The sequence below is a fragment of the Ixodes scapularis genome, unplaced genomic scaffold (assembly GCF_016920785.2).
Source record: "Ixodes scapularis isolate PalLabHiFi unplaced genomic scaffold, ASM1692078v2 PGA_scaffold13__105_contigs__length_92229423, whole genome shotgun sequence".
NCBI lineage: Eukaryota > Metazoa > Arthropoda > Arachnida > Ixodida > Ixodidae > Ixodes > Ixodes scapularis.
In genome coordinates, this window is record NW_024609839.1 from 23091414 (window position 1) to 23222649 (window position 131236).

Sequence of the window (131236 nt, forward strand, 5' to 3'; positions counted from 1 at the left end):
TCTGATAAGAAACTGAAACCTAGAAACTCGTCCAAATAAAGCGTTTTTACAGAATGCGTAAAATGCTACCCCTGCATTATATCCTTCTAGAAAGAGTTGATTTTGTCGGTTTCAATGACTCGGCAAGTTTCTAATTGAAACCATATTTTCATTTTCACTACCCTATTGGAAAAACGTACAAGAAACAAACTTGCCGCTTTTACAATTCTGGTATGACACCATCATAATTTCTTGGTATTATGTATGCAGCTAGTTTGGTTTGGCGTTCTGCATAACTGGAGATACCGGCACCGCTATGGCTCCGGGTCTGTCTATACTGGCAGTCAGTTTGCTTGCCGATATGATTCCGTGTGGCTGGTATGATTTTGCGTCCGATGACGTAGGCGACCGCCTTCTTTCCAACAAAACGCTTACACCACAGGACCACCGGTAAAACTAAATCATACATGCAGAAAGACGACCGCCATCTTCCACCAAAAACGTCCATCGTTCACCACCGTTATCGTACATACACCATGTATGTCGAAAAAGAACATAAGCCGCGTTTACATGAATGCGACTTAGTCGCATTGAATCCAGTTGCCGCATTCAATATATGATCATGTAAACGGCATAATGCACAAAGCGCATCGCATTTTGGAACGGGAAGGATAATCGCAAGGCGCTCGCTGCAGGAGCGAGTGAACAGCTGAGAACATGGCGGCGGCCAACCTCGTCAGCAACGCGGAGAGCGGTCGCGCAATTTTTTTCCCGAGAACAAACGCAAGCTTTTGTTGCGGTCATAAGTAAGCGGAATATAGCGGAGCTGCTCGGTGAGGGCGGCCCCGTCCAAACCTTTGCGAAGTACGACTTGCGCGTCCGAAGGGGTCACAATGGCTTCAGTGCAAGCACGAATGACACCGAGAGCTCCGAGCACTGTAGAGCACTGCATGGTAGCGCAGAACGAGCAGCTCCTACTTCGGTGCTGTTCCTGGCTGCGCAAGAGCCTCTCGGACTCGGGGTCCGGTTGGTCCTGTCGCGATCGGCGAGGTCTGGCGCGGCGAAACGCGGAGGCTTCCTCAAGGCGTGGGCACACACGTCGCCTCTCGTTCAGAGTGAACCGGCGGCCCGGCCTGGAGTCCTAAACGCCTTGGTTTTGATGCTTCTTCCGTCTCGCAACTTCTTCCACAGCACCGAAGACGGCGGACACGATCTTTACTTTCACTGAATGCGTCGAAAGGACTCCACGTGCGATGCACCGGAAAACGTGGTGCGGCTGGTGCCGGAACGGAACTGCGGAACTTCGAGCTTTGAGTTAACGTGCACGGCAAGAAACCGATCGTAACACCAAGCCGCGGATACCGCATCGCCGGTCGACAGCGGCAAACGGCCCGTTGCTCGTACTCGGCAAACTCGGCGTCTTTTCGTGGCCCCTCGCGTCCTCGCAACCAGCCACAAACTCACCAGCCCGCAACCGTAGCGACCGTAGCCGGCGTTGGAGAAAACCGAAACCGAAACTTAAGGCTTCCGCCCAGTTGCTTCGGTGCTTCCGCTGCCGCGGCTTTTCTAAGTTCGCGGCTTCCACTTCCGGTCGTCGCGGAGATGGTGAACAATGGCGAAGAGAGCACGATGTGGTTCGTTGGCTCGTTTACGGTTACGGGACATGTTTTGCGGTCCGTTTCTACTGCGTCTCTGGTTCTAAACTCGACGGCGCCTCTCATAGTTCAACCAGGTGTGGTCGGCCTGGGTCAGCGCGGTCGGCTCGCCTCGTCCGATCTCCGGACCGCCGGCGACTTCCGAGTTCTTTAGGCCTGGGATCCGAAGGCGTCTGTCTCCGTGAAACGGTAAGCGAATCTCGTCCCGTTTTCGTTCTACTTTTAAATTACGTTTGGTGCGCTACTGTGTAAGCATGCGTGCCAAGTGTTCGTGACAATTTTGAACTAGAATAATTGTGCTTCATTGCGGTTTGTCATTTACCGCAAATGTAAATCGAGCAATGAACGAGGAGTAAATCGAGCAATGAACGAGGAGCCATGCTTGAAAACGATGTATGTACGATGTTAACTTCTACCTGTGCGGCTTTAAAGAAAGTCAAGACTGGTTACGGTTGGATGCGAGGCTGGTCCCAATGCAATGTTAAGCACTTAGAGCGCCTTTCTGAACGGCATGTAAGCAATATAGCGATCAATGAGACGAGCGACGGCGAGAAGCTACGAGTGCCGGCGCCGAGCGACGAAGATTTCTCACTCCCGCTGCTTGCGCCGCTCGGTTCTTGGGCTTCTAGAAAACGTCGCTCATCGCCTTGGTCGCTCGCACCAATCGCTTTCATAATGTGTGTGTCGTCGCGCGGCCGTGTTTATTCGAATATAAGTCGACCTTTTTTTTTTCTTTTCGGAAATTGTGACTAAAGAATTTCGACACCTGTATTCGCGACCAAATTTTGCGACCCTACCGGAGGCATGAAGCTATCGAGTCACCGAGCCGGCGTTGCCGTAGAGCCGCGCCGCTTCTTGTTTCAAAAAGCTTTTGGTAACCGAAATGGCTCGCCGCCCGCGGTGGCCCGTGCCGCTCCTCGGGCGTCGGATGTCGACATCGCGCCTCTAGCGTTCCCCTTCCTGGGCAACGGGGAAGGAGAGGAACGCGATGCGCCACGCGCTTTACCCTCCATCCTTGCAAACGCGCACAAAAAAAAAAAAAAAAAAAAAAAAAAAAGTTACTTTTGTTAGTTGCTTGAGGCGGCTCGGCTCGCGTGTTGCTCATGGCGACACGGCGGCTTTGCTTGCGTCTTTGTAGTTTGTCTTCCGTCGCTTCGCACCTTCTTTCGTTTCCTGTCGTCATTTTACAACGGTGTCAGTGAAGTATTGCTGCGAATACGCGAGGATGTCTACCCAGCTGAAGAAGCTTCGGACGACGATGACATGTCCAGAAGTTCTGACTGTGATGAAGTTTTTGGCATCGCCCCGTGATTTAGCTGAGAGTGATGCAAATAAAGGTTTGTTTCTTTCTTTTGCCCAAAATTTCCCCTGTTCTTAAAAATAAAAAAAAAGTCGACCTATATTTGAATTACTTTTTTTTTTATTCTCTATGGACCCAGTTCGACCTATTTTCGAGTAAATACGGTAATTTTAATTTTTATTTTGGTTTACGTCGGACGCAACTCGAATGCTTGACAGTTACGTTGGGCGTAACTTTAATTTTTATTTCGGGTTCCGTCGGACGTAACGTTAGACACTCCGTTGCACTTAAGGAAAATAGGGGCTGCTGGTTCATCATATAAACCAACCATTTGTGTTTAATTAAAATGCATCACTGACCTCAAAAAAAAAATGATACTGCTATCCTAGAGTTTATGCTATAGAAATGTAGCGCTTCAGATAAATTTGTTAATTTTTACTTTTAGTCCCTGCCCCCTCCAGATACCACATCTGGCCTAAAGCAGTGTTCCGGATCTCCTTCCAAGACCTCAGGCGGGTCGTCATTCAATCCATGAGTCGGCGGCGTCTCATGGGCGTGTTGCTGTTGCTTACTGGATGGTCTACCGAGGGAAAAGTGGTCATGCTTGGGAAAGGCAAGTATGGCCGCCGTAAGTATACATATTGTCTTTACCTTTGCTGGAATCCACTTTTAAGAAATGCACAGTTCGCATGTGTGCATCTCTCAATGTTTCCACAGTCGGCTGTGTTTTTTTTTTTGAGTGCTCCAACTCTGCTAGTGCTAGTTTCTCTAGATCATGCAAATGGGATGCAACACTAAACCACATATGCTCTCGCAACAAGCAGTGCTGTGCAGAAGCACAGTGGAATTTACTCTAGCTTTATAATGCAGCACAAAATAGTTGACTCCAAGTATAGCTACTTTTGTGACTCCGTTTAACCAAAAGCTCTGCCGAAACAAACTTGCCGCCTTATAGGTAGTGCAAAAGAACCTCGCGTGCCTAACCTGGAGAAGGGCATTTTTTTATCGGTCAATTTTTTCTTAAACCAATACCTTAGCCTCCTTGAAATGTTAACATCATGTGACACACGGAAGAACAGTAAACTCTTTAATGTTGGTGAACCTTTAATTTTCGCGGCCTTTAATTTTGCAGAATTCAGTGGCTGCGATTATGTGCTCTGTGACCGATTCGAGAAGAAATAGGGGCCACGAAGATAAGGGCGTTTTACTGTACATCGGAGGAACGAGGAAGTCACTTTTGTTTGTATGCAAGAGTAAAACCAACAACAACATTCATGGTGTCGACACTTTGTGAGCCTATCTGTGTCTATTGAATGATATCAATTTTGTTTTAGTTCGTTAAACATTGTTGCCTGTACACTGTGGGATGTCGTCTTCAACACGAGCAGTGGTTTTCCCTGAAGTAGGCAGCATGGACGCGTGCCGCAGCGCAACATAGTTCATTTGCAGGTGGTACCGCAGGTTGAAGGATGGTTGGCACAATATGGGGGAATCACAATTCAATGTTCTACCTCGGGCGTAGACAAGATTTGCTCATTCTAAATCATTTTGTCTAAAAATCGGGGATTTGCGATGAATGTACCCGCATGGTTGGAAGGGCCAGACTAGCCTTGTGAGCGCTTCGTTTTCTAGCGTCTCAGTCCTGAACCCACTCACGCACCACATGTGTAGATGTTCCAATACATGGGACCACTTATTTGGAAAATGGTGAATGGCAACTGTTATCTTTATCAGACTTCTGTATTATGGTCAAAGTTGGACTGCATATTTGCAATACTTTTTCTCACTTAAAAATGTCATACTAAAATATGTAGAATAGCCGATGACAAAAAGAGAATGGTTGGGCGTCCTCCAGCACGTGCTTGTGCTTTTTACCCCACTTTGGACAGATGTGCTCGCTCCAGGCTCATGAGGCGCTGAAACGTCATCGAAGGTAGCAGACGGGCTGGTGGTGGAACAACGGAGACGTCTCCCTGCCTTCCTCATGCTGTCAGTGAGCGTGTACCTCTATACTCTAACTTAGCTTAACCTGCACAGAGCTGAGGAGAATAGGCTTGGCGAGTGCCCTTACGGCATATGCATTTGTACAGCTGAGGCACTTTCTGAATCAAGAACATTGTGTATCTTACCTTCAAAAACACATCATTTTGGGGGTGCAAGAGGAATTGTAAGGCATATCTTTGTTTGTATTGTCCTATTACGTATCGCAGGCACGTAGCCAGGGGGAGGCTTATGAGGCCCGGCCCCCCCCCCGATATCTTCCATTTTGCATGGGTCCTCCTCTCCCCCCTCCCCCTCATACAGCATTTTGTTATGAGTGGGCCCCCCCTGAAACAAAATCCTGGCTACGTGCCTGACGCATCGACTCCAACTTAATGCGGAGTCGACCCACCTTGTTGATAAATTTAATGCCTGCCAGGTAATTTGTTTTGCATTCAGTTAATATATCAGTATTCAGTTAGGTATCCCAAGTCATTAGTCGTTGAGATGCAGTCTCTCTGTAAGTCAGTCATGTTTAACATTCATAAAACTGCGTGTCAAATAATGGCACTGTCGAGGACATGTACTCGGCTCGAGCAATCGCTGTCCACAAGCTGGTTGTGTGGATACAGGCAGCAAACATCCCGGTTGAAACGTCCTTCCTCGCAATGTAGCTCAAGACTAGGTCAGGGCCCCACTCACAAACGTCTATACTTTGCATCTCTTTAAGCTGGACCACTTTTTACACTACAAGCCATTGCAGCAAAAACAGTGTGACACATGATTATAAGCTCGACGTACCATGGCGTCCAACTTGAAGGTCACATGGCTTGCAGCTTCTGCCGTGGTTAACTTTAAACTGAGATAGTTTGGAATAATGCTCTCGGTTTTTAGTGTTGCCCGGCACGGTTAACAATTTGGTGATATGGTGCTGCATTGAAAAATCTGCATTCGTGACTGTATCACCTTATGAATGCATACTAGCTATTAAACTCTCCATTCTGCAGAGAAATGAAATGCACTTTGCTTCCAATTGCAGCTACTTCTGGAACTTCATGGTATTAAGCACCTTATGGCTGCAAGCTCTGACCTATCTTGTTCTCTGGTCTGCGCAGGCCCATTGCAGGGAGTCACTCCGAGAGCCTCACCAGAGGTTCCTGCCCGTGGTCGTTCTAAATTTTTTTCTTGTAGGTGTGCATCCTTTCTGTCTTTCCCTAATGTACTCGGGCGTTTTCTTTTCATTGTCGCAGATTTGCCTCAAAACTGGTTCAGCACAGAAATGGATGCTGTACAACCGTATCCCGCATATTTTGTTCAAGATAACTTTTCTTTGCGAAAGCTAGATTTTTTTTATAAAGGTTAGTTTTTTTTTGTTTTTATTTACAAATTTATTTGAGTTTCCATGGGCAACACTAAGACGTTAGCCAAGGGCAAGGACAAATTCGCTGCTCTAACTTGTTCTCAACTGATTGCAAGAAATTTTGTTAATGTCGTGAAACCTCTTTCCAGCACTTGCTTTGCAGCATGGAAACAAATTATACATGGGACATACTCTTTTTTAGGCTGCTTGCTCATTCTGCAGGTCTGCCTTCTATAGATGTCGTGCTACTGGAGAGCAGGCGAATTCGATTGTTGGTTTTGCCATTGCTTTTTTTTAGCTGTTGTCTTAATAGTTCTTGTAAATTTAAAAATTTTCCTAAAAAGCAAGTCGGCAATAATATCTAGTTTGACTAGTTAGCTGGAAATAATGATCTAGTACCCTTTAGTCAGTAAAATATATAGTGTATGCCGCTGTTAGTGTCAAGTAGAGATGCACGCTTTTTAGGCATTTTGCGCAGAGTGGTACCCATTTTTATTGGTTAGCCTCTTGGTGCACCAACTAAACTCTTTCTATCCAGACACCTGCCCTTTGCTTTTATTTGGCAGGCTCTGGCAATAAAATAATATAGTGTTATTCCTCGGTGGCTTAAAAACCTAAAGAAAGAAGTTTCTCCATGTTTAAACGCAAATTTTTATAAAGGCAAAAATGAATTAAGCCAGTAGCAGACGACACATAGCCTCAACAGTGCTCCGCGCCAACAGCGTTGCGTCAAAATAGTGGTTGTCTCCTTTTTGCTGCCTTCTCTCTCCCTCCTTCGGCGCTGTCCTCCCTTTCCTCCTTTCCGCCACCTTTGTCACCACACCCACTGGCTAAACTCTCCCACTATACGGCTCTGCATTGCAATAGTAGTTTTTTTTATAGTCTTTAGAGTTAAATGTGAATATTTGACAGAAATCTCCCAGGTTGGGGTGAAAGAGGGTTAAATGAATGCATTTGATCATTCGCCTTAATTCAGTACCCATCATTTCAAGGCCTGTGTGGCCTTGTCCTGGGGTGTGTCTATGACTGTGGCTGTGAAGGAGCAGTTTTTTAATAGGTACAAGTACAAAGTATAAAAGCAAAAGGATCTATGTGCTGATCACGAAAGAATATGCTAGCCATTCTAATGTAGCTCTGCCAAGTACTTGATTGTGATTTGTTTTTATTTCCAGCTACTTGGTTGCCTCAAGATCTGGGGATCCTAGTGGCCACAAGCTTGGACTCAATCTTCTTCTGTGGTCCGGCCAGGACCATGGGGGAGGTAATCCCAGCAACAAGAGCATCACAGTATCTCCCTGCCTGTGACTTTCGATTAGCATCACGACAAGGGCGTGCTCATGCCACCAAGTGTTAGGTATGCTACTCGAAATAAGCATTCTTACCTATTCTTGAAGTGAAACAGCAAAAGCACTGCTAAGCCTAAAATGCAAAAAACATTCAAATCTCGGGTTGGATGGAGTTCCAAATACAAAAAGGCGTCTGCAGACATGATTCACATGTGAACTTAAAGCCCACGGATGTAGGTTCGACGGAGTCACAGAAATAACTTCCCGCAGATGGCTTCGCTAGTGCTCTACCCAAACAAATTCTTAAAATAATCATTGTGTTACGTTGGTGTCATCAATCTTATGTACCTACCCCACCCAGCAGTCGGGAGATTTGAAATATAAAAAAAATGGGAACTTGCACATTGTCAGTTCTGCAAAGATAATATATTGAACCGAGCATAGCACGTTCAACTTAAGAAAGCAATTCAGTGCAGGCCTAGTTTTAAGGTTCACATATTTGTTACTGCCCTTCATAATGAAGTAAAAACTGCTGAAGTTGTGGCCCACTACAGGCTTTCTATTAGTGTTAAAAAGTGTTATGGCAGTTTAAACAGCTCACTCCAAATATTTTCTAGAAATGCATAGGTTTATGGAAATTATTATGTGGATGTTTGCAGACAGTCATAGTGAGACCAATCTTTAGTGCCAAGTGTTCCACTTATTCAGAGTTGGTTGAGTATGTAAATATTGTAGGTCGCAAATTAAATTTTTATGGTATGCAATGGGCACAATCATACGTAATGACTAGCTCTACCTAGGGGAACTTTATACGTTTACTACGGCAAGAGGGTTTCGCAAAATGAAGTATTTAGTTTATTCAACTCCTGCACTAACCTTATCTCTAGAAACTTTTTATATTCTTTACGATGCTGAGTTAGGATTCTGGAAGTAGTTTTTCTAGAACTACGCTAGACATTTCCAGTTGATAATTTTTCTCGCAAAGCATTCGAGAGAGCCAAACCCTGTAATATACGGATGGAGTTCCAGAATGATGCGACTGGCAGTTTGAAACATTCGGCACTGTAACAGTAATAATGCCATGTCACTTGCCTATGTAATGCTCATTTTCGCAGATCAAACTGCTTTTTCCGTCTGCACTCATTTTCAGTGGACTCATTCAGCGAACTCGCACCCGAGACTGCAGCGCTGGGTTCTGCGAAGTAATTTGAATGAATATAGATGCAACAGGTTTCTTTGAATGTGCGTCTAACACGTATTCTTCACATTGAATCTGCTACTGTATTTATGACAGTGTCCTTAAATGTATCCACATTCCAGCTTATTTTTATTTTGACGTTTGAGTTTTCTTCAGTACTTTTCTCAACATCTGTGCTTGTTGAGCCGTACTCAAGACCATACATCTTGTCTTTCCCTATTACATTACTATATAAAACTGTTGATGCCGAGTGAGAATTCAAGGTACCGAATCTGTCGTGCGAGTTAAATAAGAACCAATAGAAAGCTCTACAAAGGAAATTTTGTTAAAGGAGGCTGTATAAGCATTAAAAAAGCACATGCCATGCTAAAAAAAATACAAATTCTTGTTAGGTATGCAAGGATGACACTGCTGTGCTGTTTCTGATGTGTCACAAAAAAAAATCAGTGCCATACAGTGTTCCTTATGGAAGTACAAACTGTCGAATTCAAAGCCCAGAAGTTTTATTCAAGAATGTTCCTCAATACAATTGTATTTAGAGATCTGAGCCACTGACTCATATATGACTATGTGGCGAACATTCATTTTCATGTGCATTATAGTTTACAAGGTCTAGTCTGCATTGATTTATTGCATTCATGCTGAAACTGGGAGGGGTTCTCTGGGTATGAATAAAGATATAAACATTTCTTAAAATCAAAACATTTGAGAACAGACTATACGGCTCTGCATTGCAGTAGTAGTTTTATTTGTAGTCTTTACAGTTGAATGTGAATATTTGACAGAAGTCTCTCAGGTTGGGGCGAAAGAGGGTTAAATGAATGCATTTGATCATTCGCCTTAATTCGGTGCCCATCATTTTAACGCCTACGTGGCCTTGTCCTGGGGGGTGACTGTGACTAAAATAAGAGGATCTATGTGCTGATCACGAAAGAATATGCTAGCCATTCTAATGTAGCTCTGCCAAGTACTTGATTGTGATTTGTTTTTATTTTCAGCTACTTGGGTGCCTCAAGATCTGGAGATCCTAGTGGCCACAAGCTTGGACTCAATCTTTTTCTGTGGTCTGGCCAGGACCATGGGGGAGATAATCCCAGCAACAAGAGCATCGCAGTATCTCCCTGCCTATGACTTTCGATCAGCGTCACGACAGGGGAGTCCTCGTGCCACCAGGTGTTAGGTATGCCACTTGAAATAAGCATTTTTCTTACCTATTACTAGAACAGCAAAAGCACTACTAAGCCTAAAATGCAAAAAAACATATTCAAATATTGGGTTGGATGGAGTTCCAATTACGAAAAGGAGTCTGCAGATATGATTAACATGTGAACTTAAAGCCCGCGGATGTAGGTTCGACGGTGTCAGAGAAATAACTTCCCGCAGATCGCCTTGTTCGTGCTTTACCCAAACAAATTCTTAAAATAATCATTGTGTTTCGTTGGTGTCATCAATCTTATGTCCCTACTACACCCAGCAGTCGGGACATGTGAAATATAAAAAAACAGGAACTTGCACGTTCAGCTTAAGAAAAAAATTCAGTGCAGGCCTATATTCATGGTTCACATATGTGTAATTGCTCTTCATAATGAAGTGAAAACTGCTTAAGTTGTGGCCCACTACAGGCTTTCTATTAGTGTTAAAAAGTGTGATAGAAAACATGATTGCGCTTGGAAGATGGGGACATAGGAAGGACAGACACAACAGAGCGCTAACATTCAACTGATTTAATTCAAGAACCTCAGCGTAGAAACGAACGTTGTCACCGCACCACATCTCAACCAATCCGTTCTGCCACGGACCGCAAGTATGCCAACTCCTTATCCGCCAAGTCAATTGACGCCATACTGACACAACTTGTGCCGGAACTATTTATAGTGTCAGCCTCCATAATCTCGCTAACAGTCCTATCTTTGTGCCTCTCAAGAACAGTAGACGAAGCAAATAATTGTTTGCACCCTCAGTCATGACAGTGACACGACAGATCATCACTGCGAGTGCAAACCATTATTTGCTTTGTCTACTGTTCTTGCTAGGCACAAAGATATGACTGTTAGAGAGATTATGGAGGCTGATGCTATAAATAGTTCTGGCACGTGTTGTGTCAGTGTGGCGTCAATTGACTTGGCGGATAAGGAGTTGGCGTACTTGCGGTCCGTGGCAGGGCCACGGATTGGTTGAGATGTGGTGCGGTGACGCAGTGTGTTTTTACGCTGAGGTTCTTGAATTAAATCAGTTGAAAGTTAGCACTCGGTGGTGTCTGTCCTTCCTATGTCCCCGTCTTCAAAGCTCAATTATGTTTTCTAACGTACCGTACCAACTTGCCCAACAATCAGCACTCGTTAAAAAGTGCTATTGTGTTTTAAGCAGCTCGCACCAAATATTTTCTTGAAATACATATGTTCATGAAAATTATTATGTAGATGTTGGCAGACAGTCATGGTGAGGCCAATCTTTAATGCCAAGTGGTCCACTTATTCAGAGTTAATTGAGTTTGTAAATATTGTAGGTCGCAAATTAAATTTTTATGGTATGCAATGGGCACAATCATCCGTAATGACTAGCTCTACCTAGGGGAACTTCATACGTTTACTACGGCAAGATGGTTTCGAAAAACAAAGTATTTAGTTTATTCAACTCCTGCACTAACCTTGTCTTTAGAAACTTTTTATATTCTTTGCGATGCTGAGATAAGATTCTGGAAATAGTTTTTCTAGAACTACTCTAGATATTTCCAGTTCATCATTTTTCTCGCAAAGCATTCGAAAGAGCCAAACCCTGTAATGTACGGAGGGAATTCACAGAATGATGCGACTGACAGTTTGGAACATTCGGCACTGTAACAGTAATAATGACATGTCACTTATGTAATGCTCATTATCGCAGATCAAACTGCTTTTTCCGTCTACACTCATTTTCAGTAGACTCATCCAGCGAACTTCCACCTGAGACTGCAGCGCTGGGTTCTGCAAAGTAATTTGAATGAATAATGATGCAACAGGTTTCTTTGAGCGTGCGTCTAACACATATTCTTTATATTGAATCTGCTAACTGTATTCATGACCATGTCCATAATTGTATCCACATTCCAGCTTATTTTTATTTTGACATTTGAGTTTTCCTCAGTACTTTTCTCAACATCTGTGCTTGTTGAACCGTACTCAAGTCCATACATCTTGTCTTTCGCTATTACATTAATATATAAAACTGTTGATGCCGAGTGAGAATTCAAGGTACCGAATCTGTCGTGCGAGCTAAATAAGAACCAATAAAAAGCTATACAAAGGAAATTTTGTTAAAGGAGGCTGTATGGGCATTAGAATAGCACATGCCATGCTAAAAAAAACAAAATACAAATTCTTGTTAGGTATGCAAGGATGACAGTGTTGTGCTGTTTCTGATGTGTCACAAAAAACAAAAAAAATCAGTGCCATACAGTGTTCCTTATGGAAGTACAAACTGTTGAATTCAAAGCCCAGAAGTTTTATTCAAGAATGTTCCTCAATACAAATGTATTTTGAGATCTGAGCCACTGACTGATACATGACTATGTGGCAAACATTCATTTTTATGTGCATTATAGTTTACTAGGTCTAGTCTGCATTGATTTATTGCATTCATGCTGAAACTGGGACGGGTTCTCTGGGTATGAATAAAGAGATAAACATTTCTTGATATCAAAACATATTGAACGGACAAAAGGAAGGATCTGAGAACGGTATCTTAGATTCTCTTCTTTTTCTTACAGTATATCTAATGTTCACTTTATTTTACCTGATGCATTTAGTTTTTAGCGCAGCTGTTAGCACCCGTTTCCGCGTTTCGCGGCGTCGCTGTCGGCGTAACCGTTTAACTAAACTTGGCAGGAAATTGAATTAATGTTGCGGTGATGTGACGTTAATATTTCCGCTAAGTCTAGCTGAGAAACTGAATGTTTTTATGGATGACGTGACACGGTCATGCGACGTCATTTTCCCCGCTACTTTTAGCGGAAAAACTGCATTTGTGTTGAGGTTATGTGACATCAATTTCCGCGCTAAATTTATTGGGAAACTTAACCCGCTAAATTTAGTGGGGAAATTTCCCCCTAAATCGGAGGGAGCAGAAGAGGAGGAGGGGAGGGGAAGGAGGGGCATACCCTCCCATCTTCCTCTTCGAGAGCTGTACTGTATTTTCTCATTACAGAGAATCGTAAACGTCTCATATTTCATCTCATGTTTTTTCAACTTTTATATTGCAGGTGCGCTTGCAGCACAAATCTGGGTTGTGCTGATCCTCTACGCACAAGTTAGGAACTCCTGAGTGACAAGAGTGGGAGTTTGGTCTGACAGCTCAAGGGACACCATTGTTCAGTATTGAATTTTTAATTATCTTCTTTTGAGCAAAGTTAAGCTTTGCTGCATGCAGTTCTTCTAAAAATAAATACCTGCAACCAAATTTACCAGGTCACGACATTTTGCCTCTGCTCTTAGTGCTCCTGGTGAGCCTCAGATAAGAGCTTACTGGTGTGCAAACATCATAATTGTTTGAAACCACTCACTGATGTAGAGACTCATTGACATCCGGCATTCCAATGAAACGCTGGATATCCACAAGTCTTTCTTGAACAATGCAAGCGAGAAAGGAAGCATACAATCATATTGTATTGGGGGACATTCTACAGAGTGTTTTTTTTGTATATTTTACAGATTTTTAAAAAAAAGCTGTAAAAGCTACATTTACGCAGTCTGTACACGTGAGTTATATGGCCAGGGCGGCATAGTATAAAAGGCTAATTTGTAATGATCAGTCGGCTTATTACAGAGATGTGCCAGACTTCTTTCAGAAAACTAGGTGGAGGTTCATTCTAGCGTAGTTTTATCCCGCAAACCTAAATATCCCGTTCGTTTTCCACAAAGATATAACTAAACGTGAGAAAACACAAAAAAAACCTACCAATAGTGACATCGTAAGAAGACCTTTCGGCCGCCAAGCGTTTGTCGCTTAAGGGCCGCGCGTCCAATCGCAAGTTTTCTAGGTATATTCTCCCGCATTGGCACCAGTCGTGACACATTTTACTGCCCTTTTAAAAAATGACATGTGCGTGCATAGCTTTGATAGGCGCTGAAGATGCGTGAGCAAAGATTTCGAAAGCTGCTTTTGTGACGTCACTCTCTAGGGAAGGGCTTTCACAGCGCTTTAAAAATGAATCTATGCAGCCTCGATTCATCAAGTTTCTAAATAATTTTGATATTTGAGATTCTGGAGGTCAAATGAAGTTTTAAAAGTGTTTTCTCAAATACAAAACCGCTTCAGCCTCTCTTTAAGTATAGTATGTTCCTGAAATTTTTAATCGGTGAAAATGGACCGATGATTCCAATTACAAACTTGCTAAGCGTCATCAAAACACACTAAATCAACTTTCTTTGTGAAGATATAAGACAAGAGCAGCATTTTATGGTGTTCTAAAAAAATGGTCAATTTGGACGCGTTTCCAGACTTCGGTTTCTTACCAGAGCGCATCTTTGCACCTACGGTCCTGCTGCCCGGTGGCCGCAGTGCGAAGCCGCCCCCTCGCCTCCCTCGTAGGATGGAGGGAAGCAAGGCGCACGTGTGTTGCGCGTCTAAGCCCCTGGGGAACAGGACCGTGGGCGCAAAGATGAGCTCTGATAAGAAACTGAAACCTAGAAACTCGTCCAAATAAAGCATTTTTATAGAACGCGTAAAATGCTACCCCTGCATTATATCCTTCTAAAAAGAGTTGATTTTGTGGTTTTCGGTGACTCAGCAAGTTTCCAATAGAAACCATAGTTTCATTTTCACTAATTAAAAAGTTAATTAACAAATTGTATTTAATTATCTGACTGATCGTTACGACTAGGTCCCTATACTACGTACGCCTGGCCATATAACTCGCCTGCACAAATCGCATTAATTTAGCTTTCACGACCTTTCTAAACATATATGTAAAGCTTAAAACTAGATTGCCGTGTACAACAGTGAAAAGGCGAAACCACCATGTTGGAGCCATATGGCTCCAACATGCCGGTATCGCCTTTTCGCTGGTATAGGATGTCCCATATTACGTTATCCATGTATGGTTCCGTCCGCCTACGTGGTTCCGCCATAATCCACTACGCCGGTATAGGACGTCCCATAATACGACACGCTTGTATGGTTCCGCCTACCTGTATCGTTCCGCCGTAATCCACTATACTGGAGCTGCCTTTTCGCTTGTATAGGATGTCCCATATTACGGTTACGATTGTATGAGCCTTTTCCATCATCTTTCCATCATCGATATTTTCCAACAGGGTAATTAAAAAGTTAATTAAGAAATTGTATTTAATTATCTGACTGATTGTTACGATTAGGTCCCTATACTATGTACGCCTGGCCGTATAACTCGCCTGCACAAACCACATTAATTTAGCTTTCACGAACTTTCTAAACATATATGTAAAGCTTAAAACTAAATTGCCCTGTACAACAGTGAAAAGGCGAAACCAGCATGTTAAAGCCATATGGCTCCACCATGCTGGTATCGCCTTTTTGCTGGTATAGGATGTCCCATATTACGTTACGCATGTATGGTTCCGTCCGCGTACATGGTTCCGTCATAATCCGCTACGCTGGTCTAGGATGTCCCATAATACGACACGCTCGTATGGTTCCGCCTCCTGTATCATTCCGCCGTAATCCACTATACTGGAGCCGAGGTTTCGCTTGTATAGGATGTCCCATATTACGGTTACGCTTGTATGAGCCTTTTCCATCATCTTTCCATCATCGAAATTTTCCAACAGGGATGGGTTCCAAATGAATGCTGCATACCCTGTTGGAAAATATCGATGATGGAAAGATGATGGAAAAGGCTCATACAAGCGTAACCGTAATATGCGACATCCTATACAAGCGAAAAGGCAGCTCCAGTATAGTGGATTACGGCGGAACGATACAGGTAGGCGGAACCATACAAGCGTGTCGTATTATGGGACGTCCTATACCGGCGTAGTGGATTATGGCGGAACCACGTAGGCGGACGGAACCATACATCGATAACGTAATATGGGACATCCTATACCAGCGAAAAGGCGATACCGGCATGTTGGAGCCATATGGCTCCAACATGGTGGTTTCGCCTTTTCACTGTTGTACACGGCAATTTAGTTTTAAGCTTTACATATATGTTTAGAAAGGTCGTGAAAGCTAAATTAATGCGATTTGTGCAGGCGAGTTATATGGCCAGGCGTACGTAGTATAGGGACCTAGTCGTAACGATCAGTGAGATAATTAAATACAATTTGTTAATTAACTTTTTAATTAGTGAAAATGAAACTATGGTTTCTATTGGAAACTTGCTGAGTCACTGAAAACCACAAAATCAACTCTTTTTAGAAGGATATAATGCAGGGGTAGCATTTTACGCGTTCTGTAAAAATGCTTTATTTGGACGAGTTTCTAGGTTTCAGTTTCTTATCAGAGCTCATCTTTGCGCCCACGGTCCTGTTCCCCAGGGGCTTAGACGCGCAACACACGTGCGCCTTGCTTCCCTCCATCCTACGAGGGAGGCGAGGGGGCGGCTTCGCACTGCGGCCACCGGGCAGCAGGACCGTAGGTGCAAAGATGCGCTCTGGTAAGAAACCGAAGTCGGGAAACGCGTCCAAATTGACCATTTTTTTAGAACACCATAAAATGCTGCTCTTGTCTTATATCTTCACAAAGAAAATTGATTTAGTGTGTTTTGATGATGCTTAGAAGTTTCCAATTGGAACCATGGGTCTATTTTCACTGATTAAAAATTTCAGGAACATACTATACTTAGAGAGTGGCTGAAGCGGTTTTGTATTTGAGAACACACTTTTAAATCTTCTTCATTTGACCTCCAGAATCTCAAATATCAAAATTATTTGCCAATTTAATTAATCGAGGCTGCATAGAGTCATTTTTAAAGCGCTTTGAAAGCACTTCCCTAGAGAGCGACGTCACAAGAGCAGCTTTCAAAATCTTTGTTCACGCATCTTCAGCGCCTATGAAAGCTATGCACGCACATGCTATTTTTTAAAGGGGCAGAAAAATGTGTCACGACTGGTGCCAATGCGGGAGAATATACCTAGAAAACTTGCGACTGGACGCGCGGCCCTTAAGCGACACACACTTGGCGGCTGAAAGGTCTTCTTACGATGTCACTATTGGTAGGATGTTTTTTTTTGTGTTTTCTCACGTTTAGTTATATCTTTGTGGAAAACGAACGGGATATTCAGATTCGCGGGATAAAACCACGCGAGAATGAACCTCCATCTAGTTTTCTGAAAGAAGTCTGGCACATCTCTGTAATAAGCCGACTGATCATTACAAATTAGCCTTTTATACCATGCCGCCCTGGCCATATAACTCACATGTACAGACTGCGCAAATGTAGCTTTTACAGCTTTTTTTTTTTTAAATCTGTAAAATATACAAAAAAACACTCTGTAGAATGTCCCCCAATACAATATGATTGTATGCTTCCTTTCTCGCTTGCATTGTTCAAGAAAGACTTGTGGATATCCAGCGTTTCATTGGAATGCCGGATGTCAATGAGTCTCTACATCAGTGAGTGGTTTCAAACAATTATGATGTTTGCACACCAGTAAGCTCTTATCTGAGGCTCACCAGGAGCACTAAGAGCAGAGGCAAAATGTCGTGACCTGGTAAATTTGGTTGCAGGTATTTATTTTTAGAAGAACTGCATGCAGCAAAGCTTAACTTTGCTCAAAAGAAGATAATTAAAAATTCAATACTGAACAATGGTGTCCCTTGAGCTGTCAGACCAAACTCCCACTCTTGTCACTCAGGAGTTCCTAACTTGTGCGTAGAGGATCAGCACAACCCAGATTTGTGCTGCAAGCGCACCTGCAATATAAAAGTTGAAAAAACATGAGATGAAATATGAGACGTTTACAATTCTCTGTAATGAGAAAATACAGTACAGCTCTCGAAGAGGAAGATGGGAGGGTATGCCCCTCCTTCCCCTCCCCTCCTCCTCTTCTGCTCCCTCCGATTTAGGGGGAAATTTCCCCACTAAATTTAGCGGGTTAAGTTTCCCAATAAATTTAGCGCGGAAATTGATGTCACATAACCTCAACACAAATGCAGTTTTTCCGCTAAAAGTAGCGGGGAAAATGACGTCGCATGACCGTGGCACGTCATCCATAAAAACATTCAGTTTCTCAGCTAGACTTAGCGGAAATATTAACGTCACATCACCACAACATTAATTCAATTTCCTGCCAAGTTTAGTTAAACGGTTACGCCGACAGCGACGCCGCGAAACGCGGAAACGGGTGCTAACAGCTGCGCTAAAAACTAAATGCATCAGGTGAAATAAAGTGAACATTAGATATACTGTAAGAAAAAGAAGAGAATCTAAGATACCGTTCTCAGATCCTTCCTTTTGTCCGTTCTCAAATGTTTTGATATCAAGAAATGTTTATCTCTTTATTCATACCCAGAGAACCCGTCCCAGTTTCAGCATGAATGCAATAAATCAATGCAGACTAGACCTAGTAAACTATAATGCACATAAAAATGAATGTTTGCCACATAGTCATGTATCAGTCAGTGGCTCAGATCTCAAAATACATTTGTATTGAGGAACATTCCTGAATAAAACTTCTGGGCTTCGAATTCAACAGTTTGTACTTCCATAAGGAACACTGTATGGCACTGATTTTTTTTTGTTTTTTGTGACACATCAGAAACAGCACAACACTGTCATCCTTGCATACCTAACAAGAATTTGTATTTTTCTTTTTTTTAGCATGGCATGTGCTATTCTAATGCCCATACAGCCTCCTTTAACAAAATTTCCTTTGTATAGCTTTTTATTGGTTCTTATTTAGCTCGCACGACAGATTCGGTACCTTGAATTCTCACTCGGCATCAACAGTTTTATATATTAATGTAATAGCGAAAGACAAGATGTATGGACTTGAGTACGGTTCAACAAGCACAGATGTTGAGAAAAGTACTGAGGAAAACTCAAATGTCAAAATAAAAATAAGCTGGAATGTGGATACAATTATGGACATGGTCATGAATACAGTTAGCAGATTCAATATAAAGAATATGTGTTAGGCGCACGCTCAAAGAAACCTGTTGCATCATTATTCATTCAAATTACTTTGCAGAACCCAGCGCTGCAGTCTCAGGTGGAAGTTCGCTGGATGAGTCTACTGAAAATGAGTGTAGACGGAAAAAGCAGTTTGATCTGCGATAATGAGCATTACATAAGAGACATGTCATTATTACTGTTACAATGCCGAATGTTCCAAACTGTCAGTCGCATCATTCTGTGAATTCCCTCCGTACATTACAGGGTTTGGCTCTTTCGAATGCTTTGCGAGAAAAATGATGAACTGGAAATATCTAGAGTAGTTCTAGAAAAACTATTTCCAGAATCTTATCTCAGCATCGCAAAGAATATAAAAAGTTTCTAAAGACAAGGTTAGTGCAGGAGTTGAATAAACTAAATACTTTGTTTTTCGAAACCATCTTGCCGTAGTAAACGTATGAAGTTCCCCTAGGTAGAGCTAGTCATTACGGATGATTGTGCCCATTGCATACCATAAAAATTTAATTTGCGACCTACAATATTTACAAACTCAATTAACTCTGAATAAGTGGACCACTTGGCATTAAAGATTGGCCTCACCATGACTGTCTGCCAACATCTAATAATAATTTTCATGAACCTATGTATTTCAAGAAAATATTTGGTGCGAGCTGCTTAAAACACAATAGCACTTTTTAACGAGTGCTGATTGTTGGGCAAGTTGGTACGGTACGTTAGAAAACATAATTGCGCTTTGAAGACGGGGACATAGGAAGGACAGACACCACCGAGTGCTAACTTTCAACTGATTTAATTCAAGAACCTCAGCGTAAAAACACACTGCGTCACCGCACCACATCTCAACCAATCCGTGGCCCTGCCACGGACCGCAAGTACGCCAACTCCTTATCCGCCAAGTCAATTGACGCCACACTGACACAACACGTGTCAGAACTATTTATAGCATCAGCCTCCATAATCTCTCTAACAGTCATATCTTTGTGCCTAGCAAGAACAGTAGACAAAGCAAATAATGGTTTGCACTCGCAGTGATGATCTGTCGTGTCACTGTCATGACTGAGGGTGCAAACAATTATTTGCTTCGTCTACTGTTCTTGAGAGGCACAAAGATAGGACTGTTAGCGAGATTATGGAGGCTGACACTATAAATAGTTTTGGCACAAGTTGTGTCAGTATGGCGTCAATTGACTTGGCGGATAAGGAGTTGGCATACTTGCGGTCCGTGGCAGAACGGATTGGTTGAGATGTGGTGCGGTGACAAAGTTCGTTTCTACGCTGAGGTTCTTGAATTAAATCAGTTGAATGTTAGCGCTCTGTTGAGTCTGTCCTTCCTATGTCCCCATCTTCCAAGCGCAATCATGTTTTCTATCACACTTTTTAACACTAATAGAAAGCCTGTAGTGGGCCACAACTTAAGCAGTTTTCACTTCATTATGAAGAGCAATTACACATATGTGAACCATGAATATAGACCTGCACTGAATTTTTTTCTTAAGCTGAACGTGCACGTTCCTGTTTTTTTATATTTCACATGTCCCGACTGCTGGGTGTGGTAGCGACATAAGATTGATGACACCAACGAAACACAATGATTATTTTAAGAATTTGTTTGGGTAAAGCACGAACAAGGCGATCTGCGGGAAGTTATTTCTGTGACACCGTCGAACTTACATCCGCGGGCTTTAAGTTCACATGTTAATCATGTCTGCAGACTCCTTTTTGTAATTGGAACTCCATCCAACCCAATATTTGAATATGTTTTTTTGCATTTTAGGCTTAGTAGTGCTTTTGCTGTTCTACAAATAGGTAAGAAAAATGCTTATTTCAAGTGGCATACCTAACACCTGGTGGCAGAGGACTCCCCTGTCGTGACGCTGATCGAAAGTCATAGGCAGGGAGATACTGCGATGCTCTTGTTGCTGGGATTATCTCCCCCATGGTCCTGGCCAGACCACAGAAAAAGATTGAGTCCAAGCTTGTGGCCACTAGGATCTCCAGATCTTGAGGCACCCAAGTAGCTGAAAATAAAAACAAATCACAATCAAGTACTTGGCAGAGCTACATTAGAATGGCTAGCATATTCTTTCGTGATCAGCACATAGATCCTCTTATTTTAGTCACAGTCACCCCCCAGGACAAGGCCACGTAGGCGTTAAAATGATGGGCACCGAATTAAGGCGAATGATCAAATGCATTCATTTAACCCTCTTTCGCCCCAACCTGAGAGACTTCTGTCAAATATTCACATTCAACTGTAAAGACTACAAATAAAACTACTACTGCAATGCAGAGCCGTATAGTCTGTTCTCAAATGTTTTGATTTTAAGAAATGTTTATATCTTTATTCATACCCAGAGAACCCCTCCCAGTTTCAGCATGAATGCAATAAATCAATGCAGACTTGACCTTGTAAACTATAATGCACATGAAAATGAATGTTCGCCACATAGTCATGTATGAGTCAGTGGCTCAGATCTCTAAATACATTTGTATTGAGGAACATTCTTGAATAAAACTTCTGGGCTTTGAATTCGACAGTTTGTACTTCCATAAGGAACACTGTATGGCACTGATTTTTTTTGTGACACATCAGAAACAGCACAGCAGTGTCATCCTTGCATACCTAACAAGAATTTGTATTTTTTTTTTAGCATGGCATGTGCTATTTTAATGCTTATACAGCCTCCTTTAACAAAATTTTCTTTATACAGCTTTCTATTGGTTCTTATTTAACTCGCACGACAGATTCGGTACCTTGAATTCTCACTCGGCATCAACAGTTTTATATATTAATGTAATAGGAAAAGACAAGATGTATGGTCTTGAGTACGGCTCAACAAGCACAGATGTTGAGAAAAGTACTGAAGAAAACTCAAACGTCAAAATAAAAATAAGTTGGAATGTGGATACATTTAAGGACACGGTCATAAATACAGTAGCAGATTCAATGTGAAGAATACGTGTTAGACGCACACTCAAAGAAACCTGTTGCATCTATATTCATTCAAATTACTTCGCAGAACCCAGCGCTGCAGTCTCGGGTGCGAGTTCGCTGAATGAGTCCACTGAAAATGAGTGCAGACGGAAAAAGCAGTTTGATCTGCGAAAATGAGCATTACATAGGCAAATGACATGGCATTATTACTGTTACAGTGCCGAATGTTTCAAACTGCCAGTCGCATCATTCTGGAACTCCATCCGTATATTATAGGGTTTGGCTCTCTCGAATGCTTTGCGAGAAAAATTATCAACTGGAAATGTCCAGCGTAGTTCTAGGAAAAATACTTCCAGAATCCTAACTCAGCATCGTAAAGAATATAAAAAGTTTCTAGAGATAAGGTTAGTGGAGGAGTTGAATAAACTAAATACTTAGTTTTGCGAAACCATCTTGCCGTAGTAAACGTATAAAGTTCCCCTAGGTAGAGCTAGTCATTACGTATGATTGTGCCCATTGCATACCATAAAAATTTAATTTGCGACCTACAATATTTACAGACTCAACCAACTCTGAATAAGTGGAACACTTGGCACTAAAGATTGGTCTCACCATGACTGTCTGCAAACATCCACATAATAATTTCCATAAACCTATGCATTTCTAGAAAATATTTGGAGCGAGCTGTTTAAACTGCCATAACACTTTTTAACACTAATAGAAAGCCTGTAGTGGGCCACAACTTCAGCAGTTTTTACTTCATTATGAAGGGCAGTAACAAATATGTGAACCTTAAAACTAGGCCTGCACTGAATTGCTTTCTTAAGTTGAACGTGCTATGCTCGGTTCAATATATTATCTTTGCAGAGCTGACAATGTGCAAGTTCCCATTTTTTTATATTTCAAATCTCCCGACTGCTGGGTGGGGTAGGTACATAAGATTGATGACACCAACGTAACACAATGATTATTTTAAGAATTTGTTTGGGTATAGTTCTAGCGAAGCCATCTGCGGGAAGTTATTTCTGTGACTCCGTCGAACCTACATCCGTGGGCTTTAAGTTCACATGTGAATCATGTCTGCAGACGCCTTTTTGTAATTGGAACTCCATCCAACCCGAGATTTGAATGTTTTTTGCATTTTAGGCTTGGCAGTGCTTTTGCTGTTTCACTTCAAGAATAGGTAAGAATGCTTATTTCGAGTAGCATACCTAACACTTGGTGGCATGAGCACGCCCTTGTCGTGATGCTAATCGAAAGTCACAGGCAGGGAGATACTGTGATGCTCTTGTTGCTGGGATTACCTCCCCCATGGTCCTGGCCGGACCACAGAAGAAGATTGAGTCCAAGCTTGTGGCCACTAGGATCCCCAGATCTTGAGGCAACAAGTAGGTGGAAATAAAAACAAATCACAATCAAGTACTTGGCAGAGCTACATTAGAATGGCTAGCATATTCTTTCGTGATCAGCACATAGATCCTTTTGCTTTTATACTTTGTACTTGTACCTATTAAAAAACTGCTCCTTCACAGCCACAGTCATAGACACACCCCAGGACAAGGCCACACAGGCCTTGAAATGATGGGTACTGAATTAAGGCGAATGATCAAATGCATTCATTTGATGAAAATAATCCCTGGAGAAGGGGAACAAGAGGGACAAAGGACAAACACAAATCTCCAAACACAGCTAGGTGACTTTGTCCCTCTTGTTCCCCTTCTCCAGGGATTATTTTCATCATTCTTGTCCAGCTCGCTTGCACCTTTGCATTTAATTGCATTCTAATTATAAGCATTCATTTAACCCTCTTTCACCCCAACCTGGGAGATTTCTGTCAAATATTCACATTTAACTCTAAAGACTATAAAAAAACTACTATTGCAATGCAGAGCCGTATAGTGGGAGAGTTTAGCCAGTGGGTGTGGTGACAAAGGTGGCGGAAAGGAGGAAAGGGAGGAGAGCGCCGAAGGAGGGAGAGAGAAGGCAGCAAAAAAGAGACGACCACTATTTTGACGCAACGCTGTTGGCGCGGAGCACTGTTGAGGCTATGTGTCGTCTGCTACTGGCTTAATTCATTTTTGCCTTTCTAAAACTTTGCGTTTAAACATGGAGAAACTTCTTTCTTTAGGTTTTTAAGCCACCGAGGAATAACACTATATTATTTTATTGCCAGAGCCTGCCAAATAAAAGCAAAGGGCAGGTGTCTGGATAGAAAGAGTTTAGTTGGCGCACCAAGAGGCTAACCAATAAAAATGGGTACCACTCTGCGCAAAATGCCTAAAAAGCGTGCATCTCAACTTGACACTAACAGCGGCATACACTATCTATTTTACTGACTAAAGGGTACTAGATCATTATTTCCAGCTAACTAGTCAAACTAGATATTCTTGCCGACTTGCTTTTTAGGAAAATTTTTAAATTTACAAGAACTATTAAGACAACAGCTAAAAAAAAGCAATGGCAAAACCAACAATCGAATTCGCCTGCTCTCCAGTAGCACGACATCTATAGAAGGCAGACCTGCAGAATGAGCAAGCAGTCTAAAAAAGAGTATGTCCCATGTATAATTTGTTTCCATGCTGCAAAGCAAGTGCTGGAAAGAGGTTTCACGACATTAACAAAATTTCTTGCAATCAGTTGAGAACAAGTTAGAGCAGCGAACTTGTCCTTGCCCTTGGCATAACGTCTTAGTGTTGCCCATGGAAACTCAAATAAATTTGTAAATAAAAACAAAAAAAACTAACCTTTATAAAAAAATCTAGCTTTCGCAAAGAAAAGTTATCTTGAACAAAATATGCGGGATACGGTTGTACAGCATCCATTTCTGTGCTGAACCAATTTTGAGGCAAATCTGCGACAATGAAAAGAAAATGCCCGAGTACATTAGGGAAAGACAGAAAGGATGCATACCTACAAGAAAAAAATTTAGAACGACCACGGGCAGGAACCTCTGGTGGGGCTCTCGGAGTGACTCCCTGCAATGGGCCTGCGCAGACCAGAGAACAAGATCGGTCAGAGCTTGCAGCCATAAGGTGCTTCATACCATGAAGTTCCAGAAGTAGCTGCAATTGGAAGCAAAGTGCATTTCATTTCTCTGCAGAATGGAGAGTTTAATAGCTAGTATGCATTCATAAGGTGATACAGTCACGAATGCAGATTTTTCAATGCAGCACTATATCACCAAATTGTTAACCGTGCCGGGCAACACTAAAAACCGAGAGCATTATTCCAAACTATCTCAGTTTAAAGTTAACCACGGCAGAAGCTGCAAGCCATGTGACCTTCAAGTTGGACGCCATGGTACGTCGAGCTTATAATCATGTGTCACACTGTTTTTGCTTCAATGGCTTGTAGTGTAAAAAGTGGTCCAGCTTAAAGAGATGCAAAGTATAGACGTTTCTGAGTGGGGCCCTGACCTAGTCTTGAGCTACATTGCGAGGAAGGACGTTTCAACCGGGATGTTTGCTGCCTGTATCCACACAACCAGCTAGTGGACAGCGATTGCTCGAGCCGAGTACATGTGCTCGACAGTGCCATTATTTGACAAGCAGTTTTATGAATGTTAAACATGACTGACTTACAGAGAGACTGCATCTCAACGACTAATGACTTGGGATACCTAACTGAATACTGATATATTAACTGAATGCAAAACAAATTACCTGGCAGGCATTAAATTTATTAACAAGGTGGGTCGACTCCGCATTAAGTTGGAGTCGATGCGTCAGGCACGTAGCCAGGATTTTGTTTCAGGGGGGGCCCACTCATAACAAAATGCTGTATGAGGGGGAGGGGGGAGAGGAGGACCCATGCAAAATGGAAGATATCGGGGGGGGGGGGGGCGGGCCTCATAAGCTTCCCCCTGGCTACGTGCCTGCGATACGTAATAGGACAATGCAAACAAAGATATGCCTCACAATTCCTCTTGCACCCCCAAAATGATGTGTTTTTGAAGGTAAGATACACAATGTTCTTGATTCAGAAAGTGCCTCAGCTGTACAAATGCATATGCAGTAAGGGCACTCGCCAAGCCTATTCTCCTCAGCTCTGTGCAGGTTAAGCTAAGTTAGAGTATAGAGGTACACGCTCACTGACAGCATGAGGAAGGAAGGGAGAAGTCTCCGTTGTTCCACCACCAGCCCGTCTGCTACCTTCGATGACGTTTCAGCGCCTCATGAGCCTGGAGCGAGCACATCTGTCCAAAGTGGGGTAAAAAGCACAAGCACGTGCTGGAGGACGCCCAGCCATTCTCTTTTTGTCATCGGCTATTCTACATATTTTAGTATGACATATTTTTAAGTGAGAAAAAGTATTGCAAATATCCAGTCCAACTTTGACCATAATACAGAAGTCTGATAAAGATAACAGTTGCCATTCACCATTTTCCAAATAAGTGGTCCCATGTATTGGAACATCTACACATGTGGTGCGTGAGTGGGTTCAGGACTGAGACGCTAGAAAACGAAGCGCTCACAAGGCTTGTCTGGCCCTTCCAACCATGCGGGTACATTCATCGCAAATCCCCGATTTTTAGACAAAATGATTTAGAATGAGCAAATCTTGTCTACGCCCGAGGTAGAACATTGAATTGTGATTCCCCCATATTGTGCCAACCATCCTTCATCCTGCGGTACCACCTGCAAATGAACTATGTTGCGCTGCGGCACGCGTCCATGCTGCCTACTTCAGGGAAAACCACTGCTCGTGTTGAAGACGACATCCCACAGTGTACAGGTAACAATGTTTAACGAACTAAAACAAAATTGATATCATTCAATAGACACAGATAGGCTCACAAAGTGTCGACACCATGATTGTTGTTGTTGGTTTTACTCTTGCATACAAACAAAAGTGACTTCCTCTTTCCTCCGATGTACAGTAAAACCCCCTTATCTTCGTGGCCCCTATTTCTTCTCGAATCGGTCACAGAGCACATAATCGCAGCCACTGAATTCTGCAAAATTAAAGGCCGCGAAAATTAAAGGTTCGCCAACATTAAAGAGTTTACTGTTCTTCCGTGTGTCACATGATGTTAACATTTCAAGGAGGCTGAAGGTATTGGTTTAAGAAAAAATTGACCTATAAAAAAAATGCCCTTCTCCAGGTTAGGCACGCGAGATTCTTTTGCACTACCTATAAGGCGGCAAGTTTGTTTCGGCAGAGCTTTTGGTTAAACGGGGTCACAAAAGTAGCTATACTTGGAGTCAACTATTTTGTGCTGCATTATAAAGCTAGAGTAAATTCCACTGTGCTTCTGCACAGCACTGCTTGTTGCGAGAGCATATGTGGTTTAGTGTTGCATCCCATTTGCATGATCTAGAGAAACTAGCACTAGCAGAGTTGGAGCACTAAAAAAAAAACAAAAAAACACACAGCCGACTGTGGAAACATTGAGAGATGCACACATGCGAACTGTGCATTTCTTAAAAGTGGATTCCAGCAAAGGTAAAGACAATATGTATACTTACGGCGGCCATACTTGGCTTTCCCAAGCATGACCACTCTTCCCTCGGTAGCACCATCCAGTAAGCAACAGCAACACGCCCATGAGACGCCGCCGACTCATGGATTGAATGACGACCCGCCTGAGGTCTTGGAAGGATATCCGGAACACTGCTTTAGGCCAGATGTTGCATCTGGAGGGGGCAGGGACTAAAAGTAAAAATTAACAAATTTATCTGAAGCGCTACATTCCTATAGCATAAACTCTAGGATAGCAGTATCATTTTTTTTTTGAGGTCAGTGATGCATTTTAATTAAACACAAATGGTTGGTTTATATGATGAACCAGCAGCCCCTATTTTCCTTAAGTGTAACGGAGTGTCCAACGTTACGTCCGACGGAACCCGAAATAAAAATTAAAGTTACGCCCAACGTAACTGTCAAGCATTCGAGTTGCGTCCGACGTAAACCAAAATAAGAATTAAAGTTACCGTATTTACTCGAAAATAGGTCGAACCCTATTTACTGGGTCCATAGAGAATAAAAAAAAAGTAATTCAAATATAGGTCGACTTTTTTTTATTTTTAAGAACAGGGGAAATTTTGGGCAAAAGAAAGAAACAAACCCTTATTTACATCACTCTCAGCTAAATCACGGGGCGATGCCAAAAACTTCATCACCGTCAGAACTTCTGGACATGTCATCGTCGTCCGAAGCTTCTTCAGCTGGGTAGACATCCTCGCGTATTCGCAGCAATACTTCACTGACACCGTTGTAAAATGACGACAGGAAACGAAAGAAGGTGCGAAGCGACGGAAGACAAACTACAAAGACGCAAGCAAAGCCGCCGTGTCGCCATGAGCAACACGCGAGCCGAGCCGCCTCAAGCAACTAACAAAAGTAACTTTTTTTTTTTTTTTTTTTTTTTGTGTGTGCGCGTTTGCAAGGATGGAGGGTAAAGTGCGTGGCGCATCGCGTTCCTCTCCTTCCCCGTTGCCCAGGAAGGGGAACGCTAGAGGCGCGATGTCGACATCTGACGCCCGAGGAGCGGCACGGGCCACCGCGGGCGGCGAGCCATTTCGGTTACCAAAAGCTTTTTGAAACAAGAAGCGGCGCGGCTCTACGGCAACGCCGGCTCGGTGACTCGATAGCTTCATGCCTCCGGTAGGGTCGCAAAATTTGGTCGCGAATACAGGTGTCGAAATTCTTTAGTCACAATTTCCGAAAAAAAAAAAAGAAAAAAAAAAAGGTCGACTTATATTCGAATAAACACGGCCGCGCGACGACACATACATTATGAAAGCGATTGGTGCGAGCGACCAAGGCGATGAGCGACGTTTTCTAGAAGCCCAAGAACCGAGCGGCGCAAGCAGCGGGAGTGAGAAATCTTCGTCGCTCGGCGCCGGCACTCGTAGCTTCTCGCCGTCGCTCGTCTCGTTGATCGCTATATTGCTTACATGCCGTTCAGAAAGGCGCTCGAAGTGCTTAACATTGCATTGGGACCAGCCTCGCATCCAACCGTAACCAGTCTTGACTTTCTTTAAAGCCGCACAGGTAGAAGTTAACATCGTACATACATCGTTTTCAAGCATGGCTCCTCGTTCATTGCTCGATTTACATTTGCGGTAAATGACAAACCGCAATGAAGCACAATTATTCTAGTTCAAAATTGTCACGAACACTTGGCACGCATGCTTACACAGTAGCGCACCAAACGTAATTTAAAAGTAGAACGAAAACGGGACGAGATTCGCTTACCGTTTCACGGAGACAGACGCCTTCGGATCCCAGGCCTAAAGAACTCGGAAGTCGCCGGCGGTCCGGAGATCGGACGAGGCGAGCCGGCCCCGCTGACCCAGGCCGACCACACCTGGTTGAACTATGAGAGGCGCCGTCGAGTTTAGAACCAGAGACGCAGTAGAAACGGACCGCAAAACATCTGTCCCGTAACCGTAAACGAGCCAACGAACCACATCGCGCTATCTTCGCCATTGTTCGCCATCTCCGCGACGACCGGAAGTGGAAGCCGCGAACTTAGAAAAGCCGCGGCAGCGGAAGCACCGAAGCCACTGGGCGGAAGCCTTAAGTTTCGGTTTCGGTTTCGGTTTTCTCCAACGCCGGCTACGGTCGCTACGGTTGCGGGCTGGTGAGTTTGTGGCTGGTTGCGAGGACGCGAGGGGCCACGAAAAGACGCCGAGTTTGCCGAGTACGAGCAACGGGCCGTTTGCCGCTGTCGACCGGCGATGCGGTATCCGCGGCTTGGTGTTACGATCGGTTTCTTGCTGTGCACGTTAACTCAAAGCTCGAAGTTCCGCAGTTCCGTTCCGGCACCAGCCGCACCACGTTTTCCGGTGCATCGCACGTGGAGTCCTTTCGACGCATTCAGTGAAAGTAAAGATCGTGTCCGCTGTCTTCGGTGCTGTGGAAGAAGTTGCGAGACGGAAGAAGCATCAAAACCAAGGCGTTTAGGACTCCAGGCCGGGCCGCCGGTTCACTCTGAACGAGAGGCGACGTGTGTGCCCACGCTTTGAGGAAGCCTCCGTGTTTCGCCGCGCCAGACCTCGCCGATCGCGACAGGACCAACCGGACCCCGAGTCCGAGAGGCTCTTGCGCAGCCAGGAACGGCACCGAAGTAGGAGCTGCTCGTTCTGCGCTACCATGCAGTGCTCTACAGTGCTCGGAGCTCTCGGGTGTCATTCGTGCTTGCACTGAAGCCATTGTGACCCCTTCGGACGCGCAAGTCGTACTTCGCAAAGGTTTGGACGGGGCCGCCCTCACCGAGCAGCTCCGCTATATTCCGCTTACTTATGATCGCCACAAAAGCTTGCGTTTGTTCTCGGGAAACAAAATTGCGGGACCGCTCTCCGCGCCGCTGACGAGGTTGGCCGCCGCCATGTTCTCAGCTGTTCACTCGCTCCTGCAGCGAGCGCCTTGCGATTGTCCTTCCCGTTCCAAAATGCGATGCGCTTTGCGCATTATGCCGTTTACATGATCATATATTGAATGCGGCAACTGGATTCAATGCGACTAAGTCGCATTCATGTAAACGCGGCTTATGTTCTTTTTCGACATACATGGTGTATGTACGATACCGGAGGTGAACGATGGACGTTTTTGTGGAAGATGGCGGTCGTCTTTCTGCATGTATGATTTAGTTATACCGGTGGTCCTGTGGTGTAAGCGTTTCGTTGGAAAGAAGGCGGTCGCCTACGTCATCGGACGCAAAATCATACCAGCCACACGGAATCATATCGGCAAGCAAACTGGCTGCCAGTATAGACAGACCCGGAGCCATAGCGGTGCCGGTATCTCCAGTTATGCAGAACGCCAAACCAAACTAGCTGCATACATAATACCAAGAAATTATGGTGGTGTCATACCAGAATTGTAAAAGCGGCAGGTTTATTTCTTGTACGTTTTTCCAATAGGGTACTCAAGTTTCGTACTAATTAATATGTCATTTGCAAGACGCCTGATGTTACTAGGGACGTGTTTCAGGTTACGCTTTAGAAAACATATTTTTCAGAACGCTGCGAAGAAATATTCGAGATATGTGTTGACCATGTTAAGGAATTAGTATTGGTGACGCCTAAATATGGACAGCTTGTAACTTATGGAGTATCACAGCTAAGTAAGCGTTACACAACTGAACTAATACTTATTTTCCTTGTAACTCTCGAAAACAGTTTTCTTGAGCTTCAAGTTGATGTCTCAATTTTCCCAACATTTTTTTCAATTTCAAAGATATATTCTTTAAGTGCAACATGATCGTCACTAGAGTTAATGTCTTTAAATATAATACAGTCGTCCGCGAACAACTTTATCGAAACCAACTGCAGCACCATTTCAGCGGGATCATTTACAGATATTAGGAGAAGCAAATGCCCTAACAGTCTCCTGAGGTACATCAGATGTGACAGCAAGAACCTCGGAAAAATGACCGTCCACACCAACAGAGTTATATTTCTTAAATATGCTGCAATCCATATGATAATATAAGAAGGCAAATATAAACGTTCTAGCTTATATGTCAGTTTCCCAAGTAGTACATTGTCAAAGGCCCTACGAAAAAAAAATTACATCAACTCGCCCCCATGTCATCAAGTACTGCGGAAAACTGAAGAACTGTCGTTACAAGTTGTGTGACGGTAGATATTCGCTTCATAAATCCATGCTGCTTGGGCGATAAGATGCCCTATCAGCTCAAGAAAAAACTTTTAATGAAATCGTCTGCTACGGTGTTCTAGTAACTTGCAACAAGTACAAGTCATTGATACTGGCCAATAATTTCACACTAAATATGTATCTCCTTTTTTGTAAATCGGTATTACTTGAGCTCTGTTCCATTCGTTAGGCAATTCACCAGTGACTAACGAAACTTGAAAATATTAGCTAAATATTAAACCAACTGCACGGTGTAGCGCTTCAAAAAAGCATCAAGGAGATTATCCGGACCTCAGCCCTTTTTAACTTTCAGCTTAGAGGGCATGGTCAAAACCCTTTCCACTGAAATGGACAAAACCATGCTACAGCTGACTAACTGGTTTTGTACCTTGTGTTCATTTTTTGCATTCAACACACTTTGAAAGTACCCATTGAAAGCTTGTACTATTTTCCTATCCTTGCTGTAGTTTTTCCAGTACGTCTTTTTTTTTCATTAACGCCAAAATGTTTTGTTGGTCACTTTTAATAGATTTAGAAAGTGCTACATTAAAAATAGTTTGTTTTTGAATGTTTGATCTTCACCGCCAATTCCTGCTTTATTTTCTCAAATGGCCCTGTTCAGGTGTAATGTTGCCTTCTGCGTTGCTTAAGGTTCGACGGTGGCTGGTGCTACTGAGACGAAGAATGCGTCAGCTCAGCCATGAACGATGATTCACGGTCTGTAATAAGAACTTCAGGGCACCGTGCCGGAGGACAATAGACTCGTTGAAAAACTTGGCGACTTCAACGGCGGTCCCGGAAGGAAGGGCTTTGGTTTCGGCGTATCGGTTGAAACAATCTGTGGCATCGATTACCCAGCGGTTTCCCGATGTTGACGGCAGAAAACGGCCCAGTAAATCCATTCCGATTTGCTGGAACACCGTGGACGGGGTAGCCGTCAAATGCAGAAGTCCTGACGGCTTCGTCGGTGGTTTCTTGAGTCTCTGACGTTCGTGGCATGATTGAGTGTAGAGGTGAATGGTCTTCGGTAGCTTTGGCCAGTAGTTATTTTCCCGAATCCTGGCGAGCATCCCGCTGTGGCTAAGGAGCCTAGCTGTTGGGTCGTCGTGGCAGGGTTGGAAAATCGCATCTCGACAATCGGCAGGGATTACCAGCAGCCATGGTGAGCTGTTGTCTCCGAAGCTCTCCTTGTAAAGTACATCTTGTCGAATGGCAAAGGTCGGCAGGGCTCTCGATAAGACATGGGGAATAGTACAACTTTGTCCTTCGAGGTACTCAATTAGCGCGCGCAACTCAGCATCTCTCTGACGTCGCGTCATGTCGTCGGTGTTCACTGCGCTTAGAAAACACTCGCCGTCATCGTCGTCGCTGGTACCGGGAGATGTCTCGACAGGGGCTCTGGGCAGGCAATCCGCGTCGCTGTGCTTGCGGCCTGACTTGTATACCCCAGTCATGTTTAATTCCTGCAGTCGGAGACTATATCGAGCAAGACATGCTGAAGGATCCTTTATATTCGTAAGCCAGCAGAGCGAGTGGTGACCCATGATAACGCGGAAAGGGCTCCCGTATAAGTACGGGCGAAACTTCGTGATTCCCCAGACGACCGCAAGACGTTCCTTTTCAGTCGTAGAGTAATTTCTCTCCGCTTTGGATAGTGTCCGACTTGCGTAGGCAATAACTGGCTTGGTGCCTTCTTGCACTTGAACCAGTACCGCGCCAAGACGTGCGTTACTTGCGCCCGTATGAATCTCCATTTCCGCATCTTGATCGAAGTGTCTAAGAACAGGAGAAGGCTGGAGTCGTTGCTTCAGCTCGTCGAATGCATGCTGTTGCTCCTCGACCAATTCGAACTTCTCGGCGTCCGTCGTGAGTTTTCTGAGCGGTGCGGAAATCTTTGCAAAATCCCGAACGAAGCATCGATAGTAGGCGCAAAGTCCAAGCGATCTTCGCAAGGCATTTTTGTCTGTGGTCGCTGGAAATGCACGACGACGCGAGTTTTCTCGGGGCATTGGCGGACGCCTACGTCGCTAACCACGTGGCCTAGGAAGTTAGGTCGTCATAGGCGCACCGGCACTTTGACGGCTTGAGGGTGAGTCCGGCGGTCTGTATGGCTTAGAGAACAGCTTGAAGTCATCGCACGTGCACGTCGAAGTCACTTGATAACACTACGACGTCATCAAGCTAGACGAGACAGCTCTGACACTTCAGTCCTGCCAGTACGTTGTCCATGACACGCTGAAAAGTTGTTGGCGCTGTGCATAGTCCGGAGGGCATCACCTTGAACACGTATAGTTCATCCGGCGTGAAGAAAGGTGTCTTGTCTCGGTCCCGTCCGTCGAATTCGATCTGCCAGTAGACGCTCTTCAGGACCTTTGATGAAAAGTATCGAGAGGGGCGCAGCCGGTCTAGCGTGTCATCAATCCGGGGGAGTGGAGAGACGTGTTTCTTCGTTACCGCGTTCAGCTGCAGTCCACGCAGAACCTAATCGTTCCGTCCTTCTTAACCAGCACGACTGCAGAGGCCCACAGACTTCTTGAAGGCTGGATTATATCGTCGTTCAGCATTTCTTGCACTCGCTCTTGAACGACCTCCCTTTCTTTTACGGAGACTGTACGGCAATCGGTGCACAGGGAGCGCGTCGTCGTCGGTAACGTTGCGATGCTTCGTGACGGCGGTTTGGCGCACCTTCGACGACATCGCGAAGCAGCTGCTGTATTTGGCGAGGAGGTCACTCAGCTGCCATCGTCTTGGGCCCGGAAGCTTAGGGTCGATGTCGACCTGCGCTGGAGACGTACAGTCTTGCTGAGGCAGCGATGATTCTTCAGTAATCGCGGCGATTTCGGTGGAGTTTCGGAGTTCCTCGACATGGCCCATAGCCGCGCCCTTAGTGAGATGTTGCGCTTCTTGTCGGAAGTTCGTCACGACGACTACGGTGCGCCCATCCTGAAGTTGAGCTACTCCTCTTGCGACGCCTATTCCTCTTCCCAGGAGCAATTAAAGGGTGGCTACCAGAACAATTCCACCGCATGCATCGGTCACGATGGGTATAACAACACTTGATCGTGGCGGCAGGTTCACGTGGTCGGCAGCGACTCCGATGGCGGCTGATGCTCTTTGGGGTTTCTCTGAAGGTGAAACAGGCGTCAGTCTATTCTCACCAAGGTTCATGACGGCGCGGTATTGAAACCAAAAGTCGATGGCTAGAATAATGTCTCTGGCACAGTCTGTAGAACGACAAATTTGACAGGGCACGTCTCGCCGTGAATCTCGACTCGGGCAGTGCACGTTCCGACGCGCGTAGTAAGGTGCACTCTGGCGGTTCGAATTTGTGTTACTTGCCAGGGTGTAGTAAGTTTTCGCAAGCGGCGAGAGAGCGTCCCACTCCAGGCTGAGTAGTCTGCTCCGGTGTCCACGAGGGCAGATGCATCGTGGCCATCGATAGCAACTTTCAGGTTGTTGGGCACCGTTCCAGGTGCGTCGTTGCAATACGTGGCTTTGGGAGAGTGGGAGCGCTCCGGCGTTCTTAGAGGCTCTTTACTTTGGTCGTCTTCGGCAACGCCACCTCCAGGCGTTGCCGCACTTAATTTTCAAGGCGACGAAGGTGAGACAGGCTCTTTCGGCGGGGTCGTAACGCTGGAAACGCTGGACGTCGTGGCGGTGGTGAGCGGGATTCACGGCGGAGAGACGACGCTGAGGAGGGCGAGCGTCGGCGGTACTGCTCGATGTCGCGAGGGCGTTCGCCGTACCTCTGGCGTGGGTCGTTCCGGTGGGAACCACGCAGCCCAAGTCGACGGTAGGGACATCCACGGTAGACGTCGTCGGCTTCCCCGAGTGGTAACAGAGCGGGCGTCGGTCTTTCTCGGTGAAGGTCGCTCCGGGTGGACGTACTGGTCTTGTCCTTCCTGGCGTCGAGCATACTACGGCATCGGTGGGTCTCGTCTGTGTGGTGCCGTGGCTTGGCGGTTAGCTTGCGGCGGTCGTCGGGTTATGGCGGCGTAGCTCATCGTCGGTTTCTCTGGCGATGTCGTGTAGTTGGGAACTTTTGGTCCGAAGGCTCGGTGAACCTCCTCTCGGACGACCTCGGCGACCGACTGTGAGGACGGGCGTCCAGCAATGGGCAGCAGCTTCTTTAGCTCCTCACGTAAGACGTCACGAAACATCTCCTGAATTCCAGTCATGCTGGAGCAGTGGTCCAATGCCGCTGGTGAGGAGGCAACTACGCCGGCGTGCCGCTGGTAGTGGGTCTCACTTGCCAGGATGGCACACTCTATGTTTGTCGCCTCGGTAACAAATCATGAATGGTCGTCGGTGGGTTGCGTTCGAGTCCACCGAAGATGTCCTTCACTCCACGCATCAGAATACGCAGCTTCTTTTCCTCGGTGGCCTGAGGGTCGGCGCGAGAGCTCAGGTGCAGGACGTCTTCTGTGAAGCTCATGAGGTTCTTATTAGGGCCCTGGGCCCTTGATTGTAGCAGATCTCCCGCCCCACCGGCGTAAGCTTTCCATTTTCCCGGGGGGGGGGGGGGGGGGGGGGGGGAGGTGCGTTATCGTTCCGCCAGAACTGGAGATTGAAGCTAACGGAATCACGCTGGGATTTCATTTCCCATGTATTTTGTCAATAAAGGCAACGTGGGCGTTATTTTAATTGCATGCCACTACTAGAAGCTCGTTACATGGCACATAAACAGCGTCTTGGTAAGGATGATGGCCCGGGCATGCTTTGCCCCCCCCCCCCCCCCCCCCCCGATCTCACCGGGGGGGCCCGAGCCCCGATGCCCCCGCGAAGTCTACGTCTATGTTCGGCCCTCTCTTCGGTGTTCACTGGCGAAGGTACGCGTCAGATCATTTTCTCAAAGGTCCCACCAATTGAGAAAGGCTTCGTGGTTTTTGAAACAGCGCCTTGCAGTACTTTCAAGCAAGAAATATAGGTTCTGCAGGCGCTGTTCGTCACTCCACCCGTTTTGGCGGGCCACGCGATTGTACTGGTTGATCCAGTCTTCAACGTCCTCGTAGACCTCGTCCACAAATGCAGCAGGTGTCAGCGGAGCGACGGGCAGAACGACGACGGGTGGGGTGGCCATGGACGGGATCTTCTTCTGGTTCTCGGGCAAGAGACCAAGTTCGGGGGATTGACCTCTGGTACGACGGCTTGTTCGGACTTCGGTGTCTTTGGCGACAAGTAGCCTTCCGGGGCTGAGCACGTCGCTTCGCCGGGGTGCCTTCGGAGGAGTATGCTTTACGGGCATACAATGCAATCCCCCGCACCTCCACCAAAATGTCACGAATGGCAAATGATGAGGCGGCGAAAACTGAAACAAACTAAACGTTTCATGGAAGAACTTCTCCCCAAAATAAAAAGAAGACAGAAGATATAGACTGTCCCGGGCTTTGAAGTTAGCGTAACAGCAGGATCGAACGCTGGGGCGAGACTGACTCCGGCTTGCCACGCCGGAGTCAGTCTCGCGCCAGCGTTCGATTTGTAGCCGCGTGAATCTTTTTGTAGCCGCGTGAATCTCTGGAACATTCGACCTGGAACGTCCGGCGCGTAGAACAATCGTAACTTGATCATACAATAAAGCTCTCAAATGGGCGAGAATGCCAAGTAGAAAGAATAAATATTACAACATCCGGCTGCCTGAAATCGACCCGATATCTTCCGCGCGACAGCCAAGCACGGTAACCATTCGGCCACGTACGCGCTCACTCAGCGACGCGCGTGGCAATATTCTTTGGGCCCCAAGGTGCCTCCAATGTGGGCTGTGGGTCTTCCAAGGCCAGCCCACTTTGCTCTAATTGGGTATGTACGCTCCTATATCGGGTCAAATACCAGAATAACTGAACAAATGCTAGTGCATACGTGATTGTAGTAATTTCCAATATTTAACAAATACTTGCCGTTTCAGTAATATAGGACATACTGAATATTCCTTGGTAATGTTGTCATGTTGAAATAAAACGCTAAACCCACCGCTGTGTTCTTTCCTGACTTTATTCTTCAGTTCTCAAGGAAGATGTTTATTACCAGAGCACGCATTTCTTTTCCGGATTCATCTTCTTACCGCTTCTGCAACTGAAAGCGCGTGCGAATTCGGCAGAGTTCATCAAAGCCACGTTCACCCTGTAAATAAGAAAACCATGTTTATACTCATTAGTATTGAAAATCACATATACCAGGACCCGCATTGAAAATAGTTTAATACAATTAGTCTTGCCAACCATATCACAGGATAGTACAAATTATTATCACCAACCATCAACGCTGTTAGCTTAATTTGTAGAGTACGTTGATATTTTGTTTTGAAGAATGCTGATAATATATAAATTTTAGCGTTCTCTTTTTACAAACTATTTTAAATAATCAGCAACTCCGGGGGCCTGGATATTGAGCAATGCTAAGCCTGTATTATATCAGAAAGAACTTTTAGTTTTTTTTGTTTTGTTTTTTTAATTCCATGTTCAACGATTTATTTGTGTCTTGTTAAAATGCTTAATGTAAATAATTCACGGGTTACACGCGTACGTTATATTAAAAAAAAACTTAAACAAAGAACTTGCTTCGCATCTCCCTTTTTTTTTCGAGTCCATAAGTACAATCGACACTGAGTCACCTTGCAGGACGTCTCAGCGTCATTATAACATTCATAGTTTGGTGTTTTCTGGCGTGCTGTATATTGCCGCGGATAAAAAAATTGCAACAGCGTAAAGTTGAAAAAAAAAAGTTTTAATCGGCCAACTTGTGCCAGCAACAAAAGACAGAACGAGCGTCCAGAAAACAGCAGCGAGCGCCGAGATTTCGGTGTAAGTGGCTGTTTATACACCAACGTCGACAAACAAAACGCGCGTCTGCGCAAACCGACGTTCGTCGGCCACTACGCCACGTCACGCTCTCTTGAAAAGCTCCCGGACAACCCGGTTTACCCTCCACAGTAAACCAGCGCGTCCCCGATGAACTGCCCCACTTTGCGCACGTTTGTCTCCGTGGCAACCGCGTCGACTCGCGCTGTGTATTTGCGCTTCCTGGTCGGCACCAATGGTGTAACCAGTAGGTGTGGTCCATCCGTGTCGCCTGGTTCTTCAAAGCAGCGATTCGGAGCAGTTTTAGAAAGCAATCCGATTATAAGGATAGCGAGTTCAAACCAGCAATTATTGGCCCCCAAATGTCGCAGAAATTTTGTTGTAGAAACAAGGGACTACGATATCGCATTCGTCGAAACTGACCACGGCCACTGGGCAAGTGCGCCAGAAGTGCAGGACACATGCGCGACAAAGCAATTCGATCCGACGTGCGAACCACCGGAGAAATGGCCGTTCCGACTCCCCGCATACGACAGTTGGAGACACATATGCTTCCGACGCGTCGTTTCGTTCGGTCCCGCCCAGCTCCCCGTGTCTTTCTACTAGGGATGCCGCGAACCACCCGAGGTTCGATTTCGAAAGGTTTCGATATTTTCGATTGTACGGAGATTCGAATTTGAAAAATTCGCAACTTTCAAAAATGTGGAGTATCGAATTCTAAAAGTTCGAAACTTTCACGGTTTCTAAAAGTTGGGGTTCGATTATTTCGAATATTTTTTTACTTGAGGTTCGAGAAAATCGAAGATTTCGAACTTTCCCTAACTTGAAATTCGAGAGATCGAATGTTTCAATTTTTTTTGGATCTGAAATTCGAAAACTTTGAACGTTTCGAATTCAATTATAGCCATAAAGTTCGATAAATTCGAAGATTTCGAATCTCTTTTTATATAAAGTTCGAAAGGTCGAAGGTTTCGATTCTTTTTTAGCCAAGTGAGCAAAGTTCGAAGTCCAAGTGAGCAAAGTTCGAAGTCCGGTTTTCGTGTTCCGCCACAGTTTCAGTTTCAAATAAAGGCCCGTTCACAATCTTGCGACCTGGCGAGACCGATAGAGACCAGACCCTTTTTTAAGCCTCTTGCGATCTCTTAGGACCAGCTCCGTTGCGGCACATTCAATCCTAAGAAGTCGCCAAAGGCTTAAAAACCGGTCTGGTCTCTCTCGGTCTTACTCGGTCCCAAGAGTGTGAACGGCGCTTAACGTTTTCACGCCTCACTGGTTTTCACGAAATCAGGTTTAGAAATGTTCGGGTGTGATATTTAGACTGCGCGAAGTTGGTCAGGCAATTAAATGGGACGGCGAGTGTCCCGGATGTGCTGGATTATTTGCCAGTGCAGAGTGACATGTGCAGATCAGTAATTGTGACCGCCAGCCCGGGGGGGGGGGGGGGTGTTTAACGTGCAATACGCTGTATTGATCACACGAACGATACTCATCCAGTTCGAAACGGCCAGGGGCAGGCAGGTGGTTGAGGCTTAGAACAACCTTGAAGCGATCTGGCAAACTGCCTCTCTGCCATACCCTCCCCCCCCCACACACACACACAGACACGCTGGTAGTAATCCGCTCGAACGCCGTCCGAGTGATGCTGGCAGATAATAAGTTTAGTTTGTACATGATGTAAAATCCTGATACTGGGAATGAAATTTGAAAGAAAAAGTGTAGGAAGACAGAAAAAAGGGGACAGGACAGCGTCTCAAACTCGGCTCACAACAACGTCTCAAACTCAACTCAGCTGAAAACTCGCCTCAGGACAGCGTCTCAAACGCAACTCACCTGAGTTTGAGACGTTGTCCTGTACCCTTTTCTCTTTCTTCTTACACTATTTCTTTCGAATTTCATTCCCAGTCTCGGGATTTTGCATCATGATCAACATACACCAGCTCGCCTGCAAGGGATTTTGCATCATGATCACCATACACCAGCTCGCCTGCACCTTGACAATTCTTTAGTTTGTGATTGCTTTGGAGGCCTATTTTCCGAGACGGAAGAAACGCCGAGCGAAAAGCACAGAAGCTGACACAACTTCAGGTCAAGGAGCGTTGTACCATACCAGTAGCGTCGGAAGAGGAAATACGGGGGAAAGAGGGGGGGGCTCCAGCCTCTCTCTCTCTCGCTCCCCCCCCTCCCCCCCGCAGATATTTTGGACTGTTAAAGAAAACATTACAGGGAAAGAGGGCATGGTCGATTATATTTTAATCTGAAATTATCTATGCATATGCATAGCTACTGTCGCTCTTCACTGCATAAAAGGTCGCGTAGATGGTCATTGTTAGAAACGCGTTGTCAGAAAGCGCTCCTCGTCACATGCTCGGTGGTTCGGAAGTTAAAAGCTATGTCTTTTGGACCTAAATAACTGTGCCATTGGTAAAAACTAATAAATAAATAAACATAACAATAAATGCAAAAAATAAAAAGCTGGAGAAAAAAAAACTCAAGAATCCACCTGAAGTGTTGTACTCTCGCATATTAACAGTCCCAGAACTACGAAACAAGTTTCTTCTACCAAAATGTGTACAGGCTAAAAGAAACATGTCCCAAAAAGGTGAAACGAATAAATAATATTATATATATATCTATATATATATATATATATATATATATATATATATATATTATGACGAGCCGATTTTGAACAATATTAGAAATCTTTTTCCTTGAGTTAATTTATTCCTCAACATCAAAATAACAACATATACATTATTTTGCATTCTGCAGATAGTACTGATATGTACTGTCCGTGGTCTTAATTTAAATGCGATGCCTCAAACAATTTCGACGAAAAAAATTACCAAGTTTAGGGCATAATTGCTCATAGATACATGTTTGGATATTTTATCGAAACTCGTCTTGAAGAATAGTAATCATATCTTAAGACTACACTTACCTAGGCTATACATAGATCATTCTTAAAAAGTTTAACATCTCTACCATAAATATCTTCGGCTATAGCGTGCTTCAAATATGGCACAAACGACAATTGTCAAAAACCCGTCGTCCTTCCTCGCTCCTTCGGGAATCTATTTCTTTAAAAGCAAGCATTCCAGACGATTGAAATAAACGGCATTGTCTTTCGCAAGGAATGCGGCGCCACATGTATGCGAGAAAACAAATTACGAATGTACCTCACAACTTGAATCCAAATGAAACCGCCCGCCCGTCTTTCGAAGTGCGACGGACTTCGAACTTTTACCCTAAATGTTCGAAGTTCGTCGAACTCTTGATTTTTCAGGAATCGGAAGTTCGACAATTTTCGAATTCTTTAGATTAATAAGTTCAAAAGTTCGAAAATTATCGAATTTTTGAGCGTAGGAAGTTCGAAAGTTCGAAAAACTTCGATCTTTTTAGTGCAAGAAATTCGAAAATTCGAAAATCATTGATTTTTTAGTCCATCAAGTTCAAAAGTTGGACAAGCATCGAATTTTGCAGCGTAATAAGTGCGAAATTTTGAAAATTGTCGAACTTCTTACTTTAGCAAGTTCGAAAATTCGACTTCCCTCGAATTTCTTGATATGGAAAGGTCGAAATATCGAAATATTTCGAACCTTTCGAATCGCTTCATTCGATCATCGAACTTTCGAATCGAAAAAAGTTCGCGGCATCCCTACTTTCTACGGATAGATCGCTGAAAGCTAATGGCTGTATTTATAACGGGTGGCACCTTGTGCCATCTAGTCTATAAATCAAGCATATGATTCCTCCCCTCGCTCTTGTGGTTTCTCTCAATTTTAAACAAACAAACTGTTTTAAAAAGATTGCATTTAACTGTACGTGTCTGAAGATTTTACGTGAGGTTAATTTTTTGCCTAAAGTCACTTAACCAGGATGGACAGCAGTGGACCTCAGGAGCCATGCCAGCAAAGCGAGCATTGCGTACAAGTCACGTGACTACGCACTTAGCGCATTACTACGTCTCTTCCGAAGTTCAGGTGACACTCACATGTCATTGGAATGGCTCGAAGCGTCCGCTGTTGTCCATTGTAAGATAAAAAAAAATGTATGTTCTGGTCTAGGCGGTCTCGATGGGTCCAAGAGGGCTGGTTTGCTACGGGCGTGCGAAGTGAGCAGCTCATTTTGTGCGTGCGGAAAAAACTCTATGGCGTACGTCGCCTTTAGTTCACGACGATGACTCGCGTGACGAACCGCTTCCATCCTATTCTCCCGATCGAGCTTCTCTTCCCGTGACAGCGTCGCGTTCGCGCCATCCGCGCCGCCATTGGCTGCGGCCCTCCGACAGTCGGACGGCGGGTGGGGCGAATATCTGACAAGTTGGTCGGATGCCGGAGCCGGCGACGCTCCGGTCCAACCAAACCTATCTTGACCGACGGTCGTTCCGAGAGTTCGCACGTCGGATCGGACACTTTTGACGCCCATGTGTTTCTCGCTTGAGTCTTGCCAAAGCCACTTTCATGAATCCCCAGAGATACTTCAATGGAAGCGAGGCACTCAATATTCCGGAGCGGCCTCTTTCTTACACATGGCCAGTGTACACTAATAATAGCTAGCCTTTCACGTTCTCTCCAGAGAGTGGCACCGAAGGGAGCGGACGTTGCCTCTATGACACAATGTACGCGTTCGAAATTGTAGCGCGACTAACGGAACCAAAACTAACTATGCAGGTGTGAGGTCCGTTTTCATCGCTTACACCTACCATCGTCTAAAGGTTGGGATGCGCGAGATAAAAATGAATGACTGAGTAAACAGTTCAGGTATGTTTTACTGGGTTTCTCGTTCTGGTACATTTGACGGCGTTTGTTCTTCCAATCGGGAACGGCTGCCGATGAGTACGACTAGCACATGATCAAGAATAGTACACTTATGAGGTCATTCCCAAGGATAATTAATTGCACATTTGTCCCGTCATCGAGCTTCAAGCTTTTGACAGCAGCACGTAGGAGTGCGTCCTGCTCGTTAGGCGTACAAAGTATCTAGAGTTAGCGCGTCGTTGGAGCGGTTCACATCCACGCAGAAACTCGCCGGCTCGAGGGGAAGTACGTGAAATACACACGCCAACACAATAACACGATAACATAACACAACATGATCGCCTCACACACTCCGACTGGCCCCGAACCCTCGACATCCCGATTCCTGATTGGAGCGCACGCGCGAGAGATTTTGGGAAAGCCACAGTCGTCGAGGTGCGGCCCGCGACGTTGCCAACAGAGCATGCTCCACTCCTGTGGTTTTTAACCAATGATGTTTCGGGGACTTCTGGATCGGTAGAAGGAATGGGGGACCCCATCCTCCCAGAGGAGGGAGTAATTCAACGATTACGATAAAAAAGATAAATAAAATTAACTAATTGAGCTCCCTTACTCAATCAGCGCATATGATTCGGTCTATTTAGCTTTGCGGGACAGACCTGATCAACGAAACAAAAGTGTTGCTCGGCTTGACTGCTGGCCTTCGGGGTCCCGAAAGGCCCTAGACGGCATTCAGAAACCCCAAAGTGTCCGCCGACTCCCATTTGAGAACCAGTGATCTGGGTCTTCGCGCGAGGCACCGACATACGCCGGGCTACGCTGCGCTACGCCACGTTGCGCATGGCGACCTAGACTGCCGACGCGATCGGGCGGTGCCTCTTCCAAGTTACGTCGGAGCATAAACAGCCCTTACCAGCTGGCTAGTACGAAAGCCTGTCGTCGTCGGGAGAGTGAATCGGCAAGGGCACACTGGGCTTCGTACCTATTACACTCAGTATCTCGAACATTCCATCTAAAGTGGTCGAGCATCGAACACTCGGAAAACTGACTCAGCAAGTAATTGTAGCTGTCTTATCTGTTACACTCGGGATAAGAATAAACGCGAATCTTCTAGAAGTAGAGAGAAGCGTTTCTTCTCGGTCGTGCACGCGGTAATTTGAGTATTTTGAGCAAAATATATATATTGTGCTGCTGTTTGGGAGCTTTCTCGTCGTCAGCATGTCGAGCGAAATCAAACGAATTTTAAGTTTCTTGCCCCACAATGAAATGATCACATTGAGTTACTGGTGGAAGGGGTACAAAATGAATAACAATGCATATAGTCGGTGATAGGTGAAGATTTAGTTATTGATAGGTTAAGAGTTCAGGGGAAAACGCCATCCACCTTTTCTTACTTGGGCAGGGCAAACGCGGGAGATGAGGTGAACTATTTTTTAGCATTTCCCCTGCCAAAGTGGAAAGAGGTGGCGGGCAGCTCCCGCTGAATTCCTTACCTGTCACCGACTAAATTGTTCCGAATTTCTATACAGTAAAAAGAATGAACCGTTTCCTCCAAGCCGGACGCTATCAAATATCAAAGACACCAAAATGGATAATCAAAGAGGTTACACTTCTGTGTCCTGCATTATGACCTTACAATAGGAGTTAAGCTGGAAATGTCGCCTTACCTAACAAAATTCGGAAAATGATAATAATTAAGCTACATGACTCTTTAAAATAAAAAAAAAACAATTATCTTTACAACAATAATGCGGTGAAAGAAAACCTTCAAGGAAGATAACAGATGAAACAAATAATTTAATTAAAATACTAAATAAGCCTATAATAATGTTATTTTTAAAAAAGGAATTTTGGCGCTGGCTATGACAATATTCAGTTGGATTTAAATCTACGAATCAACCGATGATAAACATAATTTCTTTTATGGGGAACAGCAGCCAAGGCTTAATATCGGTCGATCGGGCATAAGCCCGATCGACCGATATTAAGCATTGGCTGCTGTTCCCCATAAAAGAAATTAAGCTCGTTTTATAATTAAGCATTGGCTGCTGTTCCCCATAAAAGAAATTAAGCTCGATATTAAGCTCGTTTTCGTCACCGAACTCGCGTGAAATTGTTTCGTTTATTTAAGCAACCACGTTCGCAACCGCTTTGCGAACACGGTTCGGCCGCCAGTGTGAATACCGCGTGTCTGTGCCACGCCACGCGTGATTCACAAGAACGCGAAACCTAATTTAGTTCTGGGCAGACTGCAATTATAGTCCCGAACCATAGCCCTCCTCTATAATCACAAAGCCTGGGAGTTCGACAACGGAGCCATATCGGAGTGCGGGGATCTGGTAGCACAGAGCATCAAAGAGCCATTTCTCGGGGAGCCTGGATGTCAGCCCACAGCGTTTGCAACGACGAGGACCCGAATCACACTTGTTCGCTCGGGAGAAGTGTGTTTCGGCGTCTCGCCGGAGTGGGCCACCGATCACGTGTCTCTCCTCTCATCCGTTATCTGCCGCTCCACGTTTTACGTATCGGCGGCCGCTTCTCGTGGCGATCTGCCAGGCTTTGTCAGTATATAGGAGGCTATGGTCAAATCCAGGAACAGAAAGAAAACATGCACTGACGCTGTTGGTGGCTGCCTTGTTCTGTTTGTCGGTTCTGTTTTTGTTTTCTGCTTTTTTTTCTCGCGTTTAAATTTTAAATATTGTGAAACCAACACGTCCTTCGGGTTTTTCAGAGAAAAATTGAGACTTTATAAAATAAGTTTTTAACATAGTTATTACTCTGAGAGTCGTGTGGTTTCTGGTAAGTACAAGCTAATAACACAATCTACGAGGATTCGTTCGTTTGTAGTGGAACTAGCTTTTAGCTTGTAGAAATTCGCTAACCTGTGCCTTGGTATCGTGTGAGAGTTTGTACGAATGTAGTGGATCCTTGCTTCGGTAGTCATTTTGTTGCAGTACATCTGCGAAAAAATGAGTTGGAATGACGTGTGTTAATAGAAGCAAGACAAAATGATCAGAAACAATTATACGATATAGGGGTGCATTTCATTGACATAGCCGTTCCTAAATCTCAATATTAGCATGGTGAAACTTTCAATCGCAGCTCTGACGCCTCTGAGCCCAAGCATTGGGCTCAGAGGCGTTTATTAAGTTTAGTAGGGTCTCCAAACGTTTTGGCTTGGGGGCCAGGTTGGAACCTGTTACACTATCGAGGACCTGAAATTAGATATAACATTATGAAGGAGGAAATACTAAATAAATATTCATTTAAATGCAGAAATTTGAACTAGACCAAACACTCAAAAAGAAATGTAATGCGTATACTTTGATTTTAAATAAAATATTTGCCATTCGTTACATTGTAAAATAATTGTGACCCCGATATCTCACCAGAGGTAATAGACCGATCTCACCAGCTAGTTTGAGCACGCCACCGCTGCCGACATGCATCATGGGAGCTGTAGTCTTTCTGCACGCACGAAAACCCTGCTGGAGGTCTGCGCGAGCAGAGCTCAAGGCGGCATGAGCTATCTCGTGAACTAGTGTCTGCCTCCTACGAACTGCAGTTATGGCGGCGTCACGCATGCGTGGAACGCTTGGTGAGATCGGTCTATTACACAGACGTTAATACTAGGGACGACCAATATTAGCTACAAATTGCGCTACGGAAATTGGGGTCTCGGTGTCGTGAATGGCGAATGGTAGTTAATACTGATAAGACAGTACTACTCCAAATTTGAAGTAAGAAAAAAAGTTAATTTATGTACACATTGTGAAGTGTTTTCACTTGAAAAAAGTGACCTCATACAAATAAATAGGTGTAATAATTGTAGATAATCTAAAATTAGGTAAGCATTTCGACATCTGCTGTTCTGCAAAACATGCGCTGGGATATTTAACATACATTTTAAACATGCATCTCCGAGTTCTAAGCTCTTGGTATATAAAACTGTGACACAACCGGCACTAGAATACTCCAGTGTAATGTGAGACCCACATAAAAAAGAAGAGCATTTGAAAGGTTGAGACGGTACAAAGACATGCAGCTAGTTATATAGTAAGTAGATAGAAACGAACTGAATATGTTAGTGCTATCTTGCAACAACCTGGGCTTGCACTGCTTTTTAATCGGCGCAAGAGTGCAAGAATAAAATACATTTTCATGCTGTACCACGTCTTTTAACATTGATTGTATCCAGTATTTAAAGCTTCGATTGACTCGTTCACTAAGAAATAGCCACGGCCAAATTATCCAACCATTTCAAGGCAGAACTCATGCATTGCATTGTTCACTTTTTCCTAAAATGATAAAAGAGTAAAACCTTTTCCCACAGAACACGGTAAGTTGTGCTTCCCTTGTAGAATTCATTAACAGTCTAGGCCACTTGCACAACTTGTAATTTTTGAGACTACGCATGTTTTCTTTGTTAGCTGCTACAATTTATTTTGTACGATTTGAAGAGCATTCTTTTTCAATGACTGTGTAACCACGCGAGTGATTTGTTTTGTAACTAAAACAGTGATGCTTGATTTTTCATGTATTTATGTATTTCCTCTGCTGTCATTATCCCAAGAGCGGTTGATAGTATCCTTAAATAAAAAAAAATAAAAAGTGGCCTTTTTAGCTAACACCTAAAACGAGTAAATTTGGCCGGCCTCAAATGTTATATTCTCATTGAGTTTTTCCTTTTGCTCCACTTCTTTTCGAAGCACAACTTAATCATGTCTCACTAGTTTTTTTTAAATTTTTTTATTATATATTTGTGTTTCACGTCTGATGCCCTCGTCTTCCTCTTTCAATCACATATATCAGTTGGGAGTGAGCTCTCTGTCCTTCGTGTTCACTTCTTTTCCTCTCTGCTTGTGCACTGTACTGATATGTGGTATACTAACCAACTAGCTCAACTCTCCACGTTACTATGGTCAAATATATTTTTTTTTATCTTGAAATCTCGTGCGATTTTCCTAAAGTTTGCAAACATTAAACACACAAGTCTACTTTGATGAAAATTATCTGTCTTTTTGCCCAGCTCGCTTGTACCTTTTCATTAAATTATCATCATAATGTTAAAATGCAGGCCGATCACTGGTGTCAGCTGTTAACTTCCGTTTGCACTATTGTCGTCTAAATCCTGGTTAGTTCAGTTGGTAGAGCTCTCCCTTGTTTGATACGAGGACCAGGGGGATTTGTCCAGTCGCGCACCAGTCACCTAGCTGTGTTTGGAGATTTCTGTTGGTCCTTCGTCCCACTTGTTCACCTTCACCAGGGATTATTATTGTGTTTATAACACCGTGAGATGTTTCTCATGGCGCCCTGCAACGATTTTCTTAGAACGTTTGCGCACATGTTACAATTTAAACATTCAGCTGAATAATTTGTGTTAGTTAGCCAATTTGAAGCATACCAAAAAATATCTTGACTTGCTCTATAGAACTGGGAACAATACTGTGTTTGCTTGACACCCCAGAGAGTCACAATATTTTAAAGCCTTCGCGAAATAGCTGACACACCCGGTAGTTGTAAAGTCAAAGTCGAATATTTTGGCTTACACTTCCAAATGAAATAAAAAAGAGCTGCTCTGCAGTGTATTTCTCAAGTCCAGGTAGTTTCACTCGGCTTGCAGGAGTCCGTGCCATTGCATTTTCTAGAGCCTGTAACGTCATCCATAATGTGCAGTAAAGTGAGCAGTTATAGCTGTTTTTAAGCATATTGTAACCTGTCTTGCATATCATGCTCTCCTATGTGAAGTAGGCTAATTAGCCATACAAAGAATATATACAGGTGATAGCCTATAAACAGCCATATAAACAGGTGCTAGCGTATTACTTAAATCAATTAATTGTTGCTTGTAATCTTAACTAAAATATGCCTAAAATTTATATTAGTCATAGGAACGCAGTGTTTCACAACAATCCCTCTAATTTCTCACCTAAGCTTACTTACGCCTAAAAATAGCTATGCATTGAAAACAAAAGTTTACACAAACAGGTAAATGAGCTGTAATATACAGAACATTTGAAGCAGATGATTGATATTTATCTTACAATTTTTTGTTGCAGTGTCAATAATGTAATATCACCAGCGGTTGTTGCTCTTCATGCAAATCCAATTACAAAAAAAATGTTAACACAAATACGTAGAACAAAACTTACGATCTATAACTTTTCGGCTTTAATTAGTTCGAGAGTAAGAAGTGTATTTGAAGTAAAAGTTGTGCTATTTTGTTTTTATTTAGGAAATTTACAAGACGGGTGATGGAAAAATCATATTGGTGCAGAGCTCCCCAAACTCAACACTGCCACAAGATTGTCCGGTTTTTTAACCTTGTTCTATTTCGGCGTCTAAAAGCCGAACTACGTAACAACATGGTGAAGGTGTTGCTCTCCAATCGCAACCCAGCCCGGGGAAGACAATCCAGCTGTTGCAGTGACCAATTTAGTTTTTGAGTAGCCAGAAAAAAAAGTAGTAAAGTTTGTAACTTAGGGGTGACTGTACCTTTGAGAAGCACTGTACTATCCCGGACAATATGAGCTCAAACAGTCCTTCATCCTTACCTTGCTTACCTGATAGTATCTCTTTATGAGCTGTAGAGAGATGTAAATTGTATTGAACTAACACCAACAAAGGTGAACGGCCTGCATTTTAAGGTTATGATTAATTCAAAGGTGCAACCGTGCTGGACAAGAATGTCGATAATAATCTCTGAAGAAGGGGAACAAGGGGGACAAAAGACAAACAGAAATCTCCAAACACAGCTAGGTGACTGATGTGCGAACAAAAAAAAAAAAAAACCCTGATCCTTTGGAGATTTGTGCTTTTCATTTGTCACCTTTGTTCCCCTTCTCCAGACTGTTTTCGTCATTCTTGTACAGCTCGCTTGCACATTCGCATTAATTCCATTATCATAATATTCTTAAAATGCAGGCCGTTCACCCTTGTTGGCGTTAGACTTGTAGCAGCTGATAAAACACATTTGATCTACTGACGTCTAACTCCCGGTTAGCTCAGTTGGTAGAGCGCTCTCCTGGAAATGGATAGGTCCCTGGTTCGATATCAAGACCAGGCGGATTTTTTCGCTCTCATATCAGTCATATACCTGTGTTTGGAGGTTTGTTTTTGTACTTTCTACCCCTTGTTCCCCTTCTGGAAAAACTATTTTCGCCATTCTTTTCCAGCTCGCTTGCACCTTTGCATTAATTTCATTATCATCAAAACATTAAATGCCGGCCGCTCGGCCATGTTGGTGTTAGACTGGTGGCAGCTGATAAAACCCGTTTGCTCTACTTCCCTCAATTCGTACAGCGCTCCACTAGAATGGAGAGTCCCTAGTTCGATACCAGCACAAGGCGGATTTTTTTGGTCGCATACCAGTCACCTAGCTGTGTTTGGAGATTTGTGTTTGTCCTTTGTACCCCTTGTTCCCCTTCCCTAGGGACTATTATCGCCATTCTTGTCCATGTCGCTTGCACCTTTGCATTAATTGCATTATAATCATAGCCTTAAAATGCAAGCCGTTTACCCTTGTTGGTCTTAGACTGGTGGCAGCTGATGAAACCAGTTTGCTCTATTGACGTCTAACTCCTGGGTAGCTAAGTTGGTAGAAAGCTCTAATGGAAATGGAAAGGTCCCTGGCTCGATACCTAACCCACGCGGATTTTTTCGGTCGCATACGAGTCACCTAGCTGTGCTTGCAGATTTGTGTTTGTCCTCTGTCCCGCTTGGTTCCCTTCTCCGGGGATTATGATCGCATTCTTGTCCAGCTCGCTTGCACCTTTGCGTTAATTGCATTATCGCCCATTCTTCTTTCTTTTGGACTATGCTCGGGCTTTGTTGGCAACTGCTCCGGGATTGCCACTTCACCTCTTCTGGAAATGCAGAGGTCCACTCTTGCTTTCATCGGATAAGCCAGCATAAGTTCGGCAGGGGACGTTCCGTTTGAATGCTGTGTTCTGCTGTACAAGAGAAACATTTGGGCAAGTCGGAGCTTGAGGCCTCTTCCCCGTGTTTTCCTGAGGCCGGCCTTCAGTGTGCGAACAGCTTTTTCTGCCATGTCATTCAATGATGGATGAAATGGAGCAGTCCGGAGGTGTTTGATTCAGTTTCCCTGGACGAAGTCTTTGAAAGACAGACCAGTAAAGGCAGTTTCATAGTCGGTGACAATGCACCATGGCAGTCCGAACCTTGCGAAGCTGTCACGTAGGTCTTCTACGGTTTGTTCAGATGTAGAACTTGCCACAATGGCAACTTCGAGCCATTTTGACTTGGCGTTTACTAACACCAACAGCACCCTTCCCTCAAATGGTCCTGCAAAGTCTTGATGTAGACGCTCCCAGCATTCCTCTTGCTCAGACCAAGGCATTGGTTGAACCTTTGGTGGCACCCAGGAGTTCTCGAGGCACTCTGAGCAATTTCCAGAGCAGTGATCTGTTTCATTGTTCATTTGGACACCGCACTAGGTATCTCACCATAGCCTTCATGACTACCATGCCTTGGCGAGTTTTGTGGAGCAGCTCCAAAATGTGTTGACATGCAGGGGGTGGTACCACCACTTGGTTCTCCCAGTACAGAAGGTTTCGACGGGGAGCTCGTCATGTCTGTTGCAGAATGGTTTGAGTGACATGTCTCAGAGGCTTTGTGGCCGTCTTTCCTCCACCCACTGTAGTGCTCGGCCTAGGCTCTTGTCACTCTTTGTGGAGCCTTGTAGTTGGTTGACTGACACTGTCAGTTTTTCCAGGCTCGAAATTGAGTGGACCAGTTCCGGTTGTTCTGAGAGATCTGCATAAACAGTCCTCAGGGGCAGTCTGCTGATGGCATTGCATTATTGCTGAAACGTTCTGGCCGGTACTCGATGCTGTAGTAGTAAACTCCATGAGCCGAGGGTCGGATGCGCGGAGCTGTCTTGCCGGAATCGCCTTGTCTTCTCGTAAAATTCTGACCAGCGGCTTGTGGTCAGGGATCACGACAAACCTTCCACATAGTAAGTAGTCCCTGAACCGTGTGGCGCCAATAATGATGGCTAGTGCTTCTTTTTCCAACTATGAGTAATTTCGCTAAGCTGGCGTGAGAGTTCAGGACGAGAATGCGAGTGGTGATTCCACGCCGTTTTTTCGATCTGACAGCACTGCGCCCACGCCATATGGTAAAGCTTCGCTAGCTGGCACGAGCCCATTTAATGGTTCATGCTGTGCCAGCAGCTTGGCTTGGCCTTCATGGAGACTATGTTCTTGAAAAACGCTCGTCGTTCTTCTGTCCATCTCCAGCGGCTCTTCTTGTGTAGCAGAGCATACAAAGGTACCAGCAATGGGGACGGATTCGCTAGGAACTTCCCATAGTAGGAAAGGGGTCCAATGTAGGATCTCAATTCACCTACGTCTCGGGGCTCCAATGCTTCAATAATGGCTTCTGTGTCTTTATTTGAAAGCTGAAGCCCAGCTTCGTTGATTTCATGACGCAGGTAAATAAGTGATTCCTTGAAACTCTCGTACTTTTTTTTTAAATTTTAGTACTGACATTTTGGTTCTTTGAAAAATTTGTCTAAAGTTTCGCAAATGCTCTTCGTCTGCCTTCCCAGCCACTAGGACATAATCTAAACAGATGTTTCGGGAATTCCCTAGGGGGTCACTTCCAATTTTTCTTGTAAGAGTGTAACTGCCGATGATACACCACGTGGTAATCGATTGTACACAACGAGTCCTGGGTGGGTCTTGATGATCAGGAGCATGCTGGTATTTTTATCAACTAGCACCTGATTGTAAGCCGCGTGGATGTATAGTTTCGAGAACTTCACTCCGCCTTGCAAGGATGCAGAAATGTCTTCCAATGTGAGTAGTGGGTACTGGGTTGCCATCATGAAAGGATTTACACCTATATTATGGTCGCAGCAAATTCTGACAGTCTCACCATTTGCTTTTAGCACTGGTACAATGGGAGATGCTTAGTCGGAGGGACTATTGCAGGGATAACGTCTTCACCTTCAAGGCGTTGGAGTTAATGTTCCACCTTGTCTCTCAATGCATAACGTACCGAGTAGGCTTTATAGTACCTTGGTTGAGCGCCCGGTTGGATGTCAACATGCACCCGTGTTCTCTTTAGTGCACCACAAACTGGTTTGAAGACCTCATCAAATTGCTGGAGCGTTTCTAGCACCTCCGTTCTGCTGCAGTTCCCAAGTGTGTAAAGTTTAATTGCCACGGAAAGTCTAATGTTGCCCTGCCAGCCCCTGCCACAGAGGTTGGAACGGTTGCAGGTAACCACCAGGAGTGTTTGCTGACGTTTGCTTTCACCAAGGCGCACATCTACTGTCACTGTTTTTTTTTTTTTCTTACTGGAATTGGCCCACAAATGCAGTTGGGTGTGACATCCGCTTCTGCCACTAGAGGTAGCATGCTCTGACGACGCGGGAAGGAATCCTCAGAGATCAGAGAGACAGGGGATCCAGAATCAAGCTCCATGTCTAGGGGAAGTCCGCTGAATATGAATGTCACTGTGATTGGCTTCAACGTTGACCCTGCTTGCAACGCATGCAAATTGTACTAAGGTAGTCTGCCAACTGGTTCCATGCTGCTCACCTGCGTTGAGGACTGCTTCTTTGTCTTCTCTGCCTTACACAAGCGTGTAGAGTTTACTTGCCAAGCGTCCAGTTTTCTCACAATTGTAGCACTTCGTGCTGATGTGCCTGCATTCTGAGAGCTTGTAATCCTGACAGCCACAGCGGATACAGGATCCAAGCTCCTTTTTCCCTGCTGGCTTTTTGTCCTGCCATTTTCCTTGGGTAGGCACCGATTGAGGCTTCTTTTTGTGGAACTACAAGTGATTGCTCGTATCCTCGTGGGCCCCGGGTGTAGATGTCTCCGAGTGGCCTTTCTACAGCTCTCTCGCGTTCCGTTCTGCGGCTTCCGCATTCCTCAGAACTTCCACCGCCTTCTCCAAGATCAGGTTATTTTCCGCCAACAGCGGTTATTGCACAATTTGTCGCAGATTGCACATACGAGGCGGTCCCTCAGCATGCGGTTAAGAGCTGTGTCGATGTGACAGCGCTCCGCCATCTGCTGAATTTCGGCGACGAACACCGCGACGGTTTCGCTTTCGAGCTGTGCTCTTGTGTTGACCCAGAAGTTTTCGGTGATTTTTCATGGGGTCGGGCTGAAGTGGTTGTTCAGGGTTGCCGTGAGATTCTTATATTTCTTTTCCTCCAGTTTTTTCGGGTCTCGCATCTCCGCGAAAGGTTGCGTAAGTACTGGCCGATGGTCGACAGGAAAATCCACTTTTTCGCTTCGTCGTCTTCGACGCCGTTTGCATTGAAGAACGCGCCCAGCCATTACGTGTATGACAACCAGGGCTCCTTGTTGCCGTACTCCTTCACCTTGCCAAATGTCGCCATTTCTATAGTTTCGGCATCTGCGAGCAAGTTCGCGTAGTTTTCCACCGGGGGCCTCTAGATCTCTTGCCTGCTCACATCTGTGGTTGATGTTGTCCAGGCTTGTCGAGTACCCGTTATCCTGTACTTTTTAGCCAGGTAGTTTTGTATTCGAACATAACTTTATTTAATAACAAGATAAGCGGCTAGCGAGACGTCGACTTTTATGGCTGCCGTTCGCTTACCGACCGTTAGTCGTGCAGCGCACGGCTTGGGCGCGGCGGTGACGCGATACGTGATGAGCCGACGGTGCAATCACCTAGCGGGTCGTGTTGTCTACACATTACAATAATAATCAAGGCGATTCCTTCTCCACAACCTTCACAACTTCACAACACAGCAAGGAACGCGAAAAGACCGCCCTCTGAAAACGAACGAGATGATAAACAGGTCTAGAGTGAAAGGAACATAAATAATGTAGCTTCCGTGGTCACGTAATCTTAGAGGATAGTAAAATAATTTGCAAAACAAGCCGCGTTCAAAATACAAATCTGCAACTCTAAATTTAGTGTTCTTGAGACACAATCTCGTCAATAGATGTGATAAATATATTTAAAAATATTGCAAGCTGATGCCAAAATAGCTAAAAGCTCGCGGTTTGTGATTTTATGGAGTCGTTCGTGTTTACCGAGTTCTGGTTGCACTAGGAGAAAAGTTTGTTTCAGTTAAGCAAAATCGCATTTTTAACTATGCACGACCGGCAATATTATATCCCAGCTTTTATGTTTACATTTGTTCAATACTTCTCACATAGTCAGGTGTATGTATCGTTAAGTGGACGATTAAAAATAAATGTTAACCATTTGTATATAGTTTAAATAAAAATCAAAAACAAATATTTCGGTCATTTTTAGTGTATCCATCTGTGTGTTACAGAAAATGAATAAGCCAATTATACAAACTATGGACGCTGTTTTTCGTATCCAGCGAGTTGAAGGGTAAGAGGAAAAGCTTCTGTGGTGGAGGTCATGGTACGCAGAAAGCATATCCTTAAGCATACCCAGGGGTAAAGCGCGCGCTCCTTTCTCCTAAGTGTGGGGAGCCTCGAAAATGAATATAATAAAAACTAAACTACGGCATGCAGTCATCCTACAGAAAATGAAAGAATTCAATTAATCACTCAATCAGTCACAATACAGTCTAAATGAACTGAACCGCGTATCACTGAAACTTACAACAGCAGAAGTAATAAAAAATAAATAAACCAAGACACGACATGAGACCAACTGTTTATAAAAGAGGAACTCGTGCCGTTCCCTATTTTATTTATTTAAACTAGTAAATAAAAATCAATTTCTTAATTTATTTACCTGAGGACATTGTATCTTTGTTCAATACTTCTACATGGCACGAGAAAAGAATCTTTCCCGAAATTGACGCTTGCCTACAATTTTGTCGTCGTTAAGTGCACGAAGAAAGAAAGAAACACGACCTTGTATGCGATCCTGATGCCACCGTTGTCCGCAATATTTTCTCGCAAATTCCGCAACCCGAACAGCTGTAATTATGAATGTAAATAAATTATATTGCATCCTTGTAGTTCACATTATTGGTATAGTATTTGCTATTTCTGTCCGAAATTTGCGAAATTGATAGTGTACACAGACAACGTTCAGGGAGAAAACATCTACTATAGACAAGCGGTTAAAAATGAACAAATATATCTGAATCACAACTCAATAAAAAGCAGACACGTCATCAATCTTTGTCTTAAGTCAGTCTCTCTTACACAGCCCGACCAAGAGCATGACGCTCGGGCGCCTAGTAAATACGAATAATTTTAATGGGGCTTTGGTTAAAATAGCGTGATTTTAGCAATACCACAAATATAATTAGAAACCAAAGGCTATCTTTCGGCGCCCACCTGGTACTAAAGTCTCAGCGGCTTTTGCTGGCTTTCTTCTAAGTGATAATCTAGATCTCATCATTGGTCTCCTGTGGCATTACAGTCGCTCCAGAGAGACTTTAACCTCCCGTAATTAGTGCGGAAGTGCCTATTCCATGTTTATAACATACCCTGTGTTTGTTTTTAGCCACACCATTTTTTAAAATAAAGTAATAAAAGCAATATGAATGCGGTTTCCACGGCGTGCTTATTTTGCTCGACGAATATTAAATGAAAATATAACCATCACCGTTATCAAACTAATTAACTAAAATGGTTTTATAACTTTTTCATTACTGTAATTAAGATATATGCTCATATTACAAACTTTGAAGTAAATGCACGCCAAGACTGTTCCAGTTTGTTTTTAGAATTCGCTTAACCAGCCCGTGTTCCGATATTTGTTTTCGAATTTAATACTTAACCAAGCATATATTTTTTATTCAATCCGACAAGCCCGCGAAAGTGGGTGCTATAAACAAACTTCTCTACATTGGCCTGATAAAAGTGCTGAATTCGGGGGCGAATATGGCAGAACACGGGCTGATTACGCGAATTCGACAAAACAAAAGACTTGGCATACGAGCGCCTCAAAGTTTGTAATATAAACATATATCCGTATTACAGTAATTAAAAACCTCATTCAAAAATTTCATTTAATTAGCTTGATAATAGTGATGGTTATATTGCCAACTAATATCCGCCGAGCCATATAAACAGAGTGAAAACCACATTTGTATAACTTCTTAACCCTTAATTTAAAATTTTGGTGCATCTAGAATACATACACCCTGCAAGTGTGTTTAGAAAACCGTCGTGTAAAAGCGCACTTTAAATATATGCACGGCTCAATTACCGTCACACTGAATGAAACTCACGGTAAATTTACTTAATATCAGGAACGTGGCGTCATGGATGGATTGCGATTTTGACTTGACGTCTAATTTGCTGTCTTGTATTGCGCGTTTCCGACTTTTTTTTTTGTTGCCTGGATTAATCCCACAATTCGTTAAACTTTTCGTAAAAAAATAATGCTGTTTAAAATTCACTTAATAAAGTAGATCTATTACCCGATGAAGGGTGTGAATTTCTAAATCCAACTGCTTTTTTTTCTTATATGAAATGCATGGTATAAAACAAGATAGATTAGTGCCGTCTTTACCATGCATTTATAAGGTTAGGTAAAAATGAATTGAGAAATTTACCATCTTGCTAGGTTGATTAAATAATTAACGATGTGTTCAGTAGAATTATTCGTTTGGGGGGCATGTTGCCATTGCAGTAGTGACGGCAATTATTAATAGGGTCAGACCAATCGGATGAATTTACAGAAGCAACGGTTTTTGAGATAGTAGTGGATCACTTTTTGGTGTTATTTGTTCTCAATTTAAAAACTGCGCTTAAAAAGAGCGCATGAAGCCCTGCCCACAATGTGCCCGGACGAGTGACGTAGTTGATGAGCTGACGTCATCACTTGTGCTGTCGGCGCACCCTCCAAGCTCACGCTGCCGAGATGGTTACGACATTATTGAAAAGACCACGTCACTCTTTGCGTCAATACGGATGGGGATTGATGCACTATTTTTATTTCAGCGCAATTTTTTTTCCGACCATAAAAAACGCGTAAGTAATTGGTTTTATGTTGCGATTCTTACATAGCCCCTAAAACCAATAAAAAAAAGTTTACTGAGAGATCCTAGTTAAATAATCAACTTGCCAGGGCAATTATCCCCTCATCTAATGTTTGCCGAGCTTGATAAGTATATGGTGAGGGCAAGAGTCGCCTAACGCGTGTCCCCCTTTAAAAAAGAACTCTTCGAATAAAAATCAAACATTGTATAATGCCGGTTTTAAAACATTTTTGAAGGAAGCAGAATGTGCGTTGTAATTTAACAGTACATTGCACTGAAATCTTGGCGATACACTTATTTCAAGCATCATTGGAGACTACGCACCGGCATGTCAGCTTCTTTGTCTCTAATAGCACTGTACTGATTGGTGAAACAATTGGCCTGAGTTTCGAATTTCTTGCGCACATTGGGGGTCCACCAGTCGTGAAGCTTTCCAGTAGCGTCATACTGGCTGCCTGTAAAAATGAACATTGTATCTAATTACACAGCACCCCTAGGAAGAGACGCCGTGTGTTTCTTTGAATGGACGCTGGTACAGCACTCAATGCTAAGATAATGTTGCCACATTCCACGATAGAAAAGAAGGAAAAGGAATTGAACAAAGAAGAAGATTACGGCGTCAACCTAAAGATGCGAACGGACTTGGAGATGGCCAAAGATGTCGCGGAGAGACCACAGCTTATATGATGATGGTCAAAAAGAACCCAATTGTGAGCCCGCAGAATGAGAAGTAGCCTGGAACGGAGAACCTCAGAAAGGAAAGCTAAGGGGGAAGGGAGAGAAACCTCTGAAACATTTTTTTCACACTAAATATATTGAATGTCTCGAACGTCTTTCTGCCGAGCGTCGTATTTTGGTCATTTATTTTGAGTGTCCACACTACCTCTCATTTTAAAATTTAGAAAGTGGACACCGTTTCTTAATTTTTAATATTTTACTTTCATGTAGTTGACGTAGTCTTACACTTATTGAGGTGTAAATTAGTTTCTTTATATTGTATTGTTTAAATGCCTGTTTATTGATTTTCTTCGTTAAACTTAAACAGTATAGCCACGTATTTTCTTATTGTGTTAAAAGTTTTTGTTCTTGCTAATGTTTGTAATCCCTTCCACAGGAACCTTAAATGGTCCGTAGTATCCTCTAAATAATAATAAATCAAGAGATAAAGTGCGAGACACAATCGGAGGTACTTGAAGCGATGTAGGTGACTTTCTGCAGAGACTAGAAAAGCCTCAAAGCCATAGTTCACGTCTGGACCCATGCGCGGCCATCGCCAATGAAGACCACTGGAAGACGCGACTTCGTCCAAGACCCTTGGCGCAGCGACGAATACGCTACGGATGATCGTCATATGAGCTCTAGAAGCATAACTGCGATGAACATCACAGAACACTCTTGTGGTCCTATTAAAAACACGGTGCTACTCTTGCAAAAAAAAAAGATACTTGTGAGGTGTTCATTATCACTTTTGTTGAATATAAATTTTATGTATTCCAACAAACATGATATTTTTTTTTCATTCAAGCGGTTGCCCTAAACCTGGAAAATGCAAACTCACACAGTGGACCGTGCGCTAGTTTACCCTCTACAAATTTAATTAATTTTACAGATTAGTATCAACTCATAAGAGTAACTGCGTCTTTGTCTTGCGTTTGCAGATCGCCAAAATTATCTTGGCTTGCTCAATAGAACTGCTAGGAATACTGTGTTGTTTCAAAAACGCAGCGTGCACCAGCTGTTTTGATTTTCTTGGAGCAAGTTAAGTGAGACACCCTCTGGATTCAAAACTGGCACTAACGCTGTCGCATGGAAAGCCAGCTTTGCTTCACATTTCCAGACATAGCCTCCTAAGTCGTATGCAACTAGTACTGAAACTTTATTATTAATATTTGTTATAATAGTAATAATGCTATAATTAGTTTGATTAATAATTAATAACTATATTACATGTTTACTGCACGGACACATAAAGCCAGTTAGAAACACGGGTTGATCAAACCTATCTAGGGCATGTGTGATGAACATCACCTTGATGAGCATGGTGCGTGAAGTGAAACAGAAAATCACAATTGCTAACAAACATTGTTTCCAAATACACTTTAGTACAAAAAGTGAATTTAATATGAGTCCTCACACTATGGGACACCTCACTACAATCAAATCCTGTAGGGCTTCTGTGGCCGAAACCCAGCCTCCAGCGAAAGTTGGAGCGTCAAATCTACTTCATCCACTAGCAGTGATTTCACAACCTAACAGTTGCTTCCATGTGATTCAGCGCCAATATAAAGAAGGGAAAAAACTCCCTATGCAAATCGCAAGAAGAATATAAAGCCTAGTTTAAGAACGTCCAGAGATTCAGCAACGAGAAAAAAACCTGTGGTTACACATAGAAATAAAAAAAAATACGAAGTATTGTTCAAAATGTCCAGAACTTAAACTCAATGCAGATGGAGTTACCAAAACGAAGTCAAAGTAGATATCGTAGGGCATATTTAAGTTTTCCTTAAAAATCCGTCTCAAATATGTAGTCAAAAAACTTATTAAACATCTCCGGCACATAAAGTCGCATCAGTCTTCTGCCAGACTTTGTTGACACCTTGGTACTTCAAAGCGTGTTGTATGTCTTAGTGAGCGAGATGCAATGTGAGGAACTTCAAAAATGGTTATTCCAAAAGAATTTTAAAACAACCGTTCTGGAAAACAGAGCTCGACATAGCGGGAAATTTAATTCAGGTATTTGTTCCTGCTCTACGTCGGCATCTGAACTGTTTATAATACGTTTAAATGTTTATTTAAAACATTGTCTACTTTGGTGATCTGAGAATGCTATTGGCTAGAACGTTAATATTCAATGATTTACATATGGTGGGACGAGATATGTTATATCATAAAATAGGCAAAATACAAGTCTGAGCATTTTGCATACAGTTCCTCGATGTGTATTTCATGACGTCACTATCGAATTTGACACCTTTTTACGTTCTGTTGTTACGATAAGAAACAGGGATACAACGACGCGAGGTGCATGATGACGAATGTAAGAATAGAGGCGCAGTGGAAACAAGAACTTTGAAAGGATTATGGAAACATGCGAGATTCGCTTTTGCTGTTGTTAATTTTTAAAGAATTTTACTCAAACCACTTCATCAGATGATTTTTTTCTTTTTGAAACAAGGAAATTCATTTGTCGTATGTCATATGGGGTTACAACACTAAAGTGCCATGGCCTACTTATGGAGATTTTTTTTTTAATGTGTATTTGCTGGTGTCCGACCGACAGCGCGGCCTGGCGCCCGGGCTTTTCAGAGCACGGGGTCGGGGCACGGGTCGGGTGCAGGTGCCTGGTGCACCGGTTAAGGATTCGAGGCGCCGTTAATTACGACATCCGGATGCTAGCTAGTTTGAGTTTGAGTCCTTGCCCAAGAAACATAACATTTTGGTGACGAGGTCGGTCAACAGACAAGGAAGCTGGAAGTATGGCTTCACTGGGAAGTATTGTCCCTCAAGGCGAGCTGGAAGAATTCGACAAAACAGCTTGCACATCCTCGGCCGAGCGTCTCAGCTTTTTACTGTGAAGCCAACGGAGTCGAAGAGCCTTGAAAGAGGAAAGCTCTGCTGCTCACCATTTGTGGAGCCAAGACCTATGAGGCATAATGAGCACTCGTCACACCAAGGACACGTGAAAACCTAAGCTTTGACAAGCTGCTGACGCTTCTGCTGAAGCATTATGACACTCGGCCGTCAGAGCCTTTCAGCAGAAAAGAAGTTCGAGCGAAAAGACCAGCAGCCCCGGTAATCCATTGGCAGCTAAGTCGCAGCTTGAAACAAGTTGGCGGCTTACTGCAACTTCGGGGCCTTGGTGACATTGGCGATTGCGACCATATCCACCACCGCGGGCGTAGGCTCGGCTAGAGCTGTTATCGGCGCTGCCGGCACGGGTGACGTTAGAAAATGGTACCACAAGTTAACATTAGAAAAGCAAGGTAAACGTAAGGTAAGATTAGAAGAAAAAAGCAGTCTAGTTTTGTACACATGTGACTAACGTTTTGATGGAATAATAATATAAATAATATTGATAATATAACAATTTTATGATGCATTATTACTGCATGCCTAAGCACGACTAAAATCGATAATCTCAGCAGTTGCCAAGAACAAAGTGATTCCTCTTCACTCAAATATTCATACTATGAGGAAAAAATGCTTCAGACATGTTTCTGTACAAACACAGTCTAGGGCAAGGTAACTCACACATTCCGTAGTTATTAGTATGGACTGTATATAAATAAATTGGTACTTACCAAGTGTATCGAGGCCGTGTGTTATTTCGTGTGCCGAATTCCAACCAGTCGCTCCCATTTTTACAGCACTGTGTTAAATAGTAGAGTGGGTAGGGACATATCTGAGTTTATTAGAGCGTAGAATTAAATTATTGTAAAGACGTACTGCAATCCAGATTAATTCGCATCAAGAGCAAATATAACTGAATTGATATATGGTAAAGATCTTATTTGAAATAACCTCTTTAGTGGCGTGCTACTGAGGATATGGGCTATTTACGTTTAAAAAATTGTATATATTGTAAAATGATTTAATTAGAACTTTATTGCTTGAGTGAAAACGATGAAAAGGGCATGCTTAATCGCGAAAAAAGGACACCGAACGACGAAACGCACACCGATCGCCTTAATTAATACCGAACGACGAAGCACATACCAACAGCCTCAACGGATCACAACGTTTCCCACCAATGTAAATAATGTACATAAACTTTTTTATTCCTCCTCTCAACGCAATTTAACAAAATCATGGTGCCGAAACTCGGGAGCTAATCGCCAAGATAAGACGTTCGACGCAAGCCACAACGACCTCGTGCAACACAAGCAACGTAACAGCGTGAACGACAGCGGCTGCTATGGAGAAGCTTCAAGAAGGAGCCAGGAGTAGTCTAATCCGCGATTACAAAGCTCATCAACCAGATAACAACAGCCATGAACCAACTTCCCCCGCAGCAAGGGAAGTTTGAAGATACGATCACTCTTCTTGCGTTAAAAGAAAAATTGCTTCAGAAGCTCGACGCTCTGATAGTGGACCTTCTTGATGAGAAAAACATGGAAGAAGAAATAGAAACAGGCATCGGTGATGAAGATTCCATCAGCATGGCCAGGTCAAGAGCTTCGAGTTAATTACAGAAACTACGAAACGGCCTTTTCGGCCTCTAACAACGCGTCACGTTCAGAGGGACAAGAGAGGAACGGTGCGACTGTCCCAAACGTGAAATTACCGAAGCTGGGCTGCCGAAATTCAACAGAGAGCTGGCGGAGTGGCGGACATTCTGGGACCAAATTCAATCGTCTGTCGACCAGAACCCCGTCTTGTCTCCCGTGGATCAGCTGAAATACCTCAAGGCGCACCTGGTCAGCCGAGCTGAGGCGGTGATCAAAGGAATTCCGGTAACCGGTGACAACTACGACACAGCCATAGAGCTGCTCAAAAAAAGATTTGGTCAACCTTCTGTCATCGTGAACGACCACCTCACACACCTCTTGAGCGTAAAGTACATTGCGACGTCAGACGCAGTGGATGGACGCCGGAGACTCTATGACGATGTGATGACCCGGATGAGGAGTCTAAAAAGCCTCGGAGTTAACTCGGACTCCAATAGGGTACTACTGCATACTGTGCTAAAGTAGTCTCTCCCTTCAGAGCTCGTTCTCAGATACAATCGCAGTTTGATTGTCGAAAAACAACCACAGAGCAAAGACAAACATAAACTCCTTAGGCTTCTCAAGTTCATTGATATCGAGATGGAAACCAAAGACAAGTGCCGCCAGCTGACACCCCACACAGCACAACAACAAACACCCGATTTACATCGCCTAGAACGCCACTCCGAGATAGAAGGGCCGGCGGCAGCATTGACCAGTGCCAGGAAACCTGAACTAAGTCGCTGCGTATTCTGCAGCTCTAAGGAGCACAACTTGGAGAACTTCAGGGCACCTCAAATGATAAAAAAAAGACAAGCTAAAAGTAGAAAACAGGCGCTTTCGGTGCACTAAACTGTTCTGTCGCTCCAGAGAGAGCAGATCAGCGCACAAACTTTAGTGTGCAAAGTGCTCCGCAAAAACACTTGACCCTCATGTGTGACCCCGAGTGGGCGGCGACAAGGCAGCCGGCTAACACCAGCTCGACTCCTTTTCAATTTATCGACATCTTCAGCTCCAGTACGACAGCTCACAATCCAGTGCTGCTTCAGACACCCATGATACGAGCGAGTGGTCAGACCGAAACGTCCCTACGAGCACTGATCGACGGAGTGAAGCAACGAACCTCCATCCGCCCAGACACCTCTGAAAGGCTTGGATGTCAACCGGTCGGAAAGGGGGAGCTAGCGATATTCGCTTTTGGCGACTCAGCGCGTTTGACAAAAAGAAACTGTCGTCGTACGGAACTTTCAAAGGAAGCCATCACGGGCCCGCCGAGGTCGTAGTCGAGGCTTTGGAAGTTCCGGAAATCTGCGGAGATATCCTTACTTTCACTAATGGCGACATCATCAAAAACCTACGAAGATCAGGGTTCACACTCGCTGATCTACTTGTGGGGTACTGTCAAGGGGAGCATGGAGTGAGCATTCTAATAGGAGCAGACTATCATTGGAGGATTGGCACCGGAAACGCACGTCGCGTCAACCTTTCATTGACCGCAGTGGAGACCATTTGCAGGTGGTCTTTTCAAGTGCCCATCAAGGTAAACAACGCAGCCAACATGTGGTTGAAGACAACCGTTTTCAAGAGTGACGACGACGATGAACCTTCAAGGTTCGGCCGTGGCGACCCCTCCCACTACGCCTATCAAGGACGAAAACAAATCATACGGTGACAAGAAACCTACGGTGAGGTTCGACGACAGTGGTGACACTCCTGCAAGGCCTATCAAGGGTGATCGCTATCCGTACGACTTCTCCTCTGCGGGCCGCTCGCTTTCGACGTCTTCTCCGGTTTACTTTTACGGAAGGCCGGTTCACGTCCTAACCGGGAAAAAAGCGCATCGGAAAGAGGAACTGCTTTGGCGGTAGTACGACAGGGCACAGAGATGTAAGGCCTTTGAACAAGATATTTTAGAAAAGGAAGCTAGGGGACGTCCCGATGAAAAGGCCCCACTCTGGTTCGACCCCCTTCCCAGGTACGACAACGAGCCAATCACGTCCAGACCATTTGACTACTTCATGAGGCCAGTATACAGGTACACACTGGAGAGAGGGCTGCTCAGGTCGAGGCATTGCTGAGGGAGTAATACAAAAGGGTTCAGAGGAAGATGAGGGAAAACGCGCGATTTCAAGAGGCTTGAAGGTCCCCTGAGAAGCAGAGGTTCTACAGGCAGCCTCAACTGCTAAAGAGAGGCGACATACTGCTGAGGGAGAGGGGAGACAGGAAGGATTGGCACATGAATCACCACGTCATCTTGCTACATCCCGTCCCTTTGATTACTTCGGCCCCTCCTGTTCAGGTGCTGACAGGCAAAAAAGTGGCGCAGGCTAAAGAAGTGCTTCGGAGACAGTACGAGCAGTACACGCAGCAATTGAACGGCAGGAAGGACAGGAACCAGGAGGAAGCCGTTGCACGCGTGGTGGAGTAAGAAAAGCGGCCCGTTCAGCCACCTTCGACAGAGGTTGCTTCGTCAGCTGTTGACCATTTTGGAAGACCAGTTCAGGTGCTTTTTGGAGAGAAAGTCGGCCAACAGACGGAGTTTTTGTGACAGATGCAGGAGAGGTTTGAATCAAGTAGGAACATTTAGGAGTCGAGAAGAAGCCCGTAGAAAAAGTGCGCAGGTCCCCTCGCGAGCAGACTCAGACATAACCACGGGCAAGAGCAGGCCATGAACCAGGGGTCCTCGAGGGAGTCGAGGGGGCCTGTCGCAAAAGGAACGAGTAGAAGTTTGCACTTGCGTATGGAGGACATGGAGCTGATGAGCAAGCTTACGCCAGATTGTCAGGAATAGCTGCTTCAAGGATTTGAGCAGAACCCGAATGAAAAAAGAGACTGATCCAGTGAGAACGAACTAATTCTTGAGCCGGTACAAATACACGTGGAAGAGTAGAGTGTCCCAGCACACAGCTCCTTATCAAGCAACCGGCAAATGATGCCCCGAGCAAAGATAACGTCGATGACAAGGAAGACTACGATGACGAGCTCTAGAACGACCAGCCGGATGAAGGCATCCCGCTGACCACAGCAAGCACGGAGGATACGTCATCCGATTCGAGCGAAGACAACTCTAAGAGGGACGCCATGGCAACCTTTACATCTAGCAAGGCGCCCTACAACCAGAAGTTCGTACGCGACCGAAAGCAAGGAACTTCCTTCTTAAGCGCCCGGAAGGTCGAACGACACCTCTCGTCTTAATGCCGCGCCACCAATATTCCAGGACGTTGGAAATATTGGCAAGCAGCAGCTAACCCTACCGAAAAATCCGGTATAACTTTTCACTATCCGGATTATGGAACCGGAAATTTGTTACTGGAAACCCGAAATCCAGATTGCAGACAAAGGAATAATTTCTGAAAACCTAGATTCCAGATAGAATCCAGATAGATTTCCGGTTCAATAATCCGGATAGCAAAAAGTTATACCGGATTTTTTGGTAGGGAACCACTTCAGAAGGAGATAGCGAAGGGAGTACTTAAATGAACTACGCTCAGCTCACCACCCCCGACCCCTCAAATCCAGAGGACTCGACGAAGGGAATTTCGTCATAGTGTGCGAACCTCTACAGTCACGTCAGAGCTGGAAAACAGGACGCATAGGTCAACCTTGCATTTGCTCTGTAACTACTGATGATGCCTCCCGCATGGGAGGCGAAACGTCTAATGGAATTGTTTTTTTTTTTGTTATGTCAAGTCGGTGTTCTTATTTAAATCACGATTTTAAAGGATTTTCGGGACCCCCGTCTTTGTCATAGGGTGACTCGTTTATCGGACTGTTCGTCGCAGCGAGAGTGCCGGGAAGGATAATAATTCATACCCGATATCGTGCAGAAAACAAGAATATTAAAAAAAAAAAAAAAACGTAGCGGAAATTCCGACCTTTCCTCTTGTGGGCAGGACATTGTAGGTGAACGTGGCTTCCTTATTTGATTCGCCAAAGTAGCAACAAAGCGGCATTTTACGATCGAGCGAGCACCGTCGAAAACGCTGCTCAAAATACTTTTTTGTGGAGTTTCACGGCTTTCCACTGCGACATAAGCACGTGGATAGAAATACAAATGTTGACAAAGATAAATGTCGAATATTTTTGGCACGCTCACACCTGCTTTTTCTTCATAATTTGATAACTCATATGCTGATTTTGGCTGCGCAACCGTACTTCTGAACGGCAATTTTATTGCGTACGCGAAGCTTTTGCGTGCGATCCACTAAAGTTCATTATTTTTGGGTGTCCAAGTTGAAGCGGTGCGTGTTATTTTTCGATCTCTGTACGAATGATACGAAGTTTCACGTTTTCGCCCTGTGAGTGAAGTGAGTTGGTCAGTGCTAGCATCGAAGAGTTACTCTGAACTCTAATTTGGAAATAATGTCTCTGTTGCTGCATCGCGGAGAAAGATATATATGCTCTTATCACTGTAGCAAAAAAATGTGGCAGGATTTGTGCTTTTGTTATTATCGTGTACCATTGTAGTCGACGTCATCCCAGCACGGCGTATCGTTTTTGTATTCTGTTCAGCCCTCGAACCACACTTAGAAAGAAAATTAAAGTTTGCACCTTGTTTGTTAAATTTTTTGTTATACTACAGAAACACATTGCGCCCCGTGTTTTTGAAGGCACGGTAGACAGTGGTGACGGTGAGGTGGCCGACCCCCATGTCCGCCGGCGTCTCGCTCGACCTCCTCGGAGGACAGGTCGTTTTTACTGGTGACTGGTGCATACGTGGAGCAACTCCGCGCGCATTACGTTCTCCATCTCAGAGAACGCAATACATGACTCAGCTGTATCTCGTCATTGCTCCAAAATGACAAGTGGAATTCGCAACTGTAGTCGGTGATAGGTCAAGAACGAAGTGGAAGCTCCTCCCACCCTGTTTCACTTCAGCGGAGCGAACGGTGGAGAGGAGGTCGCCCACCCTCCAGCGTTCGCAAATGGCAAATTTTAGTTTATTAGGTCACTAACTGTTAATTTACGCTCGTTCCTTTACGTCCGCCGCAGCCGATAATGTTATCCTGTAGGAACACCAAAGTATAATTTCTTTCAGAAAAAAAAATAATAATAATAATAAAACGCCCGGTATATCACAGCTTTGGCAACGCTTCACGTGGGTGAGTTTCGATGACCGACAGAGAATCACCGCTGGCCGTGCTCCCGAAGCGTGGAAGTGCAATTTATGGAGATAGATCATATTATCAGAAAAGGGCAGACAATCCAGGAAAAGTATTCTCGCAACTCTGAGGTTCCAGTTGTACTTACAAATGCATTATCATCAAATTTGACGGAGGTCCTTCGAACACTAAAGAGTTGTCAAGAGTGAAGATTATAAAGGAGAATATCAGCAGGAATCTATTGTTTATTCAAAACAAGCATCAGAAAAACGCATTTGGGCGGCCGGGGTGGCCAGAAGCATGGACTGCGCGCACCCAGCGTGGAACCAGCGAACGAGAGGGCACTCCTAGCAATTTGTTTTCAGAACCACGGTATGCCGGCTGCCGGCCAAGTGTCCACTTTAATTCTATTATGGCTTTCGACACGTAAGTACGCGCTCGAGAATTTTCAACAATATCACGCGAGCGCCGACCGGCCTGTAGATCGGCGCATCGTCACGGCGCGAAGTAGAGTTATCAAGGACAGTACGCGTGTGCGCAGAAGAAACGCGCCAAAGTCGGCGTCGGCTGCTAAGCTGTTTCCCCAATCACGACCCACCCCTGGCGCGACGCCCACCGCTTGCTCCGCCCCATAAACAGGGGACCTATACTTCGTTTCAGCTTCGGTCCGAGCGCGGCCGATGTTATGAGCCGAAGGGCCAATCAAAGAGCGAAAGAGGCACAACGTCATGGCGTGTTCTCTGCAGTTGATAGGACCAGCCGGTATTCGCCGTCTTTCTGTGCGCGCTCCTCCGCCGGCTAGTCCTATCAAGCGCAGAGAGCACGCCATGACGTTGTGCCTCTTTCGCTGTTTGATTGGCCCTTCGGCTCATAACATCGGCCGCGCTCGGAGCGAAGCTGAAGCGAAGTATAGTAATCAAAGCGACACACACGATACGCAAACACAAACAGCAGCCAGTAGGAAGGACACCGACACGAGCTCAGTCAGCGAACAAAAAGACAGACACAAACTTCACGCTATTCACACAGAGCAGGGGTAGTTACAAGGATGAGAGGCATGCGCAGACGGAGGTAAGCAGTGCACAATAAATACGCGAAAACTCGCAGCAACCGACGAATCACGCAGCAAACACGTACGTGCATACGCACCAGAAGCACGTGCATCACGCTCAAGGAGGATAGAAGGGTAGGAGAGGGCATGGACGTCGGCCGCGTAGCCTACACAAGCCATGCTTCCTTGACGCCTCGCCTCTTTCTCATTTTCCTCCTTAATCTCCTCATTTACCATGCCAACGTGACTACATCACGTGACCGAAGCTAGCCTTCGTCTTGCTATGGGGTACTAGAATACACCACAGTCTAGCCTTCGGTCGGATAAAACCTACCGGACGGAGCGCGCGCAAGCCTGCAGGGAGTCCTTCTACAATCAACCATTCATCTTACACGTGACATGTAACGCGCACCAATTGCCAGAGAGATCTGTGGTCACGCTGGGCACAAAATCGTTTAAACTTCATATGACTAGGCTTCACCATTATTGCAACGTGTACCCTTCTAGTGCTTATAACCTCCTTGGTCACGCGCGTATCGACACGGAACTGGCGAATTCGGCATTTCGGTAATTTGAAACTTCGATATCGATTGCGTGAAAAATTTATTCAGCAGACTGAACCGGTGGAGCCTCGCATAAACAAAAAATCGTTTGACAATATGAAAGCGATTGAAACGTTTCCTAAAAGCTATATTAGCAGAAAGTACCGTGTTATAAAGGACCTCACGAGTTTCGACCAGCACGTTATTTTGCAAGAAACGCAACAAGCCAAGTGTACAACCAGTTTCCGAAGCTGGCAACCACAGCTTGAATCAACGCCATCCTCGGCAGTTTCCTGAACCTCGCGTAGTCACATTTCAGCCGCCACCACATAGAGGGCGCAGCAGGACATCCAATATATATTTTCTGTATTTTTTAATGATTTTTTTAATAATTAGCCGCGATTAGCGAAAATGTCGGCTAATAATCAGGACCTGGGACAGTAATCTCCATTACATACTAAAAATATCGGCCTGAATGTCTGCCGAAAGGGGGTCAAAATACTCGGTTTTGACTATCAACAAATTCGTGATTTCGCCTATATTCAAACTTTTTTTTTGTGGAAAATCAAAGGTGAAACTTAGAAAAAGGGCCTCTGTTGACAAAGCAGAATATGTGTTTATTTACGGTTCTACAATTTTATTCAAATGTGCGAATCGCTAAGCGCTGTACCACTGTACTACCAAATGAAGTTTGCCAAAATTAACTGTTTGTGTCACTTTTCACGTGAGCATTCCGAAAAAGCTTTAGGCCATATTACAATGAAATTTAGCGTAGCTCATTCGACCGTAGTTGCAAACACATGCAAAAAGTTTCAAATAAAATGACCGAGTAGGCGGCCACAAATTCGCGACTGAATGTGCTTCCGAGAGGTAAATTTTTTTAAGTAAATATCTGTCACAATAAAATGAAAAACGAAAAAAGGGCCTCTGTTGACAATGAACGCACTCTTCTTCTATAACATTCTAAATTTTGAAAAAAATTGCTCCAATTGGTGCACCCTGTACCACTGTACTACGAAACCATGTTTTGCCGAAAAGGCCAATGTTCGCGGGTGCCCACTGAATTAGCGCTTTGCACTAGGAAAACACATCCTGCATCAGAGGAAAGATAATCTTGTACTGTACAAGATGATATATAACATAAAATTTTGGCAAGCTTGAACACGCCACAATCGCATTCCGAAAACGTGCGGAGAACGTCATATGTCATGGCCGCCGTGGGACCGCAGCCTTAACGCTGTTTAACATACATGACTATTTAGTGAACAGCGCGTATTTTAGAATAACATATTCTTACAATACGTGGCATTCACTATACTATAAGTCGTCTATATTTGAGTTCGCCTTTACAGCTTCCTAGCCACCCACTATCTGCATCATTAGGAAAGTATGATTACTTACATTGGAATATTTTTCTGATAAAATGGACTCTGCAGTAGCCCTGCATATAGAGCTGTTGAAAAATTTAATTATAATTAAAGTCACTCCATTTTTTGCGAATCGAACAATCTTATTGCCAGGTGCTCCTTGTATCCCCAGCATGTGCAGTAATGAATAATCAATAAGTGAATAAATGGCTATGCAAACAAAAAAGTAACCAGAGTAAAATTAATACATAATAAAAAATAAAAATAGAAAAAATTAAGAATAAATGAACCAGAGCACCCTATAAAGTAAGAAATAAAGGCACTATATTGAGGTTCATCCACAATAAGAAAACAATAAGGAAGGCAAAAGAGCTAAAGATTAATTTTATATCGCGAGAAGGCACGCTAGAAGGTCATTTCGAAACCTTGTAAGAAAACGTATTGAATCGAATGTAACTGCAGACATATTAAATATAATAAACCTGGAAAATTCGGTTTCAGGTCAAAACTTTAAATATGGGAAGTTCTGTTCACACACTTTTGTTTTGTAAATAAGCGTATGCACAAGATATTTCAAACATTTTCTAAAACTATTTTTTTGCCGTTTGTTGGTTTAGGCGAAAGATAGTTCTACCGCGAGGAAACCACCACAGCCCTCTGTCGTCGATGAGACGCATACTATTTAAATATGTGCATAAGCAAAACACAAAAAATGTATGCAAAATGCTTGTTCACAAACGATTTATGAGGCTCGCAAAATTTTGTTTAAAATTAATATGAATATTATCCCATATCTTGAATCATTTTGGAATCTTTAAGAAATTCCAATATAAAAAAGTGCATACAAATTTATTTACAAAACATAAACAACCGATTTCGATTGTTATATTTTTATCATCAGTATACTTTCTGTACTCATTGGCAGCAAACTTGCCTCTATGTTCCAACTAGCATACATTAACAAAGAACAAATAAAGTAGCTTTTGTTACTTTAAAATACGGCTATCTTACGATTTATAAACAACACTATGCCTTTTCAAAAAACAATATATTGTACAAAAAGCTACCATCCCCTCGGGTTTTTCAACATATTACTCAAATTAACATCAACATTTTCACTTTAACAAAAAGTTCTGTCGTGGAGCGATCTGATTTTCACATTTAATGCCGCATCCTCACAATTACCCAAAGCATCACTTTTTTAATTGAATTAAAATAAATATTATTTTTGATAGCAAATATTTCACCGCATTGCAGTTTTTTTTTTCTGGATTTGGTTTTGCGTGCCTTATATTTTATTTGCTCTTGGACTATTTTGTTTGGACAAATATATTTTAGGCGGTGTAAACAAGGTGACTTGATTCGGTTGATATATTATTGTTTGCTTGTTGCTGTTTTTCTCCTTTTGACACGTTGTATGGTACTGTTTTAAGGCCTAACTTTATTATATATCCCATAAGAAGAAAATAAATTTTTAAATAAATGATGAAATAATTGCTAGATACAGAAAATGGGAGAGCAAACGAAAACTCCGACCTATTTGGGGGACACTAATTATCGCAATAAAACATGCCGGACGGCAGAAGGACGCTACAATTGAAACGATTTCTTACCAGATACTGCCGCGCGCCAAGTAGGCACCGCGGCCGTAGCCTAACGGTTATCGCGCTTGCCTCCCACGCGAAGGGCCAGGGTTCGATTCCTGACCGCGGCTACGCATTTTGTTTACACTGTAATGTGATGTTCTGGTGAATTCGAGGACCGTCTAGCTGATTCGAGGTTAGAATGTTCTACGCGTCGAACCTTCTACATCGAATGCTCCAGAAGCCAACGCGTGTACAAAAGCGGCTCCGCCTGGCAAGCAGGAGTCAGTTATCGCGCTTGCGAAAACTGACTCCTGGCCCTTCGCGCTTGCCTCCCACGCGAAGGGCCAGGAAACGAACCCTGGCCCTTCGCGTGGGAGGCAAGCGCGATAACCGTTAGGCTACGGCCCCGCTGCCTACTTGGCGCGCGGCAGTATTCTGCAATACCAGAGTACGTTTTCATTTTACGGGCCCTTTTGAGCCATCATAGCTTTGAGTGAATGCACTTTAACGCACTACTTTCCTTATTGTCCTTACACGCTGGTCTTGGTTTGGGCTCATGTTGTTTTATTTATAATCAATAGTCAACGTTTTCTGGAACCTTACCTAGCGCATTTGTGTAAGGAATATACTCTCCATTGACTGCGGCCGGATCCTGGGGAAAACTGGAAGCGAAAAGACAAGAACACAGCTTTATGCACTTTTGAAACGGCATGTTAAAGGGATTAAGACAAGGCAAGAATAAAATATGCAATAGCTATATTTGCTGGGACCTATAGGGTGTCGCGATACTTTCGCTCAAATTCCTCTGTAAGTGGCGCATTAGTTTTGTAGACAAAGTTATTTATTCTCGTCGCTTTCGAATCCAACCCCTTTCGCGAAGGCCGCCATGTTCAGTATGTCGGTGAGGTACATTTCCCGCTGTCCCTGGCGGCGCGGCATCCCCTTGCATGCACTCGCGGCATCTCGCGCTCTAGCTTCCTCGATTACCTTCCGCGTTTCAAGCACGAGATTCCAAGGTAATGACGTCTAAATGCTGTATCACAAGCTGCGATTCTCGTCCGAAATCGGTGCGATTTGCAGTATATGCGCGACTAAAATCGCAGTCGTACTGTCGCAGCGGCTCTGCGACTGGTTTCCACCAAGTTGCTATTTTGTCACAGAGTCGGTGCGATCGCTTTCTCGCCAACCAGCCGTTCATTAGCCAGCTTTCATCCGCGATAGCTCAGTATTAAAAAACCAAATTTAGACACCTAAACAGTTTTGGTTTGATACTTAATTATTATAAATTTCTAGTTATAGATTGTGGTCCTAAAACATTTGTTTGTTTATTAAGACGTTTTTGTTGCATTTTAGGCAAAGTCAAATGTGTCTTGTCCCTGTCCGTTGCAACTAACCTTGTGTAGAAGAGCCGGCCACGCCGACAGAAATCGCGTGGTTGTTGGAGCATGTGAGACCAAACATTGCGATCGCACTCGCTGCGTCGGCTCTTGCACGGATTTTTTTTTTTTTTTTTTGCACAGGCGCAGCATGTGAAACAGTCTTAAGGGATATCTCTCAATTGGTCAGAGTCTTCTAGTTCCCACATGTGTGAAACTGATCCCAGCAGTGATGAGCGCTATTTTTATAAAGAGTCTTTTAATGTTGGTCATTTTTACATCGACCCGCTGGTGACCAGCTCCAGCGACCACAACGAGATCGTCAAGAACGAACTCGCCATGGTTCGCGTATAAGTGCACTCGACTTTGAAATAGTCTGCACACAAAGCCATCTCGCACGGCGAGGCACAGCTACGGCGCCCGACTCTACGCTTCTACGCCTTCTGTCGCGTACGCTTTTACGAAACCGGGACATCGAAACTGGCGGCTGTCTTGTACATTTCAACCCACCGCACACCAAACTTTGCTCGGCATTTGGAACTTCTTTCGCGTTGGGAGCTGCTCATTCGATTGTAGAAAAAACCGGTGAGCCGTGGTGCTTCGGCCGAAGGACCGAGGGCGGGCCAGCCAGGTGCACGCGCACGTCGGGAGGAAGGCACAGGACAAGAGGGTGGCAGAAGCGTTTGAGGATCGAGGTCGTAGCATGGCAAGCTTGGGAGAGCAGGGGGGCACGAGAAAGCCTAGAATGAGAACGCGTTTAACCACATGTCGTGACGACGTTGTTAATGAACTCCATAGTGCGACTAACTTGCGTAGCGATACCAGAGTTGCACCAGAGTTGACTGATCGCAATACGAAACTTATAAACTTTCCTAAATTGATTTTGCAATTACTGGAGTTCTAACAATCACAACCGTGGTGTATACACTAAGAAACCTACGAGCATTTCATTTCAAATGGGAATAAAAAATAAAGACATAAACGGGCAATAAAAACGGTGAACGCGTAAAACAAATGGGTAAAATACCAGTTTACCCCTCGTGTCCCACCCATTTTACCCGAAATAATAGTTTTATTTGTTGACGAAGTTTTCGAGCTAATTGCAACGAGCTATAAAAAAAGTTGTGGGGTTTTTCCACATTTGGGGGGGGGGGGGGGGTAACCTAAAGTATTCTGCTTTGCATACGTCGTGCGGAAATTTATTGTCTTCAGTAAAATTAATTGTGGGAAAATTTCACTTTTTTCTTTTTAATTGTGAACTGACGTAAAGTACATCTTGCATATATAGTAATTTAAATGCATAGTATAAATTGAGAGTAAAAATAATTTACGTTTAATTTATACCCTAACGTTTACAATAAAGTACGATCTGGTGGTTAATTAGAGCTTCGTGCACTCCAGAACTTCAGACAAAAAGTAAAATTAGGCATATTAAGCAAAGAAAACCTGGCGCGTGACTTTTAGGTAATACTGATCGCTTTTTCTTCAAAGGTGTACTGCTATATTTATACCCAAAAAGATATTCTCAGCGGTCAAACTTTAGAAATGAAGCTGGTGATCGAGTTTCACCCTTTAGAATCTTGGTGGAATGTGACAATTTTGTATTTGCGACGATAGGTTTTGATGGTACCACGTTACGGGCACCCACCTGTGACGGAGCTGGAAGGACGTTAGCAAATGACGCGCTATTCAAGGTACGGTGTGGCTACGTTAGTTCGCATGTAGGCCAGTTGGCAACAGTCTATTTATTAAAAAAGCGTGTATGACGGTTTTGCAACCTATCTTTCTAATGAATCAGAGTGCCTCGAACTTGCTTTTTATATTTAAAATAAAACAAAAAACCTTTGCTGCATTAAAAAACAAGCGCGGATCTTCGCATTACAGCTTGCGCGGCGTGCGTCAATGCCATTCACAACCTCTTTGATTCTTGTTTTTTTTTTATCTGTAGAGGCTGCTGTAGAAAAAACATTTGCATTCACCAGAGGAAATGACGTGTTGATGCCATAGATATGCTCGCGCGCACAGATATGTTGCAAAACGCCGCATACTTCTTTTAGCCACATTGGGCTTGCCGATACCAACTCTTCTGTCCAAGTGAGACTCGACAGTTGCTGAGGTGCTTGTCAGCAACTGACGCTTAGAACCTCACATATCGAATACGCGACAAACAAGTTTGTTACATCGCTACTTGCTTAAAAGAAAAACAGAAATTTTCACACACTCCTAAATTGTCGGACGTGACCCGGCAAATTCAGGCGATTCATTAATTTCTTCTATTCAATTTTAACTAAGAATTGTTTACAACTTTAAAATCACTTGATAAAATGCAAATCACGCGGTATGCACATTGGGGTCCGCAAAATTAAGCATACAAGCGATAGAAATTCACAGCAGGTGTATACATAATTTTTGGAGACCCTGAAGTATCACTGACGCACTAGAATTGAGACTTTGATCGCGAGGTGGTCTCGCATGTTTCGAGTCGACTAAGTGAATAAGCAGGTATTCAATTGAAACGACTCTGGAATGCCTCTTCTTCCTGCCACGTATTATTAGGAAATGTTTGTTTACTGGTTTACAGAATAAGAAAAAGAATGAACTTGGAATTAATAAGAAACCAGCACTCACAAAATACATTGGAACCAACAGGATAAACGAAGACGCTTTCACTAGAGTGTTGAGTACACACGTGAGAGGTTCTCTAATTTCGCTTTCCTATTTTCAATTTGATGAGACATTATTTTCTCAGTTTTATTTTGTTCGAATTATAAGAAACAAATATACCATATTCGCCGTGGCAGATGTAGTGGGTTAAAACAGAAGTTTATCAACATGAATGTATCATTTGAAGTAGTATTTTAGTGCAAGAAAACAAACGACGCCATTTTTTACCCAGTTGTGCTGCACTTCAGCCAGACTCACACACGCTGAGCAGACTACTTAGTGAAATCCTGCACAATTTCTGCCGAGGCCTGTTGTACGACCATTCAATACAAGGTGAAAGCCAAAGTGGCACCCGCGGATATTTCGCGATATTTCGCGCTCACAATATTAATGGCCTTCTAAAGCATGCGATGTGGAACCGTCCTGGAGTCATCATTATTAGAAGGCACATGTGCTGAATATATTACTAGTCATTTTTTGTTATCAGAAACTTCTTTTACCATCTACACTCTTTTGCAAATGTCAAGATCCCCATGCCCACGGGATTAAATGTGGACTTGTGCGTAGTTCGACATGACGCGTCATCAAACACGTCTGATTTTTACACTCGAAAGATTCTTACAGTTCCAAGAAATGCTACAGTAAAGGTGTCATATCCCTAGAGATACCTCAGATCTAAGGAGGCTCATATTTAGTGATAACATTTCTCATTTACTGTCTCCCAACTTCAAATTTACATGCTGAGCAGGTGCTAAACATTCCAGAATGATACATTAAAAAGATTCCTACTCATGTCGACAATGTCGTCGCAGCCATTTACGTCACGATTTTAATGTTGCGGCGTGCTAGCTGTTATAACTACATCTTGGTTTTGTGCATTACTTTATGCCGGGGCTAGAGGCGTTTCAATTCAACTGATGAAATAAGTAGCACTTAAGCGAAACAAAATAAAATATATCAATCCTGAAAATATTCCCTGGAGAAGGGGAACAAGGGGGACAAAGGACAAACACAAATCTCCAAACATAGCTAGGTGACTTGTGCACGACCGAAAAAATGCACCTGGTCCATGTATCGAACCCGGGACCTCTCCATTACAGGTAAAGGTAAGTATATATATATGTATCTATGCCGCTTTTATTTTCTAATTCTTTTTTTTAATTGGCCTTGCACAGAAAAATGACTTTCTTCATACTGCTATTGCAACGTGGCAGGTAAAATATGAGGTACATAATTTTGTTATACAGTTTTGAAATCGCCCCACTGGTTATGACGGTCGTGGTCCAATTTAATATCACCAAGTTCAACATACGCGCAGTAAGAACATTATTCATAAAATGAGTATTACTTTCTTAAGATATATGAATGCACAAACGGAGTCACCCTCTATAATCTAGGTAGTGGATACTTACACATTTCTCCTGTCAACGGTTTTGGGCAATTCTTTAAGGTTTGCTTGAAAATTGTTGCGTAATGTCATGTTTATCAGTGATACGTAGCTCATGGAACTTGAAACTGGCGGTAGCTAAAAACGGAACAGAAAGTTATTAGTATATTATTTTCAATTTTAATAAAATAATACAAAAATCTTGTTGTAATAGATTTCTTCGAATATTTCACTCAGAATATCTTCATTCGAGTTACTTCAATATATACGTAAGCTATTAGACACACTACGAGATGAAGTTTATACATCGAATTTTTTTATTAAAGTAAACGTAACAGTAAAACGGACACAAAAAGCAAAAAAAAAAAGTAGTGATGTATACATGATAAGAAAATAGCTGTATGCGTGTATTGCCGCGTGCGTTGCGAAGTTGTCAGAGCGGAAGAGCGGGGTTTGAACTCCGTGCGAACCTCGCACCATATCTTTCTTTAATACTTTAATACTAAGCTTCCGCAGCATTATCAGCTTCGGGGTGAACGGAGTGGGGAAAGCAACTTTTCTCCGAGTTTGAGCGACTGGTTAGCCTTCTAAAAGGAGAATGGAGGTGTCCGGGTACACAAACGAGGGTCCGAGCAAGAGTGGAGTCCCTCCTTTCCGTCTTCTTGAAGTGTTTAATACTATGCGCAATTTGTGAGTTCAGGAGGAAAGCTAAGAAGGAAAAAGTAAGAAAGTAATTCCACGACCCCTATAAGTTTTATAACGAAATTTAAGCTACTGTTCATTCTTTAAGGTCCCTTTTTTCTGAACAGCACCTTGACAATATGAAAGGGAAGACGCTATTACGACGCATTTGGCATGCTCATTCCAGTTCCCTTTTATCAAATGTGGGAGGGAACGGCAATTGAGTCTGACGTTTTTTTCAAACGGCTCTGTTGATAAGGATGGCTAGTTGAGCTAGTTGATTTTGCTATGTTGATAGCCCATTAAAACAGCAACACAAAATTTCCTTCTTTGATTGCATGTAAGCGTTTCACCCATGAAAGTGTGATTAATGAAAAAAAGGTTTTTCGAACCTTAGTCTACCAATTGCTCTCTCTGCCCTTTTCCAGAAACGCTGGTACATGTTATCTCAAACTGCACTAATGCATAACTTTTTTTAGGCACAATTTCCTGAGGTGCTAAGAGTGAATCTGTATGTGTCATGGCGAAGTGCGATGTTCCTTGAGTACGGGTTAGGCGAATCTGGTCGAACATTTGAGGTTTTAACTATCCTGGGCCTTCATGCACTGTGGCGGTCAAGAACTGGTCACCTCCTTGTTGCCGAAGGAGGTAAATCAGCGAAAAGAAATTTTGTTGCAGTTTTTTTTCGTTGTTTATGCCACTTCACTGATAGCGTCTACAAAACAGGAGGGACTAGAGTGTTGTGAGACGCCGAAAGCTTGCCTCGGAGTGCGTGGGCTATCCTACACCACCAGGTGGGGTCTGCCAGTTGCTTGCTAGAGTTTGGTTCCCGTCCAGTCCCGTTTATTTCGTTTTCATTTATAGTCTTAACATATTGCCTTGTGGCCCTATTTTTCCTTCTCTGGAAGCTTGCACTATATAGAAGACAGTCTCCGTTTTTTTTTTTTAACTATGTACAAATACCCGTATTTTAATAAAAAAATTAAAAAAGCCCCAAGGGTATTGTGCTTGACTTCCACGCAAAAGGGACGAGGTTCAATGCCTGGGAGCGGGCGTACATTTTCGTTAGTTGTGTAAATGTCGCGTTCTGGTAAATTCGAGAACCCTGTTGCCTGTTCGAAGTACGAATGTTCTACATACCGAACCTTCTAGGGCAATTGTTGCAGAAGCCACCCCGTGAACATAAGGGGCTCCGCGTGGCGAGCCGGAGTTACATCTAGACGGGCTAATTTAGCGCACCTCAACCAAGTGCACTTCAGCTCACCGAAATGTCACTTCAAGTGTTTCGGTACCACACGGGATAAATTAGTGTCAGTCCTAAACAATGACAATAACGATGGGTAAAATATTATTAGACACCTAAAATATTAAAGTAAGGCTTAACTCTTTTGGAATTATTTAGTATTTCAATAGAGACACGTTTAAATACAGCGTTACTTTAATTGACAAGTTACGTTAATTGACAATACTTACGGCAACTGGATGATTCTGATCGATTAATACATGCAAAGATGAAGAAAAATAAGATGAAACAAGAAGAAGCAAACTCACTCGAAGTCGAGTGTGTTCTTCAGAAAGAAGGCGTGTGGCACACTACACAAATGGCACTCAATCGAAGTGCACTCGGTTGAACTGCACTAAATTAGTTCGACTGGCAGGAGTATCAGTCTCGTTTGCGCGTTCGTACCTGCCGCTACGTCGACTTAGACGCCAGTGACGATATCTTGTTATTTTCTGTTGCCTTTATTGTTTTGACACAAGATCGCCACATTAAACCTTTAATTTCTTTCGTTATTTACCTCCCCATAGCTTAACATTTGTGACAATATCAACATACATTACATAATGGAGAATTATATGCAGGCATAGTTGATTTAATGTTCCGAAAACACTCTCATGCTCACGCTGTTCCAGAATGATGCAACATATTTTAAACGATAAAGACATAGCGGAAAGCAAGATTTTAAAATATTTTTTTCACGTCAATTTGAACTACCGTAATAAATATATATTATTGTCTCCCAATATTTCTACTGCAGTAATTCACATAGCCTCATACAATTAATTATTATGAACGCTACAAAGGAGTATCTTTGGAACCAATATCTCTGGCGTTTTTACATAATATTGTCACCATCAATGTATAAATGTAGACGAACTTAACATACTAAAAACAAAAGAATAAAAATATTAAATACGTACATTGACGACCACACTCTTTAAATAGCAATTATTGTTTCCTATTTGAGAGAGTGTGGTCATCCGGGTACGCCTTTAACGTTTTTTGATCTTTCGTTTCTAAGTATTTATTACAACAACGTGCTCTAAATAACTAGCTTAACACACGCTTTGTCTCAAAAGTTACCTAAATATAAAAAGTGTGTCTTTAAACATGTTTATTGATTAGAGGAGCCACGCATGGATTATCACATTCAACACTAAGTTCCAAAAGTTTCGCATTTTCTTCAGTGCATGTGTCCTTCAAATTCACAAAAACGATAGCAATCAGAATACACCAAGAAAGGATGCGATGAAAATACCTCCCTGCTTTCTATGATTGTTTCTTAAGCAGTTTATCGAACGGGACTGCCGCTCTGAGACTCACGAATTAGTTTATTCACAGTTTTGGAGGTAGCGTCGCCTCATTCCGAAAATGTTTCCCCCCAAGAAACGATCAGTGGCAAATGAAGAATTAAAACCTTGTCAAAACTGCAGCGTGACACTAAAGCCGAACTTATTGCGAGGCTTGATGAGATATGCGTCAGTACTCCGTTTCTCATGTTGTTAGAAAAAGAGTTAGTTTACTTCGCCAGAAGAAGATAATTGCGCAACCTTTGTGTATTGGCCAAAGGGAGATAATCGCGGATAGTTTGTTTGCATTGATTTAACAGACGACTGAGAAAACAAAGATAAAATCTAAAATAAAGTTGTGACTTCAGCCCGGTATGTATGTTGTGTATTTGTCTGAAATTCTAGTGTGAGTGTGTGATATTTGTGCGCTGAGAAGTCAGTAAGAAATAGTTCGCAAAGCAGGCTTACGTATTGATATAAAAATTCGAGTTCTTCAGGTTTCTTGATCCAGTTAGGGTAGCCAATAAGCTGGAACATATTCTGTACCTATAAAAAAACATTGTACTTAATAAGGCTGGCTAAAATAATTATTTCAGTGGTCCTCTTTTACCTTTTGAATTGCCGCCGTTCTTGTGCTTGTGTCAAGCCAATCCTTTTGCGGATCTTGAAGAAGCGATGTGAGTGATTGCTTCAAATATGTGATCATCTCGTTGATCTGTAAAGCAGGTTCTACATTCAAGCGCATTTTTTAAACTAATTCATATTATTTACAGTTTGCTTTCCGACATGCTATACCATTGACGGGAATACATTGTCGTGCAAAAAAGTGCCTGGATACAGGGGGAAATACAGGGACTATACAGATATATTAGATCCCTAACTTCTAAAATGGAAATCAACTACAGTTTATAATACCAGTATTAAGCATGCCACATATGAGCGGTTGAAGTGCGCGTCGAGTGACACTCGCCGCTCGCAGTTAGGCCCGCCACAGGCATAAGGTCCATTAACAGTACGTAAAGCGTTGAACACATGAGCGGTGAAACTGGGCGCCGTGCGCCGTTGGCAGCTCCCTGCTAGGCGCACCACCGGCGCACCGCGCGTCTTTATCTGTATGCCAGATCCGGTAAAATGGGTATGTTTCATTATTGTGTACTTTTTGCGTGCATATATTTACATTGTAAGAACAAGTGAGACGATATTAGTCAGTTATTTAATCGTGTTGTTGCTAAGTCCAGATGCTACAAGTGTCTCGCACAGAAGATTCGAAAGGACAACATATTTTCGAGATTAGGCCAAATAAATTTTTAGAACTATTCAGTGCTAACAAAGATTGTTATAAGATACGTTTTAAATAACCAATCATGCGATTGGCGCTTGAAATATTGTGCTGAACATGAAGCCCCTAAGTGATCTTAGAGTTAAGACACGAGATATTGCCGCATGCAGGGTGGAGAGGGAATGCAAATGGAAAGTTCCGGCGCCAGGCATCATTTTTATGAATTCCTTCTACTAAGTACCTTCAGACGATACGTGCTTACCCTCTGGAACATTCTAGGACAAATCTTCGACATTCCGTGTGTAGTAGATAAAGTGCCCAGACTGACCTTACCGAGTCAGTCCCACAATAGTCAGCTGCCACGCCGACACCTCAACGCTCGCTTCTGTTTTATAGACTCCCATTTTTTCTCCTTTTTTTGAACAAGTTTGTCGATTAAACTTATATTTTCAGTTTTACCTTTCTCTGTTGTTTTCATCTGCTACCGTTCTGATGCAGGTGAGGGGCGACTTCCTATGCCCCTTCCTCGTACACCGCCTTGAAGCCGTCAGATTAGATAGATTTCAAGCCCCGGGAACCTCCCTTTTCTGGACCGAGTCGAAGCCCGAGCTGGGCATCAAACGTTCCTCCTCCAGCCCGTGGGCATCACCGCTCCAAATGGTGCCAAAGTCCACATCAGGTGTCTGGTGTCCTTGCTCCATATACATGGCGCAACAGCTATTCTAGACAGAGCGGTAATGTTTTCCACCATCGACCTTTTTCGTGTTTACCATCAAATTTCCATGGCTCCCGAGGATATTCCCAAGACAGCAATAACAACACCATTCGGCATCTGCGAACTTCTTCAAATGCCTTTTGGCCTGAGGCAAGCTGCGCCGTCATTTCAACAATTTCTCTACCAAGTCCTAAGAGGAATGTCTTCCGTATATGCATACATAGGCGTCATTCTCGTAGCAAGTTGCACCAAGAAAGAACACCAAGACCCCTTACGATGTCTCTTTCAGAAATTAGATGAGCAGGGCTTAACGATCTACCCGAAAAAAGTTCCACTTAGGAGCGTCCAGCGTTTCTTTCCTAGTCTACCAAATCGATCGCCGCGGCATCTGTTCACTCTTTTCAAAATTAAAGGCTATTAAAGAGTACCCCCAGCGCCAAACATAGCGTGACACACGTTGCTTCCTCGAGCTTCTGAATTGCTATTGCCGCTTTGTTCCTGGATGCACAAAGCTTCTCCAGCCTCTTCAAAAAGTATTACCAACCGGAGAAACTGCACCGTTCGGCAGCATAAAAAAACACATTGCACGTGCTACCTTGCTTCATCATCCAACAACAGGAGTACCAATATGTCTTGTCACCGACGCCTCGGACACTGTCCTTGGTGCGGCATCCACCAGTTCTACAAAGGTGCATGGCAAGCGTTGTCTTTCCACTCTCGCAAGCTAATCAATACGGAACGACGATAACAGCACTTTCGGTCGTGAGCTCCTGGCTGTTTACTCTGCTATCCGTCATTTTCGGTATTTTCTGTAAGATCGACGATTTCACATCTTTACGGATAACATGCGCTTGGCAGTCGCCATACAATCTCACGAGCCAGACAGTGGAACCCGCACTTCCCTAGAACTGCGACAAATGTCATTTCTTTCTGTGTTCATCACAAACATTCGGCACGTTAAGGGGACTGATAACATTGTTGCCGACACTTTGTCTCGAGCCGTTATCGCCCAAATATCAGATAATCCAAACCTTACTCCTGCTACTCTTTTGGCACACCAACAGAATGACGCAGAACCGACCAGGCTCAGAACTCCACCAGGTGCTTTAGTTCTTCGAGAGATCACGCTACCTGGACTGTCCCACCTCTTGGTGTGCGATATGTCAGCTGGTGCCCCTCGGCCCTTCGTACCAATCGCCTTAGGACGATAAGACTTTGACTCCTTCCATGCGCTGACATATCTCAGTATCCGTGCATCACAGAAGCTAATAACCGCGCGTTACGTTTGGCCTAGCCATTGCCGTTCGAAACTGAGCTCGCAGCTGCTTTTTTGCCAACGTGCAAAGGTTCTCAGGCACACGCACACTGCACCAGATGTTTTTCCTATTCTGGGTACCCGTTTCGAGCATGTCCACCTAGACAAATTGGCAATAAATATATACGAACCGCCATTGACCGCTTCACCAGATGGACAGAGGTCCTCCCCCTTAGCAGCATTACAACTCAAGCAGGCGCTCATGGATTTATGCAAATCTGGATTTCATGGTTTGGCATGCCGTCTACTCTCACCATCGACCGCGGTAGGCAATTTGAGTCTGCACCTTTCAGCGAATTCACCTTTCTTGTTGGCACCATGCAGTCGACTAAGAACGACGACTTACCATCCACAGGTCACCGGTATTGTTAAATAATTTAATTGCCGGCTAAAATATTCACTTATGGCCCGTCCAGATATCACTCATTGGACAGAATCACTCCTAGTAGTACTTCTGGGCCTACGACCAGCATTCACGGAAGAACCTTTTTGCACTCCTTCGGAAGTGGTAAACATAATTTCTGCGTCTTCCGCAATGCGTTTTCACCCCTACAGACCCAGCGGTTTCACCAAACCCGACCGACTATGCTCATCGGCTCAAAGACACCAAGTCGAAACGGCTACCAGCATTCCCGCGACGGTGATCGCCGCGGCCAGTTTTAATTAGTAAGGATCTTACAAAGACAAGCCACTTTTTCCTAAGCGACCATACTGTTCGCCGCAGCCTTCAACCACATTATCATGGGCCGTACATAATCACATAGAGGACTCCGAAATATTTTGAAGTGTTGATCAACGGCATGCAACAGACCATATCGATGGAAAAACTCAGGCCTGCCCACATGGACCCCACACAACTGTCCACAACTGCTATGACTCGCTTTCGCAGGAATTCTCCACGACGCAAGGCCCATTTCATTTTTCCACACACGTCCTACAAACTGGATGTGTAAATAGTGTGGCGAGCACATATAAGACCCAGCAGCAGAGGGAGAAGAAAACGCCAAACAGGCTCGAGCTTTTCTCCTCGGGTGATTAGCAGGGCAGCCATGTCATACTTCGACAGTCCGTAGATTCAGCGTGCAAATAATGTAAATAAATAGTTAGTGTATACCGCAACGCACGACTTGTTACAACCCTAACGTGATTGTTTCCCTGTGTCTTCAAATTTAATTTATTATTCTTCAAACCGACTCACTTGTTTATTTTAATGTTGTCTAATACCTACTGAAAAAACAAGGACCAAGAGATAAAGGCCCAACCCTTTTTGGTTCACGTTCCAAAGGGGGGCTGGGGGCAAAACGGGGCTGAGGGCCAATCAAGTGTAGAAGAGTAGTAAGTTGGGCGAGTCGGTAAACATTGAACATGGTTAAAATCGCGCACATTTGTCCTCGTCTTTTTGTGCGCGATTTTAGGGCAGTCAAGCTTCTTGTAGAATCTTTTTCTCTTTTGCTCCACCATTTCTTTAAATGGAATAAAGATTATTATTATTATCATTAATCTCCCAGCCCTGTTCCTCCCTCTCTCCAAACCTGTCCCTCTTCAACCCCAATCCTGAAAGGAGTGGCTCGCTCCCCCCCAGCGCCTGTTTGGCCTACTGAGCGGCACTTGCCGACCACTAGGAGGACATCCTCCGGGAAGACTAGATGTGTAGGCAACACCCTACCATATTGGTGAGCCCCACGAAGATGCCAATATAGAAGCTTATTTTCGTTTTGTTTTTTCAATAATTTGTTCTCTTTTATTTAACTTTTTGCTATTTGTTCCGAAGCAGAATCTCCAAAGCCCTCTCGAGCTGCTCATTTTCTAGACGCGCGAGGGATCTCACTTCCGTGTTTAAACTTTAAACAATACAAATGGCACGCGTGATGGCCTACGTGCAGAGATGCATACATCACAGAGGGTGGAGGTGTGCGCGCATGTATGCCGCAGTGCATATTGCGCTCAAGTTTCTACCCCGGTGCATACCGTAATGTCAACAGTATGACCAAGTAGACACAACATGATCCCTGCGAAACCAAGCAAACCCGAGCAGCGTCGAAGGAAATTACTCCTCGACAGACTCTTCTCTTTTACAAACAAACAAATTCACAAACTCATGAAAAAACATAGTAGTTAATACTATACAAAGGTAACTCACATCAGACACCGCTTCTGGCTTGAAGTATTCAGATGTGTATAAATCTCCAAAAACGAATTTCATATTCTTCATCAGTTGAGGTATGCAGTTAGCTTGAGCAGACAGCTTATCAAAGGAGGCGTCAACTGATCCCATAAATTGAGAGTATGTATTGTAGAGTGTCAGTCTTGTGTATGGTAAAGCCTGAACAATTCGTTTCCACCCAAGATAATTAAAAAGCACTTCCCTGTAAAAAATGAATTTCATATTCAAACAAAGCAATGAAATGATCTCAAATTTCATCTTTTTACCATCGAAAATGTATGAATGTATTAGCAATAGCAAACATCTCACACTGGATATAGTTCAACTTCGCTTCGTGCTCACAGACGTTTTTGACGCGGAGTACTCATTCTGAATATACGATCCCTAACGCATATCTTGCCAGTTAACACAATGTAAACTACGAATATTGAAAATAATATGATTCTTGACTTATGCACCAAACTTTGCAATACTCTCATTCGGTAAAAGCCGGATGGGCGCATTTTTTTGTTTACAGCACAATGTTTAGAACTCCGGTCTAAACTCAAAATAATTTTGCCAACTCAGTAAACGACAATCGATAGGGACTGAATTTTTCTTTTCTATCTGACTTGCCTATATGAAATATGGGACTCGATAACGCATAGCTCACAGTAACTCCGAACATGGTTAAAATCGCGCACAAAGAGACTAGGACAAACGTGTTCCTTCCTCGTTTGTCCTCGTCTCTTTGTGCGCCATTTTAACCACGTTCAACATTTACCAACTCGCCCAACTTACTACTCTTCACAGTAACTCATCTTTCATCTTCACCTTCTCAGGATGTTGATGATTTGCTACTTTTTATATATGTGTTGTGAACTAGCCTAGTGACACTTGTTCAAACATAGAATGGCCTTCTCAAAAGCACGTGCAAACGAGCGCTGAGATCCGAAGTTCGTGAGAACGAGCACCAGCTGCAAGAACAAAATTGTTTGATGCATTTGACACAAGAAACTTGGTCGTTAATTTGAGTCTATAAGAAAAAAATATGCGCTCAGGAACTTTGAGGTATCTCTGTTTTATGTCATAATTAGCCCGACTTTAGAGTGGTATAGTTTTATATTAGGAACAAGGAATACTAAAAACCAGGAATATATGCGCGTTTCTTGTTCAACTTTCTACTTACTTGTTTGCAAGCTGTATACGATTATTTGGGTGCTAATGTAACTTCCAAAATATTATAAAAGTCTCACATTTTTCCATATTGAATAAAGCTAACCACAGGCTACCTTCGGACCAGGGCGGTGCACTTGTTTCGCGATACAAATGTATCGCTATAGTTTCTCAGATATACTTTCGACTACGTGTATCTTAAATTGAGATACTTATGAAAACGGTGTTTGTTTATGAGTAGTGGTATACATTATAAATGTATAAATTGTATCCCGCTACTCTAAGCCAGTTTATGTTATCTTGTTACCTTTGTTTACGAAAATTAACTATCTGTTATTTACGACGAACAAAACAAAACAAAAAACACTGAAGTGGACATGAGAGCGCAAACGAGCTGGTGAATATTTAGCATGAGAAAGATACCGAGACTGCAGATAAATAGGACACAGACAAAAGACGTCTCTACAAGAGACGTTTTACTGTATGTACCGCTTTTTGGTGCAAGGTTTTCAGAGTTCGTGATATGAACTCGGCAAATAACTCCCTTTTCCACGGATAAAGGGGGAGGAGGGAGCCTGGTGCCTTGGTCACAAAAGAGTCACAAAAGAAGGTAAAAATAAAAATCAGAAACAACATGAACAAAGGGGGTTGGCAGAGCGATTGCTGGGACGAATTCAAGACAAGCTCCCCCCTCCCCTATCTAAAAAAACACAAAAAAAAAAAACTTTTACTCCTTTTGCTTTAGCGAAACGAACGCTGTAATCTAGACGAGTTCAGCGGCGGAAGGAATCAGACTTTAACTGTAGATAACTTTAGGAGCGGCTTATCTTCCTGTACGGAACCTGTTCAGGTCCCGTGCAGACTACATCTGGCTTTGTTAGATATCTGTGTGCTTTAGAGATAGTCTCACGACAAAACAAGAATCAATTCAGGCAGATGGCCCTTATCAAGCAGTCGTTGGTGTTCAGCCCTTCGTTTTGGGCAACTATGTTTTTTAACGGCATTTTGGATTCTAGGTATGAATAGATAAAGAGCTTTAGGTAAGGGAGTGTGAATAAACTCACAAATAAAAAGAATACAAACAGTACAAGTTACAATAGCCCCTACCTGCTCCTTCCCCACCTACTACTGTTCCGATATAAATATATTTCTGCAAGTATAAAAAGATAACCCTACTATGGAATACTCTTTTGGCGTTTTGCTAGAAGTCAGGAATAATTCGTTGCAAAGTATAAGAAATGTATCTCGGTATTTTGCATTTTTGCCTTAAAACCAGTTTATTTCGGTACCTGCATTTTTTTTTAAATTCATCGATCTAAGTATATGTATCCCACAATACTTCGTGGTGCACATCTACCCAGCCCGGCCTGGAAAAGAAATAATTTTGACTCCAGTTTCCTAATATCATTGCTACGTCATATCCTGGTTCCTACAAGGTAGAAAGATGCAGCTTCCGCATGATTTCCTAAAGTAAATTGTTCAGCTCGGTATGGGAAGCTGCGCAATTACGCACATCACTTTCGGACTTTCCTCTCATCACCCGGATTAGAGTAAAACAACAATTAAAACAAGCCTATCAATACCCTGCTTTAGAAGGCGGAAACGTCTTTCCTCTCTTGTGGATATCCAGGTTACAACTTCAAGCAATTTAATTTGTTTGAAAAAGGTCTATATTCATTTATAAATCAATAATACGTGTCATTACTTTGACCTTTCTCGGTCTCACGCGATTTGTTTTCATAATTATGTTATTCCAACTAGATTCATAATGTTTAATTATCCTTCCAGGACCAGAGTCAAGTTTTCCAGTCAGACATTCTTCTTTTAACATTCATGACTATCCTTCGATACGGAAAATGCAAACATAATTGTGTCTTATTGCTTGGCTGTTGTTGTTTCACACTATGTTGTGTTTTTTTTTCTTATGTTTTTTTTTACCTATTTTCTTTTTCAACGCCCATAACTCGAGTGGTAAATGAATAAATTTCATGTTATGTCCCCTCTACTATTGGTTGTTGCAGGTTAAGAAAAAGGGACGAGCTCTTTGCACAAAACCCTTCCCTCTTCATTTGAGCAGCACGAACGCTGGAGAGGAGCCGTGGGGAGACTCGCTTAGCCTCCTGAATTCACTCTATTAAAATGGGAAGTTTGAGGGGCTTTGCAGGAGGAGCTTGCGCTATGTGTCAAGCAGCAGGCTTTAGACATTTTTTGCCTGGCAGCACCAATCTATGTTAAACATTTTATATTAAAATTTGAGCTCGCTGCGCGCAGATCCTATTTACCCAACTTATTTTACGGCATATTTAAATGCTGGCGCCACCTCATAGAAAATTTTGAACGCATGTACTTACGGCTTTGTTTGACTAATCAGTGTAGAAACACTTTTGTAGTACCCTAATCTCCATACGACGATGCTTTGTGACTCTCTTAAAGCCATTCTAATGGCTTCGAATGGGTGTTGGAGAATTTTTTTCCAGGGCAGTCCCTGTTCAAAAAAATTGAAGCAGATAAAACTAATGAACACGGAAAAATATCCACAATTGAATTGCAACCTCATCAGAAATTTAACTTTGTTAATTTGTATTTATTTATTTATTTATTTATTATTTTCTTACCACATCGCCGGATGGGATTACAGTTGGAGGGATATATACGTAATCATACACACAAACGCTATATTATAACATCTCAGGGAGCTCATATGCAAATATTAATAAATGCAACAAATAAGGTCACTTGAAAACAAAGGAATTCACTTCGCAATGCAATAAAAAAAAGCATAATTGTTCACAATTTAAACAACTTTCTAGCTCTACTGATTCTCTTGCGGAACCAATTGAATCGAGAGGCAGTCAGTTGATACTCCTACAAATCACTTACCGCAAGATTTCTATTTGTATTCAGAAAGAATTCGAAAACATGCAACGCAGTGGCCCAATTAATATGACTTATCTAGATGCAGAAACAATTATGTGGGTTTCATAATTATCACAATATTTCTCGCGCTAATTTTCCAATATCGTCTCAATAACAACAAGCTACACACAAAAACTCTTAGGCAGTCATATGTAAAAAAATATATATGTGTTTGTCGTTTAGCTAGGTGCGTGGACTTAAGCTATGGGTTACCACAAAACACTTTTCACTGTGGAAAGAGCATACATTCGTCTAATTGAAGCGGGCAGTTACGTTACAAGAATTTAAAAAAAAACTAAAACAAGTATTGTAAGTTTTTGTTTGTTTACACAAGTGTAGTTTGATCGGAAAATAAATTTGGCCACCAATTCAACCCGTATTGCAAACTGGCAGTTTAGTAAGTTCAGTAAACGACAGCTAACCTAAAATTTTCATTGCGCTTTGAGAGTAGCGGCCACGAAATCAAATTCCGTTTTTATCGTGACTGAAAACTTCAAGTGTGCGGATTGAGCTAAAGATATGTGGGTTAAATTTCGGGGAGGCCTGCACCTACGCGATATACTCTGTATATAGCTTACACGGTCGGCCAGACTCAAAAATTCTCTGAAGGTGGGTTGTCTAGGTAACTCACCCCAATCAATCTCTCTACTTCCTTAAGTGTCGTCAGTTTTCTGTTGTCCTTTGATTCAAGTCTGCTGTCTTCAGTTGTAGCCTGAAGGTTTGAAGGCAGGATTAAAAGAAAGGGTTGCATTTGAAAAGACAAGCAATACATAACAAACACGCTATAGATGATTGCAAGCAGCCCCTCTTAAAAACTTTGTGTCGCCATCTTGGGTAGATATTGATTTCTATGAACTCCAGTCTAATATTCATGTGCACATCTGAGCAAGGATTGACTACCGGGCCATTTACGCACACCAGAAACAAGATGGCGGTACAATGACGAGCTGGCACGCCCTACACACACCTAACTTGGTACAAGCTTGCTGATACTAGGGGGCTAACTTTGGCCTAAGACAGTTTTTACCGCAAGGGCTCAGTTAGTGTAAGAGTACTTTTCTTTGGCCTTTATGTCTTCCCTCTAGCTCGACACATAATTGCCAAAGTGCCAAGCATAAGCCAAAAATGCCACGTATTAACCTTACAACCATCAACCACTTGTTAGTCAGTTTTGGCCCAAAGTTGCCGCAGGATAGCCAAACAACCAGAAGTGGAGTCTAACTACGGCAGTTCGGCGATTTGGGCCAAAGATATAGGATGATAGCCTTACGACATGCAATAAAGCCTAAGTTTCGCCCTCGCTTTGGGAATTAGGGCCAGGAAACACAAACTCGGACCAAAGAAAGACAAGTTGGGCTTCACCTTGGCTTCTTCTGGGTTTCTGTGGCCCTACATTCCCAGACAAAATACAAATGTTGGACAAAAGAACTGCGCGACCTGGGGAAGGACGAGTCTGCAAACCTCTATAGCGAAGTATGTACGAAAAAGGATCTTGGCTCCCATTACAAATATATCTTTTTTTTTCTTATTTACAGATGGTGTGCAGGCGATCTGGTGGAAGTCTACCATAATGAATTTAACCCGAGTCTGGGGCATGCAGAAGAAAGAAAGAGTATTTTACAGTAGAAGAAAAAATAGCAGGTATAGACAACGTCTCTAACTCAGCTGATAGTTGTATTCAACCAACCTTTATGTTCAAAACCACAACCGTCACAGAACAACCGAACATCGCTTTAAAACGCGAAGAGTATATTTGCAGGTGACTTTCCATGCCAGATATTTTCAATGCACTAGGATGTATAGTTCATATTGAAGGAGTGACTAATCATTTAATCAGAGACACCATCATTGTGACGCAGTCACGCAGGGTAGAGCAACGACCATTCCTGCTACGCTCTAATCTACGCTACGTGCTCTTGTGCGTATTTTTCTATCTTGGTTTTTAGTATAAACGATCACCACCATGTCGCCTACCGAGTCGGTAGCGATGAGCCGGTGCGACGACTACAGTTGTGACGAGGATTAACAAACACAATTACAAGGCCGGTATTTCGTCATCGGAGAATGAGCATCATTAAGGCATGCAGCTTGAGCACGAGTGGAGAGAGGGCTCAGATTGTGATGTCCTTCGGCGTCGAAAAGGATAAGTTGTTTTCTTACCGCATCCTGATTAAAGCATTTTTGAAGAGAACGAAGTGACAGATCCGAAGAAGAAGCTAAAGTTACCGCTACAAAACTCGATCTCGACGTTATATGGACTGGCTACTTTCTGTTTGGTCACTCTTGTATCGCCGTTTACGGTGACTAGGATGTCCATAGCATCATGCGTCAACGTTCTATATACCTCCTAACCTCGGAGACGTTTTTTATTCCTTTCAAATACACCGTCAAAGACATTTTAGCACTGGGCAAGTCTAAGGACATCCTAGCTCTGGGTGAGTCTAGGGATATCCCACTTTTTCTCTATTCTTTGATCTTAAGTCTCATGGGTGCGAAAGAGTTTTGTGACTCTTTTTGTAATTTGAAAAACATGGAAGGTGTGAGATATGATGAAACACATCACACAAAAGAGAGGCCAAGGAAGAGATACACATAGAACACAGAAGCGCTGACTCGCAACTGACATATATGAGAAAAAAAAGGAAGCGGCGTTTATACATAAAAAGGAAAGAAAATTACCATGCACAATACATTCATACAATGACTATTTACAAAATTATTAAAAAAAAGTACGAGAACTAAAAAATTCGGCAGAGACACTTAAGACTGTTTGCGCTTGGGAATGCGAAAGCGTTATAGTCCCCTTGGAGAAATGTTTTCGATTAATGTTTTCTACACGCATTAAAATTCTTTCCGCTGATTCGGTGTGTGCGTTTGCGTATACGTCGGCCACAGACCGGAAACATTCGGACCATTTTTGCTGCAGAACGATGATTTTTTTTTTCAGGCTATACGACCCCCATGTATGATGGTAGGTCTGTCGTGATGATGTAATCTTCTGTTGCGACAATGTCTTCGTCCTTAGAGGGATATATGTCTGTCGTGTAATCTTCGCGTCATAACGGTTGTGGCAGTGTCGGTTTTGGTGGGATGGGGTCAACTAAGAGGATCATTGCCTTGAGGTAGTAGAAACACACCGATGAAATCAGAAGAGCAAGTGACGTGGAAGACGCAGCGCGCTCATTTTATACACTCATGACGTGGCGCCACCTCCTCCCCATTGGCTAAGCCGTCGAGAGCCCAACGACGCACGCAATATGTCACACGTAGCGTGTGCAATGACGCACGCATTAGGCACACATTTAGTGAGCCAGAACTGCAGAGCCAGCGAGGCGCCGGGAAACGTGCTCGCCTGGTACCCCTGAGACCCAGGTTCGATACCAAATTTTCCTTTCAAATCTATAACTCTACTTTGTTTACAGAAAACGTACTGAGAAATATGACGTCAATCCGAGCATTTGTGACGTGCTTTAACTCGTTGCGTTGCCGTCCATTTTTGGTGCCATCACCTGATCACGCCGCCGAATACGCCGAATTTGCACGTAATGGGGCACATAATTGTTTCGTGTTTAAAGCTATAGGTGCACACGAGCAGGCCAGACCACAGAGCCTGGTAACACTTAGTTTTTAAAAGCACTGGCTAGAGGCTAGAAAGAACTCTTCCTTCTCATGCAGCGTAATTGACTGCTTGCAAACACTACACTCCTTTAATTCTGATATATGGTACGCTTCCAGAGCTTCTCCGTTAGTCCGATCTGAAAACTTTCCTATAATTGTCCTTTGTTTAAACTTCGGTGTGCATCGGTTGGCCTAACAGTGCAGTGGAAGGTGTCCTTCTATGGTGGCATGCCGCTGTAGCAAATTACTCATTTATTGTAATTAATTTACACTACTAATTACTTCAAAAAAACTGAAATGTAATTAAGTTACATTACAAATTATTACTATACGAAAGTAATGAATTACAATCACAAATTACCGAATAAAAGTTACAAAATTACTTTCAAATTACTGTTTCATATATTTTAAAGGATGAGCTAAACAAAAAGAAAGAACGCACTCTGCTTTGCATTTGCAAGGTAAAAACCGTCAATTCCGCACCAAGCCAGTGGGCAAAACCAAAGAGAGATACCAGCATGCGCTCCCAAACCGAACCGGTTGACCTTAGGTCTGTCTGTGTTGTGGGTTCACGTTTTTTTCGAAATGCCTACTGCGCACGCTGTCGATCCCCGGATGCGTCTAGGTTTGGATTGTCTTGCTATTGATTGTTACTGTGGGCTGTCTCTTCTTCGTGTGAACTTCGGGGCAAGATAATCTTTAAGGGGGACAAAACCCATGTTTGGGGAAGCCTACACTTGGTTACAGCAACACAGACCCGGTAGGATTTAGGTGGCACGACCCTCAAGTCCGACCAACGCGCACACAAAGGCACCTAGTCCGACCGTCACACGAGCCAGCGGCCACTAACGAAAACTCATTTCCACTTTCTTTTTTGTTATTTTTTTAAAGCTTTATTTTTTTACAAATGCAAGAGCTACTTCCTTTTTTTGTTTATTTCCGATAAAAAAAAAACTTTCATAAAATATCCGAAAAGTAACTACAGTTTTAGTTACAATTACCGCCACTAGGGTAATTCATTACATTAGTAAATTACCTGCGTCAAAAAAGTAATGAGATACATTACAAATTACTCTCAAAAGTAATTCAATTACAGTAATTTTATTACTGCCACCTCTGGTGGCATGAAGCGAATAATAGTGTTCTCGGAGGAGGTCTTTGACACAGCGCTCCGTCTGCTCTACATCGCTTTTAAATAACATATGGAGTAATTTATACAGAAGGCCTTTTGTGCATGGAAAGAATTGTCCCTGATATCGCTCCGCGCATCCGGGTTTTGAGCGCTCCTTTATTTTAGAGCGCAGTTGAGAGCGAATTCTGGCCACCTTCGGTGGGCTAAAAATACCATCGAAACCTCATAGTGATTCGACACTTTTTTCATATTGTGTGATAATTTGTGGACGTATTGAACCACCATCGAGCGACCCCTCCGCTCTATGGGACCTTGCGTAACAAGGACCCTATTACTCCAGTTGAAACCTGCTCTGGAAATGCTGAACAGTGTAGGCGTTTCAATTTAGCTTTAAAACTATATTTTACTTTGTGGGAGCATGACTTCACGAGCGCCCACACTAAAATCGACCAAAGCTACTCATCCTTCCTACAACTTTGGAATGCGATGACGTATCGTGTAGGATACCTCCCACTGTACTGTCACGCGTGCCGATTCACACCAAAGTTTAAACAAAGGAGAATTTTAGGAAACTTTTCAAATCGGACCAGTGGAAGCGTACAATACAGCAAAATTAAGCGAGTGTTGTGTCAGCAGGCCATTCATAACGCTGCTTGAGAGGGAAGTGCTTGTTCTAGCGAGTCCTTTAAACGAATAAGCGTCTCCTGAACCAGCGAATTGCCCTGCTTGTGTGCACTTAGAGATTTATATTTTCCTTAGTTTCTTAATGCGTTTGTAATTATTCATGGTGGAAATGTATTGTGCTTCGTCTTTTTTTTCTTTTTTTTTATGTATGAACGTTGTTTTTCTCTTCCTCTCATAAGTATCAGTTACCAGTCAGCGCTTCTGGGTTCTATGTTTGTCTCTTCCTTCTGTATTTTGCGCACTGTTTTTCCTCGTGTCTCAAAACCAACGGGCCCAACTCACCAGATTACTCGGAAGGTGCCCACAGTGGCACCCACCTTCTTAAGAAATGATTTTTTTTCTCTCAAAATCTTAGTGATTACGTTTTATCCATAAATGTGGGAGTAGCGTATCCAACTATGAGAAAATAAAATCTCGCGTGGGCACGCGTACTTGATCTTATCTGGACAGACCCAACATCACGGAATATTTTTATTTTTCTATAGAACAAGAAAAAAAAATAACACAGAATTGCTGCTGCCGTTACGTTGATCCTCGACGAATCGTGTTACAGTTTACTGCAGGGGTTCCCACTCAGCGAAGGATGAAAATTCCGACATCGCAAATGCTGAAATTTCTGTGTTCGAAAGCCGGCCGTTCTCCCGGGCGTCGGCGATTTCGAATGCAGCCACCACAGCTTTCTTCAATCACCCTTTACGGCCAACATACTATTCGCTCAGCGCTCGCGAAATTTAGATCTTGAGCTTAAGTATCACGAGCAGAGAGCGCCTTGAACCTTCAGACAATGTTTGCACCATACATATATCTGTGGTGGCATTACTTTCTTAGCCCGAGCGCAGATTGAAGTAGTCGTACACTAGCAGGCGACGCAACTACCAGGGGCGTCCTGGAGGTGAAAAATATTTTTCCTGCGTTTCAAGTGTTAAACTATTCTTGTCGATTTCAGGAGTTGAAAGCTCTTGCGGCGAGCCCAATTGGCAAAAAAAAAATGCGGGTTCATTCAACTTCGTTTTATAGTGAGGTCGTATGCTTACTACTGAAAGAGGCACCCGGATCAGACATAATCATTGACTTCTTGAGGTCGTTTTGGAAGGACACAAAACTGATATACAGGTATCTGGAAGTTTGTCTCAAAAGGGCAACCGTGCTCAAGCCACAGTGAAAAATTCGCTTACGTCCCTTACTACTTTCCAACATAAAAAATAGCTATATTAATTCTGCAATAAGTTTGATAAGCTTAACTTATTAACTTAATAAACAATAAGCTTTAAAAATAGTAAAAGGCATAGGCTCGTCAGTCGGAAACAATCACTAAATTACGAACCGCAGAAGATTTTAAGCTTTGTCTGTACGCGCTTATTTATACCTCCTACCAGCACACGTAGACACCGAAGATGATCTAAATAAATTTATTGAACTCCCTGTAGTGTCAATAACGTCTAATATTTTTCCTTTCGCACATATCTGTTCTTTACAGACACTTATTTTGTTCCGAATTTTGTATTTTTCAATATTTTTTCATATCATGCTGACATTACACAATATCAAGTCACTTTCTCCGTATTGTTATGCACTTTTGGCTCTAAGGCCCACCCCACCCGTATGTAATGCCCTCCTTCGGACAACATTATGATAATGTGAATAAATAAATAAAGATTAAATAAACACAAGCGTTCGCAAAGGTTTCCGAAACGAGTAGCGAGCAATCTATCCCGCCAAAAAAAAACAGTCCCTCATGACTACCTGCCCCAGTGGTACTTGTTGTTGCGCTCCTCCGAAAATCCTAAACCGCGCCATGGGTGATTCCTGAGTCTTGAAAAGCCAGAGCGAGCTACAGCGATTCAACACTCAATACCTCAGAACAAAGAAAGGGAAAAATTAAGGTTTTAATGCACGCAGAGAAAGCGCATACAAACAATTTCGTCATGAAGTTTTGCGACGAATGTTAGTGAAAGTAACGTCCGCTTTTCCCCTTGATATTACGCGGCGATAAAGCAGGCGATACAGAAAGGATTTGATGACGCTAGGACGCAACAATGTAACAAAGCGACGCGGTTTTTGTGTAGAACTTTAGACTTTAGGTACTCTGCAAAGATTAATTAATTCTAGCGCTTCCTATTTCCTTGTTTCTCTCAGGTAAACGTTACGAGTTTACCCAGTTATTTTAAGCAATAGCACCATTGGTTTATGTATTGAAGACTTCTTACCTTCATAAGTTCAACTTCGAAATTATATATTGAGTCTACAATAGAGCGCATGTGCTGTCTATACTCCGGATATAAAAGGCTAGTTATATCTTCAATGAACTTTTTGTACAATGCCTTCTTTTGGTTTGAAAGGTCACGAAATGCTCTTTCCGTCAAGGGTTCGAAGCGGGGAACATCCATCTGAAATGAAAAAAAGTGCGTGCTCAGAGTGTACGCTTATTTTGCACCTTGTAAAAAAAATCGCCTTTGTGAATAGTTCGTGCATATATCTAGGGATATATTCCTTACTGCGGTGTATATATTTTGCACCCATCAAAGGTATAGAGGGCAGTCCATGTCCTCAATAAATAATTTCTATTCAGGGTTCACCAAGTTATATTGCCACGCGCGTCACCGAGCGAGCGCGTGCGTGGCTGAATGGGATCTGTATGTGTCGTGGCGAAGTGCAATCCTGCTTGAGTGTGGGAGAGGAAGAGATAGTCGGAGCCTTTGAGGTCCTGACCATTCTTGGTTTGCACGCGCTGTGGAGGTCAAGAGCGGATCACCTTCATGTTGTCGAAGGAGGGAAACCTGCGTGGAGGCATTTTTGGATGGTTTTGTCTATCCAGGCTCGCTGATAGCGACTACAGAGCAGGAGGGGCTTGAGTGTTGGGAAACACTGGCCAAGTAAGGCATGCGATTTGCCTTGAGGCGGTTTCCCGGGTTGATACTGCCTCTCCAATTGCGCCCTTTGAACTGCGGATTAGACATTCGAAATATTGTGTTACTTTGTGTTACTCTGCAAAGTGCGTTATGTTCTTTTGTGGTTCTACTGCACTTTGACTGCAGGAAGAAGTGTGAACGAATTTTGTAACAGGTACATACAGTTCAATTTTAAATTAAAAAGAAGGGGGAAAGAAAGTGCGTGGCCGAATGGTTACCGTACTTGACTGTCGCTCAGAAAGTCTAGGTTCAATTCCAGTAAGCGGAATGTTCTTTTATTTATTCTTTTAACTTGGCGTTCTCGTAGGTTAAAAAAAAAATTCGTCTGATTGAGTTTCGAATTTTGTACGCGCCGAAAGTTCTACGCCGAATGTTCCAGAAACCCACGAGGGTACATAAGGGACTCAGCATGGCGAGAGGGGTCAGTCTCGCCCTAGCGCTCGGTCCTTCTTTTTCGCCGACATTGACGCCTGCGGCGCTAACCTTCTTCTATTTTGCTTTGGACACAAGTTTGCCCCACTAAACGTTTAGTTTACTTCACTTTTGTCGCCTCATCAATTGTCATTCGTGACAATATCCTGAATGCATTCTATTGGCGAGGCGACGGCAAAACAATGCTTTCGCCCATTCTGGAAGTGACGATATTCAAGATGGCGATGCCCTTGTGGAATAGGTATATAGGAGCGCATCCTTGCGCTAGTGTCCCTCCACCCTCCCCCTCCCTCCGTTTCCCGGGGCCACGAAGCGCAACGCTGGTGCGCCATATTTCATTGACTCCTACGAGGGAGGCGAGGCGGTAGTTTCGCGCTTTGGCCACGTTGGAGCAGGACCGCTTTCGGTAATATTAGCTTGAGCAGGAAACCGAAGCCTAGAAACGCGTTCAAATAGAGCGTTTTTTTCAGCTGTAAAACGCTGTACCTGCCTTACATCCTTCTAACACGGGTATATATTGGTGGTTTCGATGATTACGGAAAAACGTGTATATGGAATCATGCGTTAATTTTCAGTACTTAAAAAGTAGATTAGTATACATTAGTTAATTTTCACCCAATGAGTACATATTTTTTCTAATTGTTAACGTCCGCCGAGGCTGCCACTTTTGTTCCCGGAAAGAGCTTTTCGCTTTCTCAAAAACGGTGCAGCGATTTTTAACATTCTTTGTTATACTCCTGGTTTATGGGGTGTGGGCACCATTTCCGGCCGCCATGACAGGGGATTGAAATGCTACTGCTTCTAATATGTTTACGTTGTGTTTGGCTGGGTGCGCGTAGACTCGTGGTACTCTGGCGAGAAATTGCGTGAGAGTCATGCGCTTCTAGAAATGCGCCAGGGCTGTGACTTTAAGTTGTCAGTGCGCACCCGCTCAAACAAATTGTCACATGTGAAGTTCCTCGAGAGAAGGAATGCGAGACGCCGCTGACGCCGCCGAGTTTGGGTGATCGCAGGACGGCCAGTACGGCGACGACGGTGCTCGCTTTCTTCGATGTGCTGCCGACAGATGGCGCAACGTAAGACAGAAGAGGATGCGGCGAGGCGGTAACTCTATCGACCACCTTCGCTCAACGCTAGTTGGGAACCTGGCCATTACTTTACGTTCAAATGCAAGGCGACACGAAGTTCTGGGAAAGAAACCTTGAATATAGAGGCAAGGGATTCTCAGAGCAATACAGAAAAGTGTACATTACAGAGACCCGCGTTCATACTGAAGGAAGTATACTAAAAGCATTCGGGAGATTGTCAACTAAGCTCAGGTCCGACTCGGCGCCCCCCGCTGCGAAGCTCGGCGCGTATCCTCTGTGCTTGGGGGAGGTAGGCGTCCACTGCCGATGCCTCGCTGTTCACGATGAAGTTTAAAACGTTTAAAGACTTGTAGGTTATACGTCATGTTCAGGGATACGAACAGGTGGCTCTAATGGGTAGTCGTAAAGCTGCGCCCACGATACCTTAGGCAGATTTGTCATTCCTTTGAAGAAATGCTTGTTGTTTACTTCATTTTTAGATACATCGAAAATAGTATTTTTTTTTACCAAGTCAACAAGGTATACAGTGATTGAATTGCGTGTGTGCGGCCATTCCGGAAGCTGTACCATCCAAAGCAAGCATAATAATCAAATGAGAAGGAAATACATTTATGCCGAAGATGTTGCTAGGCTTGACAATAAATATGTGAGTACTCTCTCCACGTTGTCAACAAAGAAAAAAGTTAGTTTACGTGGCCTAACGGAGATAGTTGCGGAAACGTTGTGTGATGGTTTTTGTATATTGGCCACAAGAAGATATTTGCGGACAATTTCTGTATATTGGATTAACATACGCAAAAGACAACAAAAATAAAATAAAAAAATAGAGGTGTGACTTTAACGCAGTGGGTATGCTGTGTGTTTGTAAAAATACTAGAGTGTATGCGTGACATTTCTGCGCTGTGAAGTCAGCAATATGCCCAAACAACTCGCCCAAGCTGCAGTTTTGGCGTAACAATATAATTTGTCATTCAAGGGAAATACAAGAGGGCACAGTTACTTACAAATATTGTATGGGTACCAGGGTTGAAATAATTTACTTCCACAGAAATTCCAAACAGTCCATTCCAACCTTGTTCATTAATCACACGATAATTGTCTTTAGGTAGGGAGGTGGTCGGAATAACCTTGGGCCACGATGCGAAACCACTGTCTTTAAAAACCGCTTTAAGGTTCTTGATCTCATTCGCTTCCGTTGTATCTGCAAGAAACACCCATGGGACACCACAGTGACAGGTTAACTTTCGAATATTGCTTGTGTCATATTGTTAGGCCACGTGTCTGTATCTGGGGCATTTAATTGAAATTCTGTAATGTGAATGCCAGTGCGACCGAGTAAGAAATAAATGTATAGTTCACCCAGAGGATGAAATGCAGGCAAGTTTATTGGTTGTCAACAAACGAAAACAAAATGTCATTAGTAATTTAGGTTCTCGCAACTACTTTTATGTGCTATAAAGGCATCATTGTACCGAGGTTGCCCCTAGTTTTGAATGTAATTCTCGCGAGCAAGCCGTTGGACCAAAACGTTTCACTAGGTTGCCCGGATGTTAAATTGTCTCTGCCCATTTACACCGCGCGGTAGCCAACCGCAATCGTCCATGCGAGCGGCGCTCCGCCGCTGATAAAAGGGCGGCGCAGATTTTGGGCCGGCATCGCGGGCAATGACTGTCAATAAATGACTACGTGTTATTCAACCGGTGCGTTCTGTCATACTCCGAGGCGCGTAGCAGCAAGGTGAATCGTACGTACTTGAACAATAGTTTTAAAATAAATAGATTAGGCTAGTTACGCATTTCACATGACATAGAAATACTATACTACATAATCTCCTTTACAAGGAGCGGCGCTGACGCTACCCTAAAAAGTATTTGGAGTGTTTTGCTACAAAAAAAATTCAAATGGATGCAATTTGTGATGAACAGGTGTATATCATTCACTACGTAAAGTTGATAATAATTGGTCGGTGTATTATACGCCAACATATATCTGGAGCTCACGTAATCTAACATTAAGGATCCTTACAGTTACAAATTATCTGGTAAAACCCTTGAAGCTAATGAATTTGTGCTGGCGGTGACATGCACACTCATTAATATCAGGCATTTACGCATAACGTCCAGCCTAACCCTTACTAAGGAACCCACGTTTGTAGTCCTACTCTGCTTTTCTTCTGGGGTACCTCTGGCTATGATGGCCGTTAATGGAGAGTTTGGTTTTTGTCTGCTTTTAAGCTGGTGTCTTTGTATTTGGAACTTTAACACAGATCAACCCCCATAAAAAACCACTCAAGGTGACGTCTACCGCATATCGTAATTGAATTGCTCCGCTTTCTACGTTGGTGGGTGTAAATACTTTCCAGCGACCTCGCTTCTCCACCACGAGCTCGATGACCCGAAGGAGGATGTAGAAGCAAGAGGGATGTAGAAGTAGCAAACCCTCTAAAATCCTGACACACAATAGCAACAGCAACGTGCTGGCCTAGACTGTGGCGTGTCTGGCGCTTAACCGAGTAGCGTGGTTTCGAATCCAGCCTAAAATTCTTCAAGGTTTTTTGTTTTTTTTGAGGCAAGTTAATTGGTTTAGAAAGTGAAATCATTTGAGATATGTGGCGACCTTTAGACCTTTAATTTGCATTTCATGTCATGTTTTAATCACTTTCATTCTACGCGTGACGTCAAGATTCACGTGAGCGTTTTCGCTTGTTTTAAGTTTCTGCGCGAGGTCACGTGTCTTTGACGTCATGAGCCTATCGATCAATCTTGGATCTTAAGCCACCGACGCCGGCTTTTCTTCGACATAAGCTCCTTAACGCTATCCTGCCAAAGTAGTTGAAGAAAGCGCTTCTTCTTTGGGTCACAGTTCAATCAAAGAACAAGAAGAAACGTGAACAGTTCTTCAGACATTCTGCCCAGTAACTACGTGGCGTCATCAAAGATTTACACATTTATGTATGTGCAGAACCGGCGACTGTCCTTTCAAAGGAATCACTCATAAAAAACGGACCGTGTTACAGGCTTAAGCTAAAAAATTTTGGCTAATTTTGTTTGAAAGTGTTCAGCTGAGCAGGATACATTTACCAGCAATTTGAATGTATCACTTTTTGTGTCCGTATTTTGTCCTATCAAGTTCAACTGGACATTTTTACAAAAAGGGACCGAATTGATTTATGAACGTCGGAATTCAGCTTATAAATAATGATTAGAGTTCGCATTTATTGTTCTTCGTCACTGCTTAACCTGGTAGAGAGCAGCCGAACATTTATATTCAAGCCTGTGAAATTTATACTAAAAGTACGCCAACCAAAAATTTAAAGTAGGATCAGCCTAACAACCCTTAACCTCGGCATAGAATTATACAATCTGAAAGTTAAACAGCTCAAAACTTTTCTCGTACAAAGCAAACACAGATTTCGTCAGTTTGTTTTTATAACGAAACAAATATTTTACAAGACGTTTTGTGCGCCTCAGTTAGCGAAATACATGAATAAATACGTACCCGGGTTTTTGCAAGATTTGAAGATGTAATGCATTTTTGTCCGAAGAGTTTGCGCCCCGCCTGGGGGTTTGTAGGTATTGATAACACCTAAACGCAATAAAACAAAGCTGTAGGTTAGCGGTTGCACGAGATGTCATTGAGTTAATTGCTGCAGAATACAAAGCACCTTCTGAAAACCGCTTGACAGGGTGAGGCGTACAGATAATTGCGCCATGAGTTATATAATAAAGAAAACACGTTAGATAAACAAAAAGCGATGTAAATTGTGTACATCTTGAATAAATATACTCTTCACTTTGTCGGTATGAACGAAAAACTGGCATCATATATAAAAAAACTGGAGGAACCTTCGTGTCATATTCGCGTTGTGCTCTCTCGCAGTCAGAAAAAATAACGCAAATTTTTCCATGGCTGAAGCTTTGCCCAATACCTCTACGCCAACTCACGCTGGTACTTACTAAAATAAAAGTGATGATATTTATTTACACTGAGTGAAATGGAATATCTAAATCCTTCAGAATCTTCGTGAACACAGGCTAAAAAAGTCTTGAAGGCTGGAGAAAGCCTGTCTCGGCCTTCTAGCTAGTACGTTGTATATCGTGCTGCCAAATGCTAGAGGCCTGTGAGTGGAAGAAATTCAGCACTCCAATGCTGAAGAAAGAAGGATGGTTTAAATACATTTTAATATTAATTCTGCCTACATTATACATGCCGGCCTTATATAATTCCGTTAATAAAGGGCCGATCTAGATACATTTTCTCTGCGGCTTATGGTACCTTGTCTACCTCTTGTTAAGCAAATCTTCTCTTCGAATTGACCAAACTGTTCTCATGTTTGAACACAATGGTGCTGACTAAAATCACTCGATTCTGGGAAAGTACTGTCATTGCCTTCCCTACCTCCTAGCCGGACATAAACATATACTAACATACGGAAGACCCGAACGTCATAATCTGATTGGCTGATCGGTTTCTATTGACATGGCAGCCGACATTTCGACCTTTTGATATCTTCGAAACTTGGAAATTGTTGTACTAACCAGCGCACCAAAATCGCTCCGGAGCTTCGTCGTACTGGAAGCGCTCCTCGCCAGTATACGCGTACTTGGCACTGTGTATCCAATCCACTTACCAATTATTCTTTTTTGACAGATCTCTTACAGCGTAATTTATTGCAGGAAAATTATTTTTTAATACCAACAAGCACCGACGCCCCATGATGGGGTGCAGCGAAGATGTCAGCTTAATTCGCCGGGGTGTGAATAGACAAATATTCGTATAGACGAAATGTCTTTATAAAGCAACCTGTGACCGGAAATTTCCGACGGCTCACAAAGAATGGCCAACATGCGGGATCTTGGCGGTACTTTTCCGAGATCCGGTGACTCTAGTGCCGACCTGATCACGCTGTGGCCACCAACATAGAAAGACGGATGGAGCAGGCCGTTTGTGGGTGCTCTTTGTTCAAACCTGAAACTTCTGTGACGTGTCGCCCAGTGTTTATGCCACGATACCGCCAACCAGGTTCTCGGGAAAGTTGGAAAGTGTTTCGCGCTCCACTGCAAGTTATAGTATAAATAAAAACCCCGGGTGTCCCGCCGTTACTACGAGGTATGTTTTCTAATTTTCGAGAGCTGCGGCCGCAGTGGGCATTCAAATCCTCCGTAGCTGTTAATGCTATCTGCTCGGGGGGTTGGTTTTTAGTTTTGCCTCCGCACCGGACGCCCTCTTATCCCAGTGGAACTTCCACAATCTTAGCCGAACAACGCCAGTAGGGTCCGTGGCACCCGTTTTTAGACATAACGTGTGAAACATTGGCATGGTCATTATTCATTTATTTAAAATTTTTTCATTATTTTGTTTTAAAACACGATCTCAAACTTAAACGTGTGGACCTTCTGCAGTGCAAGTTCTATGCTTGATAGTGTAATATATTCCTTTTAGAAAAATTTCACGAGACGTCTTGGTTATCCCATAATGCTCTTCGGGGTAACGGGAATTGCGGGGTTATTTTGATCTACCCTTCGGACGGACCCAGACTCTTCGTGTGTTTTTTGGGAACGGCATAATTTATTCTCCCCTACTATCTTCTGTTTAACACACATGAAAAAGAAAACCAGCAAAAAACACCGTCATCACATCCCCCATCGTGCTTGCGTGTTACTTTCTTTGCGTTTAGAAATTACATTATGAACCAATACCAAGTGTGTCTTATATGTATGCGTGATCTTTTACGTATACCGCGCATCAAGCAGACGCTGTTGTCGACATATATTTTCGGGAGGGAATGTTTTTGTTTTGTTTTTGCCACAGAATCTAACACAAACTTGTTATTGCCATGCCCTGGGTCGATTCATTTCAAAATGCACTTACTTGGAGCTAATAAAGAACGCTGTGTCCAAAGGTACGTCGGACGTATCCGATCCGGAACGAGAAGTCAAAAGGTACGTCGGACATATTGTAAGCAGCCCGATTCTGTTCAATAAATTAGAAATCGGGGACATGCGATGTCTGCTCTCCATCAAGGCTGAGCGTCCGAAACGTCGCTTGTTACCTTTCCGCTTCTCTTTGCACGTCTTATCCACGCTTTTAGTTTTGTGCAAAACTTAACGTGCCGGCAGCACACTCCCTTTGGTTCCTAGCAATCGGTTTCGTCATCAGTTGGTAGATGGTGGCACACAACGGCACTTGCGCTACCGCACAGGCGCGTTAGAATATAGGCACAACTAAGGCGTTGTGTGTTATGTTTCTGTTTCGTCGCCGTTCGTTTGACTCCGTCGTCTGACTTGCAAGCGCACCTCTATTTTCTTTACGTGGTTCAGGCCATTCGTTCAGGCGTTCAGAACTTTGCTGTACCCCCAGAGTGCGAAGAGGACTTTGTACACAGTGAAGTTAGAGCGAAAAGTGAACACGTACGCAAAAGGCAACAGAAACTACGGCACTGCAGAGCATCTGCGATACCTTGTGATATGGCAAAGAAGACAGCGGGAGTTGGTATCCAAGGGCGCCGGGACCCGTAAAACCTGTACGGGAACGCGCAATAATGCGAAAATCGACATTCGAAACTCGAGGAGAAAATCCGTGAGTTTGTATACAGCTAACTGGACGGGGCCACCAAGGACTCGTCGAGTCGTAGTGAGGGCAACTGGTTTACGGTTCTACGAAGTGAGAATTGACGGCAAGCGTGCTAATTCTCTAAGGGTGTAAGTTTTATTTCAACTGTGACATTTAGCTTTTGAATTTTCTACGTTAAAATAATATTTCTTGCACAAAATTTGAAATATCGGAGCATTTCTTGAGTGTAAACACCCCCCCCCCCCCTTTTCCTTGAACCTCGCGGGTGTGTAAAGAAAGGAATGCTTACAATGAACTAATTACGGTAGCAATGAGAATAAAGATGGAATGAAAATTGCCAGTGCGGTCTCAGTAAGGCACGCTATGACCCGCTGCGATAACACCCTTCCCCATTGCGGCTACGTCCAACGCATCTCTCGGTACCGCACACGTCCGACATGTATCTTAAGGCTCCGGGGTTCAGATACGTCCGACGTACTTTTAGACGTTCCGGTTACATCCGATGTACGTTTAGACACAGAGAATATAGAATAGGTCTGAGTACCCGAATCGCTTGTTCTTAAGGTTCCCGTGTATAATGGGGGCCGTGTCAAAGGTGTGCCGCATCAATCATACTTGCATAAGCCTGATTGGTCATTTTTTTCTAATTAGTATTATCAAAGGTTACGTTATATAGCAAAATAATTGCGATTTACCTCAGAGTACCCGCTCTTTCATTTAGCCTGAGGATTTGGATATCCACGGTATCGTTACTTGCCTCCGATTAACATAAAGGCATAATATACAGAGATGTTACAGCGTAAAGAATGCAAACCTAGGCCAGTGGAGCGAGCGTGAAAACATTATTTTTGAGAATGCTTGAAGTGGAAATACAATACGATAATATATGATAATATTCATTGTTCTGCTTACGTTCCATTTCCGTTTCCACCTTCATCGTGGTTTGAACAAATCTGTTGACTGCAGTCCTCTGCGGTGGAATCGCTGTTTTCGCGATGTAATTACCACAGACGAATTCATAAAAGTCATCGCATGGGTTGACGTTAGATTTCATGCCATTTAAAATTCGTGTTGCTGAAAGACGTAAAATAGAGGTATTCAAGCATCTGCTTTTTTTTCCATTCTCACAACTGCATCGACATATAATATTAAAAACTTATTTCAGGCATCAGACACTATATGTATGCATAGCTCGAACACTCCTAGAAAGCACGTAGGTAATGCGTCTTCATCCTTTACCTTTCACTTCTCGAATATTACATATACCACATTCTTCCGTAAGGATATATGTTTTCAAAACTATCACATGCATGCAAACTTCTTTATCGCATGTACTATAAGCTGAAACATTCCTCGGTGGTCATTTATCTACGTCAGAGATTTGAAGATAGCTATGGTCTGAACTACGAGTGGAATGCGATGGTAAGATCGCATACTTCGAAAGATTTAACACCTTTAGAAATAACAAAAGTTGGAATCGAAGAGACAGAAAAATGCCAAATCGGGTAATTCATGTCATATTGATCGTAATGGTACGTATTTTTGTTCTCCCGATAGCGATTTTCCCTGTCTTAAAGCAACGCATCCGATCCATTCCTATCAGAAGTCTACACTCAATCTGTCGAACTTTCTCACTGTAATATGCGAAATATCTTGCAGTTTCAATCAATCTTTAGAAGTTAAAGATTCCACTGCGCTACAATTAACACATGATGATACACCCCCTGTTGCAATGTGCAACGTTATTGAGAAGGGGAATGTAGGCTATAAGAAATACCTACAAAATATGTTATGTAAAAAATACGTCTCGTATAAAATAGGTTTTGTATAAAAATACAAACACGGTGGGCTTTTTCGCTTCCCGAAACGACTTTTCAATATTGCCTAATTAAATTTAAGTATTTTTTATGCATTTCATTCGTTATAGGATTTTGAAGATTAAAGTTAGAGCTATTTTTTATATATATCTTTGTAGACAATTAGGTCTGCACGAGCCCGATGGACGATTGGTGGGTTTATTTACTCTTCTCAGAAGCGTAACCTTTAAAGTCTCCAAATTGTAACAAATGCGTTCTTACTTTAATCCAGCGTAAATTAACTATTACATAAAAAATACTACGATTTAGAAAAGAAGTCTTTACCAGTTTCTTTGCACTCATCCGTAGTGCAAACATTGTTACGATCTGTGAGAGAAAGAAAAAACGGAAATTCAAAATATGTCACTCGTGCTTAGAATCATAATATTTATTTTTTCAAACATAATGGCGGAAAACACAGGAGCCCAAACAGGATAATTTTTATATTTAATCAAATAAAAAAATCACGAAAAATCATTGAAAAAAAATTAAAATGTGAACCACACCGGATACAAGAGCAATCTTGCAACGAGGGACGTAAACTACACCTCTTTATAATATCGGTTGTTCATAGTGTGGTTAAAGAACCCCTTAAACGTTCAGCTAGAGAGGAGCTGTAATGGTTTGTCTTCTTAACACCGCTCTATAGCTTTGCCGATGTTAATCCAGTTGCAGATGAAAATACAAACACCAGCCACAACATTATTTAAGAGTGTAGGCGTGCTCGTGTGAAAAAAGCAAGTCGTATCAGAATAATTTGTTTCAGGGGTACTCGCCGCAGGGTTGAAAGATACAAGGACGCACGGAACGGCGGCCGTCCTATTCATTTGACTATACATGTGCACGCAAGATTGGGGACATATCACAATTCGCAATATTAACTCCGGCTTCAGTGTCTTGCAGTTAAAGCGAATGCATTATCAATGTATCGTGCTAAGAAATATGCAGGGTAGGGTGTTCCACGTAATTTTAGCAAAGGTTTAGAAATATTTTGTTGCATTTGAGAATGACGAAACCAAAAGAATTAAAGTTTTTTGGTTCTTTGGCGCTAGTGAGCCTATTCCTCGTTTTTCCCAATGAAATACTTAATTACGATGAATTAATGGCGTTTTAAAATATTCAAATCAGAGCAAACGTTCCCATGACAAAGTTGTGCAGCGTTTTCAGAAATACCCCATTCAGTGGTTTTTGTCAAGAAACCCCTAACGTGATTTGTTTTCCAGACTTCGTGTACATCCCGCAGATTACGGGAAAACACGCTATTGCGCTCTCACGAGCGTTGTATTCGCAACTTTCACGACTTATAGGGGGCGCACTGGTGCCTATCAAATGTCTGTCATCTGGATGATCGTCGTAGAACAGCAGTACGAGGGGCAGTTTGATACTTTAGACCCATGTTACGGATAAAAAAACAGGACGCGGGATGGCCAAAAAAACATGCTTTTCGTGCAAGGCGCTTCAAATTATGAGGCGCTGCAGAAATGCAGCATTCTGCGTTAAGTCCTTATTTCGAACTCTTTATGTTCGCCTTCCCCCCATTGAAAAGCATGCGGGAAGGGCCTTAGAACGCACCTGGTATCGCTGCGTCACAGCGTTCTTGTGCAACATAAAGTTCATCTGCTTTCCTCGCCGTCACCATGGCGACGAACGCCGAATGAATAGAAGCGCGCACGGTACCGCCGCGTGAAGCCAGCAACAGCTGACGCCATTTTACGAACGCCGTCTGCTAGCCAAAGCCGACCGCGGTTTTTCAGATCAGCCGGCTCCGCCGGTGCGCCGCGGCGGAGGCGGTTGACCTGACAAACCGTGACAAACCGCGGAGCGTAGTGTAATTTTTTTTTTTTGCAATCCCTATTTTCCCCAATGTTCTTCCCAACGGAGCGGTTCCTCGAAATTGTGCGAAATTTCCCTTTTCGTATGACAAGACGTTCCCAGGCTACTTAGATAAGGACGCTAAGGACAGCTGATTGAAAATGACCGAAGTCGAATTCGGAATAACTGATGAGTTTCTCCGTGCCACCTGTCGCATGTCGACGCGTTGTAACGGATTTCGCGTTGATTTGGTGACACTCTCGAAACTAGTCTTCATCTCCGGCGCGCAGCCGGGGCAGCAAAGCACTGACCTGTCCTTCGGTGTTTCGGTAACACCAATACGGCCGCACTCAGAACCTGCGTCTCCTTCCCTTGAGAGCGTGGCAAAGTTTCAAGATTAACAAACAGGCTAAGATGATAATATTCGCTCTGATCGACACGTCATCATCGACACCTGCCATGTAAGCAGCGAGTGCGGTTTCAATGCTCATATATGCGAAAGATTGGAGCCGAAACGGAAGAAACTAAGCGCAGACGACGAAAGCGCAGGAGATCCGGCGGATACGCGCGCGCGATCTCGCGAACGCGAGAGTCAGTGCTGTCACGGGACAATAACGCGAGGAAAACGGAGGCCAATGTGGCCACCGGCAACGCCGTTACCGCTAGTGTGATCAGGTTTTAATATAGCCCCACATAAAAAAATCTAGGGGTAATATCGGGTGATCCTGCGGCCCAGGACGCGGCCCGTTGCGCCCGATTCAATGTCCGGGGAAGGCACGGTCCAGCCGTGGTTGTGCTTGACTGCAGCTTCTGGCGGGATCCCCTGCAGCTGTTATGTCCCATTGGCATGCTGAAACGTGGTATCAGCATGTCAATGGGACATCACAGCTGAAGTCATTGACTGGCCCTTTTAGGTTTTTGCTCGCGCATCTTTGCCCAGTCAAAGCCGTGTCCAAAATACTGGACCCATAAGTGTGCTGTCGTATTTGCCGCACCAAACATTGGACACTAGTACTGGAGGCGAACCTTCGCAAGCCAATGGGGATTGGTGTCACTCCAATAATGTCCGTTGTGGATGAGTTCGATTCGTCAGTCCACAGAATTTCGTTCAAAAAGTAGGAATCCTCCGCTGCTTTGATCAATATGCAGTTTCAACAGTCGAGTCTACACTTGAGATCCCCGGCAACAAAGTTTTGGTGCAACTGGACCTCGGAGGGGGAAGGTTACCACATTTTAATATTCTCCACGTTGATGACGGAGGCACACCGGTCTCTGCGCTAACGTCACGCACGCTAGCATGCGGGTTAGCCACCGTGAACACATAAACATTGCTTCACAGTCACTTTGTGAACGTACCGGTCTGCCCCTCAATGCCCCATAATTATCCAATATCGCCATTGGCCTGCGTCGCGTTCCAGGGTGCCAGCTGTAAAAGATCTTTGCGGGTTGCCTTCTGTTTCTGTCCGCAGCCCCAAGGGCGTCGACCATGACTGATTTTTCTTCATTAAAAAGCCACAGTCTGTCTCCTAGGGCGAAAATAACCTGTCTTCACGTGGGACGTACCAAAAAGAAAAGGGCTCTGGCACTGGCGCCTATGTCTCGCCTTTGCGAGCAAAGTAATTTTTTAATGTCGTTATCTCTGCTAGCCTTAACAGCGCAGTATGCGTCCGTCCTATATTTTTGTTTTTGTCTCATTGTTTAAAAACAATCCCGGATTCTCTGTCTTCGGCGTGTAGACCGGCTGTCTCTACCCCAAGCTGCCGCGGAATTTCTTTTTTTTTTTTTTTATGCAGTGGAGCTACACTCTTTCGCTACACTTTACTTTACCTTAGGTCCGAGCGCGGCCAATTTTATGAGCCGAAGGGCGCATCAAACAGCGCAAAAACAAAATGTCATGGCGCGCTCTTTGCGCTCGAGAGGACAAGCCGGCGGAGGAGCACGCACAGAAAGACGGCGAACATCGGCTTGTCCTGTGAGTGTAGGGAGCACGCAGTGCAAAGCAGGAGCCCTACTCTGGACATTTGGCGAAAAAGTCGGCGAGAAATCTGGATCCTGATTGGCCTGGACCACACTTGGCCTTGGCGCCGGCCAATCATTGCCGCCGGAAGTTTTGGCGACTTTTACGCCAAATATCTACATTAGTGCCCCAAGATAACTCGCTGTCGCGTATCTCGCAGCCAGCTTACGGTAGGATTGACTGTGAATCGTTACAGTGCTTTTTATGTTATCAATGTGATGACGAAACTGACGACGGGACAACAGTTAATATATTAGGTCTCTTCGATTCGCCTCAACTGGCTGAAGATGTTCAGCAGTGCAGGAACTGGGGCACTCAATTCAACCGAAGGTGGCACGGCCGCTGCACTGGTGTGTTCGATTCATTACAGCTCTGAACGAGTTCAGACCCAGTTCCTCGAAACCTTGCACCAGCTACGGGGTCAGCTTAGCGGCCGTGCAGAAGCAGACGTCGAGAGCAGGCGACGAGAGTAGACGACACTCCTCGCCCGTATCTGCTCGCGGTACCATTTCTCATGGCTCTCGCTGTAATATATGCGATGTTTAAAAGGGTACTCCGCCGATTTCTGAGCTACTTCAACTAATTATATTTTCTAACTCCCCGGCCTTTACCCTTTCTGGTATGCTATTTAGTATCGTGAAATTCATAGTAGTTATTGCGAAATCGCCAAATGAAAATGATGCAAAAACAAACATTCAAATATACCCGCCCTTTTCAGGGCCGTGACGTCAGTGGAAGGTAAGCTTGCCAGTCGGGCGAGCAGTCTAAAAAATAGAAAATGCCAATCATTTGTTCCGTGCTGGAGCGCGGGGACTGGAGCGAGCTTCCAAAGCATTCATTTGACACCATGAAACTGCTTCGAATCAGTTGGGAACAAATTCTACAGTCCATAGAGTGAACCCCTGCACTTCCACCGACGTCACTTTTTCATTGTTGCCAGTAGAGACTTTCAGTTTGAAAAACACGGTGAGGACCAAAATTGTAAATTCAATAACTTCGTGAAAAAAAATTATTTTGACCTAATATTTGGGATACAATTTTGGCGATGTTGTTTGGCGGGTTTAGCAAAATTTCAAGCAAATCGGCGACCATGAAGAAATCGGCGGAGTACCCCTTTAACAATAACGTCGAGACGGTGGTTACATTTCCTCGCATTATTTGAAATAATGTACCCATGGTGGACGCGGAAGCGAGATCCTAACGGAGGGAAGAATTAGCTCAAATATGATATTCTGAAACGCCCCTGCTCCAGCAAGTTCGGCTTCTTGTGGTAAGTGTTGAAAGATTGTATCACGTAAATTGTCTCGTGTTGATGTTATATGGATATTCGCAGTGTTTATATGCTTCTGAAAAGGCACACGAAGAGTATAACATTCTTAACACCCTCCCCCCCTTCAGCTGCTCTTGGATGCATGCTAACGACTCCGGTGAATAGCAGAGGTCTGCGATTGAGCACACTGGGGCACTCGAATGCCACTATAGCTGAGCAAAAGCTGCATGCTTTGTCCGCTGGAACCTGTGGCCGCTCAATAATGGGCATAGAAGAAAAAACGCCGACAATCGGAATTTCATGGCTTGGTAGTCTCACGCCGATCTATGTTGAGAGTGATAACAAAAGCTTCAACTTGACGCCAAAATGACGGTCGATAACTGTTTTGGCCCATTAGACGCTCTCGGCAGACGTTGGTCTTTGAAGTGACCCCTACCGCCTGCTACCACCAGTAACTCCCGACACAAAATCATCCTGCTACCACGGACATCGAAACGCGAAACTGAAGAGATTTGGAATTAATCTATTGTGAATGTAAATCTTATCGTGGCGTATGCTTTCGAAAGACACGAACGCTTATGAACAATAGAAAGCAGACGGTACCCTTAAAGATGCAGACAGAAAGGCATTTCATGCAGAAAACGTTTTTAGTACACTCAAATGACTAAACATACACAGAATATATTTCGTTTATGTACCTCCGAACGAAGCAAATGCGAATGTTCGGATGAAACCGCGAAGAGTCAAATGTAGCATGAGACGTGGCGTGCAGAAATAAGAACAAACAGATGCAAACGACACCCTGCACTTCCGTTCTGGAAGTCGATCACAGCGCCAGTGCAAGCGCGGTGGCTGCACTGGTTCTACGCCGTTAGTGCACGACACCCGCACTCCTCCGAACTCGGAAATAACTATTTCAGAACCCTCTCGCCGAATCGAATGGACCTATTCCTTGTTTTGCTGAGTGATGTTATTTCGGGAGAGAGGAGCGGGGAGGGGGGGGACGCTGTTGCTTTGTCATGTATATCTGTGCCTCTTGTCATTGTCCCCCAGACCACTGTCTTTCATTCCATGTTGTCTGTATACACCATTCACATTGACTGTCAGTGCCTTGTTTTTGGTTTTATTTTAGCAGCCGCAGCGGCAGCGCGCCCGGTCACCATACCGGTATAATTTGTTAAAGGCATGTTTGAGTGCGCTAAAATGCAAGGCGCACCGGCGCGCAGTCACACTTTTTTTTTTCATAATTCAAGTGTTTTTTACGAAGCCGGCAAAAACAAACCGTGTTGGTGATTCCTTTAAAAAAAAACACACTAAACTAGATGTTTCTGAGGACACTTTACAACTTTGTCATTTGAACTTTTACTTCTGATTGATCATTTCGAAAGTTCATTATTAACTTAATTGATTATTTCATTGGACAAAGTACAAAACGAAATAGCCTGACTTCCTCCATATAATGAACACACTTTAATATTTGTTTTTGTTTTCATGAGATATGCGCCAAAATATTGTTAAACCTTGGCTAAACTCACGCGGAATACCCTGTATCCCAGAAATTTGTGGCATCGTAGGCTTGCTCCATCTACTAGCCGCTTGCGGCAGCGTTCCCTTAGAAGCCCTTGCATTTGATATACAAATATGACCACAAAGTCGAAACTTCAATCGTTGAACGAATCAATTGTTCAACGCTATTCCATTCCACTATTCCATTCTATCATATACCAGTATCATTGTGTCAATATTTTAAGATGATGACGTGTAAATTGCAGGTTCCTCGGTCTAATAAAGTTTTTTTTTTTATATTGTCACTACTGATAGTATCCAAGTTGTGTATACTCGGGCATAAACAATTCATTATTATTTTTGGAAATTTATTAGAGCCCCTTTCTAATAATATAGAAAACACTGTAGTGTCTGGAATTTGTATTACGTGTGTAGAAAAATATATATCGGAAGCACCTCACGGAATATTTTTAGAAACAGCGAAGGTTGAAGAAGGACCATTTAAAATACAACAAGGTACATTATTTCCCACACAACTGCAGTAACCCAGACGAATTTGTAATGTGTTGCGTGTATTTCGTTTTTTTCTTTTTCTTGTTTGTTTGTTTTCCTTACACCCATCCGCCAAATAGGTAGATTCGCTCTCGCCTAGACGTTAACAATGCTTTCCAGTATTCTCCTCCTGACATCAATAAATCAGCAATAAAAACTAGATATTTCATTTTACGATGATCTGGAATTGTAAAATAGTTTTCAAAATGTTCTCGCTAGTTATTAATGTTGTCTGATTATAACAGTTATTTTTATTGTAATGAGTGGGAGCACTGTGGTGAGTACCCGATTTATGAAAGAATAGTTTTTCGTCCGAACATAACATTCACATTTCATAACTAATATTAAATCACGTTCGAAATATTTACGTGGAGTTAATTACCCCAATTGCCCTAAACAGCAAAAGAAAGATCAGCAGAACAGTGCTTTGAAATATCCCACTTGATATCACATTTCTCTAAGAGGGTGGAAGCCCAAGATTCTGAAATAGCCCCTGCTTGTATTCGGTGTCCCTAAATGTTCTACCAGGCGTGTCGTGGCTGTCCATTCAGTTTTTTTAAAAAGAGCCATAGCCGTTCGATTCACTGCATTGTTTTCCGTTACGGTGCACGTCACCCGGTAGACTATTTTTTCCAGCCCGCATATCACATCTCTAAGCAACTTGTGCAGAAACTTCCAGAACTTTCCACGGTGAAGAACGGACGGAAGCAGCTTGTTTCAGCGTGTTCAAAGACGCTTTGTTCGGTTTCCGTTGCTTTCTTTGTTCGTCTTGTTTCAAACGCCGCACAACTCGAGAGAGTTCTGCGTATTGTGCTCGACGATCAAGTGCTGCTTCCGTCATGCCTGACAAAAGCTGTGTGCCTCGGTGTAACGGTAATCACAAAACGGGGCCCAAAGAGCACTTGTTCGGGTTTCCTAAAGTTGAAGCGCCCCGGGATGCCTGGATAAGCGCCATCCCCCGAGAAAACATCATTGTTTCCCACAGAACGATGGTGAGTAATTTATATTTTCAATTGTTTATCTTGCATTCGTAGCGGCATAGGGCCATTTGGACGGGATAGCAATACAAGGATTGTGTGAATAGGCGATAATGGCGACGTGCAGCGTATAATGGTAAGTCGCTATTATTCGTACGAAGGGTATATATTTTTATAGATGTGCAAGCTTCACTTCGACGACGACGACGTTCTTCGGGAGGTGTCTCACGTCGACGAAGTTACCGGGAAGACGGTGATTGCGCCGCTGTGTGGGGTGCGCCTTCGTTCAGGTGCAGTTCCATCAAAGTTCTCTGGCTGTCTAGATTATTTATCGAAATACCATGCGAGAAGAGAGAACCCGGACAGCAAGCGACTACGTCAAGAGGCTTCTGCAATCGAAAGAACGCTTGCAGAGTCGATTGATTCATTTCGCAATAAGGAAGAAGCATACCGAATACTGAGCATAAAATACTTCTCCGACAATTTAAAAAACGTGTAATCGGCATTCCGGCATGCTATTAAGGACAATGGACACCTTTAGCAAAACTTGAAGTCTTCAAGGAGACCGCCACTTTCATTGAGATTATAATAACGTGGTGGAAAAGAGTGAATCTGAAGACACCCGGCAAGAAAAAGCAGGCTGAAAGATCGGTTCCAAGAACCTGTGCGTCCGGCTTCGGACGACAAGATGGTGGATTTTCTCTGCAACATTTTAGACTGGTTGGAAGGGGGGGGGGGGGGAGAGAGAATTCGTGTTCCTCACATGTTTTAACCGCAAGGCACATGCGCGACCAAACTGTCCGATCCGACATGCGGACTGCCGGAACGACGTTCGGGGGCGATGGTTTTCGTAGCACCGGAGAGCGTCAAAAACCCTCGCCCCCGAACGTCGTTCCGGCAGTTCGCACGTCGGATCGGCCAGTTTGGACGCGCATGCTACGCTCTGCTTTCAGCCATGTCGCGCCGTGTAGGAGCGGGGCGCGCTGCTTGTAGGAATGCGCTACCGTGTAGAAATGCTTTTTCATTCCTACACGTAAGCAGACTTAAGTGTACTGTAATTTTATGCCATTTTATGCGGGCCGGGTTCGGTCCGGGTAGCACGCATTTTCTCGAGCCCGGGCCGGCCCGGGCCGTGGCTGGGCAGTCGTGTGCTTGCAAATTCTAAATTGTTGATATGTAAAAATGCGCTCAGAGATTTTTTAGGTTCAATAAAATTTTATTCTAAAATCTAAAACCTAAAATCTTATCTAATTTTAAATCATGCAAAAATCGTGATTGAACTCAGATGTTAAATAATCCTTACACTTATTCTCTACTCTCAATAAAACAATATCTTTTTGGATTGCGAATTACCGGTTTTCAAGGGTTTATCGAGGGAAGATTAGAAAAATTAGACTTTTTTTATTTCTAAACAAAATTGTCACAATTTTCGCAATTTTAATATAAAAAAAAACATAACAGGTTTTTATCTACATATATTATGCCAGTTGGCGTCCTTTATATATGTAAATGTTTACGTCGCTGAAAGTTTTATTTCTTATTCCTGTGGGGGCATCGAAGTTTTGTCTACGCCCGATCGAAAAGATCGTTGTTCCACCTACTTTAAGACGCACGTTTTTTTTTTTGTTTTTTTTTACAAAAATAAAGCAGTATTTTGAACAGTAAGGTTTGTTTTCTTTGTGCACATGTATTGTGACCTCATACAAAACTTTAATTGAAAAATAGGTCTGACACCCTTATGATTTTCCTTGTCTGGACATACCCTGCAGTGGTTAAAATAAATTGATCTCACCTGAAACACATAATGCTGACGTAAATGAAATAAATCTAACTTAAATAAAATAAATAAATAAATAAACCAACTTGATATGATTTATATTATGTCTTCCTCTAAATTTATAACAATATCGGTATATTAAACAAAATTGAGTGCAGCTAGATAGGAGGTCATAAAGTGGCCTGTTTCTTGGACCTGAGCGAGTACATTGCATAAATATTTGATGATAAGAACATGTTCATCTAAAATTATAGCATTTGTAAAGTTTCCACAAAACAAAAAGCCTACGATTCGAACTTAATTGCCAACAGGGATATCTCAGTATTTCTACAAGTTTTGTTCTTGGGTTCCTTTCCATAGTTTCCCGAGGTTAACATGGTTCCTTCTTGTATGTAAGTACATGTTGAAGAGATTCTTTTTTTTAAGATATAATTAATTACATCATAAGTGCATCAAGCACTTTACATGCTCACAAGTAAAATATTTTATAATACGTTTTCTCTAGTTTACCGGCGATCAAAAGCCACAGCCACGTAAACCCTTTGTTTTCTTACCCTTCGGAGGTACGACAACGCTCCACCCGACTTGCAGCGCCGCAAACAGCCACCATAGTTGATTCGCTTGCATCGTGGCTTCCACAACTGCGTGTATGTTCGCAGTAGCAAAGAGGACTGAAAATACAAAGGAGATATTTAGAACAATTCATGAAATATCCGAACAAACATTGCATCGATCACCTATAAGCAGAAAAAACATTTCGCAAGATACATTAAATAATATTTTAACTAGCTTAAGTTTGTGCGTTTATCAAAACTAACATGCTTCATTTAAATAAATGCATCCCAACAAGAAATGTGCAATATTCCTATAAGTTCTTAAGTTATTAAGAGTTAGCAGAAATTCTACAGTATTGATACCAACCAAAAGAGCAAGGAAATGTGTTGTCTATCTTACATCCGTATATTTATAGCGAAATGTGCCTCATTGTTCACATGTGTAGAAAGATGTGACATTTAACAGATGTTGCATGACAATTCAACTTGTTAGCTGATGAAAAATAATATTATAATAAAATGAAGATGATTTCTTTAAGCATTGTTCTGACGGAAGCTTGAGCGAGTCGGTGAGAGTTCATATTAGAGCACTGCACGGGCCGGAATTTCTAGGCCCGGCCCGACCCGGCCCGGTAGAGACACGGCCCGGGCCCGGCCCGAGCCCGACAGAATTTTAAATTTCTAGGCCCGGCCCGACCCGGCCCGAAAGAGACACGGCCCGGGCCCGGCCCGAGCCCGACAGAATTGTTAATTTCAAGGCCCCGCCCGACCCGGCCCGATGGCTGTAGCCCGAAACAACCCATTTCCGTTTGAACCCGTCCTGTTTCGACCCGCTCCCGAAGCGAGCTCTCCATTTGAACCCGTCCTGTTTCGACCCATTCTTTAAACACCCTTCCCATATGAACCCGTCCCGTTTCTACCAGTTCCCTAAACGCCCTTCTCGTTTGAATTTGTCCTGTTTCGATTTATTCCCTAAACGCCCTTCTTATTTGAACCAGTTTCCGAAACACCCTTTGCGTTTGAACGTGTCCCGTTTCAACCTACTTTTATAGGGCCCTGCACATCGCAACCTCTTCGCAAAAAGTCTCCATCGTTCCAAGCCTGGTCTGCGCACCTTTTCTGTTTAAGAATATGTTCTGAAGTAGCTTTACATGTCAACGCGTTCTTAAAATATACAACCCTTTCAGGCAAGCTTAAGTTTAATATATTCCTAGTTAACCCCTTAAAACGTTTGTTTCAAGATGGTTCCCAAAACGTGCAAGCGCGGAACGGACTTTGTACACTGCGCGACACTGATACCGCGAACAGGACGTTGGCTCTTTTTTCGAATTTTACTTCGAAATGGTTTTAGTAGGCACCAAAGTATACCGCTTAGGTCTGTGGCCCAGATGAGCACTTCTAAAGACACTAATATTTTTGAAAACAGCGTTTTGATTCTATGAGATAAGCATAAAAACACGACGATCGCTTGTTCGCGCTAATATAGTGTCGCGCTCTGTGCAATAAGGGAGTCTTAGAATAACGTACTCAAGCACTTTGGGCAAGCTAATATTAGCATCGCCATAGGTTTTACATCGCAACGCTATTTTTACGGTACCCAAAGCGCTTGCGTACGTTTTTCTAAATCTTCCTAATAGTGAACTAGATATTTTTGAGAGCGATGAATCAGACAGGCTGACAAGCATATGACTGGGACTTTATTTTGTTTACAATTTATAACACAACCCTCGCTCACACGGAAAAAGCTTGAAGGCTTTCTAGCTTCAAGATGTCTTTTAGTTATTATTTTTAGCGACGCTGTAGTGAATTTGCACTTCGCTTTTTTGTATTCAATGAACCTAAAAGATTAATGAGCAAACTTCTTGCTATCAACAACAATTTATGATTCATGGCACAAAATTGCCCAGGCACGGCTCGGGCCGGCCCGGGCCGGCGCGGCCCGAGAACCTTTTTGTTCAAGCCCGAGCCCGGCCCGGGCCCGAGAAAATACGTGCTACCCGGCCCGAGCCCGGCCCGCGGGCCGGGCCGGGCTCGGGCTTTCGGGCTGGCCCGGGCCCGTGCAGTGCTCTAGTTCATATTAGTAGCAACGGCGCGTCATTACCACGTCCAAAAGAAGGAGAAAAACCAACACAGAGCTGACTATGAACTCATGTGTATTTTACTTCTTTCTGTGAAGTGAGACAAAGGTAAAAAGAAATCGAAAAAAACACCCAGAAAATATTCGCTTATTATACTGACTACTTCGCCAGGTAGTATGGTTATTTGGCAGATAACGAAAAGAAAGGTACGTTGAAACACTTGTCGAGTCGCTCGCCTTCTTTCTGGCCTCTATAATTTATCTAATGAGAGGGTCGCCAGTGCGCGCCAACACAGTGCAATGTTTTAATCTGGCACTAAACCACAGTTTCTGCAGTGTATTTCTAGATTATCAGATAAAGTCTGCTTTGTGTTGTTTTGATGTTCTCGCTGCCGATCATGGAGCTTGGATCCAACATGGCCACCCTGGGAGCACCATTGCGATACTCTGCTCCGAGAGCGGAGCATATATAATCACTCTACTGCGTGCTAGATTAATTCCCAAGCAGCACAGAGCTGACCAGCCATCGCCCAATGCCTGGCAATTGTCCATGGCCAAGTGGCCAGAAAGTGGCCAGAGACTGGCCGGTGACTGGCCTTTATCCGGACACTGGCCAATGGCCACTGGCCAATGGCCACTGGCCAATGGCCACTGGCCAACGGCCACTGGCCATCAGCCATCGGCCAAGCATTGCCCAATGAATTGCCACTGGTCAAAAGACCATCGCCAGATATTGGCCATTGCTTGGCCAAAATCCGTGCTGCTTAGGAACTGTATATACAGTTACTCTACTGCGTTTTGGAGTAACTGTACAGGCTCTGCTTGCAGAGCCGGAGTATTGCGTGGCTTTTCTTTCCCCCACTAACTCCGTAATGGCGGAAACCCGGTCAGGTGCGCCGAGCTGGATTCAATCTCCATGAGAAAAGCGACCTTGCGGGCGTCGACTGTCGGGCGGAGCATGTTTCTAACTTTGGGCTTGTGAAATATAATACATCCTGCACTAAACTCGAACAGACTGGAAGGATCCTTGACCATTGCCTTGACCGATAGACACCAATTCAGTTTCCCCGCTAAAATTTGCGGAAAATCCATGCAAAGGACCAAAACACCCTCAAATGTCTCGTGAAATTTAGCGAAAAAACAATTGACGTCACATGTCCTTGCGACACTTGCCGCATTAATGAATTTGCCTTGCTAAATCTGGCATGAACATTTACTTCACGTGATTCATACACAAATTAGGTTTCCTCGCTAAAATTAAGCGGGAAAATTCACGTCACGTGTCTTGATGACATGTGGCATAACAATAAAATTTTCCTGATAAATCTAACAGAAAAATTGACCTCCGCGACCAATTCACCAATTTAGTTTCGCCGTTAATTTAAGCGTGGCAATTGAAGCCACGTGACCTATATACCCAGTTTCACCGCTCAAAGTAGTGGGGAAATCGATAAAAAAAAAAGGTTCTTGTTCACTTCCGGAAACAACAGTTTAATGTCTTCGAAATAATTTTAGAGGATTGCAACTTAAACGTTGTATTTATTGCATTATTGGACTCTGGAGATTAAGGTCCCAGCCAATGTTTTGTTACTAGTATTGTAACCGGTGAGGACGAAGCGGTTCAATAAGACCTTGCAGTTGTATCGTCTTACCATGTCGTTGACATATGTCCGAAGGGCAAGGGGGACGCGTTGGGCAGGCTGTAGTAAGGGGCAGCTCGTTCCACCACAATTCTTTGTGTTGCTTTTGATGTAAGCAGCCAATTGGCGTTACCGTCCGGGTCAGCAGTCCACAGTCGCGCTCCTGTGGGATAGTAGCAAGCAGATAGTGCGAGGGAACCCAGGCACGGTAACGTAGCATTTACTGGGAGCCCACTCTCGCAGACCACCGCTAAGGGCTTCCTGCATTGAAGCTTTGAACAAACGGTTGCGCCTTCTCTTTGGGTAGTACAAAATCACCTGATTGCACCCCGCACTACTTGTAATGCCCTTGCTGAATTCTTTTTTTTTTTTCATGTTTTTGTAGTAATGAAGGACGGAAGAACACCTTCCGACACCTGAAATCGGCTCGGTCCGACGCCGTAGAGGAATCGAAACTCTGAGATGCATTCCACCAGCGCTAGAGTACGCGTCTTCTATCTTTGCGTGGTGACGTCAGAATATCTGGCGTCGCGTTTTTTTTTTTTTTTTTGTTCTCTCTGTTATGGGACGCGTGAAATGGCGTCTTTTGACTCGTGCCACTGTGGCTCACGCTCATAGCGTCTTGTCTTCGACCTGTAATACGACGGCGGTCGACTTTTCGCTGTTGCGTTTTATTTCCCTCGTGATTGCGTTCTGCGCCAGAGGAGGCACATTTCTAGACGTATGACAGTTTGAGACGCCCACATTTTACTACCCAAAATTAGTTTCTTTTTGCAGCGCCGCCTGAGCAACGAAGAACACCTCTTGCGACAGGACAGAGGGGGAAGCAGGTTGTTTCTAATACTATGCTTTACACCAAGTCCGAGGCGTAGCCGAGGCAGTGCCACAATGTGTCGTCCCGGCACTGCCGTGTTTGTGCCTCTGCTCTGACCGGCTGAAACAGTTGCGCGCAATTATTACGTCCTAATTTTTTTTTTTTTTTATTCTGAGGGATTGGTCTGGCCGGTGATAGCAAACCTACAAAGGCGACAAGCTCTGTGACAGTACACTTCTTTTTCCACGACACGATTACCTTCATTGCGTCGTAGTGTTATCAGCGTTCGAATGTAGTGTGAACGGAGCATAGATGACACATCCCAAAAATACATCCCAAAATCAAAATAGAGCAACCAATTGTGTGCTTGTCTTCGAAGAGCGAACGTAGCGAACGTTCAGCATGAATGTAGACGACAGAAGTTACAAGCCTTTCATTAAGAGCGATTTCGAAAAACGGGAAACGCTCTACTTTCTAAGTGTGAGGGAAATAATTTATCATCAACAAAAAAAAACAACTTCTGCTGCGATGCAGATACAATTGACCTCGTAAGTGATGACGTCACAACATGGCGCTTCGCTCCAAACAAACTGTCGCGAGGACCATTGCAATGGACGAATGCATAGGCGCTCGACGTGAAGTTAGAGATTGTCTGATAAAAAATAAAAAATAAAAAAATCTTGAGCTATTCTACTCAGTAAAGGAAGATGACCAGAGAAGCTGTTTAGGACACGGCACGGGTCTGACACAAAATATTGAACAAAGGTACGAACACATTTATCGTATTGTAGGGATGGGCAAAATACATGCAAATGTGTATCCAAATACAGATACAAAATACTTCGTCAAAAATGTATTTAATTACAAATCTAAATACATTTTCAAAAAGGCATTTATTACAAGATACAAATACAACCAAATGTATTTGGTCTCGTTCAAATACTTTTCCAAATACATTCCTCAAAATTTGCGTCAGCGACCTCAGGGCACCTGAACGGGTTTCGGGTGTCTCATTTTAATTTTGCATCGTACACTTGGGAGTTAGTGTGCGAGGCTCTAGTGACGTAATAAAAACATAATTACAAAAAATGTAATCAGCTTGGACGTATAGGTGAAAAAACTGCAGAGCTTCAAGCAGTTTTTTTTTTTTTTTTTGCCAATTACATTTTGGTATAGACCAACAAAGAACCGAGGCGACCGAGACGCGCAGCCCTAGCTAGAGAATTTTTCATTGTTGCAACTCGCACCTGTTACGAGAATCTGGACGACCCGCGCATTTAGAATATTCCAGGTAAAAATATAGATGGAAATCAGGCTGGAAAGCATCACAAGTTGTCACAGGCACTTATTTTGCCAGTCTGCCTGTGAACGTCGATTTCGTCACTATTCTTGCCCTGGACTAGCACCGTAATCACAGTCACTAAACGCTTGTGCTTGATTGAGGGACACTGCATTCGGTGCAGAACGTAGTTTTCTTCCTGCTCTGGACAGTGACAATAAATTTGAGGGATGTATTTTCTCCCACAAAGTTGTATTTAATTACTATTGTATTTGAAATACCCAAGTTTTAGCATTTAAATACCCACGTTTTAGCATTTAAATACACACGTTAAATACATTACCCAATTTGTAATTAAATACAAATGCAAAATACACAAACTATTTGAAATACGTATTTCAAATACTTGTATTTGAAATACTGCCCATCCCTGCACACAACATTAATTGACCTGTCTTAATCGGTGGTCAGTATTTGTCTTGATTAATGGGTCATTATTTGTCTTGATTGGTGGACCCTTTTGTCGTAATGGTGGTGACAATGGCCTTGTGGTTGCAATGGTAGACATTCATCGTCTTGGCGCGTTCTTAGCTAGAAAGTCAAGTCTATACACGACCAGTGGTGAGTGGTGGGATTTGCGCAATTTGTGTGGTACATGAAACTAAAGCATTCCAACACAAAGTGTAACGAAAACGCCAGCCGGCGGAAAGTAGACACCCGTGACGGGACCGCTACCCCGTGAAAGCGGAAGGAAAGGAAACTAGGCACGCAAGCGCTTGGAATGACGGCAAAGAGGTTGCGGTGCGAGCGTAGGCATGGCCTACGCGGGTCGCACCGCGGCAAATCTTTGAGAAACTATTATTATCTACCTGAGAGTCTACTGATCTTGAAAATGGTGCCGATCGATAACTAATTCACTGAAAATGCGTATCCAAGTGATGAGACGTATAAGCTTTTGCGTAGAATGAAGCTATTTTGTATCAAACTCGGGGTCTGAGTTTCTGTTGACGCCCACGAAGTATCCATGGAATCCTAGTCATAAACAGCTTCGCTGTAAGAGTAAAAATTTTTGTTATGCCAGAGTCCCACTAGAGTGGCAAACAAGAACAAACAACCGCGGCAAGCCTCAAACACATGCAGCATGCTAGCGATGGTACGTTTGGCAGGCGTTTAGTCGTTCGGTGTTCGTGAAGTAAGCACGAATGAATGCAATCCTGCCAAAGCTACCCTCGCGTACATGATGATCTTGTTTTGAGCATAGCCTCCTTTTGTCCACAAAGCCTGTCGAATCGCGAAAGATTCTGGTTTGACGCGTTTCGCTGTCGGTTGTTTCTGTTTGTTGCTCTAGTGAAACTCGGTAATAAGCCTTTTGGCTTCTGAATATCTAATCATGAAGACTTTCCTATCATCTCTGTGCCATAAGGCGATGAAAAAAGCCCGTAATAAAGTTTCCCAAGTGGCTTTGCCTTTCTAGCAGATGACGCAATAGCTTCGCGGCTTAAGTGGTTCTTTGTGAAGGAGTACACGACCGCATTGAATGAAGTTAGTGACGATCAACGAAACTTCTATTTTCGGGGTCAACTTTCTGTGCGATTTCGGAAGCAAACGATTCCCGTGCACAAATTTGATCGACACTTCTGGTGTGCGAGCGTGCGATTGCCTGCCCGTGGAGCTCGCTTCCGCAATACTTGAGAAGGGAAAAAAAAACAAAAAAACTGTGGAGCCGAATAACGGACCATGACGACGACGTGAAATGTATTGAGGTCGAAGTGCAAGTCAGCACAAGTTTCAGGTATTTCTGAAAGAACAGCTGCTTTAGTGTAAACATGTGTGATCCAACGAACTGTCCGTAATATATATATACATAGTGTCGCAGGTGGAAATGGTTCGATAAGCGTAAAACGAAAAATAAAGATTTATTCGGCAAACTTTGCCTAGAAGAAAAAACGATGAGCGTCAACGGCGGCGGCAGCGAGCGACGATGCGTCGGTACAGTATACGAGAATACTTGGGTAGTGTTGGGAACGGAGCGGCTCGGCAACGGGAGCTCGTGAAGGCGCGTGTATAGGAGGTATTCACTGGGACGCCATATTTGAGGGCGATGTTTAGAGTGCATGCTCAGAACGAGCTCACATTAATAGCCTGCTAGGATCGGCAACCTTGATGGTGCTGAATGCGCGCTCAAAAAGGACTGCGGAAGCTCGCCGTCACCACGCGCTCAGCAGCAGCGCACACGGATATGGCCGCCAGTGAATACCCCCTATTGACAGTTCGTGGCGGCGCTGTAGTCGAGCTATCCAAAAAAAAAATCGCGGAGCCCACCTTTTGTTTTCATTTTTTGTTCATTTTGAGCGGTGCACATGTCGGTACCACGATTTTATACGCTTCGTTTCACCTTATGTTGTACCGCAGCGAAGGCTAGAAGCGCGAGCTCATAGCGTTGGCAGCTGCCCTTGGTGCGCGAGAGCTTGTGCCGCCGAGATGTGCCCTAGAGCAAGGAGCTCGCACATGTAGGCTTTCCTGCGGTGCGACACAAGGTGAAACAGAGTATTAGCGGCGAGATGTTTTGGTGGCGCCCTCCTACGGTTCTCCCTTGTGACGTCATTACCTTGCAAACAACAAGTTCGATGGTGTTTGTAAATAGCATGGTGGAAGCTTGAAATCACTGCGCTCTCAAAGGAAGACTGCCAACACCGTCAAAATTAAAGTTCGTTCATTCCTTTTATTTCCGTCGATGATAAATTTTTTTCTGACGTCCTAGTCAGCATTCGGCCAATCATGGAAGGCCGACCACAGCGACGCTTTCGGTCGCGCACGTCGCCAATAGAGCACATAAAAAAATTGGTATTTTCAAATCTTTTTTTTTTTTGCGGTAGGCAAAGGGTTAATGAACGGTTTAATGGGCCATGTTACAATTGCAGCTTTAAAGGGAGCCATTATTAAAGGCCAACCCAATTTAGAAAGTTCGCGAACAAACAACGAGCTTTGAGCGAAAGCAACAAGGCGCTCGTTCTTGTTGTGTTTGTCCGTCCCTTCTCCTTTTCTTCCTCAAGTTTAATTATCTCTATCAACCCGCTCGTTCTGTCCAGAGATATTCATCGCCAAAATTTTGCCTTTCTTCGCTTAATTAAAAAACCGCGCGCTGAAAGCGCGAATGAGGTTATGCTGATATTGATGCGTAGAAGAATGACACAGTTGTTCCTGTCCCCTCGTCACTAACCCGACAACGTGCCTTCGGTGGACTCGGCGGCGCCACACATCAAGACGACTGAGTTACTATTCTACGTATTATTTACATAACCCGGTTTCTGAATCAAGCGAAGAAAGGCAAAATTTACGATAAATTTCGCAAACCTCGTTGCCTTTCGCGAGTTGTCGAAATTGTGTTTGCCTTTAATAATGACTCCTTTTAAAACTGCAATCACAGCATGACCAATTAAGCCGTTAATAAACAAGTTAATTAACAGATTTTGGTTACTTATTAAACATTGCAACAGTTATTCACCCATTTATTGTCCACCGGGCCCTACAGCTATAACGAAAGACGGCATCCACATATCTGCCACATCCCTTCCTTTTTTTTTTTTTTTTTTTTGTAAAATATGTAAAGTTCTGTAAAGAATAAAACAAAAACACCCTGTATGTCTGCGTGAACCAGATACGCCTCCTGTGGAACCATGGGTCTTTCTCTTCGAATACCCAGCTCAGGTGAGACTTACCTGGCTTTCAGAAAGGAGCTGTCGGTTAAATGTATTGTTATGAGCGTGTAAGTTTCAGATGGTTTACCCTCAAGACGATAATGCGCTGCATATTTTAGTCATGTATGTCCTGCGCATTGTAATCATTATTTCAATGCCGTGCTGTAAACTATTACAACTTTTTCCTTGCCTGATCTACGTGTGCCGATGTTTTCTGCTCAAAATGATGTGAAATAGTTGCTTGTTTTCTTTGAATCTTATAAAGCATTACTTGTTTAGCCCACGTTGTCTCAGTTTTTGGATTTAAGTTCAATGTTAAAACGCATGATAAAAATTGTCACGGACTATAAGCAATTTCTTACAGGTGAACGTCGGGTGGTCGTCGGATGGTCGTGGCAGCCATGAACAAATAAAAGATTCTCACCCCTTTGCGACCGTCGCTTGGGTGGTTCGTTGCATAAATGAACAAGAGAATGAGTGACAAGTGAAGCGAGCTGATTAAGGTCAAAAAAAAAAAAAAGACGGGCAGAAAAGAAGATAGAGAAGTTAACCCAGTCACGGGTAGTAACGCGTACTGCAATTTTGTTACTTTTTTGGTAACTTGTAACTGTAACGAGTTACTTTTCCAAAATGTAACTTGTAACTGTAGTACTTTTTCTGAAGTAACGATAAAAGTAACGACGTTACTTTTATCGTTACTTTATAGATTTTTTTTTTTTAAATAACATATCATTGAACGCGTACAATCTAGCTATTCCTTGCACTTTCCAAATTGTCTGTTCCGACATTTTGAATGTCAAGATGGCCTTTTTACAAACTTGTTAATACGTTCATTCTCGCGAGTGACAACCCGAATGTAGCCAAAATCTACGGCACTTATCTTTACGCACGCGATTGTACTTTGGGACTGAACACTTGTATCATAGCAACTTCAAGCACTCTCCATGTTTCGGTTTTTCTTTTTTTCTGTGCAAACGCTTTTTAATCGGGTGTATCAATTGTGAAACACAATACACGCAGAGGGTACTGCGCATATTTTTTCTTATTTTGATTAGCGCCATTACTCCGCACTGCGCATGTTTCGTGTTCGCTATCAAACGAGGGAAACAGAAGCAACTCTGCTAGGCTGGAATATAAAGTAAAAAGCACACTCTTTAATGTTACGCAATAAAACTTAGTGAGGGGTGTTTTCTAGTTTTTCCTAAATGTTTTTGTGTTCTCGAGGAGTAACTGAAAAGTAACGTCGTTACTTTTTAATATTAGCTGTAACTGTAACGAGTTACTTTTTTGTTGCTGTAACTGTAACGGTAACTCTACTACTTTTTCTGAAAGTAACTGTAACGAATTACTTTTTAAAAGTAACTTACCCAAGACTGAGTTAACCTGGTGTATTAAAAACATACTGAAACGATCTCGGACTTTAGTGTGTGCCGTTTCGTTTCATTATAAAATAAGATAGAAAAAAAAAACTGCTTCCGAGTTTTAGATATTCCTTTCCAATATCTAGTGTTCGGCCTTTGCGACCAAGAAAATGGGCATTTCATTTAAAATGCTCACCATCTGACAAACCGAAAGTCGCAGCTATTTCTACGCTGAAACAACTTGCAATCCGCTTCTTTAAAGTCGCAATTGTTTTTATGTAAAGGAAGGGTAATGTAGCTTGTACCGTCCAATACATTGAAGCATCATGTTGCAAACAATCGTGCCGCAGCGTAATTGATGCCGCGGTACGACCGCTGGCAGGTCGTAGCTGTATCAGAAATCTTATGTGCACTCCACCAAAGCTGCACCGAGATTAATATTTTCGCGCGTGCAGCCGCGCATGCGCACACCGTCTGGGTAACGCACCGGTGTCGACACCTGTCGCGATCAATACCACGCGCTTCAAGCGAGCCCCTCCGGTCCCAATACTACCCAAGTATTCTAGTACACTGTAGCGTCGGCGTGACAACTGGCTGTGAATCGACAAAGCTGCGCTTGGCTTCTTCTCTAGCTGCACTCAGTATCTGAAGAAT

The 131236-nt window shown here is 43.5% G+C and overlaps 1 protein-coding gene across 1 annotated transcript; it reads right to left on the minus strand.

The window, feature by feature from the left end:
* Positions 1–37409: 37409 nt before the first annotated feature.
* LOC115332176 (neprilysin-1-like) lies at positions 37410–119786 on the minus strand. Its single transcript, XM_029994532.2, has 20 exons — positions 119714–119786; positions 109534–109575; positions 108305–108466; positions 104318–104404; positions 101824–102020; positions 98598–98777; positions 91588–91668; positions 90392–90525; positions 86862–87087; positions 82023–82127; positions 81881–81958; positions 78186–78298; positions 73337–73395; positions 71182–71233; positions 62180–62247; positions 58203–58333; positions 55795–55860; positions 48496–48597; positions 45829–45905; positions 37410–37509 (listed from the first exon to the last, which is right to left on the minus strand). Exons 1-20 carry the CDS (start codon positions 119784–119786, stop codon positions 37410–37412), a joined length of 2133 nt encoding a protein of 710 aa, XP_029850392.2.
* Between the last annotated feature and the right edge of the window lie 11450 nt (positions 119787–131236).

Coding starts and splice junctions, on each gene's coding strand:
- LOC115332176 (XM_029994532.2), bottom strand. CDS start 119,786: ATGCAAGCGAATCAACTATGGTGGCTGTTTGCGGCGCTGCAAGTCGGG. Junction 108,467..109,533: donor GGATGAGTGCAAAGAAACTG/GTAAAGACTTCT, acceptor TACGTCTTTCAG/CAACACGAATTTTAAATGGC. Junction 102,021..104,317: donor CAAATCTTGCAAAAACCCGG/GTACGTATTTAT, acceptor TGTTTCTTGCAG/ATACAACGGAAGCGAATGAG.